At 42.1% G+C, this 121,896-nt stretch overlaps 7 protein-coding genes, 1 long non-coding RNA gene and 1 other non-coding gene across 41 annotated transcripts; 3 read left to right on the top strand and 6 right to left on the bottom strand.

The window, feature by feature from the left end:
* Nucleotides 1-916: 916 nt before the first annotated feature.
* Vhl (von Hippel-Lindau) lies at nucleotides 917-60,259 on the bottom strand. The gene is made up of 3 exons (XM_043416981.1): nucleotides 59,327-60,259; nucleotides 1,904-2,209; nucleotides 917-1,647 (listed from the first exon to the last, which is right to left on the bottom strand). The coding sequence occupies exons 2-3, from the start codon at nucleotides 2,122-2,124 to the stop codon at nucleotides 1,398-1,400; spliced, it is 471 nt and encodes a 156-aa protein (XP_043272916.1). The 5' UTR covers nucleotides 2,125-2,209; nucleotides 59,327-60,259; the 3' UTR covers nucleotides 917-1,397.
* On the bottom strand, nucleotides 58,735-58,830 carry TRNAY-GUA (transfer RNA tyrosine (anticodon GUA)). Its single transcript has 2 exons — nucleotides 58,794-58,830; nucleotides 58,735-58,770 (listed from the first exon to the last, which is right to left on the bottom strand). It is a non-coding gene; the product is annotated as a tRNA-Tyr (tRNA).
* Nucleotides 60,260-60,925: 666 nt separating the features above from the next.
* Nucleotides 60,926-62,486, top strand: LOC122409414 (RNA transcription, translation and transport factor protein). The gene is made up of 4 exons (XM_043416978.1): nucleotides 60,926-61,153; nucleotides 61,242-61,463; nucleotides 61,566-61,661; nucleotides 61,783-62,486. The coding sequence occupies exons 1-4, from the start codon at nucleotides 61,093-61,095 to the stop codon at nucleotides 62,145-62,147; spliced, it is 744 nt and encodes a 247-aa protein (XP_043272913.1). The 5' UTR covers nucleotides 60,926-61,092; the 3' UTR covers nucleotides 62,148-62,486.
* Nucleotides 62,456-65,244, bottom strand: LOC122409415 (AN1-type zinc finger protein 2A-like). Of its 2 annotated transcripts, none has more exons than XM_043416979.1 (2): nucleotides 65,063-65,244; nucleotides 62,456-64,516 (listed from the first exon to the last, which is right to left on the bottom strand). In XM_043416979.1, exon 2 carries the CDS (start codon nucleotides 64,504-64,506, stop codon nucleotides 63,853-63,855), a length of 654 nt encoding a protein of 217 aa, XP_043272914.1. In that variant the 5' UTR covers nucleotides 64,507-64,516; nucleotides 65,063-65,244; the 3' UTR covers nucleotides 62,456-63,852. The 2 variants fall into 2 exon arrangements, with proteins under 2 accessions (XP_043272914.1, XP_043272915.1); XM_043416980.1 differs by lacking the exon at nucleotides 65,063-65,244 and adding an exon at nucleotides 64,807-65,007.
* A 123-nt stretch (nucleotides 65,245-65,367) lies between these two features.
* Nucleotides 65,368-66,972, bottom strand: LOC122409661 (uncharacterized). Its single transcript, XM_043417391.1, has 3 exons — nucleotides 66,869-66,972; nucleotides 65,645-65,805; nucleotides 65,368-65,550 (listed from the first exon to the last, which is right to left on the bottom strand). Exons 1-3 carry the CDS (start codon nucleotides 66,970-66,972, stop codon nucleotides 65,480-65,482), a joined length of 336 nt encoding a protein of 111 aa, XP_043273326.1. The 3' UTR covers nucleotides 65,368-65,479.
* Nucleotides 66,973-67,756: 784 nt separating this feature from the next.
* On the top strand, nucleotides 67,757-86,123 carry LOC122409412 (mucin-2). 2 transcript variants are annotated; one of them, XM_043416973.1, is made up of 11 exons: nucleotides 67,757-68,256; nucleotides 79,083-79,279; nucleotides 79,477-79,606; nucleotides 79,723-79,840; nucleotides 80,882-80,960; nucleotides 82,516-82,564; nucleotides 82,937-83,036; nucleotides 83,129-83,222; nucleotides 83,302-84,284; nucleotides 85,066-85,284; nucleotides 85,370-86,123. In XM_043416973.1, the coding sequence occupies exons 2-11, from the start codon at nucleotides 79,147-79,149 to the stop codon at nucleotides 85,502-85,504; spliced, it is 2,040 nt and encodes a 679-aa protein (XP_043272908.1). In that variant the 5' UTR covers nucleotides 67,757-68,256; nucleotides 79,083-79,146; the 3' UTR covers nucleotides 85,505-86,123. The 2 variants fall into 2 exon arrangements, with proteins under 2 accessions (XP_043272908.1, XP_043272909.1); XM_043416974.1 differs by lacking the exon at nucleotides 67,757-68,256 and adding an exon at nucleotides 68,884-69,019.
* A 190-nt stretch (nucleotides 86,124-86,313) lies between these two features.
* LOC122409417 (uncharacterized) lies at nucleotides 86,314-87,334 on the bottom strand. The gene is made up of 3 exons (XM_043416982.1): nucleotides 87,166-87,334; nucleotides 86,899-87,058; nucleotides 86,314-86,745 (listed from the first exon to the last, which is right to left on the bottom strand). Exons 1-3 carry the CDS (start codon nucleotides 87,177-87,179, stop codon nucleotides 86,554-86,556), a joined length of 366 nt encoding a protein of 121 aa, XP_043272917.1. The 5' UTR covers nucleotides 87,180-87,334; the 3' UTR covers nucleotides 86,314-86,553.
* Nucleotides 87,335-87,562: 228 nt separating this feature from the next.
* sw (short wing) lies at nucleotides 87,563-99,509 on the top strand. Of its 31 annotated transcripts, none has more exons than XM_043416954.1 (14): nucleotides 87,563-87,784; nucleotides 88,323-88,439; nucleotides 88,693-88,795; nucleotides 88,888-88,993; nucleotides 89,276-89,409; nucleotides 91,507-91,566; nucleotides 93,132-93,152; nucleotides 94,560-94,607; nucleotides 96,680-96,859; nucleotides 96,953-97,109; nucleotides 97,244-97,616; nucleotides 97,830-98,061; nucleotides 98,173-98,600; nucleotides 98,691-99,509. In XM_043416954.1, the coding sequence occupies exons 2-14, from the start codon at nucleotides 88,338-88,340 to the stop codon at nucleotides 98,850-98,852; spliced, it is 2,106 nt and encodes a 701-aa protein (XP_043272889.1). In that variant the 5' UTR covers nucleotides 87,563-87,784; nucleotides 88,323-88,337; the 3' UTR covers nucleotides 98,853-99,509. The 31 variants fall into 31 exon arrangements, with proteins under 31 accessions (XP_043272889.1, XP_043272882.1, XP_043272879.1 ...); XM_043416947.1 differs by having other exon boundaries at nucleotides 91,429-91,542; nucleotides 96,704-96,859; XM_043416944.1 differs by having other exon boundaries at nucleotides 91,429-91,542.
* Nucleotides 90,703-92,100, bottom strand: LOC122409418 (uncharacterized). Its single transcript, XR_006260682.1, has 2 exons — nucleotides 91,691-92,100; nucleotides 90,703-91,562 (listed from the first exon to the last, which is right to left on the bottom strand). It is a non-coding gene; the product is annotated as an uncharacterized lncRNA (long non-coding RNA).
* Nucleotides 99,510-121,896: the final 22,387 nt, after the last annotated feature.

The raw sequence follows: 121,896 nt of genomic DNA, 5'->3' as shown, positions 1-121,896 counted from the left end.
ACCGAAGAAAATCGATAATGGCAAAAGTATTTCTTGAGTAATTAGAGGACAGTCGGAGCATTTTTTTTTCACTGAAAAGAGTAAAACGTGGAAGGGCCTCTCGAGGAGGAATTGTTCGGGATAATTTGCTCGGAAAAATGCTCCGAATGCTTTTCGTATGATTCCAATTTCAATCTCTGTCAATCGTAACGTCACTCGAGAACTCGCCCTACCAGAGATGGAGAAAATTAAAAGGATGGAGCAGAGACGACGAGAACAACGAAGGAGGTTGTAGAGAGAAAGAGCGCGAGGGAGGAGGAGGCCCGATAAAAAAGGAGAAGAGAGGAAGCAACGAGAAGAACCGGACCGAGGGACTTTATTCGATTCGCGCCTGTACGAAACTTGGAACGAACGATCCGCTGTCCACGTGACCGGGGTCGAAAAGTGAGATTCGAAGGTACATACCCGTGCGAACTCTTTCTCTCGCTACTTCGTCCCCTCTAGTTGCTCTTCGTGTCGAGAAAGCACGAACCAACGGACGTGTTTACTATGGTAAAACGGCGCCAACGTACCTGAAACAATTTTACAAAGGGAAAGGAATAGTGGGTCTTATTGCACTTCCCCTTTCTGCTTTTTTGTTTACTGCGTCTCCCTTTTTCTTCTCCAAAAAAGGGGCGGGGGAGGCACGACTGTTAATTCCACTTTCCGAACTTCTAATTCCACACGCGCGATGCTCGTTGCAAAATCGAATCATTCCGATTGGCCATTCGATCCTTTTATATTCAATTAGTTCGAAAAACATTTCAATTGCCTTTGTCAAATAATTCGGTGCTCGCGCAAATTTAGCATGGAGCCAGCCAAGTGATCTTGGCATCGATTAAAACTTTCGTAATCTTGAAAAGCTTGCGCAAGAGGTTATTACGAAATCGACGAAACGTTTATTTGTAAAAATAACTCTTATTATCTTCAATTACAGTATTTTACATAATAGATAAACGAAGACATATGAACTCACTTATTTCAATATTCATTGATCATTATGCAGAATGATCGTTGCTTGATACATCGGTCGTTTCTATGGCACAAAAATAAATATTCCTGTAAAAAAATGTTTTCAATCCGTCTTCCCTATTTTTCATCATCGTCGTTCATCCTTTTATTCATCTCATGTTTATGGGAAACGGAAAATGAAGCAAAAGAGACAAAGTCACGTTGGATCATTTTTTTTACTTCTTTCGCTATTATTTTTCTTTGACGAATATGCATGAAAAATATCGTTAATACTTTATCGTCGAATCGGTGATTGCGCAACTCGATCGTATCTCAGTTTTTCAAATTCCTGTAGCTATTTTCAGTGTCGAATAATTGTAATGCGATCCGCGATAAAAAAGGGGAGGAGAATGATCAGTAATTATGAACTAAATCTGACGGCTTTTTCTCGGTGTCAGGTTGGCCAGTTCGTGCTGAAGATTCTTCGGTATGTCGAGTAGATAAGCGTCGTTATCATCCTGCAACAGTGATTTAATCGCTCTCATGGCTATTTCTCGAAGGGTATACATCGGTAAAGCTATACACACGACGAAAGGCATAATTTGACGCGTCGGACCGTAACCCGGACTTGGTTTCCATGCTTTTGGATAAAAAACATCTTTCCCCGCGACCATGAATCTGTAAAAGTCAAATGAATCCTTCTTCACCCAATCATTTCGTGATAATATTGCTTCCGTTTATTATTCGTATGAACTGAAAAACGATAAATGTCTATGGAAAAAAAGCTCGAAATAATGCGGCTGAATGACGATTGAGGTTCGTCAGGCTTACAAAACGAAAATGAGAGTGGCCGTGTAATGAATTAATTGATAAAATAAGGAAAAGGTTTCCATCGAAAAATTCAAATGATGTGCAAATTACTTCGATGATTTACCTCTCCATGGTCTCTTTTTTGACGAAAATCCATGGATGAGTAGCGAATGTTTTCATACTGAGGCTTTCCTGAGGTCCCAGTATACCATAGCTTACCGCCTGGCCTTCATAATTAATCCACAATATCTCGATCCTATGTTTGGTTGTGTTGAAAAAAAGAACCCACGATGGATGATCCGTGTTGATCGAACGTATGATCGACGCTTCCTCCCTCGTGCCCATTTAAATGCGCATTCAAATAAATAATGAAACAACCGTGCACGATGTTTATCCGGTCTTGGGAATCTTCATCCGGATCGTTCAATTTCTGAAATATACAACGAATTTCCCCAGCTCATAGAATGCGTTCGAACACTGTGAGGAAGCGTTAATAACTATTGGGACACGAATTTGTTCTCATTATTGTCACAGATGCATACATTTAACATTCATTTCCGATTAATTTACTTGTTTTTTCATTGAATAATCGTACGAAATTACGAAATGAATGGAAAAAATCTCAAAACTATACATCTAATTCGAAACTTTTTCAACGTGTACGCTATCGTTGGGTTTTCACTTATACAAATGGAAATAATGAAAAGAAGAATGAACGAGACACGAGAGAACTCGTTTTGTCAAGTGCTTCATCCGGATTTCCCCCTCATCGGCTTACGGAATAAAAAAAAAACACGCGCGCAAACGTCGAAACTCCATTAGTCGACTATCCTTTGTGCGTGGAACTCACGAAAGGAGACGAAAAAATTTGGAAACTCCGAGAGAAATGATCAATTTTACCGGGCGCAACGGTCCTATCAGCGGCTTACAAATTTGTATAAATTTTAACTAATTCAAAAACTCTGCGCTTCAGTCACGATACGAAGCCGCTTAACCGTCACGGACGGAATATGTTGCTTCTACGCAACACGCGCTTCCAGGCCCTATAAAACTGCATCGGTCAGTAAGGTCGGGGTTCCAACTGCCTAGTTCCCTCAAGCAAGGTTAGATTGCACCATAGATACTCATAAACCAAGAGATAAACTACTGCTTTAACCCACAAAAATATCAATCTGAAACCGACGTTTCGTGTTGAGTTGGCGCTGCGTGGAAACGTGCTTTAGTTATCGCAAAAGAAAAGTGAATACGCATTTGTTTTTCATACTCCAAAAGTTATATCCTTTCAAAGATTTTACCCCCCAAGTACTTGGTGCTGCGCGCACACGACATTTAAAAATTCGTCTTTCCGAAAAAAAAAGACTAAAATGTCACAATGGATTCGTAAACTAGAAAGTATTTTGAGATCGAATTATGAAGGGAATAAAATTGTCCGTCGACGTGAAATAGGCTTCGGTCTGAGAGGGTGGAAAATGCGTACGGAGGAGCAAAAAATTTCCAAATCTCGCGACTAGCATCCGGTGAGAAAATAATTTCGCAGCGTGTACGAGTGGTGTGTTGCGATTTGTGACCCGCCCGTGAGCCAACAGCAACTTTATCGATTTCAAGACACACAACTGGATCAGAATTGCTGCTAGAGATCGCGTGCTTTTTCTGGAATCTTCTTTTCCCAAGTTTGCGCCACTTCAACGAGGCAAGACAGTCTCTTACGTATAGAAAATAAAATACTTTCAACACTTTCTCTCCTGCGCGAGCCATATATAGCTCGAAGAAGAAAAAAAGAGATAAAATAAGTATTCAATTGCGAATGATAAAAGTGAGAAGAGGTTTCAGAAACTCGTAAGTGTACATCGAGTTGACGGGTATTATTCGTACCGCAAGCAGCAGAAGTCGCAGCATCTCCTTGAAAATGAAAAAAGGAGGATGATTCTACGGTGCAAACCACACGGGACATCTTCACGCTACTCCGAGATGTGACACGTCTGCTCACTTTATCACCGGACCTTTTTTCTCTCGCCGTCACCCTTTTCGCTCTCTCTCTCTCTCTCGCCCTGCCGTTTGCTCGACATACACATTTATTATTCAACCTGTGTGTCCAGGAGATCTCGACGATTCCATCTTCCTACGTGACAGCCAAAGAGACTTTGCTCCTGTCGTTCCAAATGCTTTCATTCTCAATGTGTCAAATCGAGTGGATAACCGAATCAAGCGACTTTTGTTATTAATTCGAATTTTTTACGACTAGATTATTCTTTCATTTGATTAGGATTTCTTTTTCAGAAGATCTTGAAGGATTGCGAGGGATGCTGGGAATTTGGGGAATAGAATTTGAAATACCAGCAGCTGTTCTAAGTAGCAGCGACATTGGAAAGGCCTAATGAGAGTGTACGAAATAATGAGAAACATGGTATTAACGTGAGTCAGGTATTTATGATAATTAAAAAGACGAGAGAGCTTTCTGTTTACGGTGAAAATCTCGGGGTCTATGGAGAGTTGGACTGCAGTAGCGAGATGCGCAATAATCGGGAGCACGCGACGAGCAAAAAAGGTCGTTCCAGAGGTAGAGATAAAGAGAGGTTCGGGGGTGAGTCGGTGCTCGTGCTCCACAACCAGTTTAAATGAAGAATTCGTCGTTCTGCCTCGAATTCCATCGTTCGCGGTTGTTTTCCACTTCGTTGGACTTTTATTACTCAAATTAGAATTCGCTCTTGGTTGTTAAAAGGATTGGCTTGCTGAAAAACAATGCATACGAGTGTAGACTGAAAAAAGTCGGTTCGAAACATTTGTGAGACACCATAACCGAACGTTGTAATGGAAATTAGTAAAAAAAGGTGGCTGTCTGAAACGAAACTCCCAAATTCCTGCGGCCATGCCCAAACCCATACCCAAAAAAGAATCTTTTAACTTTTATCGGAAATCCAGAAAACCTGTGAATTATTATACCACGCGGAGGCAGAAATCCTCTTCAAAGCCATTTTTCATGAAATTTCTTTAATTAAATTTTCTCAAATGACCACAAATACTTTTGAATGATAGTGTACGCGTGAGTAAATGTGAGAAGCTTTATCATGTTTGTTAAAAGACAGTGTGATAAATTAGGATTAATTTTCTCCTCGTTATGGCAATTATATCCACTCGGATCCGTCATCCGTACCACTACGTATACGCCTGTACATTACACATGCATCAACAACCTTCTTCCCTAGTGGATAAGCCAGCAGGCATGACACGAGCCGACTCAATGGGTTATGAGGATCGTCATTGTGATAAGTGATTTGAACTTACGGACGATGATCTTTCGCCTCGAAAGCATGCATCTTGAATAGTTCTTATTACATCGGTGCTTGTCTACGCACATACAGGAAATTTCGTCACGTAAAAATAACGATATAATAATAGTAGAAGAAAAAATAAAAAGTGAAAGCAAAAACGTATTATTTAATGATGCCGCAGGGCAAAATTCTAACTTATCCTTTTATAAAAGAAGAGTTGTCACGAAACCTCGAAGTGCGAGTTATTTTTGAAGTTGCTATAGACGTACTTTGATTGGCTGTCGATGTTGTGCTCGGAGTTCGTTCATGTGCGTATTTCAGATCGTAGAAAAAAGGAGGAAACAATTGCAACACATTCGATCGCGATCGTGTCAGATAAATTTATTTAGCGACATAAGAGTGAAGTGATGGAGTCATTTGGTAAGAGTGATCTTACGCAATTACTATTCGACCGTAGGAACCGCGATTTTTGCAATGAACTATTCGAAACAATAGTCCTGAGTAATATTTTTATGTAAAAAGTGTTAAAACAATTAAAGACAAGCGCGCGCGGTGACCCTCGTATTATAAATGCGAAAGTGCATGTGTTTATTTGTTTGTTTGTGCTTCCTTCAGGGCCCTATAACTGAGCAACGAATCTACTTGATTTTTGGCACAGAGTTAGTACAAAGGACGGAGAGTAACGTAGGCTACTTTTGGTAATGGAAAAAAATCAAATTCCCAAGAGAGATTTACAGAAATATTCGTATTTTAATAAAAAAAATTGTCCTTCATTCGCCTCATAACAAAACAACCAGTCGACTTGATCTTTGGCATATAGTTGAAATTTATAACATAAATTTTGATGCGATCGAAAGAGTTTGAGGTGAGCTTTTAAGGATATTTGGACATGCGAAATTGAAAGATCGATGACACACGCGCATTCGCAATAAACCCGTGATGATTGAACAAGTAAAAATCGCACATCTCGATATTCCCGGTTGGAAATAACGTTGATGGGAAGAAACTTCGATGAAACAAGTTTCGTAATCCACAGGATGAGTCTAGAGACGGATGAAAGAATAAGGCTGACCCGTTGACTCGCGGTGCGATTACAATGGTGAGCTCGTCGAATCAGATATCCATACGTGACGAAGCTGAAGTCACAGTATGCCTATTATGGCCACCTGAAAACGTCATGCTATACCCATTAAAAATCCTTGCGAAAGTCGTGAGGTCGCGACGGAGAATCTTCTCCGTAGTTTAAGATGCGGCACATAGGTTATGCTTATATACGAGTCTAGCCCCGAATGGCCCGAGGAATAACCGCGAGGCTCTTTGCATACGATGCTGAGCTCTTTAGAAAGCGCTACAATGTTCCTGGCGATCAGACATTATTTTAGTCGGGATAAACTCGTATCTTCAAGCATTGAAATATTATTTAATATCGCAAAAAATACACGTTACACGAGCACGAATTAATTAATCGATCGATAAATCAGAATTACATGGATTTTCATCGCGAAAATTTTCTACCTCAATACCCCGCTCGACCTCCCATCCGGGGATTGTTAACCCTGAGTAATTGCGGTCTTTGAACGTTATTTATTGGATGTCAGAATTTTGGGGTTAGAAAGGGGCGAGCTTCTTCGTTAACAGCAGGTTGTCAGAGCGGAAGTAAGCTAACAATCGAGATCGATCGATCGAGATAAAGGATGGGTGGTGGTGCTGGTGGGTTACAACGATCGATCGAGGAACAGGGTAATTGAAAATCGCTTATCAATTTGAACGACGACGAGATGGGGAGAGAGCGAGAATGTATTGATGATCCAGAGAAGTGAGTAATCAGCGGTGTTGCTGTTGCAGTCGAGGGGCGGTACGACGTATGCTATGGAGATTCAACACGATTACGGTATGCCATTGTGTTATTATGTATTCGTGTGTAGGGAAATTCAGGCGTATGCGGGCGCGTCAAGTCATGGCTTTAACAACGGTATACGCAGCGATAAGATTGAGAGAGCGAGAGATGAGGAGAGAGGGATTGAACAGAGTCATACACGCAACTATTATGCGCTCGTCGGGAGAATTCTCTCTCCCTTATACCGTAGAGATTTGCTACAAACTGATGCTGTGTCCCACATTATGCTTACTATTACTCTTGCTCCCCTCAATGCGTGACAAGCTGTCCGCACGACTCGGATATGGTTGATATTGTCGGAGCTCGCTTGCTTAATTTCTTCCACGCTCAGACGCTCTTCCACTCGATCTTCCGCGGATTCCCTATGAATAAAAAACGGAGGAATAACCACGAGAGAAAGCAAACAATTATTCGGAATGGGATTCTCAAAAACAAATGATAAAAAAGTGCGTACAAAGATGGCGGATGCCGAATGAAGCTGCGCTGTTTCAAACATTACCGAATTATCTCAAGCTTTTTCTCGGATAAGCGGAGAAGAAGCGTATTCGTGTTAATAAACGAGTACAGAGAGAACAATCGGGTTCTGGCCTCATGAATTCTTATCCCATTTTCACGATTCGGCCGCTATCTTTTTCGCTTTCTCTTGTTGAACTTAAATTCGGCCGGATTGTTCCCGTTGGAATACGAAAGAAAAGTATGCAGCCTTTTTACTGCTCGAAGTTTCGTATCGCTGGCTTAAAGATTCAAAAACTTTGTGAAACTGCATGAACTTGGGGCACAGGCCGTGCAGATGGTTTTTTGCGGGACAATCGAATCGGCGAATCGATTTCAGGGATTTCGTTATATTTACGTATTTTTTTCATCGATCACTGCTTGCGTTGGTAAATACACATTTCGGAACGCAAACGAGTGATTTGAACGATTGAAAATAACACGCAAAAGTTCTTTATTTGCAGTATTTATCCGGACAAACAGCCGCGTGGGCTGAAAAAACTAAACGCTAAATATAGACGCGTAATAATGGTCACTAAGCACACATTCCACTCCCGCGCTCGCTGAGTACTCCACCGTTCTATTTTTAGCGGATCAGTGAACGGTAGGAACGCTCTCGTTTTATCGATAACCATTCATCCGCTCGTTTGTTTATCGATTTCGCTGCTTTTTCATATTTTCATTCACAACTTTTTGTTCGTATCTGTGGAAATGAAACGAAAGAAAATGGAAAACGATTGAGGCAGAAAAATGGATGGACGCGCCGTTGAGAAACGAGATCGCGATTCGACGCGGGAATGGCGGAGAAACGTTAATTAGGATTTTCACACTTAGCTATACATCCGTTTGTATAAGCCCAGCAGCAAGGACACTTATTCGTTTTCATTATATCGCGCTTTGCTAATTGGAATTCTGATATATTTAACCGAGTCCCGATGAGAGAAGATAACGAGGAAACGAGTAGGAAGCTTATCGCTACTCCATTTTTCCAAGTTTTTCATTCTCCATTTTACAATGAAATTCGTATCAGGCGACCCAAAGAGCGACTCGCATTTCGCTCGCACTACAAATTAAACTTTTTACTTGTTAAGTTTTTTAGCAGAGCTCGGAAGAAATATTTGAAGTTAGTTTTTGGGGTATTTCCACGAGCATGAATTAACGAAATGACCGATCAGCGTCGTCGTTCTTCGCGGATATTCGCATCAAAACGTCTCAAAGTGCAATGAGCTGCTTCGAAAATATTAATTCATTTAGATAATTATCTCGAAGACATTGAAATCCGCATTCCAAGTTTTCCTGCATCGAGTAGAGCGGGCTCTATACCGCAGAGAAAATTGATTGGATCGAACACGGTGGAATGAGTGTCCGAGTTAACCGAAAGTTCACAAGGCACAGGAGCTGCCGCAGTGATCGAGCGAGCCCTTTAGCAAATGAGTTAAATATTATCCGTTTATATGTATCAGTCCACGACGATGCGAATGTATTTATGAACACAAACTTTTCAGCTAAAAATAAAGTTTTTTTACTAATTTGTTTCTGATTCATTCGACTAAACGATCCTGAGTCGAATTAATTTGTGTTCTTTCATACCAAAAACACAGAAAATCCTTCAAATCGTTCACGATAAAAACTATTGAAATTTTGCCACTCCAACATCCTCTGTCACTTTGATTTTCATTTAATCCGAATGATTCATCCTCCCGATCGATCAATCTCACCGAAAACTTTCGGCAATAATTAAAGAAGATTTCCAATCCACAAAAAAAAAAACGGTTACGCGCGACAACGAATAATAAAATAGGAGAAAAATAAATCCGTGTTTCTCATATTAGTGAAAATCTCTGATATCGATGCGGAGACAAATTCGTCGGGTTCGGCAGAACTTTCCGAATTAGAGTGAGCACCGAGCTCCTCGCCAAGCAGCATAAAGTTCTCAAGCATAATGATGAACTCGAGCGACTTTCATTCTATTTTATTAAAAGTATATCGAAGTACGATATTGAGATGTATAAAAGGTCAAGAAATGGAAGAGCAAAAGAAAAGTTCCTAAAAGAGTTCAGTACTCCGTTTCGCCTAAAGGACAGAGAAAAAGGGAACACCGAACACAAGACTTCAGCAGGAAAGGAAGAAGAGACGAAACGTTTGTAAACTAATGTATACATTTTCGTTTCGCGCCTCACCCCCGCTATTCCTAAGTTTCTATATTAATGAGAAAGAGAAGGAGAGAGAGAGAGAGAGAGAGATCGCAAGAGATAGGTCGTATCACCAACTCTGCATTCGTATATATACTTGTACATACATATCTCACATTACTCTCACGTGGGGGTTCAAAGCATATTAGCGCCGCCGAGAGAGGAAGAGAGTCCGAAAACAGCACATACGTACGAGAGAAATTATATAGAGAGCCGAGGATGCAGTAGCAGCGACTGTATAAACTTCAACAGACGCATACATGTCCAAGTATACATATACGTAATACGCATGTGCATGTATTGTACATATCTCGAGTACAAATACAGTACACATATGTATAGCTACGTATAAATATATATGACGAAGTTGAGGGTTGAGGAACGTTCGTTGAGGTATAACTTGGAGCTAAGTGAATGTACCCTCGCACACTTACACCGGATCACGTGCGCTCGTGGAGAAAGCACACAGATGCCCCTATTGCTGTGTACATATACGTACAGCATATAGCAAATATGTAGGTATGTGCTCACTGGGAGGGACGATGGGGATAGTGGAAGCGTTGGGTATTCCGCAGAGCCAACAATTCCCGGACGATAATGAGAAATGACGTTAGCCGATGCTCGAGAGCCGAGGGATCTCTCTTCGTGTACATGCCCCGCTCTTTCTCTCTCTCTCTCTCTTCCGCTTCCTCGCTCTACCTTTATTTATCTCTACTTTATCGCTCCCTCTTTGTCTTGTTATCGCGCTCAACGCGGGCTGTCGATTAAATCGACTACGAGGGGGATCGATGGAGCAGTGAGGGAGAGAGGAAAATCCAACAGAATCTTCGAGGCGAGGATGGATGTGAGATCTCTGTGGATCGCCGATTGTAAAACCACCGCGGCAGTATTTCATTTGTTGGTGGATCGATGGTTTTATTCTTACTGACTATACGGAGAGGGTGTGAATAAAAATGTTGCATGGAAAAATCAATGTCATCGAAGCACTTTCGTGCCCTCGGCACAGCATCACACTTTTCATGCTTTTTCTAACTTCGGCTCAGGCTTCTTTTTTTATTCGTTCAATCCTCTTATTTCAATGTCGCAGCAATAATTTAAAGGACTCGGCCACTTTTCGCTTTCCGAGGCCGGTTAATCTCCGTCATGCAACGATGAGAAGTGGACTAAAAGCTTTCGTAAGATACGCTCGGGCATATCGTTTTGGAAAGTGGAATCCATTACCGGTGGAGAATTAGCGACCTTCCAATACTCCCGCATAATTCATCCTCCCCAGAATCGAACATTTTCACCTGCCGTACGATCGGAGCAAAGAATCAGATGCAAACACTTGGTTCAACAACGATTTTTGTTTGAAAGGGAAGCAGATATTCAGCTCGCCATTTTCTTCCTCTAACAATGATGCGCACGATGATTCTGTCGGTTGTTGAACAACGTTCGCGGATATAAAGATGCCGAGAATTCGGTGAGCTCTTAAACTATTCCATCGTGTTCTCCCTCTTCCTCTTCCTCTTTCTGTATCCGTTTACACGCCATTACTTTTAATTTCTGCGGAAGGTACATTTCAACCCCCCATTTATACTTGTACTGGAATCTTTGCTCACGAACTTACATGAACACAGAGAAGGATTAGTGAGAGGATTCGTATTGTTCGTTGTAAGAGCGAGACCGGAAGTTGAAAGACGAAAACAAAAGTATCTCGCTAATGGCACTCTCTCGTACCAAGTATAGATACGCGTTTACACGTTCTTAAATGGACTGTCATTCTCACATGTACGGTGTAGTACAGAGCATTCCATGGAGAGAAGGATCATTTGAGTCTGTGTGGAAGCGAAGAAGGCAGAAGTGAATCCTTCCGATGATTTTTCATTGTTCAATGTCCCACAGCAGCTTTGAACAAGCGTAAGAAAAAAAGGAAGATTCTGTGCGGGGTTGGATCGAAAGACTTTTAGAAACTCGATTATACTTTATTCGTCCATTTTGGCAATGTGCAGTGCTTGAGCAACGTCTCACTAACTCTCTGATACTTTCTCGTTTTCCCTCTCAGAGCATATGGCTTCGGTACGTCTTTTCATCCAACGACAAGTCAGACACAATCTCCCCTTCAACTTGGTCTCCTTGGTATATATAAACCGTGTACAAGTTTGCTAGTGGGTCGATTGTTTGAATTGTCTTTTGGTAGATGGAGCTAAGATACTGCTACAGTTATAGACTCGAGGAATAGATATAAACGGATATATAAATATATAAATATATACTATTTAGCGAAGAACGTACGCGGAAAGTTTGTCGAAAATTTGGCCTCCCCCGCGAGTTGCCAGCATGTATTTATCCACGTATAGACACGGCGAGACTACGATGCCTGCATATATTTATACATGCAATGTACTACAGTTTGGCTCGAGTAAGAGTACAAGTAAATAGCGTCGAGGGAATACACTTGGAGTTTCTACTTCTGTCGTTGCTGTACCAATGCTTTCGCTCCCGTACCGAGGCTACTCTGCTTCACCGTTTCTCTCTCTCTCTCTCTCTCTTCTTTGCTCTTTCCTTCCTCGGAGCGACGTTAATTCAATCCTCTCGTAGTTACCCCAGCACTTACATACCCTTCAACATTGTACGACATGTACGTTCGCGCGTTGCTACCTTACTGACAAAAGGTTTATGAGCGTAATTTAAATGGCACGGGGGTAGGAAAAGATTTCCGGGTGCTTCGGGCCTCGTAGGAATTCACATGCGACGATGCTCGAGCTGCAAATGCGCAGGGTTGGCTCGAGGACGAGTTAAAACGAAAAATTCAACTTGGCGAACATGCCGCGTGTCGTGTGCGTCTCAAGTCTCAACTTCCTAGTTTTCATTGACGTTTCAGCCTCGCGAGTCGACAGTGACATTTGACATGTGCGATTTTTCAAAGGCGGCTACCCTCAAAGCCTTTGCTGTCAACAATTTCGCTGGGATTGAAGCCTCGGTTATTCTCGAAGGAATAATTACATTCGGACACCCTGTACATGAAGGTTTCGCGATTGCGTCTAGCAGTTCACGCTCGAATTGTTTGAGCCCCGTATCTAGGGAGCCTCAAGCCCAGAACATCGCTACCCATATACACATCCGTGCTTATTCATCTATGACCTAGACCAGCTGATACAACCACATGTTTATCTGGAACATTCTCCAACAGAATCCGTCTATTCATCGTCATTCTATCCATTGACTATGTGCCATTGGGTGAGAATGAGAAGGGCGTTATTTGGGATGCGTCACGTTGGAATTAGCGACTCAACAGTCGCAGCGAAATTTCGTACATCGCACAATTACTATTCAGCCTCCGGGTCCTTGGTTCGCACCCGCTAATGTGTATATACGTATCTCAGTCTGCGCATCCGGAGGATAGACGCGGATAAATTGGAGGGTTTACGAAGAGAAGCATCTTAGGATCGTGTATTTCTCTCAACACATAATTCCCCTTGTACACTCGTGTACAAAGTGGCCAAGAACTTTGGGCCAAAAAGACGGAGGATTATTCGATATGGTGTAAAATGACAGGCGAGGAAGTAAGCTTCTTCAGGAACATACAAGAGACGCGAATCGATCACTGACCCCCCTCACGACGAACGATTCGCATTCGCAATCCCTCTGACGCCTCGTGACCGGTGCGTCAGAGAGGAAGCCAGAAGAAGGCGACTCCTGGAGCACCCGATGTATCAGCAACACCGTCGTTCCGGTGCAGGCTGCGCCACATGGATATTTCGACTGGCTACCAGCGAAAGAGACCCGTGTAACTTTGCGTAGTAAATCGCTCTACTTAGGCCCTTTGGTCTGCCAGTAGTTGATGCACGTTACCGTGTACATCTTTGCTCTGGTGGATAGTACGAGTTTATTTATGGGCGTGCACGTAGCACGAGCTTTACCTGCCACGTCTGATTCCTAATGTCGACTGAGTACTCGTACTTTGGATGATTAATTGCTTCCTCGCAGCATCAATTCTCCCGTCCCTTTGTACACGAATGAGAGACGACGGATTTGTAATGAAAGATTGACTGATAAGAGCGATTGTTCGACATTGACAGTCGAGAGTCGATAGAGCTGATAACACTAGTCAGTTACCAGAGGGACTATTATTGAAGCTTAATTTGAGCTCATAATATACCAAATGTGAAAATCGCTCGGGGGAGACGTCTGGAATGAAATCGATCGAATGGAATCATCGAGGGCGCTGGCGACCAATCATTCATTCAATGCTCTCGGACAAACGGATGATCCTGTACCGAAAGATTTCTCTGAACCCGAATTACCACCCCGCTCGTATAAGAACAACGGACCGGTGCACGAAATAGGAAGAACAATTCGCAAAAACAAACCCAGCACCCCTTTGTGGAATGAGGTCGAAAGCCGACGAGAACAGTTATGTGCGCCTGAGAGAAGAAAAAAGTCATCGAGACTGGATTGGAAAATATTGCCAAGGGGGATCCCGCGGCTTCGGGGGAGCCTGAGCCATATCGAGACCTGGTCAATAAAGGGAGTGTTCCCACTGGAGTACCTTACCGCCGGCTGGCGTACACCAAGAAATGGCCTGATCCCGTAAATAGAAGTAAAAGAATATACTCGAGAGAACATCCAGTCGAGATATTGAACTTCCTGAGGATTGGACGAAACGATGCCGGTCTCTGGATGCGCAGCACCTCATATTCTATATATACAGTCCCGGCAAACCTGTAGGAGAAAATGTACACCGATCCGGGCAAGTGGATGATGGCACATAGCCTGTTATGATCACAGATACGGAGAAAATTCCCGCTTTTTACGGTGGAACAGTAACATTCGGAGAAGGGAGTTTACAGACAACAAAGGTACATTCCAGCTGGATGTATATGAATGTAAGTGTGCTGAAACACATCCGGTAATATCCAGTAGTAGGGACTCCGCGTGCGTCGTTCGTATTTGCATGCCATTAGCACCTTTTCCTCACCGGATCTTCGCCCAACGCCATTTCCACCCCTGTTCAAGCGAACATTCCGTACTTCATAAAAGGCACGGAGCTTATCCGGCGAAACAAAAAGTTTAGCCGCGGATTAAAAAAAAGGGGGTTATACCGATGCGTATTGTGTATACAGAAAACGTTGCAAGGAGCTTCGGTACAGAAGTAGTAAAAGAAGGAAAAAGGTGTAAGGATAAGAAGAAGGAGAATGAGAAGAGGAAGCAGGACTGCTGGAAAACTAGCTAGAGAAGTTGGGGTTGCATGAGGTGTGTAATCAAATGAGGACCTTGATTAGAGCGCCGGAGGTGTCTTCGATGCCTTCCTCCCTCCTACCCAGTGCTCTCTCCCTCTCTCTTTCTCTCACTCACTGTCTCGTCCACGCCCCTTAACTACGGATTTCCGTTAATTGCCCGAAGACCGAGTTACCTGCATCTTCTGGTACAAGCATACCAACCTTTGGTATCAACCCTCCCACGCATTTGCTACCTCCGACTAACCGTTCCTCCATCGTTACGAGAGATTCGTCGCGTCCCTCCGACCCAGCACTTTCGAGTCTCTGCTCATCTATGTTCTTCGATGAACCCGGGAACACTTTCCGACTTCTTCATCGGTTCTGGCGAACGGGGCATGGAGATAGTCGAGAATCCAGAGAGAGAAGGAGAGAGAGAGAGAGAAGAGAAGCGCATGCAGCATCACCAGTGGAAAAGGAAAATAGCCGGAAGACGGAGGCCAAGGTGAACGTCGAGGAGGAAGAAGGAGGACGAATTCTATGTTCGACTTCTCCTTCTGTTCGGAGCATTCTCTCGACGAGGACACTTCCAAGTCACTTCGCCTCGGAACGTCGTGTAATCTCTACGGTACTTCACGCGCTCTCGCTTTGGTCGAACCTCCGGTAAGAGGTTCAACCAGACCGACCGAGAATAACCAGAGCGAATGCTCTTCCTTGTTAACTGCCGAATTGGGTTGGTCCTTCCACTCTGATTCTCCTTCAGATTTCTCATCTGTGTTTTTTCTACGGGAAAGTCCGCCTCGATTGCTAGAAAATGAAAAGGATTCTCTAGACTAGTTTTTTTATCGGTGATATCTTGGAGGTTAGAGCCTTTTGTAACCAACGGAGAATTTCTCTATGGCGAGGCAAGCAAGAACGAGGGATAAAATCGATGAAAAATATCGGGGCCTCGATGAAACGATTAAAACTAATGTAACTCGTTACGTCGCCCGTACCGCGGGGTATAATACATGCCCAATCGTTACATCGGGTTATTCCCCCATTCTAGAATGTTTATGATCTCTGAGAGCGAATATCCGACGATATTCCTCTCCGCTCTCGAGTACGTTAGAACCGATAGAAACCGAGAGTCATTTTTTACGTTTAATGCTGTTGGTAACTTTCGATTTTCGTGTACCATTGGGCAATCGAAAATCCAATTCAGGCGTGAGTTTATTTTACGACTGTGGGTGGGAAAGAAGAAAGTTTGGGAAGGAACGGGAGTGGAAAATCGGTTAACTTGATCTTCCATTAGAAAATGTGAAAATATCAACGCTCCCTTTTTATTGAGATTTCATTCAAACGGATCGTCGAACCGCATTTTTCTGACATAAATCATCGGCGCATCGTTACACGTGAATTTCCTCTTCGGAGATTTCATTTTCATCCCAGTCCGTTTCAACTTCGCTGAAAAAATGTTCTTTCGGACTTTTGAGAACGGTTATCTTCGGGGCTCTCGATTCCTCTCTCATTTCAGTATTCATGCGATAAGATTTGCCTCAGAATTTTTCGTTGCCTCTGTGGCCTTTGAAGACTGCTCCGCTGCGCTCATTATCTTCATCATCCTTTTCAACGCCAGCTTCAGAGCCGCTCGGTCCATCAGTCTGTCGCGTTCGAGAGTATCGAACTTTTCTCGCCTCGCCAAGATTTCCATATGATGACGTGCCTCAGCTTCCTCATAGCGCTTCGAAAAGAGATCGCGAGATTAAGACAATCAAAGACGCAGGAAATCCGATCGAACAAATGACATTCCCGGGATAAAAACGCCCGGAGAATTTCTCATTTATCGAATCTTCAATGTACTCTCAATTAAGGTAGTTCTGTACTTTTGTTGAAATATTAAGAATGGGCTGAAATTTAAATATGGTGTAAAGGATAGACTCCACGAACCGACCGTCAACATTTCAAATCGATTCATCATCTAGTTTTCGAGATACTCGAGATTAAAAATGGGTCACTTTGCGTACGCGATACTTAACACGTCACCGGATAGCACTTTGTTTACATTTTTTATTACCGGCGCTAAATGGATCTTACGACTTTGAAATAAAGCCAGTCGCGTATTCAGTACTATCGTGGGATTAATATTTAAAAGAATGGCAATTTTTGACCATCTAGTTTCGGAGATATAAACTGACGAACTGTGTTAATTTTACGTGACGCGGAACGGGCGGATGGCCATAGCTGTGACGACGTGGCAACAGTTCACGGTGCGGCGAACTGATAGGCGCAATACAAAACAATACGAAAGCTTTTTTCTCGAATGTTCGACGACGTTTCTCGATTGGATCTCCATTCGAACACTATTTAACTTCTTTCGCGAGGAATAAATAAGATTTCGAGAAACACCGATATTTTGACGCTCGACGCTATAGCGATATTGGAGAATGGCGTTGCTGCCACGATTACAGCGCCACTTTCTATACGTGTAAGAGACCTATTCGTGCATGGAACGTGATTGTATAGGACAAGCTTTGACAAAACCGCGTAGCCGGCAGCAACGTATAAGCATTGGATTTCATTGTACGCCGCGGCTCAAATTTTTGGTTCGTACGTGTGAGTACAGAGCTACCTTGAACTACCTTTTGATCCAATTTCTCAGCAGTCAAATAATTTTCTATTCGTAAAATTCTTAGCCTCATTTTACTCAGATCCAAGCATACCGAAATCTTGTGTATTTCAATGCTAAGTTAATATATTTAGATTATCTAAATTCGTTTTTCTCAATAATCGATTTACGATACATCGACCGTTTCCCTGAATATTTTACACCGCTCCTCGGATCGTCTCAATACTTTATCGATCTCCGTGCCTCGTGTCTCCTCGTTTACGAGTTCAATCTCCTCCAGGGCTTTCGTTTCCCGACGAATCGAGTCTATTCTTGGTCTCAGGTCAACCAACTATGGAGCATTAAATTATTATACCGCTTGCACATACGTGAAAATTTTATTCATTGAAAATCCACATCGAAAATTCATGATAGATATGAATAATAGAATAGAGTTGTAAAATCTCACAGAAGAATTTGACGGGAAAAAATGACTTTGAAGCATCAAAACCGTAGAGTTGAATTGGCATCGGTACAAAAGTCATTTCTTCCACGTTTTAATTTCCACTGATTAAATTCTACGAGGATAATAAAAAAAGTTACGTTGAAATCAAAAGAAATCTCCATATACGGAGATTTTGAAAAGTAAAAACGTTAAACAAGAATGAAACATTTGTTTTCCCATGTAATGAGAGTGCGTAAAGAGATAACGAGTGTATGAAATATTGTTGTAGGAAGTGAATATCGGATAGACGATGTTATAAACGGGATCTTACTTTGTCACGTATCTCGTTAATGACAAGAGCAAAATGATCCGCTTTGTCGACAAATTCGAGCCAGCTTGCCATCATGGCCTCGAGGTCGCGTTTCTGTGTTCTAAGTTCGCGTACCAAAATGCAGCATACCACGGAGTCATCTTTCACGACACCGGAGCCGAACAATTTCTCTTCGCTCGGCGTCAATTTCACATTGCACTTTATCTCTTCATTATCCGCGGCATATTCCTTCAGGAATCTCGTCTGTTCCTAATTCCCATAATTATGACGACGTTATTTCACGTCTTCTCGTTTAATTTATCACCGATAAATGCTCATTTATTAATAATAAAATATAACTTTTAGATCGAAGCTTTTCCGATGGACATTTACCTCGATTTTATTTCGAATTTCCGCCAACGTTCGTTTCAAATAGCAAATGCATTTGTCAGAGCAAGGTCCCGTAGATTTGTCAGAATTTTCGAGCGTGCATTCGGTATCGGAGCACTCGCCACAGAAAGTTTCGACTTTCGTCTCACCCTCGGAATTGTCTGATTCAATTGATTCGATAATTACGAGCTATCGAGAAAAATATTTGCAATGAGAAGGTGCAAACATTACTTTTTATTTCGTTCTTCTCATCATCGATCGACGAGGTCAACATCGTATTGAGTCATATTAAAATAAAGTAACCTCAAAGATCAGGAGGGAGACCTTGACAAGAGTCGACAAGAGAGCAATTTCACAGCATTGAAATGTCGTTGAAATCGACGATCGAATCGTTCGTCATCGGAAGGAAAAAATCATCTAATTCAAGAATACCGCAGCGATAAAAAAAAAATAAATGCCGGGATTTGCGATGTTCATCCGCAAGTTGCACGACTTTCTCTGCTCGACATACACGCTGAATTCATTGCCCCGCGGAGCTGAGCGATCTCTTGGGTGATCGAGTCAAGCAGAACACGCTGCAGTTTCGCCAACTCAGGAATCAGTCAGCCAGCGGTCTGAGAGTAATCCGTATCAAAACAAGCGTATAATCTTAAAAAGCTTTCTACAACACATCAAGTTTGAGGATTCAGTAACGGGGAATCTCATATTTGCAGAAGTCAGCCGGTTCAACGGTTTTAAATAAACTCAAGAATTCGATCGAAAACGAAAGAATGGAGTAGAGAAGGGGAGAATATGAGGGATGAAGGTCTCCGTGTATGGAGACGTCCAGAGATGACTTGACTTTGCCAGGCTCCTCTGTGCCTCTTTATTTGCGTTTTGGCTGCTGTTCTACTTCAAGTTTCTCTCTTCGTCTGTTGCCGCGGAAGTGCATGCTTTGCGGGCGTTTCATAACTCGTGGCACGCGAGATGTGTGTGTGTGTGTGTGTACATGTGTGCAGGAGTTGAAGGGACACGGCACTCAGCAGTCCTGGTACGAAGCCAGCAGGTTGCGAGAGATTTCATGTGTTAGGTTTGCCCACGTGTGCGTATCCCTCTGACACATATATGCTACTGGTATTTACATAGAGAAGCTGATAGAGCCTCAAATAGCAGTAAATACGAGGAGGTAGATGGTGTACGTAAAGGTACATAAACGAAGGGAGTCGGTGGGAGACGAAGTGAGAGAGAACGCAGAGGGAAACTGGTGCTCAAAGAGATCGGATGTTGGACGTGGTGCGACAGCGGTTGTATAGCTAGCTAGAATGCTGCAGCCGCTGTCGCCCAAGTGCTGGAATTGCTGAGAACCGAAAGATGAGTGTGAGTGAAATGAAGAGAAAATAAGAGGGAGAGGGAGGAGAGAGGGAGCGAGGAAGCCGTAGATAAGAGATGGTAAAAGAATTTGAGGGAAAAGAAAGAGGAAGTGAAAAGCGGAGGGGGCAAGAAGGAAAGTGGATGGAAGAGGGCTAGGACGGGGACTCGAGTTAATCCACAACAAAGCCACGAGCCGGTGAGTTTCTAGTGAAAGAGATGAGGAACACGGGCAAAGAGGGGAGCCAGAGGGAGACGGAGTAACGAGAGCAAAGAGAAGGACTCTGCAGTCTCGGTTGGTCTCTGCGGTATGTACTGGCACACAGCAAGCGATGCTGAGCGACAGCCGTGCACGACGAACGACATGGACTAAGCTCTCCATCCCTAGCCGAGTGAGGGTCCTAAGCGACGAAGGAGAGACGCAGCATGAGAGAGTCGGAGCGATCGTCGCAGCCTCTCCAACTCTCGCGAACCTCTGCTCGCCGCCCGTTTCTACTTTAGTCATTCTCTCGCTCTCCTGCTCCCCCCGCCGCTCGTCTACAGCTACGTCTACAGTGGTATTTTGCTTGTATGGAATCGTAGTCGGAACGGTTCCAATGGGACCTCGAGAAAACGCGTTCCCTTCAAGCCCTACGGAACTCCTTCCATTACAGCATGTATTCCAACTCTGCAGCACGCTTCTCACTTGTGTGTACGGTTATATAGATTGTACGCATGTGAATACACGTTACGTCTAGGTCTTGAGTTGTAGCCTCCGCCGCAGAGACCTATGCGCGTAATTAGACGCACGAGGCCTCGCGCACTCGCTCATTTTCCGTCGTGCAATACCGCAGCGACGTTAAACATGCATAAACGCATTGGTTCAACGATTGCGGGGAATTTCACTAATAAGCTGACTTTGCAGAATCTCTTGATTTCGTCATTCGAACGAGTCAATCGTTTTGACAAGCTTGATGTCGAGATTTTAAGCTCAGCGACCGATAGAATTATATATCATTATTAGAATCGTGGTATACAATCGTAAATGAAATATTGAATAATTGGAATATAAATAATTGAAGTTAGGAATAAATGTTAGGATAAATTTTGTTGAAAATTTCTATCGATCGAATGTGACGAATGTTAATGTCGCTTCGAAATACTCGCGTCCGCGCGGTATCTCGTGATTAATAGCAACGTCATTCTCAGCGCCATTTTTTAGTCTGAGTTGAAGTTGGAATAACGATTCGGTGCATTTCGTTTTGGTCAAACGAGAGGACCATTCGAGCCGGAGGCATGATTGATAAAAACAATGGAAAATAAAAGAAATGCAGAGAGCATTGGAAATTTCGGGGGAGGATTTGCGGAGCAGTGACAAAAACAAGAGTGGCGAATTTTTCTCATACACAGAGATCCATACATGTGTACCCTCGCGTATGCTCTTCCACCGAAAAAGCTTCTATTGTCATGTGTATTTCCTCTGACTACGCACAAACCAAAAAAGCTCGATCGAAGTGGAAAATCGTTACGGATGGTTCGCCGCTGACGAGCAAGAAATAAAAAACAGGCCAGTGATTTTCGTTCACGCTCATTTCTGTGTATTGGTTTCTGTTCATGTGTTTTATTATTCTTCACTCGTTATGTGCACGCTTTTTCGTATGTTCTAACCATCGAATATTTGTGAAAGAACTTTCGTTCTTTTTGCTTTGCTGAAAACGGTAAATCTCCTGTATGTAAAGGGGGACGTAAATTCTTTATTCAATTCTTTTTCACTCCAAACAGACTCGAAATGTCATTGTCCGTAAATACATTTTCAAAGGTAGAAGAAAACTCAATGAAGAACATGCGTTTCAACAAGATCAAAAAAACTCCTCGATTATTGTTATTCAACTCTTCATCCAGTAGATTCACCGCTAAAAAAATGTTGCACGTTCGTGAGATTGAACGTGGCTTTGAGCGTAGATTCAAAATCATTTTATCACGAAACAGAGTCCTGCCTGCATCATTCGAGGAACGTCGTGGAAACGAAAAAACAAATCCATCGAGCTCGCCTCTCTAAAAGTGTTGGCTCGTCGATCGAAACGCGATAGCCGACAAACAGATCCGTCAAAACTCGTTTTAATGTGTAACCAACGAACCACGAAATGCTGTTCGAAATGGTCGGTCGAATGATGCATGCACACATGGCCAGCAAATAGATGCAGCGCGCAAAACTGTTGAAAGAGGAAAGTTTTATCGAGCTCCTATCGACCAATTATGTGACACCTACTGGCCGCTGCCGAAAAAGAACTCAATCACGAAATTACGTCGTACAACGAATTTTACTCCCGATACTTGTAATCATCCTAAATTATAAGAAATGCGCACCGGAAAACACGGAGACACAAAGCAAATTAAAAACGGCGATGATGGCTCGTGAGAAAATAATGATCATCGCGTTCAGATCGAATCAACTCGAAGACCAATCCTGCTTGCAGCGAATCCTCAGATTTTATCGCGACGATATCTCTAAAATACTCGACCATTGAAAACCATTGATCACTACGAAGCCGCATTTTTTGAAAAGCCCTTTGAAAGCATTCTTCCCAAAATCCTATTAAGGATGCGTCGTAAAATCGGATTGTTTGAAAGGCAGAATCACTGAAAAAAGTATCATCGATTCGAACCGAGTTCAATTCTCCGCGATCAAATAAACAAAATGAGTGAATACCCATTCGATGCGGACTCGAAACGATAAGATAACGAATGATGGACCAATTCCAAAAAGCCCAGCACCACATTAAGGTCAGACTGCTCTGAAAAGCCTCTTAGCAACATAAATATATTTGTTCACAGATGTACATAGGTGTGCAATCGAGTGAATGTAGCGTAGCATCGAGTACACACTGCGCTCCGTTTACATCGAGGCATCACATCGTAGCTTCTATCTGTGGCGCTATCAAGCCCGCCGTGAACTGGCGAGGCCAGACAGGTCTTCTTGGTTATCCGAAACACACAGGAAGACAGAGATGGAGAGACGAAGAGAGAAAGAGAGTGTGTGTGTGTGTGTGTGAGAGGAAGCGAGGGGGATGGAAAATGAGAGGGTGCAGAGGGCTCGATGTCGCGCAGTCACCATCACGCGAGCCGGCCACAGAGACGGGCCTCAGCCTCCGCGGTCATCCGCAAAGCCACAAACCGTAACTCAATTAATCCGGATTGATCCGTCCAGTTGGTCGTCGCACATAGAGACGAAAATATAGCACAGAGGCTTGAGCGGTGTATACGTGAGAAAGGTGGAGCAAAATGTGTTCAACACAGGTGGAGAAAGGTTATCAGTAACGAAAGCTTGACCACGCTGCGCTCGTGGAAGCTCATGGTTATGTGTGCTCCGCAAACGAAACGAGCTCCATTGAGAGGAGAAACCCGGTAAAAGGGAGGTCGAATCGTCGCGTTGCCAATCTCTACGCGGCAGAAAGATCGTGCGAGAGCATGCACATCCTCTGTACTAGCACGAAAACCAACGGCCAATCAGCGTCTCGTTAGTGTCGCCGCAGAAACGGCAACAACTTTGTTCCGATACGTGTATCGAGATCGGGAGCAATTCCGATCTCATTTATTCTAATGAAAACCCATCGCGATACGAATCGCACAAATTTTAGGTTACAGAACGCCGTTGGGGGCTCGGTAAACCATTGGGCGAGCTCGAACTCTCGAGTACGATGTCGAGTTTTTCATTTTTCGTTTCATCATATACTTCTGTTTATTTCTTCGTCAAACGAATTAATAACTGAACGATTGAAAATCAATTTTGCACGATAATGATGCCGATACGCGAACAACCTTTACCGCACCCTCTCCTCAGCATCCATTTTGTCGAGGACAAACCGACAATTAATTCGCACAACGAGACTAAATGAAATATCGACTAATTTCCGGGGGGCCATATGCATTACTACGGCTGTGTGAATTTGAAAATGCCGAGGTTGAATTAACTGGCTCGTGTCTCGTGGATGACGTCTCCGCGGTTATCCACAAAACCATACGCGGTCGCTCAATTAATCGAATATCGGTAGGGCGGCAGCAGCATCCCCGTCGCAACAGTATCGCCGTACGAAATATTTTTCCATTATTCTACATCGAGTGATTTTAATAAACCGTTGTCGCTCGTATATTAATTTGTAAACGAGAGCTGGAATGAATTTTCACCCCGAGCGCTCGTGATCGAACAACGCAAAACAATTCGGTCCACTGAACTCTTTAATCGACAACGAAATGCGGAAGAGGGAATGAAAAAAATGTGAAAATTCATTTCAACTGATCGTTAAACAGGATTCAAAAAATTAAGAAACTCATAACAAGACAAGGGACGTTCGGCCCATTTTTTGGAGCGATACGAAGATTCGATCCAGTTGGCAACTGTGTCTCCAAACGAATGCGTTGATCTTTATTTAACTAAGAATTTAAAGTAACTCGAGAGCTCGATTGAGACACTCAGTTCAGACACTCTTGCCTCCTCCGCGTCGATTTCCTTCCCTCATTCCTTTCGCACCGGATACAAACCTTCGGCAATTACGTAAATCGAATTGAGAACGCAAACTTTCGTTCACTTTCCGTTTCCCCCTGCTGCATATCCATTTTTTATGGAACGCGTTTATTTCTACTGCTCGGATAACGAGCAGTCCTTGCAGCAGTGGAATACAATCTAATTTGTCGCAGACTGAAGGCTCTCGTTCAATTACTCGATACAAAAATCAAATCACGTTTTAAAAGTATGAAGTGCGCTCTAACTTATTGAAACGTGCTCAATCACTGTCCAATTTTGAGCGGAGGCGAGGCTCGAAAGGAGTTACAAAAAATTGAATGTTCAACTACATTTTACGTGATATTCGTCTACTTCATTCGATCCCATTTTTAATTGAAACTTTCGAAAAACTAGATTTCCATTTACAGAAGAACGAACGATCCTCCTGGATTTCTGAGGATCAAAAAAACTTCAGCGAATAACTAAATCGCACTTCCCGGAGCAGGGGGAAACTTCATCGACTGCCCGTTTCACGAGCGTTTCGATGGATAGCAACAAAAATTGATGCGACTGCATGCGCAATCAACATTTCGCTAAAAATTTCTGGACCTTCGAGAGCGTTCGATTGACCTTCCCCAGCGAAACGATGATAAAAACAGTGAATGAGAAACGATCGCTATTTTTCATAAGAAAAAAACCTGCATAAATGAGTAACGGGCAATATTGGAGAGCTTTCGAACGTGAATATTTTCAGAATAAGTAAACTCGGATGGTTCAAACATGCGGAGATAAATCGAGTGTAAAAAGTACTTGGTTCATTTTTACTGCTAATTGTGACGAGTGTAAAAGGAGTAGGATATCCGAAAAGGAGTGAAAAGAGAGAGGAGAAGCTTTCGGTGCGAGCGTTTATATTGGATTATCCTCGGAAATCCCCACTTTCCTCGTTTGCGTAATGGGGATTAACGCGTATGAAACGGGCGCGAGTGCGAAATGTTTCGAGAAGCCTCGAGTCTCGTTTTACAAGGACAAAGGTCATTATATACGAAGGTACGAAGGAGAGATCCCTCTCGGGATCTCTATTCAGCGTATTGAAATATCCCTGGGGAATAAGCTCCGGTGAAAAGTTGTCATCGCAGGCGTATGAACCGCCGCGGGACATTATTTAGTTAACTCCAAACGAATTTGAGAATCGATAGGCTTTGATGCGTTCGTGCAGCCTCGTGGCGCCGGATTTCATTGATTTTTTTCCATCTCATTTACATCCCGTTACGAAAAATCCGACGCAAACACGATTCAACAAAAGTTCTTCATATATCAATACGAATTTCATTGGCTCCATGGAAATTGTAAATATAAGTTTGCTCATCCGAGCGCCTGAACATCGCTCATTACGAATGCACGTTCAATGAGATGAAAATTAATGAGATGGCAGATGAGTCCCAGCTCCGCGAAGCGAAATCGAACAGGATGAATATACAATATCAATTACTGCCTTTTATTGTCCTGAGCAAACTGCTCCCCCAGCTCTCTATACACGTGTCATAAATTTTCATTTGATTCCAAAATAATGTAACATTTAGCATTCATGCGATTGTTGTTAATTCAGGCTTTTCCGCATGAAACAGCCAATTTGAGCTGACGCTACGGCCCGCAATTGTGCACACAGAAATCCATACTGAATGTATCTCGATGTATAGCGAGGTGTAGCACCGACTAAATTCATTGTTTCTCGTGCAAACGAAGCGGGTGTCTCGGCGGACTCGTCCGTAAAGCTATCGAAGGGCTTGATTAAAAAAAACGGCTGATTCAACGAATCTAAAAACATTGAGCCATTTTTAGACGAAAAATAGGTACAAATGATGAATTTTAATGTGTATTTGCATATTGTAAAATATATTATCAGCGTGAATTCATGTCTAAATATTTTGGTAAATCAATAGACGAGCAAAGGAAACGAGAGATCGAATCTGGTGCTTGCTCTCGTTGAAATATAGACACGACCCGGCTCTCCGGGATTAGGCGTAACGAATGGAAAGTCAAGCGGTATTTGCCGAGCGATAAAGCTCCCCGAGAACTGACGATACAGCACAGTGAGGCGAAAATAAGCGTTTCTCTTGAAAATGGCCAATTTTAACGAGCCCTCCCGTGAAAATCGCTCGAGCGCGTGCAATTATCATCGCAGGGATATGCGCGTCGATTGAAAAACTTTGAATTCCGGTGGTGACGCCGTCATTTTTCGGAGATAATGCGAATAGCTCGGTGCGGTGTTTTTACGATCGAATCGAAAAATTCTCGAGGTCGAAGCTCTATGAAACAAAAAAAAGCTGACCTCCGAATGAGAAGGCGAAGCCTCAAGATTAATCACACAAATTCAAACGAGAATGACGTCTCGTATTTTTCGCCCACTAAATGCCATTCGAGCGTCAAATGCAGCTGTGTTAATATAACTCGACCAATGTTCAAAAATCATAAACATTTTTATTCCCCATCTGATATTTTGATACTGCCGGAATTTCGCACTCTCGTCAACGAATGCGTTCGATCGTAAAACCCCGAAATTTTTCGATCTTCCATTACTTTGGAATTTAGTTTTTGCGCGACCCCCCCGGTGGCTTCCCCGCCGTTTAAAATCGACGACAATGCCTGTACATTCATTGGAATGCACAAGAGCTCATATACGAGTGAATCGAGTACAGCGGGTTTTTTTCATTTATATTTTCCATAAAAAAATGAGAGACCCAATGCAGCACTGCGGCGTTCTTTTCAGAAGGTGATATTCCACGCACGTATATAATTCGATCGAATCGCCTCCATGGCACATCAGTCAAAAATAAACGATCGGTAAAAGCGATTGAATTATTGTTACAAAAGTAATGGCACATTTTTGAGCGAGCGAAAAAATAAATGAACTATATTAAAATTTCAATTAGTATGCGCGTGACAGGAAAAAAGGGAGGCGACAATTAGCCCCTGCGTCGCAAGCGTAGCGTGATTTCCCGCCCCGCACACGTCGAGCACACACGAAACAATTTAATAAAACTTTCATTAAAGGCAGGATAATTAAGCCCTCTTCCAAGCGCCCGCCCTATCGACTCACGTCGCTTTTTTTCAAGCTCAACAAATCTCTATAAAGATATTCGCTGTTGGCGGCCCCCGATAAATCCTGCTTTTCGATGCTCACCCCGTCGCCCTTACTGCATTTACCCGAATCCAGCATCACGCCGCGGCTATTCATGCGCTATGGAAAGCCGGCTCGATTAATTTAATATTCGTAAGAGAGAATAAGAGCGGAAGCGCGACCGAGAGTGCAAGAGAGACGGAGTAAGAGACGCGGGAGGATGCGGCTACGGGACGACGTATACACGTGCGTGACGATTTACGAGAGAGAGTATGCACCAATGGTCGGACACCATCCGGTTTCGCGCACAGCTTCCCTTCTCTCTTTACATCTCCTGCTCCCCCCCTCGCTCTTTCTCGCCGGCCGCGTCACATTTTTTTCCTTTTTTTCGCAGTGTCTCTTTCTCTCTTCGAGAGAAAAACACAGCAGCACTGCAGCAGCATTTTGTCTATCGGCTCGTACATATACATGTATTTGGGGGATCGAACGTCGGGTACAATATCAGGAGTGGCCAGCAGCCGCGATTATATGCGACAATATAAATCTAACGGAGCATTACTGCTCGTCTATAGCGCACGTTTTACACCGAACCGCAGCCCCTTCTCGTCTGTCACTTTCGATCGCGGAGCACTGCGAACTGCGCGAGTGCATTGTGTGTGTGTGTGTTTTACTACGAGCGTTTTTTTCACGCTTTGTGTTATTTTGTTGTTATTCATTGAGGATATTCAACAGAATTTTTTTCGCGCTCTCTTCGTGCGTTATAAACATTCGGATTATGCATTCGTATTTCACGAGAACGAAAAATTTCAATTGAGCTCTGTATCGGCGCGGCCATTTTCAAAGTTGTGACGAAGAATTAGGACGCGGCGAAGCCGCGAGAAGAAATCTGACGCTTACCGTACGGGCGCACCGCGAGCTCTTTGATCAACCGCCGAAAAAAGAGCTCCGCGCTCGTTTGAATTTATTATCTTTCCGCTCTGGGAAGGGCCGCGGGCGTTGTTATAACGTTTTTTTATTCCTTCGTTGATCGACTTTCCAGTGAGAAAAAATGAAGCGCGGAGATGCATTGTCCGGGGCAAATAGCCAAATGATTATCATTTCCCGATTGTGTAATAATGTTTAATAATTCAGGCACTGATAAAATCATCCTGTGGCCACCGTATTATAATATTCATGAAATATTAACGGCCGCGGGAGCATTAGGGGAACGCGCCGTAATATAGTACGTGTTTGTGAACACACCCGAGAAATTTTCGCCGGGAGGGCCGTTCGGAAATAATGGGACGTGTTAATGGATCGATATTTCGGCGTTTACATCGATTACCATGATAAAGGGATTTTATACAGCTGCAGTTTTATCGATTGCATATCCCACGCGCCTTAAACTCCTACGTGAAATCCTTTTATCGCAACGTGCTACGAATTTGCGTGTGAATCGGTGCGCGAGTATCCATGGCTAAATGCATCCACACGTACATTCGAGTTTTCGGACGCTCGGCGCTCCGATAATATTATCACTCTCGCTAATACGTTAGCGCTTATGCGTTTATTATGTCGAAGCGCTCCACGAATGCTGTCTCGTTACGAACTAAATTATCTTGAGCCGACGAATAAGATCGCCTTGAAAAAGATTCAAAGGATTTTCAATCCCGAGGATCGTCGAACAGAGGCTCCAAAAATTCTGTGAAACGCAGCAGTCTGAGAAACGTGGAATTTTACTGGAAAAAGAGACGCGATCGATTCATGAAGGCTCCGCGGGAGCCCGTGAAAACAATTTATGGGACGCGCAATACGTACGAGAATCTCAGTGGCCATAAAAATATTAATAAAATACATCGATTCCGGTGCGCATGGTAGTTGAAACTGCAATCGACGAATTCTTCGCCGGTGTTTGAACGCGCGGAGAACGGGAAGAGGAAACGCCGGCTTCCGATTCAAGAGAGTCTTTCGATCCGCGCTTGCTAGTGTTTTTCCAAGTTTGTCCGTGTCGCTGATGCAGTATTGCCCAAAAGAATGGCCAGTAGATATGGGAGTGCGCAGCGAGAGCGAGGGAGAGAGGGAGACTTTATACTCGAGTCATATAAATATATGTGCGTGAGAGGAAAGAATAGCAGTTGGAGTTTTCGCGAGATCCTCGCACGTGCTCCCTCGCCAAAGAATAAAACTCGAGTAACTCCGTACTTCTTTTATTTTCTCTCTCTCTCTCTCTCTCTCTCTCTTTTTGCAAAGACACTCTCATACATGTTTCAGTGACCATAAATACGTATACACGCACGGAGCGGAATACAAGCGCGAAAGGTATAAGCACCGGGAGACAGTCATACCGATATCGCATCGTGCACACTCCATGCGCGTCGGTATAACCGACAAAGTACGTGTAGCTAAAAAGGACAGTAAGGACAAAACCGCGTATATACGTTGAATTTTTTTTCTCCCGCCACGGACACCCGGAGTAAAGGAAACGTGTCTGGCATATATTGTCAATAGTCGTCTTTTGGGCAAGTGAGACGAGAGAATAGCCTGTTTTTTCTCTGCGTAAGACCGGAGCCAAAGTCATCGCGAGACTCTCGGTCGTATTGTTTCCTTGCTCGAATCGCACACGCGCCGCTGATCCGCGATGAGCCCTTGCTTTTCCGTCGCTCCCCTGCGGAGGCGGACGAAGCGGAGCGGCATCGGTGCGCCGTCGAATTCCCGGAGGCGCGTGCACCGGCGTCTTTACCGACGAGCCACCGCGCGCGGATATTACGCTGATAAAATGTGCAACGCCAGAAAAAAGAATGCTTCGGAGAGGAGCAACGCCCCCGCGCGACGCCAATTTGCACGACGAAGCGCGTCGGGCTTTTGCATCTGCGAGCAGCTTCCTCATTTGAGACGAAGAATGAGCTTTACGCGCACGAGCTTCGTCGACTTTTTTTCAGCCCTTAGCCAAACCGAAATTACACCGCTTTAACTGCAAGCAAGCTCTCGATCCCGAAGAACAAATAGAGCAGGAAAAAGCTCGAATGAAATTGGAAGTTTGGCTTGATAAGGAATTCCCCGTATATCGAGAGGAAAGTGCATTACCCGGGGAAAGAAAACAGAAACCATTTGTTGCCGCAGGGACCTGAAAGAAAGTGGGTGGTGTGTGCTTTTTCTTCGGATCCTGTATATATACATACATGCATGTCTACGTATATCGTCTTAGACTCAACATCCTCTCTGTCTCGAGGTCTTTCTTTCACCTTCTTATTCTCCTTCTCATGCCATTTCTCTTCGATTTTCTCAGCTCTCCCGTTGCACCTGGATCGGAGTCTATTTCCGCGAGGCCGTTACACACTCGAACGTCTCGGCACTCCTGGAGGCGCTCGCTTCTCCGAGCCCACACATTGTGAAACTGTATTATAACAACAATAATAGTACGACACATCGATTTATAAAATAAGAGCACGCGTACGTACAGACATAGATGTATATATTTTTATATTTATTCGTACGTGTGTGTTTGTCAACCTCTACCGTTCCCAGGAGAGAGATCTTTTCGAGGGACGTCTTTTTCTACGTGCTGCTCCCGTAAGAAGACAGTATCTATAGGAGCAGCGACGGAAATATTTTTACTCCGTTCTCTCGGGCACGAGAAAGAGACGAAGAAAGAGAGAGAGAGAGAGAGAGAGAGAGAGGGAGTCACCGTTTTGCTATTTATATCGCGACACGTGTCCAGCAACCATAAAACGCCAGCGAATTCGGAGCTGAGCAATTGTATAAATTTGTATTTTATTTTTTCCCTTCCTCCCAGAAAAAGATGATTTTTTATCCTCATCGATGAAAGTTCTCGAGAGCTAGGAATGCGATCGGCGACGGTGCTTATAACTTTTTCCATTTTTCCACGATCTTCGCGTAACAGGAGTTTATTTTACGTTCGTCTGCTGATGGAACAAGAAAAGATATGCGGAATGTCATGAATACGAACCGATAAATTTTCATTTATTTCTTTTCTCTCATATCCCGGTTTTTTTTACCTCCTGCTTTTCTTTTAGTTTTTTTTTCTATCTCTTTAGCTCCACCGCCGCGAGCCATGACGTACGATATTGCATTCGTAAAATCCGTTCGCCCCTTTTCTTTCCTTTCTCAGCAGCCCCAGCAGCATCTCATTGGATGTGTCGCGACGTGATTATCCCCGCCGCTGGCGGAGGAAAGTCATAAAAGATTCCAATTTTCTTTGGTCCCTTAGTCGAAATGCGAAAAACACTGGGTTCCCGCGCTACAAACGCGAGCGTAACGACATGCACGAACACTCGAAGTAATTATATGCCGGTTACTCGCAAAACGATCGGACACGATCTCGAGACAATTTTTCGTATCAATCGAGTCGAATCTACAGTTTTGTCACATCAATCATTGGACTCGGAAGAAAGTAGCCGTACGAAACAAATTTGATTAAAAATATTCACGTCCGTGTGGCACGAATGCGCGATCGATTTGTTCCAAAAACGCAATAAGAATTGGAGAATTTCCCTTCTCTCCGGAGTACGCGATCGTAAATTATTGGAGAACGTCATCTTCGAAGTTAGTCAGTATGAAATCTCCTGTACAGAGGCGCTATAACTGTACGCCGAGAAAGAGGAATATTGTGTGGACCAAAAGGTTTGCCTGGCTCACGGGAAGCTTGCGCATAAACCGGCAATAAAATGCAAATAAGAGTCGAGTACTGAGACAAAGAGGAGGGAATGGAGGGGGGATAAATAGAAATGAAAGAGGAAAGAGGAACAGGAAGAGAGGGAGAGCGAGAGAGAGACAGAGACGAAGAGACGGAGTACCGATGCTGGCGAGATAAAGCAGAACGGATGGTCCGGAGCTGAGGGCAATCATTGGGCTTTTACGAGATGCATCGTTGTTGTCGTTCCTCCAAGGCTGTCCTTTCCACAGTTCGCCGTCCAATCTTAACTATACTTTCTTTACTTATTTTCATTCCAAACACGATATTGCGAGATGCAAGCGCGCCCCTTGGCGGAACGGTTCCACCAGGAGACGGAGGGCGCCCCCGACCAATCGGCGGGGGAGTAGCAGCGCGGTGAATCTAAGAATTATAAGTCGCCGCCGGCGTCCGTTCGCATTTTCCACTTCCGTATCCGTTTAAATATAGATATACGTACGCCCATACGATTACCTTTTCTTTCTCACTTCGTTCCACTTTTTCTTGTCCTTATTTTCTCCCACTGCCTCCTACATAAGAAAACTTCTCTTTTCTTTTTCACTCTGCAAAAACAAGCGAATCCTCTTCAGCCTGGTGTTCTCTCGTTTGCGACCGTTCCGCTTTCTCTATCGCTTTGTTAGCTCGTTTTCGTTGCTCCTGGTCATATCGCTTAAATTCCCCTTGCCCGCATACTCTGTTTCCTTTTTGCGCTCGCACTCTTCTCTTCTCCCCGTTGAAATCGTGTCCCGAACATCAGGCGGCGACGCGCGAGGACGAAACTTAAATATGCGAGATCATGACGCGCTGAAACATTTACACGAATATGCGCTGCTCCATTTCTATCGAGTCTAATTAACCGTCAAGAGATAAACAAAGGCAAAATTGGTGGAGCAAAAGCACACCGAACGCAACGAGAGCTTCAGTTTCGCGAAGCTGCGCATTAAATATCAGGCTGCTGCTCGCTTCTTAACACGAATCTCAGCTTCTGCTGTTCCAATCATCGACGCGCCAAAAATAATAGAAATTTTTTAAAATATCATCAATCTCCGGATGGGTATAAATGGAGCAGTAAATATTTGAAAGAACCAGGAGAATCATCGCGGTAATAAGGAGAAAAAGCTCTTTTCGCAATTATCGGCGTTTCGAATAAACGACTTCTGAAGATGAGGCGCAGCGGAAAAAATGAAGATGATAACTCTAAGTAGCTATGTATATTAAAAGGCATACAACATAAAAGAAAGGTAGAGACAGAGATGGCAAAAAATACGCCGGAGGTAAAGCTCCTGCTAAGAGTATATCTTAATTATATGTATAAGCTATACGTATAGAAGTGGATATTAAAAAATGTATAGAAAGAGGATAAAGTAGAGGGAAAGTGCTCTTTGCAGTCACGAATCACGAGACAGGATATACACTATATAGGAGGCAGGATCATTAACTTTTAATTGTGAGCTCGTGTCTCCCGATAATGAGTCCGGTAACTTTTTCCCTTTTAGTCTCCTCGCTAAGAACGGAGCAAACCCTGGCGGCCCGGAGGGTGAGCAAGATCTCGAAATTCATACAAACCGAGCAGAATGAGAATACTACAAGGGAGAAACAGCAAGGGGAAACGACTGGAAGGTGATACCGGAGAGCCCGAGCTCTCTCGCTCTCCCTCCCTCCCTTCCTCCCTCTGTATATACCGCTGCCTCGTTTTCCTTCTCCCTTTCACTGTAATAGCGAGCTTTTTGCACCCTTAATAACCCACGAACTCTTCAGAACGTTGGATTTCCCGTTGCTGTTGCTGCATGAACGCGTGAATGAACGTTGGAGTACACTCTCCTCGCTGTTTCTCGCCTCCCGAGTCCTTAATACACCCTCGACAGAACCAAGAAAACGAGGAAAATTACTCGTTCCTTATTTCGATTCGTATTACAAGATCATGGAAGAAAATAAGTCGAACGAGTTTGGCACAGCCGTCTTTTGCCATTTTCCCATTATGTCCCAGAGCTAATATTCCTTGTGACATTAAACCGTTTTATTTGCCCGTGCGTGTTTGATAAGAATGAGTTTTAACCCCGAGGAGACTCGGTGCAACATCATTCTCGTTCTTATCAGCATTTTCTAATGATCCTTCAAACAAATAAGCAACGATATCTCAACTCCGGAGTTAATAGCCGTCCCGATTGTAATTTCCCGCATATAAAAAGTTAACGAGATATTTTTTTTCCGCCCATTCCCCGCCGTGCCAAATCATAAAAATATATATACGCGCTCGTTATGATCCCTTTTTCCGCTATATTGCTCGTTCGAGGGTCGATTAAAGCGGGCTCCCCGAAAGTAACACTGCGCGCGCCTTTTACCACCGAAACAACCCAAACGTATAGGAAATCCAGCACCAGTGAAAAACAGATAAGCGTTACTGAGCCGATTTGAAGCCAGGATCGAAAGCGATCCGCGAGTCCCTTTCACAGCAAGCAATTCGTGCTCGACTCTACAACGTTCGGTTAGCTTCTATATAAGCAGCGCGGTTCGAACGAGTCCACTGTGATTTCCATCCCCCATAAGCTAAACGTTGTCTCGACGAGAATGACGGGGACGCCGGACGAAGCGAAGGAGAGAGAGAGAGAGAAGCAAAAGGAAAAGTTCCAGCATTAACGATCGGGGCGTAACGATAACGAGGTGCGACCGACTTTTACACGCATATATATGGGGCCTTTCGCAACGGCTCAACCGTTCCGTACACGGATAGTGGATCGCCGAATGAATGATTAGACGACCGATGCCAAAAACTGCGGTAGAAAGACTCTTTTAATGTACATCATGCCCGCGAAGGATCGTATTTTATGTTGTACAAAGTTTTTAATTCAAAATTATGAGTAAATTCTTTTAACTTATCTTTGGGTGAATGAAATAACATGCCGCGCATTAATTAATCGGGAATCCACCACTGACTGAACCCGAAATTTCACTCGTCCCAAGCGAAAATACTACAGTTTTTTATGTAAGAAATCGCTTTGGAGAGCGCAAAGGGAAATGGATCAAGAAAAAAGGGTTAATAAAAAGGCAGAAGGCTTCGACAGGAATGGACCAAGCCAAGAAGAAACAAAATGCCGAAACAAAAGCAATGTGAGGTTATACGCGTGCTCGTTAACAATTTCGTTCAATATTTAACTCAATATATCTTTAGTACTATCGAGACAATCGTCTCGAATTTTCTCCCAAACCTTCGTCGTTATTCTTCATTTTGTTATTGTGTACTTTTTCATAAACTTCGTAAGAAGCGTTCATTCGTTCTGTGGAAAGATAAACGATTTTTTCAAGACTTTCTTAAGAGAATCGTTTCGTGCATGAACTACCTTAAAAATCGGCCAGATGTGCGATATTTATGGCTGGATTTTTCGACGAAAAAAAAAACACTTTTTGTTTTTCAATACAACGTTCAACTTTGGTGATTAGTTTGGCGATATACATACTCGGTATTATTGGCTCTAACGATCGTTATCATTGTTACGAAATTTCGTGCAGAGCTTTCGTATCGAAGCTGCGGATTAACGTTTCGGCGTATGGCCAGTCCGGAAAGCAAGCTCGCTATTCCGACATCACTCCGACGTATCGTGATAACAATGCACATATGTAATCCAATATTTTCCGTTGAACTATTAAATCGTCGACGAACCTCTCGAACGTAACTCAAAACGACGTAAATCGATGAGCATCCGTGCATTTAAAAAAATGTACGAATGGGATCGGTACGAACAACTTAAATCAACGGCAAGTATCATAAAACACGAAATTCCTCGCGTGTCCAAATCACCGTACACGTGTCCTTGTGCAGCGTTTATATAGTTGGGATAAGGGCGAGCAACTCGGACGTCCGCAGAAGCGAAATTTCCGGCGACCCGCCGTGCTCACGGATATATGCAATTCCGTGCGAAACCGTAAACGTTTTCAGCGTCCTCTGAACCTACACCAACCGTGAGAGACGAAACGTTTTTGGAGAGTTTCTCAAAGTTTTAAAACTTTTTTTTTCATTATTTTAATGTCAAACTGACGATCGTCTAGACAATTTTTGCAAATATCTGCTACGCGGAGCCGCACCGCGTAATAGAAAATGAATGCTTCTCGTCGTGCGAACGTTGCACACGTTGAAACGGTCGAAGCCAGTTGCCTGAGGTAGTCGGTATTAACCGATCGTGACAGGTATTGCGCAGCAGCGGTACGAGTCAACGTCCGATCAGACCGTGTTGACGAAGCGTGTATAAACTCTTTGTCATTTCGCCTCTTGTCTGCTGCCAGCTGGAAAACCGGGATCACGAACTCATCAGAGAATCCCTTTGGCGTCGGTAACGAGTTGTACATGTACGGTACATATGAAGTGCCCGAAGTAACCGTACAGGTCATATCATCTGACAAATTAGGTCGGAGCTATTGCTTGATCGGCCAAAGCGCGCTTGATTAATTATTTTAACGCTGCGCAGCGGCTCGCGCGCTGCAATGAGATTAGCGTTTAATGAACTTTCACACCCGACCACATATCAGTAATGTTAAACAAAGATCGATTTTCAAACGGTCAATTAAAGGTAGAAGCACCAAGTAGAGCCACGAAATTGGTTTTCCAACGGTGACCGTCCCAGCTGGAAATGTCAAAAGTGCTCCGCCGACTGCACTGCGACGGACAGAAATTCGAGTCGGGGAATATCATTTTTTCCATTAGCTTCTCCCCTGATTAGTTATTAATTATTTAAGTTGACGAATACCCTCCCGTACAAGGGGCGCGCTTCCAGCTGGCTGAAATCGCTGTTTCATCCACCATTTTCTATTAGTCACTCCGCGCCGCTGGCTCGTCCAACTTGAATCATTAATAACTCAGCAGACATGCTTTCGGCCAAAAAACTCCATTAAATATTTCGAGAGCAAATTTCGTGCTGAGCTCGTACCTTTGTCAACTGATTGCCCGTCGATTGACTAAATTGAAGCGACACTGCATATTCGCTTACATGAATTTCCGATGGGATCTATAAAATTGTTGTTTTTATCGTGAGATTTTGAACGCTCGGAATTCATTTGCGTGTTGATGCTCGGTCGATTCCATCCCTTTTTTTCCAATCCCGCTTTGTACCCGAGCGTTGTGACATATTTTTTATGCAAGTCCAAGTCCGAAAAGCTTTTTAACGTGAATTATTAAGAGACATAGAGATATTGTGAAAAATGAATGATTCAATTTCTACTGCGAATTAGAAATACAGCGCTGACAGAGACGTCAATACTATTTTGAATCTTTCAACGGGCGAGTAAAGTCGATGAAAAAAAGGCTGCGAAGCGGCGTGAAATTTGGAGCGGACGAGCAGAGCCTTTCGACGTGATTTATAAAGGAATTTCCATAAAGACGATCCGCGACGCGGTGTAAAATCCATCAGGCAAGCTTTTACGTATTCGATATATATCGATGGGCAAGGGTTTCCAACAATTTTCTACCCTTTGGTGTGCCGTGGCAATAAAAAAAAAACGGGCAGGGGGGGGGGGAGAAAAAAATCGAGCCCGTTTGAAGTATAAAATTCAACTTGAAGCGGGGCACTTTATTTCGTCGATTTTTTTCTTCTCTCCGCGTCTCCAAAAGGCTTTGGTGGTATGCAGCGATCAATTTAGCCAAAGACCGGAAGTTCGCTCTCCGCTCGCTCGGCCACGTCTGAGGCGTGAGACACAAGCGAGAAATTTCTCCGCTCGGGACTTTGAACAAACGAAAATTGCTACGAAGCAAAATAGGGAGCGAGCGAGCCCGAGAATCACAGTGTCTGATCGAATCTATCGTCGATTATTCTCTCGCTCCAACGATTTTCACGCGCGAATTCAAACGTCATGGCCATTCACACGGTCTTACACCGGCCCTGTCTCTCTGTCTGCTCCTCTCTCATCCTTCTCGCGTCCTCCCCATCTCTCGCGCTCTTTCTCTCTTTCGTACGGCTCTCGCGTGTTATGAAAAGGTATGAGAGAATTCGCGATTGTCCCGAGGCTGTGTAAAGGAACGAAGGGACAACCTCGACAGTATCCTTTCCAGAGAACAAACCATCAAAACTTCTCTGTCAGAGGTTCCTTCCCCTTTCCGAGACTCTCCATTGTTTCTACCGCGGGTTATCGCTCCTCCGAGCGAAAAGGAGCTCGGTTTCGGGCGAAACCCAAAAGTTAACTTCAAACGGCCTCGTGGAGGATGAATTGTTGGGCTCGCGGTGCGGTTCGGACTAAATAAGATTACGTCACATGTGCGACGTCGCGCGCGTCACCGAACATGTAAAATAAAGTTCATCGCGCAGAATTATTTGAGAGCTTTTGATCCCGAGGGAGTCGCAATCATTTCCGTATTGTTTTGAGACAAGTTTGTCAAAAAAATAGTATTTCAATGATCGGAAAACGAGGAAAAGTTGACACGAGGAGAGTCGGGGAATCTCAAGCGCGATAAAACTCATCGAGGGATGGATTTAAACGAAAAAATTTCACGAAGGAGACAAATGTTAGATGACGTTCGAGCGAGTGCTCACGCAAAGTCTCGAATAATGAACAAGAGCCAAGAGACATCGGAGAAATAAAAGTGGCTGAACTCCCGGACATAAATTTACGTATACCTCTGCGCTAGCGAACGTTTCTGAGGCTCTCGCCGGATGCCCTTTCAACGTCACGAACCGGAAATCGGATTCTGCGGAAAATGTACGGGAGTCAAGTGGCCCATGTATGTAAGCATACACTTATATACGTGCGTTATATAAGATCCAGGAAAGCAGTGGTTCGAGACAATATGATATGCGAGATACGTGCCAGGGAGAGGGTTATGCACTCGAAGCTTGAACCTGCTCGTGTATTGGGGCTGCGAGAGCGGCAGACGACAGTCACGCTGAAACGTATCTTAAACGAAATGACGTAGCTCTTTCTTTCTTCTCGAAAGACTTCATTCCTTCCTTATTCCCTGCTTGTACAAAATATCCTTCTCCGAAAATATTTAAAAAATGTGTGTCCCTGTGCGTGTGTGGGTGCCTGTATCCGTCTTTCTCATCATAGTTGTTTGCATATAAAGGGTGTCCGGAGTGCCGGACTGACTTTGAAAGTGAAGAGAAAAATATTGAAAAATGAATGAGATGCAGCGGGGCAAGACTCGGTTGAGTTTCTATTAAAAACCAATCGCCGGAGCAAGTCCAGAGACGAAATCGTATTGCGAGATGAATCATTTTTTCGCTCTTGTGCGGATGGTTTTCCTCGAACAAGTGATCACTGCGTCAAGGAGACACGCCGTAGAGCGAACGAGAGATCCCCGAGTGGGAAGATCCGGAAAGCTGAAAGACTTGCGGAAAGCACAAGCGACCCTCTTTCAGCCTGCTTCAGCAACAGGAAGTACCGAAGACACTTTAACGTTAGTATTCATGATGCAAAGGGCATGTAGTGTATTCGACGAGTATTTCCTTTGGCGCTGTATCCATTTATCTATAGCTGCTATTTCAAGACTTGAGGCAAAGCTAAAAAGCTACTCTCACGGACACCCACGCACACTTGGACGATGCCTGTTTAGCTTTGGCTCAAGGCGATTCGAAAGCTTTCAATACGATTCTGTCGAATCCTAATTCCATCTTCACCTACAGATTGCTCACACTATATAGACGAAAAAAAATGTTCCACCGCGCATTTCGTCAACGAATTTCTCTTTACACGGAGAAAACGGATCCGTTTTTTGTAGTGAGGAATAGATTTTTTTTTAAGAATTTATGAATTTTCCAATTTTTCGTCCCTTCAATTAATACTAAACAGCTTCATGTGCGGATGGCAAAAATTGAATTATATTTCGTTTGATTTTCGAGTGTCATTCATCATGTCAGACCAGCACTTACCGACATAAGTGAAAATGTATTATTGTAAATAACAAATTTTCACTGTCAGCATAGTTAGTAAATTCTATGACAAATACACACAAATATACACCAAATAACGTGCGACATTTTATCATACATATCGTTTTTTTTTATGGGTTGCCCGAGCATACTTTACAACATAAACATTTGAAGTGACTGAAAACATTTTTTACTGTGTTTATAGAGAAAGAGACTCTTGAGTCTTTTGAATAAAAGGTATTGGTCTTTTTACTAAAGTGGATAGAACAATTCTTGTTACTGCTCTTCGAATTAATGCTGCAATCCAGTATACGTCCTCGAGATACTATATTCCTAGTACTTTCCTCTAGAGTTTTCGGCCTCGTTTTCTTCGTGTACTCAAACTTCTGGAAACTCGATCTGTAATCCCTGTCAAACTCGAATACTCGTGCAGACAATTTTCCATAACTTTAGCACGGCGACGAGCAGTTCGAGCATCGATATCCAAGGATTCGTTACCGTTCCCATGAATTCACCCAATGTTTTCAGGGCCTTTGTGTATAACTGCGTGATTATTTGGGAATAGTGATTGAAAAGTTTTTAATTGTGCTCTCACAAGTATTTTCGGAATAGAAATTAAGAGGCATGTTACTGCAATAGGAACGTTAGTATACACAAGATCTACAGAATTCTGTGTCTGTTATCACAAATGCGGGAGCTCTTGCGTGCCTTCAGCTCCAATCAAAATGTATGAGGAGATTCCTTGAAAAGGAAACTTCATTCTTCAATTAAGCTATCGTGCCTTTTGCTCTCCCTCTCTCTCTCTCTCTCTCTTTCTCTTTCTCCACTCGAAGGTACGAGAAAGAGAAAACTATTATGGAAGCGCTGGATAAATCGATTCGAAAGCCATTCAGCAAGTTCTGATTTACCTTTGAGCTAGGAAAATCTCATAAAAGAAAGAGAGAGAAGGAGCAATGTGATCGGAGCTCCGTAAACGAAAATTCAGTGGTTTAACTAATCGTACAAATAGAATTTCTCTGACATCGCCCTTCCATCCGTCTTATTCCCTTTCTCCAAGAAGATTCTCCAAGAATTTCATCATCGCAACGAGAGTTTATAGTCACAAGCATCAGACGATGACACACCCGTACCGTTAACGCTACTTTGCCTCGTTCAACATCTCCTCGAGATTGTCTCTTCCTCCTCTCGCACTTATTTTCATTCTTCCGCTGCGTTCCCTGCTCCGATTTCTTGCACTTGCTATTTTGCTCTTCCATAGACGAAGGAAAGTTGGACTGCCGGGTGTCGAGGATGAATATCGCGTACGCGGCCAAAGACAGCACACCCATTTCATGGCGATTGTACAACAGCCCGTGTTGTTTTCCGGTGTGTCACCCTCAGCAGGCGAAAATGGTAGACGCATTCTCTACAAGTTCTTTCATACAAAACCATCGTTCCGGTTCCTCCGTTGGCTAACGACGATCCTCGACGAGTGCTGCTGCGACGCGTTCTCGTGTGTTTCCGAAATTTCGACTCAGTAACCGAGCTTCCGGACGAATCTTTCCGAACTTATATATTTTATCTCGTTTGTGAAATTTCAAACAGTTCATTTATAATATAGCGGCATAAAAATCTGTGAACGCGTTCAGAATTCATGAAGGAGCAGGAATAAGGGTTAATCTTATTCCCATTAAACATCTCACTCAATTATGAAAATGAAAGAGCCTTGTAAAAATTCCAAGAGATTGCGGAATTATGCTAATGGTTGGGAAATAAAAGATGCATTAATTTTGAATCATTCTGTAGATTAAAAGCTCCAGAGAGAAAGAGAGAAAAAGAGGCGGAGAGAAAAGGAGAGAGTGATAAGAGCTTGAAGAGCGCAGCAGCTCGGGCTCCTCGCATTAACGTAACGCGTTATACGAGCCACGTATTATTACGCCTGCATAGCTGTTATATTCAAGGCATTCCGGCGTTGTCTCCGGAGCAGGCGTCGTCCTCAGTCGTCGTCGCCTCGTTTGATTCATCGTTCAACGAGCGCCACAGCCTCCCTTTCGTGAAATTTCTAACTCACGAGGAAGCGTCTCCCCCAAAGATTTCACTTAATATTCTCATCCAAATTTTAGAACATTCACATTTCTTTCAACTGTGCAGTAAAACCGCTCTATTCGAAGCTTCATTTTTTTATTTGTGCAAATATATATAATAATCGAGAACTTTCATCAGTTTTTCTCATATTTTTATTTCTTTCTATATGTAAAAGTCGAAATTTCTTCTGGAAACTCGTGCGCGCGGGGGATTCGAATTCAAGGGTTTCTATAATACTTCATATTTCCGGGAAGCGCGAGGAATAATATTTGAGGAAAATATTGAATGAACGCGCGATCTCAAACGGTCCCGTGCTGGAATAGCAGCAAATTCAGCATTCACCAATCGCGTGTTCGTAACGACTTATGTGGTTGGAAAATATATATTCTACGAAGAGTCATGAATAAATAGCAGTTCGCGTGATCTCAAAATCCCCGAAGGCAAAAACAAACTTTTAATTAGATGCTCGCTGATGTTGCATGTAAAGGGAGCGTAAAAAAACACCTCGAAAAGCTCGAGGAGAACGAAACTTAAACCGCGGTGGTTGAACCAAGAAAAAATACACTTTTTCAATTTTCATCGCCGTACGTCTCGCGGCCGGATCCGTTACAAATTACCGCATATTTTCGAGCGAGAGAGTTTTTGTTTCAGACAGTTTTCCCGAGATAAACGTATTCCGTTGATGAAAACTACCGCAACGTTATTTTCCAAGGCTGCCTCTGCGTGACTTGATTATTGTAACCGCGCTGTATATTTTACTCGGTTACCTTTATTCAGTTCACTCGGCAAAAAAAAAATGCCCGAAGTGACGTCCTCCACGCCGCATTTTCAAACGGCAAACCGATCGAATTACGTTAAAATCTCACGCGCCCACTAAAGCAGAACGAAAAATAAAAATTTTCATCTGAAAGTATAATAATGTAAAACGAGTCTTTGATTTTCTCTGTTATTTCATCTTCCATACGAAACTTGTGTTGTCGGTAAAATTCGATTATTCAAACCAATGCAATCGTAAACAAGGAGATTGATTCACAGCTCATTCCAGAATATATTCGATCAACGAGTCTGTAGGGGCGGAGCAATAAATTGTTGTTTTAATCTGAACGACGGCTATGCGTGAAACACGCTCGTGGAACGGGGTTCGTTACGGTTGTCTGTTTTCGGTTTGCCTAATCAAGCATATGCCTCGAACTTTCCTGACGAAACTTCTAGCGCACAGCTTCAACGAGTTTCCATAACAATATGTAATTCAAAATGCAGTTTCCTCGCGGTGAATCAATTTTCAAGCGCGTCAAAGAACTTTGTTTTCTTGGAAAACGTTTCTTTTCTTTTTTTTTTTGGTTTTTTGGATTGGATTTCGCAACTGTAATTTGATTGGAAATATGATCGATCGATTCGAGCGGAATATATTTATCGGCAACGAAACTGTATAATTTGGGGAAAAGCTTAACGAACTGCTTCGCTTCTGTTCGCTTCTGTGTACGAGAGTTCACCGTATAAATCGTCCAAGTGGCAGGATTAAAATTTAGTCGAGTGTCGAAATTGGTGGCAACTGTTTTTGATTCATAGCGCGGAGCTTGCAAATTTTTTCTGGAAGCTTCGTCCCCACGCGCACTCGACGCGTTTCTATATAAATAACGATGCTAAATAAATTCAGCTGGAACAAGCGAAAATGTTTTATCATTCAACGACCAGAGTCTGTTCCGTAAACGGAGCGGCGAATGCAGAGAAAACGCGAACGGGAGCGAGAGAGAGGAAAGAAGATTTTCGAAGGGTTTCGTCTCAAATGAAGACGGAACGAGGTCTCCGCAGAAGATTGCCAAGTCGAGCGACTGGTGAGTACAACTATGAATTTTTAAACAATTACGAGCTTCGCGAGATGTGAAATAATACTTTGGCGGAGAGCTAAGAGAATAATCGCGTATTAAGGCGCCGAGATTTCTATAAGAAAGTGTAGAAGCGGGCGCGTGATGAACGATGGAGAAATTGTACGGTTAATAAAACGGTTGAGAAGAGTTTTGTCATTACTGAAATGAGTGAGCATAAAAACAGTGTTGAATATCCCTCGAAAATACAGAAAGCTGTTATATTGTTTAATAAACTGTTGCATTTAGTGCTTCTTGCAAAACTTACGAGTCGAAGAGAGTACGAGAGAAAGAGAGGGATGGCGAAGGAGGTAAAGAGATGAAGAGAGTCGTTTATTTTACGACTGACGTATATTTTACGACTACGAAACTCTTTTTCGAACGAATAAAATATAAAAGCTATTTATTTTACGATTACTATTTATTTATGCAAAACCCAACCGTATAGAATTTTACGAACCAAATTATTATGGCATTTACCGTTAATTTTCGTTCAACGTCAATTTCACGCGAATTCTCGGTTCCGAAGTGCGCCGAAAAGCCAAAAATCATATCAACGCGAAGCTCATCACTCCTGCAATAATCTCAAAAACGCATTTCTCGTTGGATCAAAAAACAATGAAACTACGCATTTTATTCGTTTTATAATTTACTCCCGCGTACCCGCCATTGAAAAAATTCCTGCCGCGTAGCATTAAAATATATTCGATTCGGTGAAACGATCCCGCATTGTCCAAAAACTCCTCCGCCCGAGCCTTTTATTTTTAATTAAAAAACAAAACGAAAAACGGAAAAAACACCATTGACGCAAATGAGATTGTACGAACGCAATATTGCAGTATCATCAAATGCTATCGCTGCAATATCGCAACGCGGGTGAAGCGGATTTTACACAAAAATGAATATAGGACTGCGGACGTGCGGATATAGCTTCCCGATGATAGCAATATTACAGAATTTAAGTACAGGATGTTCCACATTCCATCGATCCGATTCGCCCAATCGAAACACATCTCCAATATTCATATTTTTAGAGTCATCTAATCGGAAAACCCTCAAAATTATTGAACATTCGTAAATCACGGCTCAGAATTTGTCCCATCGTCAATTCCGAGTGCAGCAGGAACCCGGTAAAAAAAAACACGCGAGAATTGATGATTTCGAGTATCGCGACTCGCTGACGCATTTTTAATAAAAATATAACGAGTCGGAGGTCTCGCGAAGATCTTCAACGTTCGAATGCCCCTCGGACAACATTTAGGTCACCTTATACGTGCATTACAAATAGAAGGATATGTGAACGGGATTTCTGAACGAGTTGAACCAAGAGTAGGATAAAAAGGGAGGAGAATAAAATCGAAAAGCTACGCGAAAGGCTTATTCATTTGGCGAAATTGGCAATTACGATGGGAGTTAACGGGTTAGAGCGGGTGAGTATCCTCGTGGAAATCTTTTCCGGAGCAGCTTTTGGGGCCGCGCTTCGATTCGCGGTCACGTACATCGTCAATGGAGACTGCCCGTATCAACCGCTTTTGTGGGTTCACATTGAAAACAGGAGGAAAAAAATCGGCGTGTATCGATGAAATTAAAAAAAAAAAAAAAAAAAAAAAAACCTCGTGGCGCGGAATTACTTTTTTCTCCATCCCGCTCCGTAACCTGCAGTCGCGATTCACTATTTCGAGGTATTGTGTGTTGTTGTTTTTTTTTTTTTTTTTTTTCGTTATTTTATCGTAACGTTGCTTATTACGTCCGAAATTTGCAATTCGTTCCTTCAATTTCATCGCGCTCGCATTTCGTTCTCATCGCGTGTTTAGTTAGTTTTTTTTATTCCGAATAAGCATGAAATTGAGCACCCGAGAGTAATCCTGTTCCGGTTATGAGGAATGTTGTTATCATCGCGGGGGCGATAGTACGCGGCGCCAATGTTCGAGGTGTAAATAAATCGAAAGTGTAATTGCATCTCTGCAGTCGTAACATAATCGGAATGGAAAGGCACAAACGCGAATCTCTGCTGAAGCGAATCTGCCTGCTAACATCGCAGATATCGTGTTCTCGTCGACTCTGTTAAAAGATTTTGAGAGTCATTCGTCCATCGATCCTCGCGAGCTACGAGTATAACGAAACACGGAGAAACGAATTATTGTTAAACTCGCAGGCTTATAATACGAATTCATGACTCACTGACGTTCATTCGAGATCTGAATTTGGGCAGTGCTTCGGCACGTGGTACCGTGAATAGGATACGAGTCGAGGGAATATTCAATCGCGTTGCAGAGATTGGCCGAGAGCACGCGGTGTTAGAATGAGAGAGGGTAGCCCCGACGAGATCGAAACAACGAAATTCTGCAGTTGAGAACAATGAGGCACGATGCGGCTCAACTTGTCCCATTAAATCCCGGTGAATTCAGTGCGCACCGAGATCCTCGAGTCCCTGTATTAAATGGATGGGCGTCTGACGAGCAGCCTGTATCGTCGATCATGAGGGAAGAAAGTGCGAAGCATGGCATCGTCGCACGGGATGAGAGAGAAAACGAGGAAAAGCGAGGGGGATTTATATAAGGGCACAGATTCATGTTGGTTGAGCCCTTACGCGGGTTGCCTCGAGAGTCAGGTATAGATTATGAAGGCGCCTGGTGTGCTTTCAGATTATTGATACCCGGAAGGATGAGATCGCAGCGGAGTTAAATCGGCCGGGTTTTCGGAGCAGTATCTGCTTGTTGCAGAGAGCTCGGTGTAGCGGTTTGCTTGAGATACCGCACGGAGTCATGTGTGAGTCACTCTCTCTCTCTCTCGCTCTCTCTCTCTATGTAAAACACATGGTCGCACGCATGAAGATGGAAATCCGTCAGTCGAACAGAGTGAGAGAGAGAGAGGGAGAGATAGGGCGGGGGCGGGGTGGGGGCACGCATCACGAAACGAGGGAAGGAGGAAGTGAGAGCGATGGAGGAGGAGGGGAGAGAAGCTCATGGGACTTCATAGCGGGAATACCCAAAGTTCCGGCAGGAGCACACGTTGATGCGCTTCACACGGTATACCGGCGTCGAGAGATGAGAGAGGACTTTGAATGTGGCGATGTCGGAAGGCAAACGCGACAGGGTACGGGGAGCCAGGGATAATACAAGTTGCGAAAGAGGTAGTTGCGTGTGTATATAGAGGGGGGGGGGGGGGGCACATGCTCGCGGCATGGAACGGGCTGTGACGGGGAGCGCGTACCTATTCTTGATAACGGAGGAAAGTACAAAGGGCTCAGAGGGAGAGTATACGAATGGGCGAGAGCGAGGGGGACGAGGGAGGAGGACGGAGAGAAAAAAAAGGGAAAATAATAAAAGGAGAGCCGGAGACAGAATTATAAAGAGTGAAAGAGCGAGAATGGTTAAAAGAGCAAGAGGGAAAAAAAGGAGCGATATATAGAGGGGAGCGAGAGGATTATGAAGAGAAAGATGGAGCGATGGGAAACGACGAAGAGGAGGGAGCAAGCGGAACGCGGTATACAGCCGAGGTAGACGCGTTGGCTGGTTTGCCAGCGTGTGGAATGAGAGACAAGAGAAAAGGCAAAGAGTAAAGGGGGTGAAGGGATCCAGGGAACACGGTGGTGCAGATACCACGAAGCAAACCGAGACAGAGAGAGAGAGAGAGAGAGAGAGAGAGAGAGAGAGAGAGAGAGAGAGAGTGAAAGTATATACGTCAGGTCTGCTCCTGGTTAAGGATATATATTTATGTATATATGACCAGAAACAGCACGCGCCCGGCTTTTCAATGGTGAAAACTAATAACACAACTCCGAGATGCGACGTCGGTCCCATCGGGGAATACCATCGGAGTTTTCTGTATGAAGCTCCTCGGCGCAGCGGCACCAGCATTCTCCGCTCTGCTCTCTTCCTCTTTCGGGCGGTACAGCCCGTATACATGCACGGGGAGAGAGTCAACTTCATAATTCATATCCATAGAGAAGAGAGAATTTTAGCGGCTCACTGGGCCAACGTTTCGCCCAAGAGCTATCGAATTTCTGCGTAAATAATATTCTTCGTTGAGGAAAATACATATACACTGGTGTAAACGACGCCCGGAGCTCGTAAATCCCATCAAAGCTATGCACGTTTTGTTCCCTCCCGCGCCCCCCCCCCCCCCCCCGCCCTTTCACCATGTACGCAGAGGAGCAGTACAAAAACCAAAGGCTCCGCTGCTCAAGTCTCGTGAGAGAAAACAAATAATAACAACAATAAAAATCAAGCGAATAAATATAAAATATCGAAAGCTCGCTTCGAAGAATCCCATTCATCTGCGTTTATAATTTAAGGGAGATCATGCCCGCAGGATCGTATTTTACGGGTGGCTAAATTGGATTGATTTTTACTTCCTAATTGAAGATATTATCACTCTAAATTAATGTCAAAGTTGTTCATTCAAAAATGTAAATAAATTTTTTCAACTTAGCTTTTGGCGAATTAAATTACAAACCATTAATCGTCCCTGGCTAAAATACCATAGTTTTTTATGTAAAAAATCGCTTTAGAAAGTGCAGCGGGAAAACGCAAAGGGAAATTGATCAAGAATAATGTGTTAATTAAAAAGCTATGACAGGAATGGACCAAGCCGAGAAGAAACAGAATGCCGAAATAAACAAATGTGAGATTATACGAGTGCTCGTTAACAATTTCGTTCAATCTTTAACTTAAGAAAGTTGAGGCATTATAATGAATATGATGCCATCGCTTTTAAACCGATTGCATCTTATAAAGTGTAAATTAAATCAATAACAATTTGGGCCAAATAAGATGTAACCTTATGGAAGTCAAGACACTTTCAGTGATATCTCCGTTAAAAATGATGCTAAAATTATGAAATTTTTTGGGCAACATGAACAAGGCTTGCCGAATAATGTCAATTTTTATCAGATTTATTGGGAGATTTACTGAGATTATATTAATAATAATCTGTTTTCCGTGCAGCTTTTTGAGGCTAGGATCGTCACCGTCCGGGTTTTATGACGCTGAAGTTTGCAACGTTGGAGTACAACGAAATGATGTAAAAAAAGCCTCCAATTATTCCAGTAATTCTCCACTTTCGTTCCCTGCCGAATTTGCAATTCGTAGTTTTTCAATCTGCATCGATACTTCGTAAAATAAAAAATTGGTGGATCACGAATGTTCGTTTCTTCATTTCGTTGGACCCCAACGTTTCAAACTTTAGCATCGTCGGGTTTTCGACTGAGCTTTCACCAGCTTTTCGTCTTTTCTTCCCAACTCTTCTTTATAGTGTATGCAACATTGCCAAACTGTAAACTGGCATAACTTTTGGGTTAAAAAAAATGACTGTACGGCCTCAACTTCCTTAATATATCTTTATTACTAACAAGACAATCGTCTCGAATTTTTTCCCAAGCCTTCATTATCATTGTGTACGTTTTTGATAAACTTCGTAAGAAGCCTACATTCGTTGCATGGAAAAATAGACGATTTTTTACGCATAGTCCCTTTAAGGAGTTTCGGTACAAAAGTCAAAATATTAAGAAATTGATCAAATTTGGTGATAATGTTCTTCAACATCAAGTGCGAAAACACAAATTTTTTCAAAATTTTCTTCTACTTAGTTATCGAGTAATTACGCATTAAAGCAGATTTCTTATGCCCGGAATGTATACCTATATATATGGAAACGCTATGCTTATACACGTAAACTTTAGTGATCAATTACTCGATAACTGTGTAGAAGAAAAATCTTAAAAAATTTGTATTGTCAAATTTGGTACTAAAGAATATGTTCACCAAATTTTATAAAATTCTAAACTTTTTGAAATTTTTTATGTTTTTAGCATGGTTTAGCATGGCAACATTGTATCGCCTGTACCGAAACTCCTTAAACCCATGTATTTTTCTTCATATTTAAAAACATTCATCCCAATAACCAATAAGCCGAACCGTTAAAAATTTAAATCTGTGCTTTCGTTTCGTGCGTGAACTAGCTTAACAGTGAGAAATATGCAATCGACGCCACATCTTTTCAGCTATATATTTGAATTTCGTTGCCTCACTTTTTTAACGACCATTCTCACATGTTCGTCGCGGTAACAGCGACTTGGAAGAATAGTACAAATAATCGTAATCGCCAGGCCTTTGTTGTTGTTGTTCAAATTCCGTCAAGATTTCCATGGCGCAGAGGCGCATGGTGATTTTCCAGAGTTGCACAATGGAAGCACGTAAACGACTAATCAATCGTTCCATCAACACCGGGCGAGACGCCCGCTACAAAGCGTTGTTCCGCAGAATAACGTAAACGCCCCGCCCGCTTGATGAAGGAACTCCTGTACAGCGAATTAGCACATACGGAGGTTTCCAAATATCCTAGTGAAGCAACGGAGAATCCGTGGAATTAGGAAACTCTAACGAGAAAGATCCTCGCCCGTTTCCTTCGATAAGACGTCGACGCAACATCCAGAGCACGCGAGTTGAAATTTCCATATTCGCGGAACAAGAGGAAAATCGAATGGTTCAAGTCTTTTTTCAGACTCTCGCCAGCCAAACGAATCGCTGGGAGATTAATTTGTAGGGAATTCAGGGACACCCGGTGGGATCGGGGAAAGTTCGTGCATACGTTTTCGAGGTGTGCGCGCATACGAATGAGGCTGCGATAAGGAGTGCGTGTAAGCAAAAGGTATACGCGCGGTTGGGAGCTGCGAAGCACGGTCAGTATTCGTTGGATCTTGGATCGCTGCCATCAATTAGAGAGCAGGCGATGCATTCCCGGGAGCAAGAACTTCCCTTTATCGTTGCAACTGGGCCGACGCGCATGCGCAAGCAATTCGATGTAAGATAATTCGATAATGAAACTGAAGGAAGCTGCTTATTCGCTCGATTTTCTTGGGATTCTCGGATCCAGGATTTAGGCGAAAATGGATATCGGAGTTGAGTGAAACGCAGTGGCGGGCGAGAGCTCCTCGGGATTTTCCTTGTTCGAAAACTTGCGCCGGTGCATCGAGACTCGTCGAAAGACCGACAACCCTCTTCCAGCTTGTCTCTCCTTCTCGTCATTCTCTCTTCCATTTATCGGTGAAACCTTCCTCGGATATCCGTCGAATAATCTATTAGAATTTGTTCCCGAACACTCAGGCTGGGTGCGGTGAAGGAGAGGCTACAATCGTGGGAAAACTCGGAAAGTATTCCCGATCGCGCGTACATCCTCGCGATGAAATGCATGGATATTCGAGAGGAGAGCAGGTGGATACCATTGTAAGAGAATGTGGGCGTGCGTTTGAAACGAATGGACGTTTTACGAATGGAAACGAATCAATCAGCTCCGAAGTTATGCTGTTCTAAAACGCTGAACGCTTTCAGCCTCTTTCGCTGCATGCCTTCGAGGCGCAAGAGGGAGACAACTGTGAAAAACATGGCAACATATTTGCATGTGACTCGACAAACAAGAGATGCTCGAAGAGGACTGGGGAATGGTTGAAACGAAGAAAAAAATAATGATAAAAAAAGCATAATCAAGGAAAAAGGTATTTGGACGAGCAATGGAGAAGGAAGAAAAAGCATCGAAAAGTTGCTGGAGGACGAAGAAAAGGAGTGGAAAAAGTGTAATTAAAATCTGAATGACGGTGAAAAAGTGGGAGCGGCATAACGGGATATTTGGAAAGGAGAAAAGAGAGAGAGGGAGAAGAGTGAAAAATGGAGAGTGATGGAAACGTGTGCTCGGGTCGTGGTGAGTATAAAGAAAAAGTGTTGGACAAATGGAGAGATGAAGGGAAACTCGAAGAGAATGGGAGAGAGCGAGGGGGGAAGAAAAGAGAATAAAATAATAGCGAGTTAATGCGAAAGAGAATGCAACTAAAATGGAGATTATAAAAAAGGGAGAGGAAGAAGAGAGTATAATGGGGATAAGAGCAGGAGAATATTGAAACCGGGCGGAAGAGAGAAGGAGAGGGGAATGAGAGAAAAAATGAGGAAATCGGGAAAGAAAGATCCCGCCGGAACGATACGGTGAGAGCGGGGAACGTGCGGCGAAGCGAAGTAGAATGGAAAAAGCGAGGAGAGGAATATTCCTCTCTCGTTTCCTCTTCGCGCAGGGGAACGAAAATCAGATAGAGGGAAAACAATGAGAAAGCGAAAAGGAAGGAGGGAGAAGCGGAGCGCAGGGGGGAGGGAAGGGAAAAAAATGTAAAAAAAAATGATTGCGCGAATGAGAATAGCGTGGAGAGAGGAGATGATGGAGGAACGAAAAGGAGAGATAAAATATGAGAAAAAGAAGGAAGAACGAGCGGGGAGAGGTGAAAACGATGCGAGCGAGCCTGGACCGAGAATCGTAAGCTCTCGACGATATTGCCGGCATGTCGCGGACCTTATCGTAAAGCCTGATTTCCGACTGTGCACACACTCGCCTATACTTGCACAGATTCCCGCGCGCGCGCGTGTATGGGAATTTCCACGCCAATTTCAGCGGCGTCCAACAATGCTCCTTCGCCAAGATTTCATCTATCATTCTCGTTTATATTTCCTCTCGTGTCTCGGAGAATGGTCACTTACACATTTTTCTTTATGCTCTCATATATTTATTTCATTTTTATTACTTTTATTCAAAGTTATACTCGATTTCGAAATGATCAACAACTTTTATCTTCTTCTCAGGCGCGTTTCCTCTCGTATATATGCGGAGACGTTGGAAATATTCTCCCGGCTCGATATAAAGTTACTTTTTTTCATCCGCTCCCGGTCTTCGTCTAATTTTATCATTTTTATTCAATTCCAAATATCACTGAACCTCGGGCAGGAAAAAAAGTTATAAAATATTCTGACTTTCCTCCTTCATATGAGAACCGCCCGAAAATGGTCGCTCAATTGGTCAGCTTGGAGCGAACTCCGCGCTCAAATCGCGGTGGAAAGTCCCGTGTGCATGATCTAAGTACGGCTCGGATGTAATAAGTGTACGTAACCAGGTATAGGACGTACGACGCACGTGAAATTCGTTTGTTGAGGCGATATCAGGTACGAGGTGGTGCGGCTTTTGGCCTTCCTTTCAGGATAATATAGAGGAAGAAGGATATAAGATTCGGTTAAACTGTTGCAACGCTTGTTTCGCGCAGGGGCGAATAAATGAGCGGCGAGAAAGCGTATGTCTCGGTCGAGAATTCTCCTCATCCGAGTTATGAAATGCCCTTGCAATGAAAGCGTGTTTTTATTGTGTCACCTGTAAAAGCAATGGTCCATTTTGGCCTTATCGCGGCATCCCCTACAGGGTTAAATAAACTGGGAGATTGAGATCGTCGTTGAATTTGAGTCATTGTTGAATGATCAAGGAGTTTCGGTACAGAAGTCTAAATATTAAGAAATTGATCAAATTTGGTGATAATGTTATTCAACGTTGAGTGCGAAAACACAAATTTTTTCAAAATTTTCTTTTACTTAGTTATCGAGTAATTTCGCATTAAAGCAGATTTCTTATGCCCGGAATGTATACCATGGAAACACTATGCTTATACACGTGAACTTTAGTGATCAATTACTCGATAACTGTGTAGAAGAAAAATTTTAAAAAATCTGTATTGTCAAATTTGTCCCTAAAGAATGTGTTCACTAAATTTTATAAAATTCTGAACTTTTTGAAATTTTTTGTTTTTAGCATGGTTTAGCATGGCAACATTGTATCGCCTGTACCGAAACTCCTTAAGGAGGGGGCCAGGGACGATACAATGTTGCCATGCTAAACCATGCTAAAAACAAAAAATTTCAAAAAGTTCAGAATTTTATAAAATTTGGTGAACACATTCTTTAGGGACAAATTTGACAATACAGATTTTTTTTAATTTTTCTTCTACACAGTTATCGAGTAATTGATCACTAAAGTTCACGTGTATAAGCATAGCGTTTCCATATATTCCGGGCATAAGAAATCTGCTTTAATGCGTAATTACTCGATAACTAAGCGGAAGAAAATTTTGAAAAAAATTGTGTCTTCGCACTTGATGTTGAAGAACATTATCACCAAATTTGATCAATTTTTTATCAATTTGACGAACGTAGCCACCCTCCTTAAGGATATATTGCACAGGCGATACAATGTTGCCATGCTAAACCATGCTAAAAACATTAAAAAATTCAAAATGATCAGAATTTTATAAAATTTGGTGAACATATTCTTTAGTGCCAAATTTGACAATACAAATTTTTTAAGATTTTTCTTCTGTACAGTTATCGAGTAATTGATCACTAAAGTTCACGTGTATAAGCATAGCGTTTCCATATAAGGTATACATTCTAGGCATAAGAAATCTGCTGTAATGCGTAATTACTCGATAACTAAGCAGAAGAAAATTTTGAAAAAATTTGTGTTTTCGCACTTGATGTTGAAGAACATTATCACCAAATTTGATCAATTTCTAATTATTTCGACTTTTGTATCATTCACCCTTAAATGAACCCGAACGCGGAGTGCCCTCGGGCTCGAGCTTGAACGAACGGGGCTCGAAACCGTTCTCATTCGTATCGAATATTCCATTTTTTATCATTATTTTCTTAGAATTAAAAAAATGATGAACGAATGAGATTTTTGAGTGAGATTGTAGAATCCGGCTTCTCGTTCGAGGCACCTCCGCGGTCAAGAGAGCCCCAGTAAATTGTCACACTTCACGGGTTCGAATGCTCAACTTAGGAATTTCATTGGAGAAAAATAAATGACGCTGAAGTTTTCAACGTTGGAGTCCAGCGAAATGATCTGAAAAAACTCTCCAACAATTCCAGTAATTCTCCAATTCTGTTACCCGCGGCCAATCGACAATTCAAAAAATTGGTGAATTACAAATGTTATTTTCGTTAATTTCGTTGTAATACAAAGTTGAAAACTTCAACGTCGTAAGGATAAAATATCAACTGTCCCCGCGAAGATACATCGTTCTTCCCGAATGAAATAATAACCGATCGATGCGTGTCAATGACGCTGAAGTTTCCAACGTTGGAGTCCAACGAAATGATCGAAAAAAACTCTCCAATAATTCCAGTAATTCTCCTATTTTGTTCCCTGCCAAATTTGCGATTCGTAGTTTTTCAAGCTGCACCAACGATTCGTGAAATAAATAATTGGTGAATTAATAACGTTTTTTTCGTTCATTTCGTTGGACTCCAACGTTGGAAACTTCAGCGTCGTTGCGTGATGACGCTGAAGTTTCCAACGTTGGAGTCCAACGAAATGATCGAAAAAAACTCTCCAATAATTCCAGTAATTCTCCTATTTTGTTCCCTGCCAAATTTGCGATTCGTAGTTTTTCAAGCTGCACCAACGATTCGTGAAATAAATAATTGGTGAATTAATAACGTTTTTTTCGTTCATTTCGTTGGACTCCAACGTTGGAAACTTCAGCGTCGTTGCGTGTCACGATATTTCGAAAACCGATCACCAAAGTAAATAGACTCAGTAACGCGATGTACCTGCAAAATAGTACGATAACCGACCAAATTGAGTGCAAACGATTTGCCTTTGGTCGACATCGCACCTAAATATGTTTCGTCCTCGATGAATATTTGCTTCGTAACATAAACGACAAGGTTAATTAGAGAAATCGAAGCAAATAGAAGGCAATATCGATATAATATACATGCAAATTCAAAGAGTCCGTTAGAATGTTATTACTGAGCTAACAGACCTCAAGTTCTATAAGTACCCTTTGGAGGATGCAGGACAATAATATTCCATCTTCTAGCAGAGCATGCTGCTCTCCGTGTTGCAAATCGACGTTGCATATGCGAACAGCTGTTCAATTCCGTACGTTTTCTCAGCGTGTTTGTTCTCGAGGGCAAGAGAGAGAGAGAGAGAGAGGAGAAAGTGCTGGGCATGCGAGGGATCGCAAGAGGCGCCGGGGATAGTTCGAGAGCTCGTGGTGGCTCCGACGTTCGCCAAATCGCGAATTTCTCGGAGCCCACGTATTACGAGGCGTACGTCCCCGCGCATAATATCCCAAGTGTACGAGCGTTTGTTTTCCGGGGGCGCGAGCGACCCCGATCTAATAATTCGTGTATGCGAATACACGCGTGCACACACTAAAGCATCGTAAACACGCGAGCGAGGTTATTCGAATGAATTATTTCTCTAGTTGATCACTTAACGGTATTAGCCGTTGCTGAACGCGGGAACGCATTATGATATTTCTCCGGGGTAGCAAGCGCTCTCGGGTCGTAATAATATATTTCATATTTTGGAGAAATTCACGAGTCGCCGGTGCTCCCAATCGCTTCTATTATTTTATCTTACGTTCGTTATCTTCGATGGAATTTTCCGGAGCGAAAAATGTGGAAAAATTTAGCGAGCTCGCACAATAATCTTGACGGGGAAAAAAGGAAGCTGAGCTATTTCATCGGCGACGAACGAAAAATTCTAATCTATGAGACAATGTTTGAGGGGAAGCTCACACTGTTTAAGGAGGGTGGATCACGAAATCAAAATAATCAGAATTTGATCAAATTTGGTGATAATATTCTTTGGCATCAAGTATACAAATACAATTTTTTTCAAATTTTTTTACCACATGGTTATCGCATAATTGAGCGTTAAATCGAACTTCTTATGCACGAGATGTATAACTGTATATATGTAAACTCTATGCTTATACACGTGAATTTTAGTGTTCAATTACTCGAGAGCTATGTGGTAGAAAAATCTAAAAGAATTTATATTGTCTTATATATTTTTAAAGAATACATTTGCCAAATTTCATAAAATTCTTATCATTTTGAAATTCTTGATATTTTTAACATGGCTTAGCATGGCAACATTGTATCGTCGCGATCCACCCTCCTTAAGGAGCTCACCCCGTGTGTATTTTTCAAGCCTGATAGCGACGCGCGCGCGCCCTCTTGTGTCTGAATGTGCAATTTGTCCGGTGCTATTTCGACTGTGAAAAGATTGAAAATAATTAAAATTTCGGAAAAAAATAATGTTAGGAATAACCGCGAAAAGGGTTCTCGTCCGCGATCAACAACGATCGCATTCGAGACGAAAATAACGCAGAAGGACAAAACTTTTTGAACCGAACGACGCTTTAAACGTCGTCGAAACAGAAAATTTAGAGACATGATAAAAAATAATAATTTTATTAATTTTATTCGTTAATTTCGTTGAACTGCAACGTTACAAACTTCAGCGTCGTCTCAACAAAATGCATTTCTACATTTTTTTGTGATTTTCGACACCCCCCGTCGTCATAAAATAATATATTTCGTTGGAGGACTGAAGGATGTTTTTGCGCTCGTATAATCGCGATAATATTTCCATCCAGTTGGTTTTTCAGTACATACAAATTTGATAGGACGTTATAAAATTCATTGAGATGTAAAAAACGTCGATGCCATTCGCATCACTATCATTCCTGTTATGTTTTATTGTCCTTCGTATATTGTATTTGTTTATGGGTCCATGTGGATGGAACATGGTGAAGTGGATCGTTAAATTCGAGGAACGTTTGCGAGAACGGTCGGGAAGAGGAGACGTCGCTGGCCCAACAATTTGTCGAACGTGCAGGGACCATCGATCGGACCAGCGAATTATATTCGCGAGTATCTCTCGCGTTAAACTTTTACGTTTCGCTGCTTGTGCCTGCACTGCTCAAAACGCTCGCTCCATTCGCACCGAAATAAATGTGTCCAATGCAGAATTCATGACAAGCTTTTTTCACACGGCACACGCACGCCAATATCGAATGAACGTAACGAGATTCCATGCCCAGCGAAGGTACGAAACCGAATCGAATTACGCGGTCGAAATATTCAATTTTTAAATACAATTTTAATAAAAGTCACCGAAATAACGGGTGAAACCTCGAAAGTGCATTATTTTCATCGGATCTCTCGATTCAGCACGGAATGTGTCATTCGATGTGCGAAGTTCACGAGCCGTTGAACATACAGTTTCAACTTCTGCCTCAGTGTCGCATCGTTCGCGAAAACAAACTCGAAAAATCCTCGAAAGTGAGATTTTTATAAAATATTCACTGAAAATCACGCCCGAAAGTCGACAGCCATTTGCTCATTTTCTTCGAGCTCGAATTTCATTGGACAACCAAACTCGTTTCGACACAAGGAAGCTCGAACAAAAGTAGAAAAAAAACGTCAAGTATTTTTGTCGAAGTTGTTGATTCGAGACAGAAATGCCCGTGTAAAGCGACGCACGAGCTTCTATTCGTGTTATTTTGCGTATCGGTTCCTCTCGCGGTGCGTTCCACACGTCCGTTATTTTTTATTGCTCTCGACGCGAACAGCAGCGACGCGGTGTACCCGAGAAGCCTATGTATATACGAAGTCCGGAAAACGCGGCACACGTAATATTTACGATCGCACAGGCTCTATTTCACCGGCTCGCGAAAACGATACTCGAAAATATTTGCTTTGAATTTACTTTTTTCCGAGAGAAAGGGCGGGGGACGGCGCTATTTTTGTTCCTTTTGGATTAATTCCCACACATCGAGACAGCTCGCCGATATCTTCCGGAAAACATGGAACAAGGATTATTGAGAGAGAGGAGGCACGACAATACGGTGACGGATGGCCGAGAGCCTATGGCTGTGTTTATGAAAAAGACTCGAGCGCCGCGCGCCGCCTACCGAGAGAATCTTCAACTGTGTTTACTCACCGTGTTTACGTACACGCTATAATACAAATATAAATGCAAATTTCACCTCCCGTATTCATCGAGGAAAAATAACACCAACTTTTTCAACGCTTAATTCAAACAAAATATTGGCTTATACGTCGCCTCGTGTTGCACTATTTCGTTGGATGCTTGACACGAGAGAAAAAAAAATTTTTCCTTCGAGCCGGATTTGAACCAGCGACCTATGGATGTCCATCAAAGTTTACGAGCCAACTACAGTCCACCGCTCTACCAACTGAGCTATCGAAGGTGTTGTGAGCTCGTTTCACTGAAGAGTGTTTACAGGCTATTACCGAAACCTTGACAGTACCGTTGTTTATTTTTATTACAACCTCTGAACTTGTGTTGTGCTTTTAACATCGATGGAATCGCGATAACCTACTCAAATTATTTCATCTAACTGTTCTGTGAAGAAAGCAAGGTACGAACGGAACACTAATTATTTATTGAAATAATGATTGGGATAAAATTTGATCGATATTTTTTCTTTCTACCGAGTTTCTGGTTTGTGCAATCGCGACTCACTCATCGGATGTAGACTTTCAGAGGCTAAGATTAATTTGATGTTGATGATAAATAAACGAGAAAAATCAAATGAAAGCCAGAGATTATTCGAGCGCAAAGATTCGGTTATGCGTGTGAGAGGAAATTCGTGGAGGTGGCGGAGATGTTAATACGAACATGCGCGCGCATCGACACCCCCGCAAAAAAATTAATGGAGCTTGCAGTTTGACATCAGTACTTACCATGAATGATGATAAAATCCGTAGAGTTCCGGCACCCCTACGATTTCGTGAGACAGATACGAATTTTCGAATTATTCCAAACTGCGGAATAACACTTTGGTATACGATTACGATGAGCTTCCCGCTGAGAGTTTTTATTAAATGAGAATTTAGCTATTGAAAAACCCCGCTCACTATTCTCATACTTTGAATCAGGGGACACTACTTATCTCACGATTTCACACAAAACACTTTGTAAACAAAATTGAAGAGCCGAGAAATCCGAGCACAAACACACAAACACTAGCAAGCCCACCTACATCATAATAGATGATTCGAGAATCGCCGACAAACAGCTGTTCACATCCAATGTACTGCAATGCCACCTCTCGCTAAAAACGAGAGACTACGTGAATTTATGCTTCGCCAGGCGACGGCAGAGAGCGCTCACTCCGATTTCTACAAAATTCCACTTTCACGTTTTCTTTATGAAGAAAAATATTAATTATTCGAAAATAAAATTGCAAGTTTTCTTCACTCCGTTTGTGTTAACTTTTTTATGCGAATTTTTACAAACGTAAAATGTTGCAATGAAAATATTAACATTTTTTACTCTCTGAATGTAAACTTGGAGAAAATTGTTTGTCAACTTAAATTTGTTCTCGTTTTGGTGAACAAAATAGTCTAAAACATCGCACTTTTCACTTTTATCAACTGACAAAGAAATACATTTTCCACTAATCTATTTTATTGTTAATGTTTTATCATCCATTCGGAAAGGGAATTGAGACCGAATAAAAGGAGTTTTTATTTAGATTTTTTCCTTTGTTACGGCTCTCATGAAATCGCGGTTAAATTATGTGAACCGTCGTTTTACTTCGAATCTTTGAGCCTTTGAGGCTGTATAGAACGATAATGCGAAACATTGAGTTGACCGACCGATGCTCCAGAAGCGCTCTCTTCCTCGTTACGATTCCGACTAAATCAACAAACAGGAACAGACAAGCCCCCTGCCCCCTCCCGGCAAGCATTAGTTTTTCACGCTCCCCACCATCACCGCTCTACGGCTACCGCGTCATGTTTAGAAGCGCTTAGTGAAAACATAAACAAAGCAGAGCCGAGGCCGCCGAGGCCGAGGCTCTACGAATAATGAAAGATACCAAACAAGCTAGAGAAAAATTAGCAGTATTTAACACTCAAATATTTTATAATATAAAAAAATCGTTCAACTTGACATGATTAATACTCAAAAGAAGTACTTGTTCAATGAATGATCAATATAGTTCATTTATAGAATAATAGTTTATAATTTCCTCAATCCGCCATAGACACATCAAAATGTTTTTAGATTTACATTGAATTGTTTTTTATAAATAAACATTCGAAATGTTTATTTATTAATTGAAAAAATAACGAGCGACGACTCGCTTATTTAAAATAATTAAGTATAGATTTTTTTCGTTGAATTCCATTTTTTTATAGATCATTTGGGTATCGATAAATGGATAGAATGTTTCTTTCATATTCAATAAAGAAAAATATTAGGAATAAAATTTTTACGAATATATTGCGAATACACCGGCTTGTAACTTGTAATGTTGCCAACCGTGGTCCGGTCGGTCGTCCCCGTCGTCCGTCGTTTGTCGTCGTGATTGATTCACCGATTCGCCGACGGGTTGAACACGTTGAACTAACATCACAAAAATATCACGAGTGTCAAATTTTCCAAAAATATTGCGTTGCCTTTAACACAATTACGAAATAAATTAATTGAACGTGAATACATAATGTTTAAGCGTAGACTGAAAACTTTAAATTATTTAGACTGGGATAAAGTAAATGGAAACGGTGAATAATGTTATAACCTAAAAAAATCGTCTTGTAATTGCACTTCCAGTAACAGAATATGAATAATAATTTGAATTCTGACATTCAGAACCTCAACATTTTCGTAAACTCGTTGTATGGCTGGAGGACCAAAAGATTCGTCACTACACAATACAGGACCGTGAAGATCTCAGGAACATAGGAAATGAAAAATGGCAGAACGCATTTGCAAAGTACTTGGAAGATTTGGAATGTCCGATAAAAACGTGTTCTTTGGATCAACTCGAATGGCTTCTGGGGTTGGCCATTCGTTTGGAGTTCGAAGATGATTGTAATTATCAAATTTTAATTCAAGCACTTTCTTTAGATGAATGAGAGAACATAATATTTATTTTTTATGATTTTTAATTTCAATGACAAATGTCCTGTTTAGTGAAAAAGTATCAGAACATCAAAGGTAAACTGACTGAAACGAAGGCAGCGGCTGTCCCTACAATAAAATCAACGAACCCCCTTGATAACCTTGATTGTAAGTATCCAAAAAATTAAAATACATTGAGTCAAAAGAGAAAACCATTGAAAGAGAGAAGTGAGAGGATAGAAGAAATCAATGTTGAAAAGTATTAAATTGGTGTAATTTTTATTTCCAGTTGAGAGCAATGAATTTAAATCCGGTGTCAGAAACGTTGCTCAATTATTGAACGTCACGCAGCACGTTAACCATCTGATAACGTTGGATGCGTGCAGCAAACTAGTTTGCCAAAGACTTAATTCCGTAGCTCTGGCGAATCCAAGTTTTGTAGTGGTGAAAGGAAAGCCTTATCCAATAACGGAGATAGATCTGGGCTTCAATATGGGTGACCGTGTACTGAACAATGCGGCTCAAGCTTTGACCTTATTATACATTCAGGATCTTCGAAATCTCCAAACAAAAATAAACGAGGCGATAGTGAGTGTCCAAAGTATAACTGCGAATCCTAAGACTGACACAAAATTGGGAAAAGTTGGAATTTAAACGCCGAGCTCGGAGCTTGACACGAGGATTTTCTGCTTTTTTTTCTCTTCTGGCACATCACAGGCTACCAAGTGCACTTAGAATTCAAAAATATAAATAGGTAAATTTGTAAGATCCAAACTGCTAGATGAAAAATAGACGTGATTTGTACAATTGTTTCTAACGAAATTGGATCTTAGAATTTCTCGATTTGTAACCGAGATGTAGATATCTTTTGTAAAAACATTGATTGAAAAGTCTCGCATACAGATTGAATTTCAGTCGTTTTAGCATGCAAAAGGAAAGATGAACAAATTCAATGTGCAACATGCTATTAATAAATATTTATTAAATCAACAATATAATAATTTGAATATACTTCAATCTAAATTCTTCGCATATTTCATCCCGTTATTATTCTTAGCTATGATCTTGTTTTATTGTATGTCTTTCGCGCTAAGGAATGTTACGGGCAGTCAATTGGCAAAAATCTTTTGTACTTCCAGCGCGAGTGTTTTTTGCTTAGTGTTTTTGTAAAATTGAATGACAATGTATCAAGCAGGCACTAATATTCTTGTTTATAATCATTGAATATTTTTCCAACGGTATTTCTGAACGTGGGCGAGATATAACTAACATCATTCGAAAGTGAATGATTGTTTTCTCGTGCATTTTTCTATTTTTATTTTCATTGCCATTTATCACATTATTGCTGAAAATTTAGCGTCATTACCGATCGATCAAAGTCGATGCTTTTTTGTATAAACTTTTTCTAGGATTGTTGTTTTTCTAAGATTATTGAAATATTTGATTTTACATATCACTGTTCATAGAGGTAGAATTTTCGAAAAAGCTTATTAATCATTGTCGATTCGAAGAAAATCTAGTCGATGAAGGAATGTTATTTAATTGTTCGTGAAATTGAAAAAAAATACGTTCAAGCGAAAGTTGACGAACGCGTGTGTGGAAAGATTGTTTTCGTGCCCTGGCATATTTAAAAATATATTTTTTTTCAATACAATACGCCTGTAAACGCAGATTTTTCTTGTTCGTTTTTTCGAGTATCAAAAGATGATATGTGACTTAGCATCTACTCAAATCCACGCATAAAGGACGTCTTTTAATATTCCTGAAGAAGTCGCAGCGCTCGTTATTTGAGTGCTCACAAATCGTAGTGATTGTGTTATTGACGTGCGTGTAGTATCTCGACGATTGAAATATCGGTATGCTTTATCAAAGATATGGAGTGAAAAAAGAGATATTCTTTAAAGATTTTTTGAAGACGAGAAAGGGATATTAAAAATGGTGTCTCGGTGATATAAAAAACTGGTTAAAAGCCCAATGTGGCATGTTTCGAAGAATATCGCCAAAATTACGGGTAGCCATTAGTAATTTCCATTCTTTTGATTTTCAGTACCGTGCTGTAGATTTGAAAGGTTTAAAATGTTTTTTTATATGATAAAAGAGCCGTAATTAAGAAATCCCATACGAGTTGTGAGTTTGAAGCCTGCTTCAAAAAAGAAGCTGGAAACTCAATGGACGCAGTCATTATTTTGGTCTTCCTCAAAAATAGTTTCAATAATCGTTCATTCAGGATTCTTGTTGCATTTTTTGTGTTCGAGCAAGACGCAAGAGCCATTTTTATCAACTCGTTGCAGATTATGTGAAATTCTTATAGGAAGTCTTGTTCCGTCTTATCGAGCTAATCGTAACCATTCCAATTGGATTAAGATAGTTGGCAATTATCTCTACTGCTCCCAGAAGAGACAGTCTGCATTTGTCTTCTGCGGTTGTTTTCTTCATCCTGCATAGAAGCCTGAAGTGCTCTGGCGAGTGCTTCATCTTCGCTCATTCCTCCTTGAAGATTGCGGAAAGATCTTGCAGGGTTGGTGGTATTATTTTTGGAGGAATTTCCAGATTGTGGTTGTTTGTTGAGAGCTTCGAGTCTTTTGAGCCTCGTTGCTTCAGCTTTTCCTATACAACTGTGATCCGTAGGATGCCTGTGCCTGAGACAGAAATTTCTACCGCATTCCCCACAATCAACACGCACAATTTCCTTGATTTTACAGCCTTTAGCAGAACACCTATTGGTGAAGACTTTTCTGCGGTCTTTAGACGAATCTGCTTGACAATCATTGTCTATGTGCATTCCCACAGCCAAATCAGGTGGCTCACCTCTCTTAAAAGGTATCGGGACATTGCACATCGGACACACTGGCACTTGAACATCTTTTTTGTAAGCACTTGGACAGGAATGACCCTTATAAGATATGTGGTCCGTACAAAATATTGATTCGCACGCATCACACTTCAGTGGTAAAAAATCCAACCGATTGCACGTTTTCTCCGAACAATGCTCTCCCAGATGTGGCAGCTCCATTGTTTCTCAGCTATTGTTAGAATAAAAACAAATGAGTTTTTAGGGTTCAAACTTATTAAATTCATTATAACATTGGTTATGATTATTTTTAGCAAAATATAAGATGTTAGTTTCTTCAAAAAATTCAGCAATTTGAAACAGTAGAAGCTTAATGTAAAACATAATGGAAAATTTGATCGAAGCCTGTCTTTCGAGGAACTGTACACATGACAAGTCAATCATCAAAATTTAGAGTAGTGCACAACCACGTTCAAAGGATAATTCGTAAAGATGCTCGTTGAAATATTCAAATCGGATTACTTTTACTGTCGAAACTGATGAAATTCGAAATGGAGGTGCGCAACCGAATGGCATACTATTGGGCAATGAGTTTCGAAGGTAGATATCATCTAAAGATGGAGGTTAGTACTGACGATTTGACTTATGAAACTTTTAACAAGATTACAAACAATTGCACCTCTATAATTTCTGTAGCTCTTTTAAAAATATTCGAATGAAAATTCTATTAATACGTTAGGTATTTATTGTTAAAGAAATTCATTGGGGTGACACTTACATTCGATAACTTTGTCTCTAAAACGTCACGTACACGACCGAGTACTGAATGAAATTTCCTGCGCGTTCACCTATTATTATACGTGACGATGACGATGATTTATCAACTACAAAACATCCTAAATTCGTCGCGTCACGTCGAAAATTTTTTCTCGGAAGACACAAATGAACAGATACAACACAGCGAATTCAGTTGGAGAAACATGATGACGTTTGGCGCTACGTGTTGGATGCAGTGAAAAGCGCGCGAAATTTCGAATTTTCTATGTCGTACATTTTTTTTTGGTAAATTCTATCCTCATGTGATAAGTTTTTTATAAGAAAATTTATTCTACCAATCGTCAACTCGTGACTACGAACAATTAAAATATAAAATTAATACAAATATCGCTGTCGTTTACATTTGCGGAATTTCCGTTCAGTCATGACTGAACTGATTACGGAACGGTGGCAAATCTAGTATCCTCGTTGACCCCAGTATCACGAGAGCTGAAATTCAATCAAATATATCATTTTCAAAAACATGATAACATTTTTGGAATTGAAATTTCAACTGTGGTTATTGAAAAATATATTCACGAACCACTTGCAATCGAGAACATAATCGTCTTGCCGGTCGTTTTTGTAAATCTCTTGGAATGGTGGGACACGTAAAGACCAGCACCAATGAGGCCAGCTCCACTCACAAGCCGACACGCCACGCAATCTCTATTTCGATTGTTTATTACTGACACGGTCATGTCACTTGATTATTTCGATTCAAAAGATAATTTATTAAGCAGCAATGACAAACAGAATCGCACTTTGGTACCGACGACGAAGTATGATGAAATTTAGGTTATGTTTTCATTGTCAAAAACAGGCATTGAACTAGAAAACGACCGGTAATGAGAAACAGTCCGAGATGTTTCTTTTGAATCTTAATTCAAAGATGGCGCAACTGTCAAGTTTTTAAGTCAGTTCGAGTACGGGGGTTTTCGAGCGTGTTATATTCTTTTTCTAATATTCAATCTTTTGCTATCTTGCTCGTCGACAAAGGCCCTGTCTCGTTTTGCCGCGTTATTTCAGCAAACACCCCAAGGTCACTGTGCCCGTAAATTCATCAATATACCGCAATGGAAAATAGAATCGCGTTTTGTTCATTTCTCCGTGACGAATATCAGATTACAACGTCGGTATGAATTATTATCGTTGAGACTCGATCTCGGTGCAATTCCAAGTAATAGCGTGTGCTTCCGAGGCAATTCAATATGGTCACGTTTCCGTCTATTATTTACAATTCATTACGACCGTTTGTTGTGCTGATATACGGTGTTCCACGTTCAATCGGTACAAAATTCATTTCTCATTTTATCCGTACATAATATGTAACCGTCTTTCTTACCGTTTGTTCAATTATACTGTAAACATAAAGAAAATTCGATAAGAACCGAGAATCTTAAAACAATTCTCTAGTCTGTGAATTCTTTTCCTCGAAAACTGTTATATCTCCTAAATGACGAGAAAAAAAAAGTTTGAGAAAAAAATCGACCTTCCGACCCGATTCCCGCAGCTCCATAAGAATTGGATGTCAAGACCGCGCATTTTCAATCTAAATTCGAGACAACAGAATTGACGAAAAACATGGAAAACTGAGTTTTCAGCAAGCCTGTGGGCAACAGTGGCTCGAGTTTCGATATCGGAATACTTGGAAATTTGAATGCGAAGGAGGTGGAATAAACGTTAGTGAATGTGGAATGTCACGTCATTGAAATTGAACACAGAGTAATTCCTTTTAAGAAGTTGTTTCTCGACGACTCTCTCTTACCTCGACTGGACCACGTGTCCGTCCGAGAATCCGTGGCCTCCGGAAAACGCCTGCGCAAATGCAGCTTGTGTATTTACGTACAACGTACGATCAGTGATTATCATAATCCTCAATGAAATCAGGTTGATATCTGAATATCGTGAAATCATCGACGATCGATCAATCAGTACACCGACTCGCTTCGCAAGCGTTTAAAAAAATTCGACAGCGCTTTTCCGCAATCATGGATTCGTAAAAAACATATTCATTCTTTATAACATCAAGAAAGTAAGAAGTAATATCACGAACTATGGAAATAAAAAATCGTCCGACGAATAATTGGGGAAAATAGTTGTTCTCCTTCAAAATGACGTTTTAACTGGGTGAGCCGAAATAGGTTAAACACAGACGGTGAAAATCTTCTTCGACGCATAAGAGACGTTCGAAAATCCTTTTCAATAACGGGCCCTTCATAATTCAAAATTATTTTTAACGAAGCGTGGAATCAAAGGAAGCCCTCACTTTTAGTTGTCTTACGTCACGTGTGGTGGGATGCAGCACGAGCTAATCTTGCGAATGGCATCACGATGTTCGAACCGAGAACGAAGGAATGAGGAGAGCGCAAAGAAAGAAACAGAAAGAAAGAAAAACGATGAAAAAGAAAATAAAAAACACCTCGTTCCCAGTAGTTTTGTTGTTCGGGAGGCGAGTAGAGAGCGCTCGCGTGTGTTGTGTGGGAGGGAAAAAGAAAAGAGTGAGAATGTCACGTCCGCGTATATGTTTCGGGTTAAATACAAGAAGCGCGTCTTCTTTCGCAAACACACGCGTGTTTCCGACAACCCCCGTGAGCCGTGAGGGAGGCGCAGTGGAGGACTTTCGGATTGGCCGTTGCGGAGCCCGCGAGTGTGTTGGTTCGTAAGAACTCGAGGCGAATCACGGGTGCGTGTGCACGAGTGCGTGGATGCCGGCGTTTTGAGAAAAAAAGAGAGAGAAAGAGGAAAGGGAGCGCGGAGACATGGGAAAAGGGACGGAGAATGACAACAGAGGCCGACGGGGGGAGAGAGAAGAACTGTGTATGTGTATGTGTGTCGAACGGAGCGACGAGAAGGAGAGACAAGATGTTTCGCGCGTGTGCGTCTCTCTAGCGACTTGCGAACGCGACGTGCGACGAAGACGCGTTTCAGTGGAGGGAGACGACTATAAGCGAGAAGTAGACGAGGCCAGTTCTGGGCAAACGGTGACTCTGTACACCGTTGATCTCTGGCCGGCTTTTATCTCCCGCAATTTCTTTCCGACTTTTTAACCATTTTATCTTTCATCTTCTAGCCCCTTTTTCTTACGTTTATCCGATATTAGATTCGTAGTGCGTGAATTTCAAGTGTTGGATTATTTTCATATCGATTAACAAGGTGAGTCATCGTCGATTGACTTTTTTTCGATAATCGATCCAAGTATGGAACGATTGAAATCTCCGGTGTCAGGCGAACGTCACTTTTTGTTGTTTTCCATTGAAATTCCTTTGATCGTCTATTCACGAAGGCTCAAACAGTCGTTTTAACGTCTCTTGAGTACATATCGAAATATTTTCGGCTCTCTTATCTCGGCGTGAAAAAAGCAGTGTTTGTAAAACCATTTCGTCCGCTTCTTGATCACGTTTCGTGATCGTTTCGATCTGATAAATGGAATAATATTTTGACGAACAATTTTCTCGTATATTAACAATATCGACTGAAATTCATCACGAAAATGAATCGGGAAGTTTGGCTCAAAGTGTCCGTTCTGAAAACACCATTTTCGAGTCAATTTCGGTGTCCTATACGAAAGTCCTGCATATTCAATTCGATCGAAACGCTCGCATCACTGTTGAAATAAATCGATGCAAGTTTCTGACGCCCGTTGGCTGGTTCGTCGTAAAAATGACGTAAAAAAACGACTAAGGCAAGGAAAACGAAGAAAAAAGGGTGTATGTGTTGGAATAAAAAGTGGGAAGTTTGCCAGAAAAAACAAATTTAAGCGCCGCTCGGTCAGGTCGGCTTTACAGTCGCAAAACGAATGAGCTGTTGTAGCCGAATATAGTCTGACCGATTTAGTCATCCTCCTTCACGGGGAAGCTCGCAAGCGCGTTTCTGTTGACAAGGTCTCAGCAAAGTGACGTCTCAAGATTTAGACCAAGTAAGGAAAGCGAGCAACATAAAATTGCGGATATTTTAAATCAATTCGTCGGATATCGTTATTTTCTGAAATGGCGTCGTTTGCACTCCACGCTGCGGAGAGTTAAATCGAATATCCACCGAAAGTTCATTTCGATCTTAATTCTATTTCTGGACGTGAAGACAACGCGAAAACGGCTCGGTTACAGTGAAATCCACGAACGACGAAAAAGATCCCGAGCAGCTTTATAAACACTCGGTGTTTACGCAGAGCTCGCGCTCGCGCGCGGGCTTCACGGTCCCGAAGAGGAAAGCGCTCTCCGGCTTTTCATTCTTGCACCAATCGTTGATGCCACGTTAATTATAATTAGCGATAACTCATCCGGCCCAGGGAAGCAACGCGTCGAACGATTTCTCGAGCGCAACGAGATACGAGAAACGACTCTGCTCTTGCTCCTCCCACTCGCTCGTGCGTCGCTCGACCGGATCCCCAATTATAATCGATATCTCGTCAGCATCGTATCCACCACCGGGTTAATATCGGTAATAATTTAACTCAGAAAAAAATGGCCTCGGACAAAAACGTGTGGGACATAAAATGTCACTTTTCCATAATCTACAATTCTTGTATAAAACATTTTTCGCTAAGATCAACGCATTTATTAAAACAACGCGGAAGAGCCTCCCAAAAATCGGTTTTTTCGCAATTTCATCAATTTTTTAACGTTTCAAGGGAAAAAGCAGTATCGGCTTTTCGGCAAATTTTTGCCTCACGCACACCACTGAATCGTGACGCTGAATCAGTCTCCTCCAGCACAAGAGACAATGAGAGCTAAAATCGCGCATCGCTCGATCGATTTCGACTTCGATATTTTTCCGATCTTTCGTATCCGCTTCTCCTCCCCTTGTCCGCTGGCTTTGCAGGGAAGATTACGATGTCTTTTGCTACTGGGCCGAAAATCCGACTTTTCGAGAGTGACAAAAATCGAAATTGGGTGTTTAAGGGGGTGAAACAGGAGGTTCGAAGTCGAAGCATTGTTGCGTGCGTGGTCCGTACTTCTGACCATGCAGCATCGACATTTGAGCGAAAATGAGACTTTCCAGAGTCATGAAAATCGAATCTGAGCTTTAAGGGGGTGAGCGGCGCTCGAATATTTTTCGCCAGCGGAACAAAAAGGTGAACATGCATCGGGAGATACCGGTTTGGGTTTGTTGACGAAGCGAGAATCGAAAGGTAGACGAGAAACTCGGGATTTCAAAGAGATGCTGTCACCGTGGAAGCGAGCTCGCGATACGCGCGCTCGTACAGCGACGGTGGTGGCCGCGAGGGGGATAAATCGTTTTGAAAATGAAAGGTCGTTTCTCGCGACGTCCTCGAACGTGGCGGAATATTTAAGGCGCGAAAGAGCGATCGAGAAACGGCGCTGCTCCCACGCGTGTCTGCGGAACGTTCTGGATAAAGCAAAGGAGAGTGAAAGAGCGAAAGAAAGACCGAAAAATCCGTCGACGCGTTGGCGCGCTTCTCCCGCGGCCCTCGGACCGAGGCGGGTCTCTGCGAGAGCGTGGAATGCGATCCCGAGTGTATATCTTACGAGAAGCGTGTGCGTGCCTGAGTTTATGGCGAAGGAGGCTTTAAAACGCGAAGAAAAATGTGAAAAAGCGTGAAATAATGGACGATCGCGGAGGGGAGTTCGGACAGAGCCGACGGGCCTTCTCGCTGGCACGTGCTGCCCTTTCGAGCGCAGCCCCTCGAGCACAGTCGAGTCTATTGATAAATCCGAGCGGTGCGGGGCGGCTGTCCGCGGAAACTTTCCGGAAGGCGGATGAACGAGTCGATTGATCGGTAGCCCCCAAAATTCTGCCTAAATCAATGGCGGCACGGGTTCGATTCGTCGAACTAATCAGATGACGCTGAAGTTTCCAACGTTGGAGTCCAACGAAATGGTCTAAAAAAACTCTCAAATAATTTCAGTAAATCTCCAATTTTGTTCCCTGCCGAATTTCCAATTCGTAATTTTTTAAGCAACATCAATCATTCGTAAAATAATAAAATAACGAATTATAAATTTGTTTTTTCGTTCATTCCGTTGAACTCCAACGTTGCAAACTTCAGCGTCGTCTAATCAGTGGAATTCGAGTAATCGAGGGCGCTCTATTTTTATGAAAAAAGGAACGCGAAGCGGTCTCTATAACGAGGGGATCATCGGGGCGCGGAGAGAGCAGTCTCGATCGTTAGAAAAAACGGCGAAAAAGTGAGAGCGAAAATGAAGTGTGGGAGTGCGAAATACGTTCGTCTTGTCGCGAAGGTGGCTTTTACATAGAATAAACATCGCGAGGGACGACGGCGAACGAGCAGCCGCGTAGGTGGCAAGATTCCAAAATTCATCTACAAAATACACGAGACTCGGGGATTTCTCATCTCACTTTCTTCCGCCTCCTCGCAATAATAAAAGTATAATAAAGCATTTTCGCGTCCGCGCCTTCTCCGAAAAATCAACGCGGTTCGGGCTTCGAGGAGGGTCGATCACGAAATCAAAATAATCAGAGAATTTGACCAAATTTACAATGCTGAAGTTTGCAACGTTCCGGTTCAATGAAACGAGGGAAAAAACATTTTCAATTCACCAATTTTTTATCTCACAAAGTATCCAGGGCAGGTTGAGAAAAACTACGAATTGGAAATTCTTCGACAGCAAACGAAATTGGAGAGTTACTGGAATTTTTGGAGAATTCTTCAGCCTCATTAAAATTTGGCGATAACGTTCTTCGGCATCAAGTATAGAAATACAGTTTTTTTCAAAATCTTTTACCACAGGATTATCGGACAATTGAGCCGTAAATCCAAGTTCTTATGCACGATGCTTATACACGTGGACTTTAGTGTTCAATTATTCGAGAGCCATGTGGTAGAAAAATCTAAAAAAATTGATATTGTCTTATATATTTTTAACATGGTTTAGCATGGCAACATTGCAACGTCGCGATCCACCCTTCTTAAGATGATGGATCAGTCGGTAATCACACCTCGAATTTTTGAAATTGAAACTCTTTGAAATCGTTCGTCCGATTAAAATAATAAAAATGTCATCGTACGCAGCACGATCGCAAAAATCCGATGAAATTTTTATTTTTTCGATCGGACGAACGATGTGGAAAAATTTCCTTTACAAAATTTGCAGCTATCTCTCTCGCACTCACGGTTGTGATTACCGACTGATCCATCATCTTAAGGAGTTTCGATGCAGGCGATACAATGTTGCCATGCCAAGCTGTGCTAAAAACATAAAAAATTTCAAAAAGTTAAGAATTTTATAAAATTTCTTGAACATATTCTTTAGTGCCGAATTTGACAATACAAATTTTTAAAGATTTTTCTTCTGCACAGTTATCGAGTAATCGATCACTAAAGTTCACGTGTTTCCATATACATTCCGGGCATAAGAAATCTGCTTTAATGCGTAATTACTCGATAACTAAGTGAAGAAAATTTTGAAAAAATTTGTGTTTTCGCACTTGACGTTGAAGAACATTATCACCAGATTTGATAAATTTCTTAATATTTAGACTTCTGTACCGAAACTCCTTAATATTCGAAAGGATTTTTTCATGCCTGCCGCCGTCCTTTTCTTCGCTGCTCGATTCGTTCTCAACTGTATGATTAGCGCGGAGCAGCCTGCACCTACTCGCTCAAGCGTAAAGCACTTAAAAGGCGAGTGCATTGGGTCAAATCGGTACAGAAACGACGACGATAGAAATCACATCTAATTAAGAACAACATTGAGCGTATCGAAGCTCGTATCTGCATACTCTCGCGATCCCCCGGTCTATAAATTGCGCGCAAAGACTCCCGCGGCAAATCATTCGTATAGGGAATTATATGAGCAAACGGGAACGAGAGATTAATCGGTTAATTACGTAACAGGTGTGCGTGTCTCCGAGGAAATATGACGGAGCCAACTTGGCTCGCAAAACGACTTTCCACTCGATTATGCCGCTTTATTTATTTCATTTATACCCCTGAGATAATAACGTTGGTCTTTTGTTTTCCGGAACTTGAACAAATCCGAACGAATTCTTTCGTACCACTCCAGTGGGCTTTGCATCACTCGATTTCCTCGATGAAGAAAAATCAAACTAAATACCTTCGAATTAAGGAGGGTGGCTAGGGACGATACAATGTTGCCATGCTAAACCATGTAAAATAGATTAAAAATTTCAAAATTATAAGAATTTAATAAAATTTGGTGAACATATTCTTTAGAGTTAAATTTGACAATACAAATTTTTAAAGATTTTTCTTCTGTACAGTTATCGAGTAATTGATCACTAAAGTTCACGTGTATAAGCATAGCGTTTCCATATATTCCGGGCATAAGAAATCTGCTTTAATGCGTAATTACTCGATAACTAAGCGGAAGAAAATTTTGAAAAAAATTGTGTCTTCGCACTTGATGTTGAAGAACATTATCACCAAATTTGATCAATTTCTTATCAATTTGACGAACGTAGCCACCCTCCTTAAGGAAGCTCACGCGAATCTAATGGAAATCGAGCAACTTGAAGAGTTGAAATTCGGAAGCATGCTAGAAATATGCAGCGCGTTATTCCTGGAATTATTGCAGGATCTATCGTGCAGTTGTCGAGAAAACGATTAACGAAAATCACTTTTTTATGTGAAAATGACAATCTAATGAAATGGGGGATCCTTCCAACTTTGAAGAGCCAAAAACGAGAATAAGAAAACGTAATGTTTTTAAAGATCAACGATGTCTCTCGAGTGAGCAGCCTTGTTATCGTGAAAATTACTTGGGAATGAAAAAAGAAAAACACTTGTTTGAGATTAACGAGTAATAACGACACAAACGGTGGAAGGTTTGAGAACATCGTGAGCCAGCTGGTTTAAGGAGGTTGGATCACGATATCAAAATAATCAGAATTATATGAAATTTGGTGATAACATTCTTTGGCATCAAGTATACAAATACAATTTTTTTCAAATTTTTTATCTCACGATTATCGAATAATTGAGCGTTAAATCCAAGTTCTTATGCACGAGATGTATAACTGTGTATATGTAAGCTCTATGCTTATACGCGTGAACTTAGTGTTCAATTACTCGAGAGCCATGTGGTAGAAAAATCTAAAAAAATTGATAATGTCTTATATATTTTTAAAGAATAGATTTACCAAATTTTATTAAATTCTTAATATTTTTAACATGGTTTAGCATGGCAACATTGTATCGTCGCGATCCAACCTCCTTAAAATATAAAAAAATACGCACACGAATAGAAATTGGCTATTGTCGTGACGCTGAAGTTTGCAAATAATTCCGTAATTCCGTAATTAAGTAGTTTTTCAACCTGCCCCAACACTTCGTGAGATCAAAATTTACTGAATTACAAATATTTTATTCCTTCATTTCGTTGGGCTCCAACGTCGCAAGCTTCAGCGTCGTCTATCGTCACATTTTCCTTGACGATTTTACAACGAAAGTATTTCAACCGTTATCATTGTATTAAAAAATCTATCAATCTCAACAAATAAGTTACACATTATTTTAATAATTGCGAGAATAAATTTTAATCGTTTCCTCCATCATCAAAACAGAGCAAAAAACGCTTGAATTGCTTTCTCAAATCACGAGTAGCGCACGATCTTCCTTAATAATCCTGCAATGCGAACAATTTTCAGTAAATTTGCCAACTTCGAACGATGTTGAAAGACCATTTTTACCACTTCCATTCAAATAATTCCATTAAATTTTCCCACCACTCGTGGTTGCTTAACCGTTCCAGATGACTCGAGAAAAAAGAAGAAAATTGGCTCACTTCGGTGTGGAGGTTCAAAACCCAACATTTTTGGCTTCCACTTTTTAAGATCCAAATAATTAAATAACTTGTCGACCGCACATCGTTTACTCACCGCTCGAAAAAATCTGCAAAAATGGCAGCATCCGTCGAGAAAAAAAAATAAATTAAAAAAAAAAAAACAAAAAATACAAATAAATTGCCTCACTTCTGATGATGTCGTTAAAAGAACGAGTTGTTGAGTACGTGCGTTAATAAAAGAGGAGTGTCATCGCCGTTAATATGCATTTTACGTAGCCAGCAGGCGACGTACACGCTTTTAAAGCCACCGATATAATCATTCTGTATATGCGTATACGTGTAGCGACGACGTTATACTCGAATGCGTGCTGCGTGACACGGATTACTCGCGATCTATATTCGTGATGCCAGATCATTCGGACTTTCGTATGAACGGCGGCGTGCTACGCGAAAAGATGTTGAAAGAGCTGATACCCTCGAAAGAAATAACGGAACCAGGGCCCCGAAAACGTAAGTTTTTCATTCGGATCGATAAACAAATATCTCCGTATCGAGAGATTTGCTTCGGCGTCGGACAGCCATTGATTTGTCATCGATTGAAGAGAAATATACGAGCCTCGACAAATGGGAAGGACACGCGTTACGAAAAAATCTCGAAGGAGGCATCGATTGTGACAGCCGAAGGAAAAGGACGCTGCGCGGTCATTCTCCGGATTGTTCTCATGCTCTATTGACGCAATGGGAAGACCGTCGGGATATTCGCTCACGATAAAAAGTAGTCGGTTTTCGTTTGCACTCGAGTCTCGGCGATCCATTACGACGACGCTGAAGTTTCCAACGTTGGAGTCCAACGAAATGAACGAAAAAAACGTTTTTAATTCACCAATTATTTATCTCACGAATCGTTGGTGCAGCTTAAAAAACTACGAATCGCAAATTTGGCAGGGAACAAAATAGGAGAATTACTGGAATTATTGGAGAGTTTTTTTCGATCATTTCGTTGGACTCCAACGTTGGAAACTTCAGCGTCATTCCATTACGCACGTTTTCCGTCCCCACGTCGACAAATGTTGACAAACGTTTGGACTCATTTTTGAAAAAGTTTTTTTTCACCATTTTTCTTCCGATAAAATACTCGAAAGAAAAGGATTCGTTTTCAATTTTTCATCAATGTGGGAAAATGAAATTGAGAGGACTGCCGCAATCCCTCAGAGAGGACTGACGATCCGTTGCTTTTTCAACAGTCAAGAGGCGGGGGGAGCGTTGAATTTGCATGTAATTGATGCTTGAGGCCACGAAATTACACATCACACTCTCAATCGTGTATTAGATCTACATTCGTATCCTCGTTCATTTAACGAGTTTCTTGTTACGAGGCGAGAAGCAAACGTCACGTTTACGAGCGGAGCGCTTCAACGCCGAGCCCCCGTGGCATTCGTTTCCCGGAAATTCTTTCGACTTTTGCTCGAACAGCGAGGCTTTTCCTTCCATATTTTTCGATCGTGCGCGTCCAACACCGAGCTCACGAATCCTCGTCACAAGACCAAACGTTGGTCAGTGCAAACCGAGCAGCGCCTGAGCTCCAACGATCTTTCAATTCGAATGATGATGAAAAAGGTTTGAAAAAATTACGTTGCGTCCGTCGTTCGGTTTAAACGGATCCATGTAAAGCGCTAAACGCCTGTGCGCTCGAGGCTGCCCGATCACCCTTGACCCACATTACTTTTGACCTTGGAATCACCAACACGATTGTCCAAAAAGATCGTCCGGTCAAACAGTGAAAAAAATAACGAAACTACGTCATCTCTCGATTCTGCGTCGAAACGAAAGGGGAAAAAGACCGGGCGCGCAGCTGCTCGTAAAACGCTTTTAATCTTCTCAGATATTCTTCAAATTTCGTGTGTGCGAGAGATTTATAATGCCATGGTACGGAGAAACACTTTTTTCCAGGGCTTCGAAGAAGCAAATGTATATTTTTTACAACGATCAGCCCGAGCGCGAAGCTTATTTTTGGCACTATTGGTCATCGAGGATATTCGAACAACTTAATTTTATCAAATTAGCCTTCCCCCGGAAAAACGGCAATGAAAAATTCTGGAAATTGAAATTTCCAAATTGCTTCCTCAAGATGATCAAGATGCACGATGCTCAAAGCTTGCTCTATGAGGTGCTTTTTCATTTTGGCTTCCTCGTAGAGGAAGCTTTAATTAAGCATTGTTCTAAAAGCTTGAGAAAGCAATTTGTTACTTTTAATTTTTTTTTTTCAACAAAATTTTAACTGATTTATCGACTTTTAACTTTTTCATATTAATTTTGAAAAACTCATACTTTCGTAAAATTCAAAAAATCATAAAATTTAAACGGCTCGACCGATATTTCCCAAATTCAATACCAATCTTCCTATTACGATAATCTATCTATAAAAAAAAAAAATTGGTAATAAATCTTAACCCTTAGTGTGCACACCTTCACAGCGAGACATTTCGTGCACATGGGGTCACTTTGAGGCCAGGTCATTTTTGACATCGAATATCTCGGCAACTATGCGCGCTCTTCGGAATAAAAGGTTTAGTCACTTTTTGCAGTGAATTGATCCAACTTTAAGGCTGCAAAGTCGGATTTCCAAAAAAATCTTTTTTCATTGTTCAAAAACGTGCTCAAAGTTGATAGTGCGCGTAAAAAGCACTTTTTCCGTTAAATCTCTCGTGAAAAATTAAATTTTGAGTTTTCAAAAAAATCCTTACAGAGTTTTACAGACAAGGGTCCATGCTTTGAGGGAAAAATAGTCCGCTTTGCAACCGTTCCAAAAAGTGTATTTATTTTGGAGTACGAAGTGGGTGGCTATGCTTTTAAAGAGGGGATAACGATTTCTTAATATTGGGGGTTTTACTTACGAGATGCTCATCCGTAAGTGCTCTTCATGTGAGAAAAAAAATTTTGGGCTCAACCTGATCCCAGATGCACACCAAGGGTTAAAATTTCCGGAAGTTGGAGCGTCGACACGCTTTTTTTTTTAATTACAAAACGTCGTAGGGTTCGTATTTTTTTTCAAATTCTGATAAAATTATCAGAGAATGAAAAACTTGTTCAAATCGTTTTCGAGTTATAAGCGTTTGAATTTTGCAGTGCCATAACACACACACACACACGCGCGCGCGCACACACGCACACGCATTCGGACATTTTTTCTAGATATGATTTTTCGTAGTTCTTGGACATTTTGAGCACATTGACATTGAAAACTGGAAAAAAAAATGGGAAGCAAAGAAGGAAAGTAAACATCAATGTAAAAAAGGAAAAATAAAAAAGGAAAAGAAATAAAAAATTGTGCTCGAAAAATGGTGTCACTGTCAAAATACAAGTTCGAGGAGCATGGAGGGATCGTCGATCAAATTTTTGCGTTCCATACTCAAACGATAATCCCACGCGTACGTTTGTTTTTGTTAAAAGAATATTTCAACGTCAGTTCGTGCATGAATTCGCATTCGCGTTGCTTCGGCGTACGCGCATATTGACCGAAAGATCGAGCACCGTCAGTAAAAGGTATCGAAGATTTCACGCAAACGCGTACATCCTCCTTGGCCCCATTCGTGTGCCGCCCCAGTCAACCTCCGCGCACTACCGGAATAAACCATAAAGCATTTTGTTTTCCGAATGAAAAGAGCCCGGAGTTAAACAGCTCGGGAGAGAGGATGGGGATCTCCGAGACTGGTCGATTACATCATCGAGACACAAACAATGTAGTATATCCGTCGCAACGAGCAAGAAAATTATCGTTACCGACATCTCGATACCTTTCAATAACAATTATAATTATTGTGTATTTTAAATAACAGAAAAGTCAATTGAATGACGTTTGAGAGTGCGCACGTATCTCGTTGAATGTTTGTTTTCATCAAAGTTATTATTACGATGACGCTGAAGTTTCCAACTTTGGAGTCCAACGAAATGATCTAAAAAAACTCTCAAATAATTCCAGTAAATCTCCAACTTTCTTCCCTGCCGAATTTCCAACTCGTTATTTTTTAAGTCGCATCAATAATTCGCGAAATATAAAAAAATAATTAATTATAAATCTTTTTTTCGTTTTTTCAAGACGATCAAGAAGATCGTGGGTGGGGGGAAATAAGCGCGAAAGTGTGGGTAATTTTTTTCTAGGGTGTTAGAAACTCTGAATGAATTATACGAGAAAAAATGTATTTTTGGGGGATTGGATCGTTCGCTTATTTCTCCCATTTGATTCCTCTTTTTTAGTGTTGGTGTGAAAATAATCGGGAAAATAAAGGATAAGGAAAAAAGGTGATTCTGACCGTGAACAATGTCAACGACAATGAGGGAGAGCTCACACGTGAGCAGAAAATACGTGAGTCACGGTAGTGGCGGCGGTGGTGCTATATCCGGACAGGGGCACTTGGGAAACACGAGCGGCAACAGCCTCGAGAACAATTTGGGTAAAGTTTCGTTCCCAAAAGAAACGTGTAATTCTATCAGACATTTTCTCCGAGAGCGCAAAATTCGTATTCACTGAACGAAAATAAATCGTGAGAAACAAGATTTTTAACGGGATTTTTCCTCCTTAAAAAAAATACAACTTTGATTACTCGATTTGGAAAAAAATAATGGAAGTTTTAACCTCGTTAATTGATAGACGCTCTGCTCGAGGATCTGCAAACGAGCGTATCGAGGAGCGCGACACCGAGCAGGGGAGGAAGAGCACGATCGCCACAGGTCGAATACCGTTCGGCTGCAAACACCTCAAAAACTGTCACCGAATCCAGGTTACTTATTGGAAAATATGATTGTTAGAAAAAATTGAAAAATAATGCGGTTTTGAAGATTCGTAGTGAATAATTGAAAGATGAAAAAGATGATTCATTTGATAATTGAACGTCAGATCACTCTCGCCAACGCACTCGAAAACAACAACGAGCGAAAAATTCGTAAGCACCGGACCGGCTGGTGTCGGAAGTGGAATTCCTGGCCTGGAGGCCCTGGACGCTGAGCTTCGAGACGTAAGTGCTTTTATACATCGAAAAAAAACTTTAGATCTGTTCTCTTTTTTTAAAATTACATCACGAGCGAGATAAATTGTAAAAGAATTGAGGTTACGCTCGAGTTGAGTTTTTTTTTTCGTCAAAATATTCATTCATCGTGGCTATTCCGAGCGAGAGACCGACCGACGAATTTCGCGTTCATAACCTAACATTTTATCTTCGGGCCTGTCACTGATTTGGCATTTTTCTCTTTCGTTTTATAAATTTGTGTTTATAAATAATTCATCGAAGAGTATATATCTCAACTCGGATTGAGAAATTACGCGATTATCACCCACGTACGATCGCGGTAAACCGCTATGAAATATACAAAACGTGTGGAGGTATTTGAGGATCGGGAACACGCACGACGGGCTGTTTAATATACATGTATCGCGGTTTACGGGGCTTGGAATCTCGTGAAACGCAATATACGTGTGCTACCGATCCGCCAACGCGATGCACACATTTGCGCGGACTCAGCATCGAACCATCATCAAGGAACTGAGCTCGATCGTTTTCTTTCGTTTTATAGTTTTTTCTCTCTCTTTCTCTCTTTACTGAGAATATCGCGATATACAATACAACGCGTTCTGTCTGGTCTTATAAGGAGAGAGTCGTATGTGGTTCTTAGCCGCGAGATTCACTGTAGCAGTCATGATGCCGCACTTCGCCCTCCGAGTCATGCTAATTTCCGGCAATTATTGCCATTCCGAACACTTGAGAGCCTGTATAACCGAGCATTTTATGAGGAATGAGGATGCGAGAGAAAAAAAAACGACGCGAAGAGCCGTAAAGCTCTTTCGACGCGCGCACAGTAGAGTCTGCCGTCTGGTGACCAAATTCGTAACTAGAAAAGGTGTTATTTGTTGAAATAAAACGATAATTTGAGAAATCGTGTTTTTTTAATCTCGAGGAAATTGGGGAAAATAATGAAAGATTGAGAAAATGATCGAAACTGTTGGATAAAATGGTATTTTTCCCGACTATCGGATGATTGAAATAACCAAAAATTTTTAGGTTCAACCTGGACAAAGCAAAACAGTGGCTTACAAGCAGGTTTCTTACCAGTACAAGAACGTCGACGGCAAACCAGTTGGTAAGCATTTATTATTCGAATAGAGTCATAAAATTTATTTGCCAAGCATGAGTAAATTACTGTCGTAAGTTTGAGCTGTAAAAAGTATAGCAATGTGTAAAGAATAGAGATGCAATTCTTCCGCGTTAGAGGGCGTGAAAATATGTGATCGAGTGTGCCAAGAAGGTTGAGAGGAAACGGGTGAGATGAGATAGCCGATAAAACGGTGAATGCGCGAAAGAGCGAGGTTAGAGATTGCCGAAGGGACCTAACCTCTCTTCGTACGATCACGATGTTGTTTCCTCCGTGTCTCGTTCGCTCCTTTTACGGCGTGCCACGGCCTTGCCCGGCTCGGCACACGAGGGAGTCGAGAGTCGAGATCGACTCACGATCAAAATCAAACAACACGGTGACGAAAAATATACAAGTTCCGAGAGTGAAAAAAGGCAAAAGCGCATTTGCATTTTATGCAGCATGGGAGATGCGGTCCTTCGATGTATAACCTTGCAGCACGATCGGCCACAACGTGAAAAATCTCGAAATAAACGTCCGAAAATACCATCAAGTCAAGTTTCTTTTCTCTTTCTCACGTATATATATCGATGAATCCACGACGAAAAAACTGTCATTTTTACCATGCAAAGATAAAAAAAATGCTGCAGATTCTTCAATAACTTCTCAAAAGAGGCGTCGTCGTAGCTCATTGGAACGGACAAAACGACAGTATTCCCTTTTTAGCCGTCTCTTTCGCGACATTCTCGTATATAATTCACACGATTTCTCAAGTGCGTATTCGCGTACTGTGCGCGTTCGAATTTCTCGAGTACTGACGTCGGGTCACTCGATCACGAATCGTGAGAAGAAGTAACAGAAAAAACGTCTCGAACGCTTTGTCGGAATATTATTTGACGTTGGAAAGCTCACCGGGTGGAATGAGTTATCAGAGTGCTTTGAGCTCGTATCCCGCCATATTCGGTTTGGTTGCGGAAGGCTCGACCCGATTTCTCTCTGTGTCCCTCTGCCGGTCCGTGGGAGAAAATCTCCGGGCCAGTCCCTCTCTCTTTTTCTTTTTCTTTGGCGAGGCAATCGTGACAGGGAGAAAATTGGCGATTGCATCGAATGAAAAAAGGCGAATAAACGAAAGAAAAGAAAAAAAAACATTTTCATGGACTCGAACAGGGGTCAAGGTCGTCCGGTTCGATCCTTCGAATTCCTTACTGCTTCCTCCTCACGTTGTTTTGACACAAACGCTTTCGTTGCTGCAACAATGCCACAGGAATCATTCGTTCGACGATCAACGCCAGTTCTCCGACGTACATGGACTTCCGGTTCCTAATATTCATGTAATTCATGCACAATCAATGTCGAATCAAGTCACCGTTCGCGTACGCAAGGAGACTTCCAATTTTCGGCAATCCATCTTGGCAAAAGCAATTTTTGGCAAACTCAATGTTTTTCCGTAACTCTGCGTCACGCTATTTATTGCAGTTGGACTATGATTTTTCGCTTCTAATGAACTTCTGTTTTTAATAATGACAGTTTTTTCAAGTGCTTCTTTTTTTTACGTGTGTTACAGATCCGTATACGTTGGTCGACAACTCATTTAGCAGCGGCTTGCCCTTGGTGTGAGTACCATAATTCTAATGTACACAAAAGTATAGACTCGAGGAGAAACTCGTTTGTCGCAGGAAATACGAAAATATCTTAATACCTGAAACATTGCCAAGAACCAAACGGCTTCTCGAGACTCTAGAACGGAGATGAGAGTGTAAAATTATTTTTCAAAAGCGCCATTGCGTTACACTGAAAAAAGGCTAGTTTCGTCGTTGTAATTGAGCTATTTTAAAATTGATTTTCAATGTTAATTTGATCGCTGGATAAGTGGCCATTTTGAAATGGCGAATTCATCTCCGTCAGTGAATTCTTTTGAGTGATAATTTATTAAGATATTTTTTTCGAGAGTGTATTTGAATTGTAATTATTCATTTTAATTCCAGTGATGACGTCCATGAAACAAGCTACGAAGAAAATCGCCTGCACAGGCGACAGCGCAGTCCCGAACCCGCGGTCAAGTCTTCGAGCGTCAATCGAGAATTAGTAAGTTGAAGACGAGCCTCCGATCGGAACCGCAATCGAGTATTGCACCAGTTCGTCCAATAAAAATAATTCTTTGACATTGATTCGAGCAGTTATTCGACGAGAGTTACACGACGTCACGTTCGAAACAAACTTCGCCTCTGCCTGGTGCGCAATCGAGAGACCTGAAATTCGTGCGGGAATCGAGTAAGTGTGAAAGGCCCAAAGCTTTTTCGACATTTTATTTCCGCTCGTGTAAATGTAACCGAAACGAATTATCGGACAGATTTCCAAACGGACGTTAGACCCGTGCAGACGCTGAACGCGAGTCAGGAGTACGGAACGACGGTGGAGTACGTGCCAGTGCCATCGCCGAGTCCAGCGGTTCCGATAAATTTAGCACCAGGGCCGAACACGAAAGTAACGACCACCATAAAGACTTACACGTACGAATTGCCCGGCGCTCCGGAGTCTTATTTGCCGGGCAGCAGTACGACGACGCACCAAAAAAATGTGCACCTCTCCGGCGATCAGAGAATCACCTACACTCTACCACGCGGTGCAAGCGGCCCGATCGAAAGACCCGTCAGCCCGACGCGATACGGGACTACGACACCGGAAGTTACCCAAAAATCGAAGGTTCTTCATAAAGAAGCGAAGTACTATCAGGAAGAGATTGTCGGCTACCCTGCAGGAGGAAACAAACCCACGACGATCGTGTATCCGGGTGGAGGAGCACCGGGAACCAGTTTGGAAACGACCGTGTCGAGAAACGAGTATTATCGGCAAACCGATGGCAATTATCCGCCCGGTTATGATCACGATCGAGTCGATCATCCGAGCGGATCAACCACCACCGTCATTTATCAGAACCAACAACAACCACCCGCACCGACAACCATCAACGAGACTCACACGACAACAATGATTGACCGATTCGAAGAACATTATCCAAACAGACCCCCTTCCGCCGGACGCCCCGATGTACACAAACCTGCCACTCCGACTCGATCTACCACCGTTAATTATTACACATCCGCACCACCCCAAACAACACCTCCGCAGTCGAACACTACTGTTTACAAGTACTCGAACACAACGACCGTTGTACCACCCGGTGGCCGCCATCCCGATGACCATGAAGTCTTACTACCCAAACCTTTTCCTACCGGCGTTCAAATGTATCCGTCCAACAGCAAACCTGTCACTAATGGACACGGGCCACCTGCCAAACTCGAGGACCTCATGGCCTCTTTCTCCGATTCGGAGGTAGTTGTATGCTCGACTCTAGAATTTACGACTCATTAGACTAAGGGGGATCGGCTGTTTCTCTGAAGTCAAAAAAGAGCTTAAATTAAAGTTATTCACGGTTATCCTGATTTATGTTGAATATTCATATTATCAATTATGATTGCTTATAATATCCCACATTCTTGATAAATAATTAACATAGTCGAGATAAAATGAATAGTTAAATTCTCAACGACTTGGGAGTCGCATCAGTTGTTAGGCTGGTTTACGTGAGCCACGCGGGCCTGTGCGTGCGCATAAGGCTGTCCTTGTCTAGCTCATGGCCCGTGCGGCTTGCTGAACCCCCACTGTTTCTCTCTCCGAAAATTATTGGGTGAAGTGAAACTTTGTTGTTGTGTTGTAATTAATTGAGACGGTCAATCGGTATCTCTCGATTTTTTACAACATCTGTTATATCTCATCTACCGAAATCCGATTTTTGGATTACCTAACTTTACTGTGAGAGCATCAAAATTGTGATTTCTGAACTTCCGTCGATTGCCTCCATAAGGGGACGTGTTTCATCATACAGTAAAATGCACAATTTCGAGAATTTATTACGAACGAACGAAACGGTCAATGTTGCTCAAATTTTGGGAATAGCTGCGTATAGTCTTTGTTTATAACTCATAAAAATTTCAAGTCCGTATCTTTATTTTTGCGTGATAGCCGATCCCCCTTAAAGCCTCATTATTCGAGCTACTTTCATTCATTCCGTTGCTTCTTACGCTTTTAATGATGAAAGAAACATTTTTTCCAGCGAGAAGTATTGGACGATATCGCAAAACAGGAAAATTATCAACGAAAAGATCGCTCGAGACAAGATGCGGTGAGTCCGAAAAAGGAGGTGGATTTCGCGCCGCACTCCCCACCTCAAGTGCAGAGCAAAAACATTGCAGGACCGCCGGTCTATTATCCACCGGGTTCGGCCGAATTTACGAAGAAGGAATCTGCCGAAGGAGGAATGTCTCAGTCCGGGGTTAGTACACTGAGTTACATGAATAATTCTTTTTCCTTTTTTTACTTGACTTTTCTATGAAACTATTTTTATTCACATTTTGTAGGGTGCGTGGCAGAAGGGTAGCGGAAAATACGAATACGAGGCGTCGAGCAAGTCCAAAAGTAAAAGCAGCAGCGGAAAAGCGATCGTTCCCGTTTGTTTGCCATTGTGTTGCGGCTTGCCATGCGTCATTTTGTAAATTTTTGTCATTATCGTCTTAAAAAATATTATGCGGTATAATTTTAAAATTTACGAAAAATGTGTGCCTTAACTCGACCATCGGGAAAGAAAAACCGTTGAAGAATACGAAAAATTAGTTATTTAGACAAAAAAGAAGTAATATTTATATATATTTTTGTCATTAAACAAATACGTATAAATCATACGTAAATCTATAACTGTATCAAAGATTCACGATAGCGAATCAAGACAAGTTATTATGTAGAGATACTTTGCTCCATGTGTAAGCGTGGCGATCACAGCAATATGTAGCTCCAGCGCTATTTAGGGTTTTCTAACTGACTGACAGAATTAAAAACGTCATTTTGAAGTATTCTCGATTCTCATATTTCGTTCATATTATCGATATGAACTCGTAAATACTATTTTTGAAAAAAAATCTCAATCCAACGTTAATTGTTATTTTTAGCACTATTGTTATAACTATAATCATCGTTATTATTACTGTTGTCCGAATGTCCTGCCCAAATCAAAAGGAAAAAAATATTTGACCAACTTATTTTCGTATTGTCAATATTAACTCTGTAACAAAATTGAATCTCCATCAATGTAATAAATCAACTTTTTTTTTCTTCATACTATTTGCGTCAATTTCTTTGTTTCAGATCATCCACACATTTATCTCATAGCTACTGGGATTAATATGCGAAATAATTTACGTTCTTCGAAAACATACTATCTTTTGATATCTACTATTTAACTATTGGTAAAAGGACTTATTCAAATTCGATAGCAATTGAAATTTCGTCAAATTAAATTAGTCAGAAATGAATGTACACAACAATTTTCGTATACTTCTTTTTCTGCTGACGAATAATGTACAGGAATCAAGTTGCATTGAATTTTACACTGTCTGTTGAAACATACAAAAAAGGGTTGAGAGAATACCTTACTTTGCACTTTGTTTCTACATGCGACAGTGCTTCAATATTTTCAGAAAACAATGTTTGTTAACGAATAAACAATCTATGTTAGCCACGGAAATATAGTTCTTGGATCATTCATCGATCATTGAGACTTTCCCGTTTCAGGTTGATCTCCAAACAACTCTTTAATCGCCGGTGTTGACATCACTGAATCTATTCCATTCGACAGATGACTCGGTAGTTCTGATGTAAATTTGATACTTGTCATTACACCCTTGTTCCACATGCCCTTTGCACAACCTGTCATTGTCACAAAACTCGGCACAACTGGTAGCTGGAATCATTAAAAAAATGGTGTTTAATACTGTCAGATGGGTTTTAATCATTTTTCTTTACAGATTTTTTTAAAAGAACCTGTCGATGAGAGTGAAAATTGTTTAAATAAATGATTCAAACTTTGTTAGCCATATCATATAGTTTGGTTCACCGATTTTGTAACATCTTCAGGAATATTCTTTTGAATGTAAGGAGCTACGCTGTTGTACATCCTGCAGTACATATCAATAGTGTCCTCAGGTTTTGACCACAACCCTTCCTGCACGGTATAGTATACGATACCACCGGCTATACTGGATTTCAATGCAAATCTGTGAATGGAACATTTATTGAAATATAATGAATGCAACAAATTTTCTGGATTTAGATCCAATGAAAATGAAATTCCAATAGTTTCATTTATGGACACTGTACTTACCGCAAAATTCCCATTTTAACAGTTTTTTTTTTTTTCAAATTTGCAAATTTCCTAGTCGTCTATTCTATGTTAAAGTATTATATAAACAATGGTAGACGAGAGAATACTGATACTGAAAATTATGTAAAAATAAAATGTGTGGATGTTAGATATTAGGTTCGACAGAGAGAGCTGTCATCGAGGGAGGGCAGCACTGCTCGATCATTCGAGTCAAATGAATTACCATAATTCACAACCTGCGAAGTTCTCCTACAACACTATTAAAAAATAATATAAAGAACAATGTTACTGACTAATTTCCTGAATATTGACATATTTCTTAAATTGCTAATACGGCAATAGCAAAATGTTTAAATAATATACTGATTAATGTGGTAATCCGATACGTCAAAGCAGATACAAGATACAAGATGGCTGCCCTGTGACTGGTTGGGTGTATAATCGTTAAAACCGTATTTGTCTTCAGGGTTTCATATAAATTCAGTATCAAAATTTGTCAAAATTGTTTGTTAGTTCAACGTGAAACAGTGTTATTTCGGTAATCGTGTAGTTTGTGTATGTTTCGTGAAAGTTTAATTATTATCGTAATCGAATCATCGGATGTCAAAAACTCAATTAGGTAACAATATATATGTGTATGTGGTTAGAATATCCGTTATGATATATAATTTCTCACACGTCGGCTTATCCTTATTCGTAATGATTGAAAGACAACTCGCATATAATTTATGATTCGTTCAATTCCCATTATTTTATGAATTACTCTGAATGTAGAGAGACAGTTCATATATGTGTCCAGACTCTACATAACGTGAAAAATCAATAAAATCTAATGAAGCTTTGGTCGTATCATATTATTATATACAGTAATGCAATATTTTTCGCTCGGGAACTTACCGCTTGATGCGTCATGGCAAAATATGCTATTGACCTAAAGTTACGTTCATAAAACAGCACTAGAGTTTGACGAAAAAGCGCAACTAATGAATAAATAAATAATTTGGTCCGATTCGCGGAGTAGATGTATTTATTTTTGCTTGTATGATTTTTTACTGTTCAGTCAACCTTCATCCAAGGAAAATCTTTTCGAGCGGTTTATTTTTCACTCATAAAATTAACACAGCAAAACAAATCACAAAAATTCATTCTTTTTCTAGTTCTCAAGAACCAAAATGATGTCGGACAGAAAAGCCGAATTGGAAAGGAAGAAGGCAAAGCTCCAAGCCATAAGGGAAGAGAAAGAAAGACGGCGAAGGGAAAAAGAGCAGAAAGATGTACTGAAAAACTTTTTTGCATTAATAGAGAAATAAATTAGTAAATTGTTGTCAGTACACACGGCTATTGCAGATATAAAAATTCTTACATTCCTCTTTTTACAAAACATTAGTTCGATATTTCGCTGTAGTCACTTCAGAGGCATTCTAGAGAACCTAAAAACTGATACTTAATTCTTGTACACTGAGTGTATTGACAAATAGATATGTGGATAGATTGAAGAATTTTGACTAATTTCGAGTTAACAATAAGGTTGAAGAGGCAGCAGGCAGCCTCAGAGCAGCTGGGACGGAAAAAGATCAACGCCGTGAGCTGGATGCGATGCTATCGTCCCTCGGAGTAGCTCCTGTCTCAGGTAAAATATTCTTAACATTTATAATAACCCATCTAATCAACAAAATTTTTATACGCAGCATTATTTGAATCCTGCAATTCCTTTTTCTCCAGATGTATTGTCTAGTCTTTCGAGTATGAATTCTTTGACGTCAGAACAAAGTGCCAATGCCACTCCGGATGCCAGTATACAGCCGACGAGTTTAAATTCAAGTCAAAGGTAGGCATGGAAACTGTACCACTTAAGTTGTATGTTGGAACATGACGAAAAATTTCTCGATTGGGTTGTTGGCGTTGATTCTATTGATCTCGACAAATGCTTTCATTTGTCGAGATCAATAGGAGGAAATAAATTGAAAAGTTCAAAATTGCGAATAAATCCAAGTGCTTTCGAAAAAAGAGATTTTCTTGTGTTCCAACGAGACAAACATGAATGTTGTAATTAAACATGCTCCATTCACTGTTGAATTATTCAACCGACATGAAAATTGTCCCAATGCAGTGCATCAAGCAAGAAAAAGTCGAATCGAGAGTTGACCGTAGTTTCGGTCGCTCACACAAACATTCCACCGAAGGAGCCTGTGGTTTATAGCAAACAGACTCAAACTGCTCAAACCGCTCATGCAACCCACGACGGTGAGTTTTCTTTTTTTTTCCTACATTGATTTACACTGCTGTTGTTTATTCATTTATTACTTTTAATTTATGTTAATTTTTTAAATTCTGTACCGCATCATTTGTTGCGTTTCACAAGTGATGGGAGAAAAAACAAGCGAATAATCGTGTCGTTATGCCGAAAATAATTGCCACTTACGCCAATTACAAGTTTATACCAATCTAACGAATATTCCGCACGAATTGTGAATACGAGAACGGTAATAGAACGTACCATCCATCAGTACACGACAGAGGAGTCATTGCACACGTTTTTCGTTTTATCATCCTTCAATTTATTGGTTGCTTTAACTGTTTTATTACTTTTTACTTTTTAACATCAGTGTTTTACTCCCACACGTTTACTGATGGATTTCTCTTAACATCATACGTGATTAAAAAAAAAAAATTTGTGTAGAACAATTTCAGAACAGTCGGGATACCCCTTTTGACATTTAGTTTTTATTGAATTGCAAATGTCTCTTGTCAAAGTGAGAAATTGAGAATTTCAGAAGTAATAATACTGATCGGTCTCAGATTTTTCAGTCGTGAAAAATTTGTCACAAGCAAAAACAAAGATTGCTCCGGATCCGACTGTCCCCGAAATTGTTCTGCTTATTTGTGATATTAAAAAGTTTTCTGTCGTCACTATTTAGCACTCGGCACGACACGAGGAGCTAGCCAAAAGCATTGCTCGAACTCACTATAGTATTTTACGTTATTTTTTTTTTATCAATTTTCGTTTGTGATATATTTGAAAACGTTATTTATATTTGAAGTTAACGTTTGTCCATTCGTGTAAATAGTATCAAAATTTCGTGTAGTCCTTGTCGGTCTTATAACCGTGATTAATTAACAACTTGGTCGGGTTTTCCATTTTTTGTGGCTTAGCCTCCACCATAACTCTTTCTTAACCCTTGTTCATCTGCGATGTTAAAACTTTGTCAGATCATGGGAGAAAACCATCTTCCATACCCGATAAACGGTATTTATTAATCGTGTATATGAACTCGTTACATAATTTTGTGAGATTCGATTCGCAGACGAAACAGTCAACACGCGAATCTGAAGAAAAGTTCGATCCACAAGAGCAAGAAATTATTCATGTACTTACCCAACAATTACTACTTTAAGCCCAATAATGCGGTCAATTATTGGCTCAAGTATTGGCATCATCAGCACATTTTTCATTCGGGTCTCATTAACTCAACAATTCTAATTGAATTTATATGTCGATTAACCTCACAGATGGGAAAAATGAACGATAAGGGATGATTGAAACTGAAAAAAAGTATATTTGGATACAAAGCATACTTACATTTTTTCACATTCATTATTCGTGGTTAACACCATTTTGTACTCTCACTATTTTCAAATTTTCATCTTTTTTGTACAATAATCTTAACTGACCTATTCGATTGAAAAGATAAAGATACTAAATTAAAAAGGACAGAAGAAAGAAATCCTTTCGTTTATGCGGTCACACTGTAATACAAATTTTAACGGATTAACTGGTTTCATTAAGGTGGTGGCTAGTGTAATAGAAGAAATGTGCGAGAAACTCTCACTCTTCCATCGGTGGTTGGTTGTACGGTTATATTCGCAAGATGTTTAACCCAATTGCCCATTTACTTATATATCGAGTGAATCAAGCTTAAATATCTCTGACGATTCAACCACAAAATTAGTCGGTAAATTTGAATAATTGGAAAATTGCTTCGGAAAATAAAAGCTTTGTTCCGATCGCATATTACGGTAAAAGCTGTAACTCGAACGTGCGTTATTTATATGAAATATAAATAAACACGACTCTCGAACGTCCGAGTAGAGAATTTTTCATTATTTTTTGTCACGTCACGTAGTTTTATCACATTTGTTGAAAAAAAATGAGGAAACGTTGCATCAATTCCGACTGATCTTGCGGTTTTGTTTGGCTTACGTGTTCGCGTGTTCCCTCTTAATACGAATCGTCAAAAAAAATCAACCGGTGTTGGACACAAGGACTATCCGTCTCCTCTTCCACAAATACGATCTTCTCCTACTGTACGACAACGTCACCATCTCACTCTTGCTCCGCAGGCTACTTTGAGACCGACTGGTGGCGTCCCAGGAAAGGTGGGTCTGCACCAAACTACCTATGTATGTTTTGTCTACTATTTTACTTCCTTTCCATAATAACCGTTTAAATAACCGTATGGATAGATGTAGATTGTGTCATCGTTTCTTACTAAAACAAAAACTACAAGAACAAACATATACTTACGCTTTTGGGATGTGGAGCTCAGTCTCGATTATCATAACCTCAAAATGCTTGCCAATTATCACGACGCTTTCTAACTCTGTACGAATTACGCGTTTCACAAAACTTGGTGCACTGAATTATTTTTTATTCTTTTCCCATTCGTCTATTCGAGTTCGAAATATTCTCTGGAAATGAGCCATTTTTTCCGTTGGATTTTTCTGCATCACTGATGACACAAATGTGTCATTTCTAATAATGCTTCGACCATCGAGAGCTTTCAATATTTCTGTTTTTTTTTGTCAGTGCACGAGAAAATATGTTTTTGAATATAAAACTTTTGAAAAAATCGAAGAAAGGGCTTGATTTCGGACAGAAAAATTCGTTTTTCGTTCTCCATCGTATGAGCGAACGATCTCCACACCCCACGAAAAGCATCGTTCAAACTGTGCGTGGGAAACATCGTAAAGTGCTTTTTCTGGCTTTGGTAATCCTTTTTCCCTATTCTTTCGTAACAACTTTTTCAACTTTGTGGGCGTAACATCGCGATCGTTTCCCACACAGTTTTTGTCGCTTGCAACAATAGAACAATTGCTTGATGCGCTTTTAATAGCTCAGGGCTTGAAAACAAAAGAGGTAAAAAAGATCCGAAATTGGTAATGTGTGTTGTGACTGAAAGAGAATTCTACGACTTGTTCAATCACGTTTTCAAACGGTATTCTCACTGTTTATACCCAATTGGAATGGCCTTTTTTGTACTTATTAAATTTCTCACTCGTACGTAGTTGCAAGTGATAAAACGAGGATAAGGAAAAACGATGATGAAATCTGACACGCGGAGACACTTAGGGGGGTGGGCGTAAGTGTGACAAGGCATGTAAGTGAGATATAACACCCCGAGAAAGAAAAAGAAAAGAAACATCGATCCATCGTACCATTTGTCTGGAAACGAAATTTCATTAATCTGAAATCTTGTATTTTTCGTACTTGATGGATAATTCGGATTGAATATGTAAGTTTCCGCCGATGGACCGTTGTATACGAAGGGCGATGAACCGTTTTTTTGACTCAGTTAGTGCTTTGTTCCGTTCTTTAGTTTATTTTATAGGGACGACGAGTATCGGGAAAAAGATTTTGAAAACAAAAAAGACGACACCGAATAGTCTTACAAATGGACTTTTATTTTCTTTCGTTACATATTATCACATTCGTTTTTATGTTGCAATTATTTTCGGCGTTGCGTGATTGTCGTCTATCCCGTCGATGAAATGAAGCACTTTGACGCGACAGTACAAAAAAAAAGTACCAAAAAAAAAATGTCCGTTTCATATTTGCAGAGAGAGGTAATTTAGTTTATTTTTTGTTTTTAATTTTTCAAAAAATATCTGTTCAATTCAATAGTAATAGCGCATTGATGAATTTGACATCGTAATTAAGTGCAAATTTTTTTCCCTCCCCTCCTCAGCTCATGCATTCGACTATTACGGTAAGTTATAATTTCTATTGATTTTTTGTTCTCGATCGAGTTTTAGGACGAGTCTTAGCATAATCTCTGCACTTACTGATAAATAATCGATGATTACAACTTACTGTTTGTATTTTCGACCAAAGCAAATTTATTCTAAACGCATTGAAAATACTACTTTGGAAAGGCTTTCTTTTCAACACATTCGCCAGAGCAACGATCTACCAAAATTATTTCGAACGGACTTACTGTTTTTCGATTTCACTCACTCTCTCTCTCTCTCGCTCTTTCCGCTTTTCCTCTCTGGTGTCCCAATGGTGATTTTTATATTATCTGGACGAAATACCCCAAATATATTCGTTCGAACGTACGAATTCTTTCCAACAAGAGAGATCGATAGAAAACGAGGGAGTTAAGTATCATGAGATGTGGAAAGAAAAACTATTGCAGAAAATTGTTAAGGACAAAGAAATAATTGGATCGGGCTTTTGAAGGAACACAAAAATTAGATGGGACTCAATATCCATTGCGTAATCTTGTCACAACTTAACGCACCTTCCAGAGTTCTCGAAATCACGTCCATTGTTTCGTATATATATTTTCTCGATTTATAACCTAACATTCATTGAAAAATCTTACTAACGGGAGAGAGCAAATAAATTGTTGCTTGTGGTGTTGGTTACGTTAATAAACGGAATTCCCTTTCCCGCAACGAGACAAAGAAAAAAATGAAAATCGTCAATTTTGATTAACAAGACAGTGGAATAAAAAAAAAACACGCAGTTTCGAAACACGAGAGTCGGCAAAGCCCGCTGCGCACGACGCCATTTTTGTGGGCACCGGGCGTAACTCGTAACGGACATGGTATGGCTGTTCAGTGGTGCAGGAATGAATCTTTTCGGCGCTTTTTGGGGTTATGTTAGGTATTCGCGTGGAATGAAAAGAGGAAAGAATAAAGAAGTATTTTGACTGCCAAATTTGGTCGTTCGTGTGGCTTACGAATGTTCATTAATTCAGACGGGATATAACACTGCGTAGCGTTTGAAATATTAAACAAAACTAAACAAACGAAAAACCGCAGATTATAAATATTGCAAGCGATAAAACAAAGCTATAGTTTCTCACAGGGTACGAACGTAATTGCATGTAGTTACGACCTAACATTTTTTTTTTACTACAAACACAAATCCACCTCAAAACGTTCCGATATCTCTGTGCATTAATTGTCGATGGGTAATTTCGCGATGGGTAATTTGTCGATGAGTACAACTTGACAAATAAAGAAAAACGAAAACGAACACAAGATAAGTAGACCGTATGGATGAACTGAGAATCGATTTACACGTCGACGATTAATTAACGAGAATCAAGGAGCGCTCACGAGATAAGATACGAAATTGATTGACATTTTCTTTTCCCTCCTTCAAGACGAGTACAATCTAAATCCTGGTTTAGAATGGGAGGACGAATTCACAGGTAGGTGATTTTCTCCGAAGCTGGATAAACGTTTATTCATCGTTTCACGAGTAATTTGCAAGCTTTATTATTATTTGTATTTATTATTCTTTTTGATCTCTCTCTTTTTTTTTTTTTTTTAAATTTTTTAATCCCGATCATGAAAAACTTCATTTATCGAAAGTTATATCTTCGACTTAAACGTTGCACTCAAATTGTTTCAATCACTCGTGCAAGCTCCTTGTTTTGCATTGCTCAGAATACGTTTCATCAGTTTTTTTTTCATAATTTTTGTTATTGTTGAAAAAAAAAAACGAAAAAGTACCCGTTATTCATCTTTGTAACAAAATTCGTATTATCTTCGTTTCCGCGTTCAGGTAGGATTGGTGTCAAAATAAAAATTCTAGTCCTCGATTTCTCGAGCTTCGTATACACCAATCGCCTTTTTTATCCCAAATATTTCTCGTTTGTCCATTTCATTCTTACTACCTGTGAATTTCTTTCGAAAGATCATCTACGAAATTAATTATGATAATTTATTAGCTCAAGATTTGCATGATATATATACGTACGAGGCATTCCCCGTCATCTCGTTCAGACGTGACCCTGGCACCTTTCAATTTTCTTCAAATTTTTTAATGAAACAGTGTCCAATCCAAGGAACATTTGAACCGTTTTTAAGGTGTTTATTCCACGTGTTTCAGGTGCTACGATTTTTCAAGAAACTTTTTTTATTTTTCTTCATACTTTGAGAAAACGAAAGGAAAAAAAAAAGAAATGTATATTTAAACGTTTTTTCTTTGAAATTGAAGTTTTTTCTGTAAATCATGTAATCACATGAATAATTTCGCAGTTATGATTATTCGATAATAAAACTTCAATTTTCTGCTACAACACAACTTTCAATATTTTTCTGTTTGAAAATAATTTTTTCGAAAAATTGAATTTTTTCATATAAATAATCATAATCACAATCAACAATGTGATTATGAGATCATTTACATAAAAAACTAAATTCTACGGAATATTTTTTTATTGGATATTATTATATTTATAAAAAATTTTAGGAAAATTAAAAATGGTTGGGCTCACTCGGCGAGTGAAATGACGTGGAATGCTTTGTATAGATATCTGCACCTTTATTTATTTATACGTATACGTAAAATCAATTACTAGTTGGTAGTACGTTGCAGTGAATATTTATGGCTTTGATAAGAGGCAAGATTTATTTGGTTGCTAGAACTTTGAATTTTATTCTGGCCTCTTCGTAAAAGTATGTTCGAAAATGTTTGCATGAGGCTCGGGAAGCTGCGTTAAACAAGTTTTATTTCAATACCTTTGACGAAATTGAAGCAATTTACTCCATAATTTTGTTTTTCTCCCATATGAAAGTTTAGAGCAAATATTCGTTAGTACGAAATAGATATTTGCTCGTTAAGTTTTCAATTGCAATTTCATTCAATTCCGAATAAGAATTGATTTCTATTATTCGCTGGCTGAACTATCCAATCCGATTTTCGTTATTGACAGCACTCGAATTAGAAATCCTCACATCCCAGTTGCACTCTTGTTAGGGATCGATTACAAATGAATTATCTTAAAAATTGACGAATGTGGACGAACCTCACGATTTTATGAGTCCTCGCGCACGTTTTATACTCCATGGCATGCTTTTTGTAACGAATCATTATTGCTCTCGTTCTCTCTCTCCCTTCTCTCGTTATTCTTTACACCCTCCTCCTCCTTCTCACGACCTGACAAACATAACCTCGACGAGTATTATTGAAAAACGCGCCATCTGTGATTGTTATGATTTTTAAGTTGGTCGAGAATCGTAGAAAAGATTCGTATGGATGAGCGATATTTTGGACGCATGCTCTCTCGTGTACAAACACAAACTCTTTTGCTTTGCATAATTCTCATTTCATTTGAAGCAAATGAAAAGAATTTTATAAGTTAAAAGAAATACAATAGCATCGTGCCGTCAAGTTGGGTTAAGAGTAGAGCCATAGACGATGTTTTGCGTTCACTACTTTTGGAACAGTCGTAGTAGAGTTAGGTTATTTTTTTGGAGGCTGGCTTATTCACCACAGTTTTGACATATGATGATGGCCAAGCCGAGGATGAAGAAAACAGTTTGCCACACATCGATGGCTTCCAGAGCAAACTTCCACCAGGAATTCTTCCTCATGGTCTTCCTCAGGTCAAAGAAGTTCAGCCTGCTCTTACGCAAGTTGAGCAGGAGAAAGAGAAGGAAAAACCACCGAAGGAGGGTGAGTCATAGGAAAAATCATTAGCTAGAAAAATAATTAGCTACAAAAACAAAATGAAACTTGACTTTCATATCGTGAGTGTAAATATTTCAGTTCGAGAACTTAGCGAAGAGGAAAAACAGATGATCATTTTATCCGAGGATTTCCAACGTTTTCTCGATCGAACAAGCAGAGTCGTAGAAAGGGCTCTAGCAGAATCGGTTGATATTTACACTGATTATACCGGCACTTTGGATGGGGAGGAAGGGATGTGAGTAACCGTTTAATATTTTTTGTGCGGACACCGCATAGATTGGAACATTCAGTTGAAGACGAAATTGATCTGACTGTTAAAGTTGATCGTGTTGATTGAAACGTTTTCATTGTCTTTGATTTTTTCAAAAGGGACGAGAAAAGTCATCAGCGTTTGTGGCTCAATCGTTCGTTTTTCTGCGAACGCTGGTCGAGAAATCGGTGCGTCACATCGATGGATTGGTCTCCCCAACATCCTGAACTCCTGGTTGCTTCGTACACCAATAACGACGACACTCCAAATGATCCCGACGGTGTTTGTCTAGTCTGGAACACAAAATTCAAAAAGACAACGCCGGAATACATTTTTCATTGTCAGTCGGCTGTGTTGTCTACAACCTTTGCACGATTTCATCCAAATTTGATACTCGGCGGCACGTACTCCGGTCAAATAGTTTTGTGGGACAACAGAGTACAGAAGAGAACGCCGATTCAACGCACACCTCTGTCAGCCAGTGCACATACGGTGAGCACTTGCAAAAATTTCCATTACTTTTTTGAAAGACCGAAATTTTCTCTTCAGAGAAAGTGACACAAGAAAGTTCCCTAACCGAATGAAATATGGGGTCGTTTCTCACCTTGTTTTGAGGGCCCGGAGCATAAACGAACTTACAAATTCAGTTCCGATGAAGCGTCCAATTAAATTATTACTAAAAGTTGGTTGTGTTTCAATCCCCAGCATCCGGTCTACTGTCTCAGCGTGGTTGGGACTCAAAATGCTCACAACCTGATCAGCATATCAACCGACGGTAAGATGTGTTCTTGGAGTCTGGACATGTTGTCACAACCGCAAGAAACTCTCGACATCCAGACGAAACAGTCAAAGGCCATATCAGTCACGTGTCTCGCTTTTCCTCATGCCGATGTCAACAATTTCGTCGTTGGTAGCGAGGATGGAACAGTTTTCTCCGGTATTACTTAATTTTATGGGCAGAAATAAGTAGCGAGAATTGTGAAATAGAAATATTGAAAAATACTCGTTCTTCATCACACAATGACTCGCTCGACTGATTTTATTTCAGCTTGTCGTCACGGGACGAGGGCAGGAGTTACCGAAATTTACGAGGGCCACCAAGGCCCCGTGACCGGGATCAGTGCTCACGCTGTACAAGGAGGAATCGATTTTTCGCATCTTTTCCTCACATCCTCGATCGACTGGACGATCAAACTGTGGAGTTTGAAGGAAAGCAAACCTCTCTATTCGTTCGAGCATAACGGTGATTACGTTTACGACGTGGCTTGGTCGCCCACACATCCTGCCCTATTCGCCGCTGTCGATGACTCCGGACGATTGGATTTGTGGAACTTGAATCAAGACACGGAGGTACCTACGGCCAGCGTCGTGGTCGATGGTTGTCCGGCATTGAACCGAGTCTCGTGGACTCCCAGCGGTTTTCACGTCACCGTTGGCGACGACTTGGGTAAAATTTGGGTGTACGACGTCGCCGAGGTAAGTATTCACGTTTTTTCATTGTAGAAAAACAACAAACCGAGAACACGTATATGAATAATTAATTCACGACGAATCAATGCTTTTCAGAATTTGGCCCACGCTCGAGGCGATGAATGGAACAAATTCTTGTACACCCAGCAAGACTTGAAAAACAACAAGGCCGACGAGGAACTTGACAAGTTGAATCTTAGTTCCGGACCTTCGAGTCTGACCTCAATGTCCTCAATCTCTTCCGTGCCTATTAGATAAATGAAAGTACGAGCCTCCTCGTTACGCGTCACAAAAGAAATATCGAGCATAAAACAGCTTCGACGACGATTACGTAGCAACGTTCTAACTTATTCTAGGATCAATATCAATGTCCTAAAAATGTATTCTTTTCGTCTCAACTATTCTGTCAGCACTAAATATTCAAGATCCCGATATTCAGCAAGCTTTCAGCATTCGAATGTAAGATTAATTGTTCGAATGATTCGTAATTTGATGAATTACCCTCGAAGAATCACGTTCATTCATTTTGTTTCGACTCACAGCCTAAAATTCTAATTGACCGAATATTTTTCTTTTCGTTTCTATAATAACGGTGCTCGTCAGTTATCGTTTTATGCTTTTTTTTTTTAATGTAAATAATCTTTAATTATATGTTGCTTGTTCATTCTTTCTTTTATACTTGAATATCTGCAACAGCAATATCAAAAAGTTCGAATTTTTTAACTGCGATATCAATGAATAATGTTTTGTCGAGCTACGTTAGTCCCGAGTCTCAGTCTTAAATTGTTAAATCTACTGAATTTCGTTACCGTTAAGTTATTTGTATCGTTTGATTGCCTAAATCAGAGTCAACTTTTGTATTGAGCTTCGTGTAATTGTTCTAGCATGTCATTAAAATCTATTGTTGCGGTAAAACTCGACGTTTTTTTCACCGTCTTTTTTCCTTCTCGACGTCAATCTGTTACAAACGACTGTCGCTTCTCTCACGCTCGCAAGGAAAGTTTATCCTCGATACTCCAAGTCCGGACAAGTTCGTGAAATTATTGTCGTTCCGTTCGGAAAGTTTTTCGTTCGTTGTAAAAAATATAAAAAAATATACGCGTTTGTCATTTTTAACGAAATTTTTCCTCCAGTGAGGCGAATTCATAAACGTTTGTTGGCTTGAAAACGTTAACCTCCAAACTCGCGTCCGATTATCTAATTTTCTAAGTAGATTAATTGAAATTTATTAGCATTTACGCCAGGCAAATTAGCCGGCGATTCACAACAAAATGGCTCACAATAGAAGTGCACGGTTCGGTAAATTACCGACGCAGACATCGACCGTCGTGGGACCCGGAAGTTACGATATTTCTGAGCTGTCAAATCCTGCGAGAGATCTTGGTAATTGAATCGAATAAATAATGACGAAAAAGTAGTTGAAATAACGAACGATGAGAAACGACTGTGAAGAATGCCAGCATCAACGCGTGACGCAGTGTTGAAAACGACGTGGGAGTTTGAACTGAGAAAGTTATGAAAATCTCATCCCGCACTTGTGCTCTTTTTATGATTAAACTTTCGTCAAATGCGACTTTATCATGGAGCAAACTCGTCGTTATCGACAAACGGATGAGAGGAGAAAAGCCCCCTCAATCTGCGTTTTTGCTGCATGGCCACAAGCCCAAACTCGTGTCATGAGCTCGCAAAGTGGCCAGTAGCTGGGGCCACGCTGTCTCCATTCAGGAGCGGTGCGTTTGAAATAAGTTGCATGGGAAACTGAGTTGTTATTCGTGTGGATGCTGGTATTGCTCGTTCTTGTCATGGGTGCGCTCACTTGGGGGGGAAAAAAAAACTGTTTTTGCTCACACTCTCGTCGTAGGACACGCGTATCCTTTCTTGAGTGGTACGAAACGAGAGACTCTTCAAATCTCGAAAAATGTGCTGGCCCTACCCGGACCTGGGGCTTACAATCCCGAGCAGACGAAACGTCACGTGCCGGAAAGTAAATTTTCACTCTATCCGGAATAATTCGGGAATTTGAAGATTATCGAAAGACTCGCTTTGTTGAAAACTCCAGGGTGGCGTGAGCATTGATTTCACGGAAATACGAATAAAGCCTGAAACCTACGAGCCTGCTCCCGGCCCCGGGGATTATAGCTTGGGCGACGATCTCTTCAATAACGCTAAAACGAAGCTCCGTTCGCACCCTGGAACTTGGAGAGGACCAGCAGGAAATGTAAAATTGCAACCAAAAAGGATGCAAAATTTTCTGCACTTTTATCTGCATTTAGCTACTCGCGAGAGTTGACGAAGTTATTGATTCCATCGATAATTACGGACTCACTTCTCAGCTGTGGTTTGGTCCTCCACCTCGATCATTGATGCTCAACCTCGTCCCCACAATCCCATCAAAAAATGACACGAATGGCTACTCCATCGACGAACGTGGAGTCCTCGTAAAAAATCCTCCCACTAAAGCCGAGCCCGTGGAATATTACGATGTTCCTCGAGAGGCAAGAACATTGGATTTCGAAAAATATTAAAAAATTGAATTCGATAAAGCGTCCAAATGTGTTTGGACATTTGAAAAAAATGAGACTCGATTCGAATTTTCGATGAATCTTATCCAGAAAAAAATCGTTTCATTTGAACTTGGCTGAAAAGCAATATTTGAAAAATTCTCTACTAACTTACAATTCATTCCTGGAGATAGGAATCAAATATGGCGACGTTGATGTACAAGGGTAACTTCTGGAGCAGGATGTCGGGGAGAGGCGACGAAACGATCGAGGAAACTCCAGGGCCAGGGGCATACGACATAAATCGACCAGTGGGGTGTCTCGCGACGAACGAATCTTTTCGATCGACGAAAAGGGCTGCTTCGAAGCAGCATCGGTACCTGGACAAGCTGTGGGCCCAGAAACTTCTTGAGGTCTCGTTTCAATGAATTTTCATGAACCATCGTGTCGTTGATATGCAGAATAAAAACTGACAAGAAAATCGTACAGGGTTATCCCGCTCCGAACAGTTACGACCCTGCGAAAGGCCCGTTCGACGAACCGACTTGTCTCTGTGACAAGTACGTCGTGGATCCGCCGCCATTTGGATTAGCTGCTAAGGTAAAAAAACGGTCAAACAATTTTCCATCGTCTCGAAGCTTTGTTCGAGTGAAAAAAACCGAGGGATTGTCGCACTCGAAAAACTGAGGATGAAAATATTTGCAAAGCGATTCGAAAGCGAGTATCGGCAGGACGCACCAGGCCCGGGGACTTACGATCCATCGCAACCGAAGTGTCCGCCATGTTCGAAGATAAATTCCCCCTTCGGGCTGTGGAGCCCGCGCTTCCGGGAGCTCGCAATCGATCCTACTCCAGGTTCGATACCGGACGAACCTCGTTCAACGCTTCCCTTGCCCTTTGTCCTCTCCTCTTTCGATCTTTCGATCGATTAAATTCATTGATATTTTCACGTTCGCACGTACGTCACGTAGATCTTTATCGTCGTTCAGGTCCTGGCTCTTACGATTTGAGTAAATGCGATATTGGGAAGATCACGTTGTGCAAACGTAGGTACCCAAGGGCGAGTGTGCCCTTGAGATCGAAGGGATCGGAAGAGTCGATTGAACACGTTCCCCTGAGCCCGGTGAAGCCCAAGCCGCAGGTTCCCTCCGCGGTATTCAAGTCTCGAACCGTGAGGTTCAAGGACGCTGAGGTGGAGGTACGTGCGATAACGCCTCGAATTTATCGATCCCTCAATTCACTCGAGACCCGAAAAAGCATTTTTTTCCAATTTTTTTCCCAAAAAAAAATGTCCCCGGGTCTTCTGGGCCCGGGTTAGTATTCGCGGGTCGAACGATCACGAGTCTACTCTCCACCGTCGCGTTCGTTGCCCACGAAAATGAGAAGAAGCCCGTTTTCATCGAGTCGGTCGTATTTCCCGTGTACACGTGACTTTTCTCAAAAGTCCTTTGGATTTTCGTCTGGTTACAAAGCTCCGGAGGCTAAACACATTCGATCGAGCAGAGATAATCCTTGGCTGGGCCACGGGTAATCGGGCGAGAGCCTCGACAAAATTAATGACGTTGAGATCGAAGCGATGCATCGTTATCCGGAGCTACCTGTGTGCCTCCCACTTGCCGCATGTATTCGTGTCTCGGACATGCAGGAATACAATTTGGATCGTTAATCGAGAAGGGGGTTTGAACAATCTATGCGCAGAGACGGAGGGAGTTCTGCGTCAAATTGCTAGCATCGTAGAGCTTGCGGATCGAAGCTGAATTTTAATTTGAAACTCTACTGCTATTTTTCCTCGGAACAATCTCTTCCCGATCGTTTCTAAAACTCGTATCGTGTTTTCTCGGTTTCCAGCTCTTCATTGACGGTCCAAGTGTCTATCAATACTCGGCAGTACTACATCTGCACTCTTTACAATTGTCCTCTTAAATTAGTGTACGGTAAATCAAATGTATTCTGACACATCTTCATTCCGATACATCTATACTCTTTATTCATAGAAAAAAATCTTTACTCCACTACATCTGTGCTTCTATACGTCTGTATTCTTATATATTTGCATTCTTTTACACCTATTCTCCAATTCAACTGTATTTTCTTACAACTGTCCTCTTATAGACTTGCATTTTTAATTCACGCAAAATAAATCTCCATTCTGATACAACTGGATTCTTTCGCAACCGTCCTCCAATACATCTGTAATCTGAAATCATACAAAAATTCTTTATTCTCCTACGACATCATTCTTCTACAACTGGATTCTCGTACAACTCTACTCTGATACATCTGTACTCTGGTTTAACTTCATTCTCATAATGAAACAATTGATCATCTTTGATTAATCGATTTTGGTTAATTAATTTATCATTAGAAATTTTCAATTAGATAGTGTTTCAATCAAAATTTGGGTCTGCTCGTGAAGCCTATTGATCGTGCTACAGCAAGTTTCGATGTTCTATTATTTCATTATGACAATGAAGTTGAACCAGAGTACAGATGTATCAGAGTAGAGTTGTACGAGAATTCAGTTGTAGAAGAATGATGTCGTAGGAGAATAAAGAATTTTTGTATGATTTTAGATTACAGATGTATTGGAGTACGGTTGTGAAAGAATCCAGTTGTATCAGAATAGGGATTATTTTGCGTGAATTAAGAATGCATGTGTACAAGAGGACAGTTGTAAGAAAATACAGTTGAATTGGAGAATAGGTGTAAAAGAATGCAAATATATAAGAATACAGACGTATAGAAGTACAGATGTAGTGGAGTAAAGATTTTTTTCTATGAATAAAGAGTATAGATGTATTGGAATGAAGATGTGTCAGAATACATTTGATTTACGGTACACTAATTTAAGAGGACAATTGTAAAGAGTGCAGATGTAGTACTGCCCAATACTCCTGTTCCGTAGGAAGCGTTGAAATAATATCATCAAAACAAGATAAAATAGCAGAAACTCTTGTTTTAGTAACGGAAGAAATATCAGAGTTCAATTCACATCGCACACACTGCGTTATCAAGTTGAAAGTTATAAAGTTTCTCCTAATATTCGTTTGTAATACAATCAACTTTACACACATTCGTTCAATTATTATTACAAGTAAATCAACAATTTCATCGGAGATTGTATTAAAACATGGCAGCCGATCCGAAGCCCGAGGTCTGACCTCGATAAAAGCGACTTCAAAAGTCCATAGAACTCAAGAACTTATCATTAATACTGGAGAGTCGAGAAACAATAATCACGAAAGGAGTCGATTCAAATGTCTTCCTAATCTACGTCGAATATCTCATAAAATTTATTCGCACCAATATTTTAAATTTCGTAATTTTTCTTAATTCTTTTTATGCCTTTCAAGAGCTTTCTCCAAAAAATGTCTTGTTATCATTTACTTTAATTTCATTTAAAAAAGTTGACTCGACGAAGCAAACAACTCCGACTCGGTGGAGCCTGCGGATGCTGAAGTCTCCATTGGACCGCTGCATCTCGGAGTGTCTTTTCGTTAAAAAATAAAAATTTTGGACTCTGAGCAAGGCTTACAGGAGATTCGAGTGACCGTGGCACCCGCGGAAGTGAGCTCATGAGAATCTAACGCGAGATTAGTAACGCTATAGGGAGGATGGAAAGGATCGATAGGGAAGGGGGCGATCGAACCGAATTATACCGCCCTTCCGCGTAATTATAGCGCGCGGTGAGAAGCCTCTGAAGCCGGAGGGCAACAGCCGCCACTATACATGCTCGTATCCTCTCACTGAGTTCGGAGAACGGGGAGCGTGCCAAAGAGCACTTCCGAATGGCAAATCGTAGAGATCCGTAAATGCAGCGACAACGCCTTACTCGCGAGACTTTTCGCCATTGAGAGAGTGCATGTAAAACGAGTTTTAGCCGCGGTTGGCGAATGGGCGAGAGTTTCCTTGAGATGGAAATATCGGAGGGTGGAAACAGTTTATGACAGGACTAAGACAAATGTTCAAGGATTCGTTGATAGTTGGCCCGATCTTCGTGGAATATATTTGAGCCTCGATTATTTCCATGAACCCGAACAGAGTTTCCCGGTGTGAAATTCACAAATTTGTTAGCCGCTCCCGTGAATTGAATAAATAAAAGTTTCTGGAGTTAATGACGGTACGAAATGGCAGGCGGCGTTAATAAAAGTGCGGTAGCAGCACATCATACGGTAGAAGCCGTCAGCTATACCGGAAATGAGGCAACACGAACGGTCGCAGCTAATTTTCACGCCGATTCATGCTACTGTGCGAAAAGGCTGTACACACAGGGAGAGAACGAGAAATCGCTTCCGGCTCGTTGAACTAGAAATTTCGGGCAATCTCTTGGCCGCAAACGCAAGCCTCGGTGCGGCTCCGAGCAGCCTCTATCTGTGTCGTACGTGTTTAATATACGTCTATAGATCCAGTCAGTTAAAGCAACCAGTCCGGAACGCCCAGAAACAGTACATTTTGGTTGGTCCATTTTATACACTAAATACATTCGCCTTCTATATTAACCGAGTGTATCGCGGGCATGGCAATTCCACGAAGGATTTCCAGCTACACGGATACCGTAGCTATACACGAAGAGCCTTCTTCAACCGGAACAAACTACTTTGAAGCATTTCGCTCTGGTTCCAACTCGGAAATGTGGCCAATGGGAAATACTCGTTAAGATAGCCCAGCAATGATAACCAGTTCGGTTCGTTCGGTTATGCCCTAACAACACGATCCTGGGATGCAGGTGCAACGTGCATGCGCGTACTTGTAGTGTTATGGCTCCGAATATCGCGATTCTCGGCGCTATTTACCTTCTCGTACATTCCGAGCGGGCTGCTCAACGACACATAAACCTACATAGATATTTTTCTGCCCCGCTCCCCAAATTATCACGAGGCACGTAATTCCCCTCATTATCATAATTATACTCATCGCTTCCCCATACATCGCTTATCCACTTTACCTACCTCCGTTTTTTGCGCCCCAGGACACGCCGGCTCCGGGCGATTACGACGTCTTGAAACCCCGAGCTTGCTCCTACGCGAGCAATCGCCAAAGCGCTGCATTCGCTTCGAAAACTTCACGCTTTCCCAGATTACCCGATGGAGTCGATTTTTTTGTCCCAGGTTCATGAATATTTCATCCCCGTCAATATTGAAAATTATGCTTTCTCACTACGAGATTCATCGGTTTGTTCTAAACGCGCATTTTTTATTTACCACCCTTTCAGGACCCGGTATTTACAATCTTTGCACAGACATTGCCCAGGGCATAAAAGGTGGTGTCGTTGGCTGTGCAAACGAGCGCATAAAAAAGCCGGACCCGACTCCAGGACCCCAAAAATATTGCGTAATTATTAGATTTTACAGAAAAACGGCTCTCGGAGCCTCTTATTTGATGCGTCGCTAACCTGTTTTCCCCCCCGCTTCATTAGCTTCATCCGTACGTTGCGTCATCGGTTATACAGAGATCGTTTAACGTTACATTGGGCAAGCCCAGGATTCCTGGCGACGAACAGCCTCGAATTTCGTGGACCGAACGATGCCGGGGGAAAAAAAATCTCCGATGGTTCTCCAAACCGAAGACGAAATACGTGCACTGTTTTTCACATCGGTGCGGCTGAAATCCAAATTAACTCAGTTTTATGTGCAAAATAAAGTCTTATGGAAACGGAGTATCTGTCGCAGAGTATAATTCAATGTGAGCCACCGAATTGGCTTGTTTTTTTTTTTTTTTTTTTTTTTTTCCCCTTATCGAAGTCGAAATCTCTACGGATATTAACCGACAATTATTTTCCATAACTAACGATACGAAAATACGATAATTTCGAACTCCCGTCGAAAAAAAGCAAATTAAAAAAAAAAAAAAAAAAAAAAAAAAACTCAAGTTTCTTGCTGCGTCGTATGATTATTTCGAGGGGATTCGTATGACGATCGAATAATCGCGGTAGCGTCAATTTTACGTCGTACGCTCTTCATCAACGGCAGAAAATGGGATTTCCATTGGTAAACGGTTTAGCAATTTCCGGCGAGTCACACCGGCGGAGCCGCAAGCCCGATAACAATGAATTTCATTCCGATTTTAGTCCGCGTTGCCACATCGTCTTATCAGATTGGGGAGGGATGCGCCGAGGGAGATCCACCGGAATGGAAAGTTTCTACGCGGACTCGAACATATTAAATTTCGCGTGGAAAAATAGTGCTTCATTGAATAATACGCTGCTGGAAATTTCGAAATATCGAATGAGCTCGTGGAGCGAGAATACGTAAGGAGTTTCGGACTCTCTCCCGTTATTACATGAAGCCCCAGTAATTACCATCGCTTCATCGATCATCCCAGGACCAAACATACATGTATACGCATACTGTTGAAAACTAAACTTTCCAACACCTTTACTCATAATCGATTAAAGTCATCCTGTATCCTATTAATATTAAACTATATTAAACGTTATATCGTATTACCAGAGTGCACTCGTGTCCGGTATTCGATTATCTTCGTACGGGGTGGGCGCGACCACATCGCTTCGACCTCCACCTAAATCCATTATATCATCGGAGGACAGCGCAGATTGTGTCCTCGTCTCAATGCTAAAGAGTCGTATGATTACCGATTTTCTTCAGAAAAACTATACACTTTTGCGGATTATCGACGCCAATTAATCGTACGGAGAGCCCAATATTTTCTGATATTCTTACTGACCTGAGTTGGGATCGAGGGGGTTGATTGATTATTGTTTATACTCGAAAATAAATAGGAGTGCGTCGAAAACTTAGTTCTTCCGGGCGTTTTGTCATCTTTGAGAAAAATCAAAAATCGTTTTTTCTTTTTTTCCCGATCATCCGTTCCAGAGATCTTATCAACAGCGCGCACACCCATTTTTTTTTGGACCTGCCTTCTACCCCATTTTTCTGTACGAAAAGTGAGTAAAATGAATATAAAAAAATGTTTTTGTGCATTTTAAGAGTGTATTTTTTAGGCCTGACAGTTTATATTCGTCTTTATAATTTATACTGGTCAAAAAAATTCGTGAAAATAGCCGTTTTTTGCCCGTCTAATGAGGGTAGACCCCTTAAAGGGGATGCGTCGATGTTTCTGGACAGAAATACATCGCATGTACAGAAAACTCGAAATGCAGTGGTCTTTGGATGACGCTAATGATTGAAGTTGATCAGTAATTTGGTTATTCAACCGTGTGATGAATTCGCTTCCTCCTCGTGAAATTTCTCGTGTGAAAAGGCTCTCACTTTAACTTTGGCCTTCGTATATCCTGAGACACGAGAGCGGGAATGCATTCTCATTTCGTGTACTCTCGGTTCGAGCGCTCGCTTAAAATAATCTGCCTGCGGAGAACATGTTCGGCATTCCTGTTCTCATTTGGCTAATTTCCGGGTGGAATTAGCACGCGCATGACTCGGATCTCGTTTTGAGCGTCGTTGTCATCGTAGAATCTTCACGAGAGCGAGCTCAACGATTTCGTGGATTCTCGACGTTGTGGAATGTTCCCTTTGATCGTTTCTCTCGTTTCTCTAGTTTACCTTGCCGCGCAGCGCGTATGACGTCGCGGATAAACCGGAATTGTCAATTTGCTGTTTTATTTTTCAACTACCGCGCGTTTCGAAATGCTTTCTACGGACAATATTGATCCGAGTTCACCAGCCTGCAATTTTTCCAACGAAACTGCACAATATTGAGTCTTCGGAGTCTCACAAAATATAGGAGTATCATGGTTATGCATGCATTTTTGCAAAGCTGATACGGCGGACCAGTATTTCTTCAAGGAGCGTTAAATATTCGGGCGTTACTCGTGGGAAATTTTCTTCCGGTAGTTCGGGCGTGCAATAACACATTCACACGGGATATGCTGTAGGATGCATGCGGAATTATTCAGCGTAGAGCACATCCGAGAGTTTTGAATCCCAACATCCCGAAAGAGTATTAAAAATAAAGGTGATTCGAGTGGATCCGGATCTTTAAATTATTGCATCCCAAATCCCTCATACGCGAGGGGCTGCAGGATTCACCGGAAAGCTCGCTTATTTTTAAAAAAGCTCTCACGTAGCCCGCGCGCTACGATCTAGGTGATCTGCGCTAAAACAGAGAAAACTGGGGGGATCCGGAGTGTGAAATTTTGTGTGCGTTTCGTTGACAAAATGTTCGCGAGAGGTAAAATTTCGTCGGATCGGGGATATTGATTGGAAACTGCGGGAGAGCCGTGCGCGAGCCTCCAACGTAACCGTGTTAATAATGCTGCAAAGTGTGATGTCCGTTCGGAAATTCTGTCGTGCCGATTCTGCAGCGGACATACGAATTTGGTGATGCTCCATCAGGTTTTGATTATGTAACTGAAATGCTGCGTACGGAGGATAACGTAAAGTGGGCTGACGAGGAGGAGACGGGAAGGGGGACGGGGCCACCGTGTACCAAAACTCCCCAACAGGAGCAGTACGTTGGACAGAATCGGGGATATCAATCAGCGATACATGAAAGGGGCGCGGTCCGCCTCGTCTCCCATTGTCTGCAATGCACAACGCAACGTACGCACTGAGAGAACTAACGACAATGACAGTCACCGTATAACCCCGGACCTATGTACATGTATATCCGGGAGTTCCGGTATGTGTCAGAGAACGGCTTGATTCGTACAGAACACAAAGACAGAGAGAGAGAGAGAGAGAGAGAGCAGCAGGGAGAGAGACGAAAGGACGGAGGCACAGTGTCGATTTCGGTGCTGGTTCACTGAAGAGTTATCGAGAATCGGTTCACCGATTTCGAACATTTGCCAAATGGTCCTTTGACCTATCCAGTTGCCGATTGAATTTTCTATCGAATCGGCTTACCGCATGCCAGTTGAAAATTATTGAGCAATTTATTGTTGACATTCTATGAAGATATGTGGGCGTAAAGAATTTGTGCATTTCCGAAAATTCCGTAAACGCGGTTGGCTATTTACGAGTGTTCGACGTCGGTGCTGAGCCGAAAATTTCTGGCTTTTTGGCCTTGGGCACGGATATGGGCCATGAAATACAGCGACATCGCGTATTTCCATGCAAATTTAATAATCGCGCAAACGGATAGTTCGAGCATTATTTTTCTCGGGTAGTTTTTGCCGTGTACCGCCGGAAGTCGGACAAGTGGAAGGTGCTACGGAAAAGAGACAGAGGCGCGGGGAGCGGGGGCGGGCAAGAGCGAATGGAAGAGCAAGATGAGTCTCGGGAAAGAGGGTTACGGGTGAGCAAAAGCTCTTGAGGAAGTCGTTCGGTTCGCCGACGGGGTGTATGTACGCGCACATAGAGGCAGTGCGGGCATAGTCGGAACCGGCGGCGAAGGAAGTGGCTTGCGGCCGACCTGGAAACAAAAGCTCTCTCTGCTGGGTGTATGCACGAGATCTATCCGTAAGAGAAAGAAGGCGAGGAAGAAGAAGAAGAAGAAGAAGAAGAAGTAAGGGGAGGGTAAGGGATGGAAGGAGAAAGAGAAATTGGTTGCTTTCCTTTTTCAAAAGTACTTCTTGGAGGCAGTGCTTCTGTATAGCACAAACCCCCGGGCGAGCTCGCGTTTTGCCAGTTCTATTGTCCACCGGAGACCGGGACGTGAAGTTACGGGAGTCTTCGCAACGTAGTCGACGACGACGACGACGACGACGAAGAGGAAGTCGCGTTATAGCCTCGTCGTCACCCCTGACGTCCGGGTCTCTTACTCAGCCTCGTACATTGCCAGTTTTTCGACTTTGACTTTGCCCAGCAGCCACTTTTCTCGCAGTGTTCGTGCTTTTGTTCCCTCGGAACTAACGATCCTCTTCCCCAGCGTTTCTCTCCTCGTCATTCCCCCTTTCCGCACTTACTTCGTCTTCTCCCTCACTGAAACATCCAGCACATCGACGTATACTGTACTCCAAGACACATATCTAGTCTGTACATTCCCTGGGACGATCCCCTCCATTAAACTCGTGTGTACAAAAAGTTCGTCACAATCCGAAGCTCACACACTCTCATCTTCTTTTCTCCTGGCTCGACCGAGTCGAGGATCCGGCAGATCAAAACCGCTTCGAGGATTCGAACGTTTCAGGGATTCTCAACCCTCCTTATAATATCGAGGAACGACTCTATTTTTATAACAATTATGCTCGCAGCAATTGAACGACCATTGGTTTCATAAAACAAAGAAGCGAGTTTTTTTACTTTCCGCTGAATGAAATGCGCGCTTTTCTTCGAAGCCCTCGCCGAGAGTATATGAGCGCCTTTGGAATAGCGAGAGGTTTCGCGTTGCCACTTCGATAGATCCGGGAGATTCATTGCCGGTCGAAAACTATTGTTCATTCAATTTCCATGACTTATGAATACTAATTAATTCTTGTTTCATTATCGCGTGGTGGAGCGTCTGTGCGGTGGGGAAAAAGGACCAAGTACGAGCTTGAAAAATGGTTGGTCGGGCGTAGGAAAAAGCCGTGGGCATCGTTGAACAGGAAACTTATACAATATTAGCGCTTACGAGGAGCGTGAGCTTTTGCCCTCGTAGTGTTTTTATGTGTAGAGTTTCGTCGAGAGTTGAAGTCGTGAACAGCGATGCGCTCCGGTGGAGTGGGCCAAGTATGGAGAAGCAGGGAAAGAGAAAAGTTTGACGGCGATCCCTCTGCCATTTAGCAAACGATTCTGACTCATTCTCCGTCACCATTTTTTCGAGCTTCCCACAGCAACTTCCCCATTCAACTCTCATCGTTGTCTTCCTTCTCCGCGTACGCTCGAGTTTTCTTCGCTTCTCGTTTTTTCCTCTTCCGCCTTTCGAGGGAAGGCCGATTTTTCCCCTCGTTCGATGCCGTTCCCTCGTATGAGCAGGAAAAACGGCGAAGCTGGCAAGAGAGAGAGAGAGAGAGAGAGAGAGAGAATGTTCAAGAGCGAGCAAGAGAGACGAGGAGGGAACGTTCAGCAATCGAGTCTCATAACTCTTGTTCCATTGAATTCGCGACGATCATAAAGTAGACCATTTCTTAGCGTCTCGCTTGCCAGCGATGGGGATTTATGCGTGCAACATCCCTCGGAGCATGCTCATTCGTATTTGCGGCTGAAAAAGAGCGGCGGGGCGGAGCGCGGGGGGGGGGGGGAGGGAGGGGGAAGGAAGGTAATATACCACGTGGAAATGGGTGATAGCACTTCTCGCGAAGAAAGAAACAGAGGAAGTGGAGAAATGAGGATGAAACCGGGTGAAGGGGTGGCTGAAGGAGCCCTGGAGATGCTTCTATTTCCGTTTGGAGCCTTGCACGGTCAAGTGGAGCCCGTAATACGCAGAGCGACCGGAAGTACCTTACTCTCGGGAATATACTCTGCGTGTAAAATCCCAGTCGGGATTATAAATCGACCAGAAATGAATCTGCCGGGGAGAACGGACGTCGTGATAAGTTCTAATCAGAAGTTGGCTGAATATTCTAAAGGGAAAGAGAAAGGGGGGATGCGAGTCGCTACATAGAAATGAAATTTTTGCAAGAATGATGATCGGAAATCCCGTTGGGAAGAATGTTAAACTAGGAACGGAGGATACGAACACGGGCGATTGTCTGCATACGAGAGTCATCGATCCGAGAGAATTCGCATCGCCTCGTTCGGGGAGTACAATCGGGCCCTGTGACCAAGGGCAAGGGATTCGGGCCTTGGCGAGAACGGCTGGGACAGATTTGGACGAGACGTGGAGTGGAACACACCACTCCACTGCGCTTCAATAGTTCAGTCAATAGAATAAAGTCAGAAACATAATCAAGCGGCTTGTCCAAGGTTTCTTAAATTTCCTAATTCTGCATCTTAAACGAAGCCCTGAAAAAGTTAACAACGTACGTGAGCGACGCTTCACCAAGTCCAACCGCCGATACTTTTTACGAGTAAATAAAGAGTAGAACGTTTTTTGTCGTAAGTTGGATTCCGCTGGAGGTTTAAAGTCGCGTTAGTTTAATGCCAATTGAATTCACGGAGATAATATATATCTCACGAATCGTAATATTGGAGTAGTAAAAACGTACGGAATGATGGAAATAGTGCTTGAAGAAAAAGGTGCTCGGGCACATCTAGATCGTCGAGTCGGAAGTCGCAAGCTTTTACCTTCTTCTTCTTCCTTCGACTTTTTCACTCCCGGGCCCGACCGAATGGCTCATAAAAAACGTGCAGGCGAGGCTCTAGAGAGGGCTATTGGAGAGGGCACTTTTGGTATTGCCGACGGCGAAAGATACGCTATCAGTAGACGACGAACAAATCAGAACGGAGCAGAACCCGGTGCGCCTCTGTGGACTCAACGTTCGTCTTGCCGCGTTCGAGTTAAGTTCATTCGTAACGTATGAAAGTAACGATACGAGGCTAATGCACTATCTTCTCGTCCTACAGCAAGGGTGTTTGCTGTAAAAGTAGTTTCGAGGTGAACTCACGATTGCGAGAACGAAGGACTGGTAGGCTCTCTCGACATCCGGTCGTGTTGGGCGGTCTACTCGCCCCCTGTTGCCAATCCTACGTCTACAGGGTGTCCGATCACGGACTCGGTTTATCCAAGTGAACGCGATGGAACGAGCTGAATTCCTCGATAACCATTTCGCTCGAATCTCAATATCGAGTTGACTCAACGGCGAGACCGTGTTACGCTACGAATGAGTTTACATGAATAATATTTCCTCTGCTCTATCACGAATTTGTTCGTACCCACAAACATTTTGTTGGCTCAATCAAGAGCATGTTTCAGCACTGATTAATTACTTCGCGTCTCGGACTCCCTGTTCAGCGAAACACTAGAAAATTTTAATAGTTTTGCCAATCTCCGGACACCCTGTGAACTCTCACATTTATGAAGTATCCGAACCGACGTACGGTATTGAGGAACAACAGAGAGCAAGGAAGTAGCCGTGAGTCGACGACGTTATCGCAAAAGAGGGCGCGTGGGCGCGAACTCGTCGTGTCGAGGGTGCCGACATTTAAAATGCAGATTAGCGAACGCGTTGATCACGTTACTCGCAAACATTCGCGATAACCTACCTGTATATACGTGTAAAGTTGGCACATAGATCGCGAGGTATGTAATATTGGGTATGCACTCTCGAAAGCGGGGAAGCGTGGAAGGCTAGTCCAGGAGAGATGGGCCACTCGTCGAAGCGACTGGACATTTATTTATTTTTAAAAAATCGACTTTTGGGGCGATTGTTGAAAAACGAACTTCGAAGCTCCGCGAGCACTCTTGTAGGAGCTTCAAATTGTTCCCAATTCTCAGGGAATGACGCTTCGACGGAATCTCACCGACTATACGAGTTCCTTTTCTTCTGGATTTAGCCTGAGAAGTTGTAGAAATAAAAAGAGGAGCAAGAAAGCGGGAGAGCGGGGCGTGGAAAAAGGTCGAAGGGAGCGTATAAAGGCAAATGTTTTATCGGCCCTGGCTTCCGTTGTACAGGCAACTCGTTGCAGTCTTCGACCCCTGTGGGTGGGATAGCTGATGCCAAGCGGTCTACAATACTACTTGCACTAGAGCAGTAACGCCACTGAACCGCGCTCGATCCCGTCGAACAGATAAAAGTAGCTAGTGCACCGAGTGTGTATTTATAACAACGCCAGAAACGCCCGGAGCAATTCGTGCACCCTCATCCACGACTTAAACGAGCCTCGTCTAATTTATTGATCCTTGACTTATTTGACGCGCGCCCTGTGAATTGGCCCGCTGCTTTTCCCTTCCGCATATCCACATTCGAAATAACGAGCGCACGAGATTCGTAGATTTAAAAAATCGAGCGAAGAATCACCTTTTAAGGAGGGTGGCTAGGGACGATACAATGTTGCCATGCTAAACCATGTAAAATACATAAAAAAATTTCAAAATGATAAGAATTTAATAAAATTTGGTGAACATATTCTTTAGAGTTAAATTTGACAATACAAATTTTTCAAGATTTTTCTTCTGTACAGTTATCGAGTAATTGATCACTAAAGTTCACGTGTATAAGCATAGCGTTTCCATATATATAGGTATACATTCCGGGCATAAGAAATCTGCTTTAATGCGTAATTACTCGATAACTAAGCAGAAGAAAATTTTGAAAAAAATGGTGTCTTCGCACTTGATGTTGAAGAACATTATCACCAAATTTGATCAATTTCTTATCAATTTGACGAACGTAGCCACCCTCCTTAACGAGAGATTCTCACGAGAAAAACTTTTTTTTTGTTTCCAATTTTTTTGTTACACAATTTCGAAGGTAAGGGCGTATTAATCGAAATTGTTTTATAATTCTACTCCGTATCAAAATGATTTGCACTTTTCATTTTTCCCCACTTTGAAAGTCGTCCATCTTATTGCAGTTTGCTGCTTGCTGCGACGTCCATTCACCGCGCGACTTCTCAGCTACTCGAGTCGCCGTCTTTCGTCTCGAAAGATTTTAGTGTGGGAGGCGCGTACACACAATTAGATGAAATATTCTTGGGTATGCACCGTTCCTTGCCAACTTTGTCCCACTTCGAAGGGCTTCTCCACTCGACGGTTGGTGCGTATCAAATGAAGCACCAGAGATTCCATCAAATTGACATGTGAACTCGGGGTTAGACAGACACGGAGAGTTTAGACTGTAGTTGCGAGGCAGCATTACCACTGAAGGATTCTTGGATACAGCTACAGAGCGTAATTTCATGTACGGTAGGCATGTACGCTTCGTACGTAGCGAGCATTCTCGACTCGACTTCGCATGCCTCTTTCTACTCTCTTCGACGGCAGGCTCTCGCTAACAGGCAATATCCCTCGAGTATAGTTAGAGATGTATTTGCGATGCGGTGAGACGAAGCCGCATGAAATCTCGACGCTCCAGTCTCGTGCTCCTTTGTACTTTGCGCAGCCCAAGTTTTCCGGTGGAGCAAAAAAGCTTCGGGCGATTCGCACGTTTTTCAAAATTTGTCTCGACTGCGCGATGAAATCCATTGAATTTCACACTGAGACTAAAAATTCGATGGAAAGATTGTGACCGCGTGTCACCGAAGTTTCGATGATTAAATTAGGATTATTGGAAATTTAATCGATGCCATCGTCAAAGTGTGGTTCCTCGTCTATGCATCAGCTAATGTACTACTCACCTTGACAGGTCAAAGTCTCGTACATCATCGCGATAAGCGGAGTTTCAGACAATAAGAGAACGACAACTACCGCGAGATGGAGAGCAAGCAGGAGAGCATTGCACAGGGCTGGAGCACGATCAAAGCAACCGCACGATAACTCGGGGTAAACCAACCTCGCAATCCCAGGGTAAACCGAGACACTCCCTAGGAGCTGTAGCATAACCAAGTACAGCGTTAGAATGGGGTGAGAACGAGGGTGGCAAATTTGGGTGAGAGGCTACGCAGTACCTGCTAACTAGCGAGGCAAAATCGTCGAGCAGCGATACGACTGTTGCGTCTATTTATAGCTGTGAGCATACATCCCTATAAATAGTTACCTTCGCGTTCGTGGCTCTGTAAATAATGTGTAAGAGCAACGCGAGTGTATGAACGTGGAAAAATGTAAAAATGGGCATTTCGTTTGTCGTTTTGATCAAACTTGAACAATGAATTGTCCATAAAAATTAACTGATCGGTCCAAGTGCGAATGACTCGGCGAATGACTCTGCGATTATATTTATCGAGCGAGATTTCGGACGGGGAATTTCACGTGGAATGTCTGATTCGAGCTCAGCACATACCGTTGTACTTGCGCGTTTATCTAAACACAGATCGTACGCTGTTGAAGGTAGCTCGTGACACATCAACGACGCTCCCTTCGGTCTTGCGAAGCATCTACGAACACCAGATATACAGATTGAGGTGAGCAAACATGGCGTCTTATAGCTCGAGGAGGCTACGGCGTGGAGCATAATGTAGAGGGAGAATAGCGGATCAGTATGTGAGGTAGGCTTGACTATGATCCGTAGAAGGCATGTGGAATTCGAGGATACAGAGTAGAGGCGGACTGGAATGCAGGAAATCTTATCCAACATCCGTTGGTGCCCACATTTGTAGGTTGCTTCTGTGACAAACTACTCCAGAGTTGCTTTTTCCACGCGGTATTCGGGAAGCGAGTAGAAAATGTCATGTAGAAGAGCGCTCTGCCGAAGGAAGGGTTTGTGAGATATGAATATACTGAGGTGTTTCGGCGAATGATTGATGTTTCGGCATTTGAAAGTTTTTTTGTCACAATTTTTCACATAATGCATCGTTACTCACAGCCGCCACATGCCAAACGGTCCGGTGAGCTTTCTTCTCTCATCCGGTTTCGTAATTATCGCACTTCCAACAGCCGCAGCAAACACGGAGCATTGAGCAAAGCCAGGAGGAGGGAGCGGCGCCGAGAGGCGCGTTTGGCAGTTGTATGATATACGAGATCGAAAATCTCGTCGTTCGTTATATCTGTATACGTGGGTGGTGTTCCGGCATTGTTCCGGCGTTTGGTGGTCTCTCACTCGCGTGAGCGTTCGGTCCACCGCGAGCAGCGCCAGCAATAATACAATAGGGCCAGTGAGAGGAGAGTGAGCGAGAAACGGACAAATAGAAAGTGCAAGATATAGGACGGATGGAAAGGGCGAACAAGAGAGAGAGAGAGAGAGAGATTAAACTCGGCTCGATTGTCCTTTAATTTACGGGAATTGCTTCGTGTCTGTGGCAGGAGCTTTGCTCTGGCCCCTGGATAACGATTGAGAGAAAGAGAGAGGCGAGAAGAGAAGGAGAGAATGCCACATCGGAGCAACGCTGGGACGCAGGAGCACGTCGAGCCACAGAGAATGACCGGAGAGCACGAGCCGCATCAACTAACGCCGCATAACCCTGACTCCTACCCCTTTTTCGCTTTAGCAAACCGTCGCGTTGGCGTGTCGTTGCCGCTACCAGGAGACTCAACCTCGGAGCGCGAGGGAGTGAAAGAGCTCCTAATTCGATTTCCATAATCGTGGATCCGCACTTGCATTATCGGAAAGCGGTTGTGTTTCACAAACCTTTATATAGGCTACGAGTGCCTACGATCTGATTATCCAAGCGTCGTTGCCCCCTGGAATATGATTTCTCAACGAACATGCATTCCAATCGGATCAACACCGTTCGCGATGGACCCACGAAATCATTCGTACCATCGTAGATACGCGCGTAAACAATTGAACCTGCTTGTTTATTCAGCAGACTTGGAACGAGTAGATTCGGGTGTGAAACAACAATATCGTTATACGCTCAACGAGTTCAGCAACCGTGATTATTATACACGCAGTCTAGAGAATCGGTCAGCCGTCTTCATTGAATTATTATCGGCGATAATGGCCGGCGGGGCTGTTGGGCATTCACGAAGATGGGAAATGAGCGAATTCAGTAAGGCTGAAATAATGAAAATTGAACTTTATGCCCGCGGAGGAGGCATTGATTTTCAGAGAGAGAAATCCGGCCTAGCTGGGCCGGCCGGATAATTTTACGGGATTCTGATCGAATCAATGACAATTGAAAGCAGCAAATTCATTGAACGTTTTTATTCGGAAAATCGTAAACCGTTGGGTAAACCGAGGGGGACTGGAATAGATAATAAAGCTCAGCCTGCGGAGGACTCTGCTCTTGCGGCAATGTGTACACCGCCAGGACACGACGGAGGGTGCAACATGCACGTGAAACGACTCAATCGCAAAACTATTCCGGTTATCTGATGGTGCCAACCGACTCGCGTTCGCTCGAGAATCAGCTCTCCACTGTGGCATTGAGATTTCGACGTCCGTGCGCTCTCATAGAGGGACCGAAGGGACGCCAGAGATCGCGGGATAAATCCCTGCATCGATATTCCGCTTCTCTCTACAACGATTCTGCGTTTCAGCGAAGGTAAATTTAGCAACGCATGCATCGATTCATGAATTTTCATAAGATCGGACCTCGTCAGTGCGGTTTATTTCGAAAAATTTTCGTCCCGGGACTCGTCCGCTCGGGCCGAGGGGAAATTTACTTTTCGCGAGAATATTTTTTACTTCTCGCAACTCCCAAGGGCCACATTCGGCTTCGGATAGATAATTATTTGCCGAGTCACGTTTGAGAGCGGGAAATAAAATTTCTCCTGAAATTCTTGAGCGAATACCGAGCGTATCACCATTTGTAGCGCATCGACAATTCCAAGCTATTTTTATGAGAAAGCGTGTGCAAGACTCCGGTACGGAGTGATGACGCCGCACGGCAAAGAAGGGTTTTTCCATTGTTCGCGAAACGAATAGCTTCTTGGAGTAGAAAACATTTTTTCCGCAGTCTTTCGCGGAAGAGCGGGACTATGCGCCCGCCCGCGCGTTGAGAGTAAAGTTGAAAGGGCCGCGCTGACAAAAGGGTCTGCTTCTCGCTATCTGTTTTCAGGATGACGTATACCTTCGTTGATGCGAGCGTTGATTTTTTTCCGAGAGTTCGTTCTTTGTCGTTAGGATCGTAATAAGTCAAACAGGTCTGTTAAGAGAGAGATGAACGACGCGAGGGTGGCTCTTGCAGAAGTATAATATTTCCGAGAGCTCGGGCTCGTCGTGTAGACTTGGGGTTTGCGTCCGCGTGCACTTTTGTTGCTACTTTACTGCCCTCGCAGCTCTCCTTCACACATTCCACGCTCCTCGCCTATCCGTAGAGTTCATTTACGCCGGACTCTCGTTAGTGTGAGTAGCCAAAGTCGGTGCGCGCGTCAAACAATCGTTGACTGCACACCCTCCTCGTCCTCATCGTCATTCTCTTCGGCACCTTCAATGTTGACACATATACATTCGTTCTCACACTCTTATGCTCGTCGCCGAGCTGCGAAGTGAGCTTAGTGGGAAACGGAAAATGTATCACGCCTGACGGAGCTCAAACAAAGGGTCGTCACTGTAAAAGGGGGCGAAAACCTTCCCTCTTCGTTCATCTCGCACTCCGACTCCATGTTCGATCCGAATACTCGTCGCGCGTGTGCAAATTTATCTCACACTCACTCGCGCACGCACATGCCGAACTTTGGGTTATCATTTCGAGTGCGAACCGTCCCAGCACCGCGACATTCCCCACGGCTCCATAATACTATTTGCGATCTTTTGCGCAGGAGCGCATCTGCGTAGGGGCGCAACGGACAAACCCATCCGTTGCCTCTTAACTTCTTCTCCCCGTGCAGCACCCTGCTCTCTCATACGTTGGGAAAAGCACTTTGTAACCCTGTACTTCGGATCACTCGCGATCGCGTGCAACATTAACGCGACAAATAGCCACCCTGTAATGCCAGAGGATTAGTCAGAGGCGATCGTACACATCGTAGCTTTTAAGGTTAAGGTCTACACGGGGCTCACTGTTTGGAAGGTCATTCCGATCATCGCCGTCATTTATCCGCATTTACTTGTTACCTTCGTTCCCCCTCGTTTCCCTGTGCAGTTTGAAAGCCCGCGAAAATCACGACTGCTGGGGCATCAACCCTTGTAGAAAGTCGCCAATGTAGATGGAATCGTAACAATCTTGGGACCGGTCGATTCCAATTCGCATCCAAAAACTTTTCTCCGTTGGCGCAGAAGCCAAGAAAAAGAGTTAGCAACTACCTCGGATTGCTTGCACCCGGATCGCTCTGTTTTTCCTCAATTTATTTTGCGATATGAAAGAGTTGCGTCGGTTCGTTAAAAACTTTTCGTTGGGACCAACTCGTTTCATGCTAACGCATCTTCCTCCCGGCGGCCGACTTGCCACTCCCAAACTTCTTGTCAAACTCCGCGTTTCGACGCTCTCATTTCACTGCGATGGGACTTGTTATTTCTCGTGTTTTTTCCTCTCTTAACGCCGCTACCGCAGTACCAACAGCGCAGAAAAACCAACCAAGTCCATCAAGCACAAAACTGTTGCGAAGTCCATGGACTTCGTCTCTCTTTATGAAGAGTTGAGACGGGGATTGTTTGATCCGGTGCTGGGCTCGGACAAGCACCGCACAATGATGAATCTGCAATTAAATCATTTTCGAACGATGTCATTATCCACAGATGTGCTTGAACTTCCACGTTTATTGGAGTTTTTTAAAATTTCTCGTCTTGATGGCATTGATAGACGAATATGCTGTGAAAATTGTGTCTTTACGTAGTGGATCCGCAGACTCGGATTCGATCTCTTATAATGATAATCAGATTGCATTACTAATGAAATAAAAATATTTCCTATTTGACATCTGCCATTTTAACAAATTCGAATCATATTAACAATGCTGCCTCGGGAACTGTGTCGAAGTATTCACCTAAAACAATGCTCAATAATTGAATCAATTACCTGCGAATCTTTCAATAATTTATAAGACAAACTGTAACCCGTGCACGTAACGCATAGGAATCGCACGGAATAATTTATGAACGCGAGTGCAATTTTGTCGCTCGTTCTCGTCATTGGTGCGTGCTGCCTGGTACTCGAGGAAGTTTACGATATGCACGTCAGAATTAATCTTTACGAATAAATATCCATTTTTATTGTTGACGAAGTTGATAAAAGTCCGCGATCAGGGAAGAGGAACACGCTCGTTTAGATTTTGGAGCAATTCCAATGTGAGGATTTCATCGTCGACGATCGGTATACAGCACTGATATATTTGACACGTTGCTGAATACCCGAAACGACTAAACTGCCTGAGTGTTTTAGATTGGACCTTAAGCTTATACTGTGTATATATACTTCGTATATTGCGACGTTATGTCGAAGGACAGGGCTACCGGTGAACACCGAAACCACCACAGGGAACCGGAAAGATATACGAGATGGCATAGGAATTTCATTTAATCCGAGAGGTTCCGCGAGCTCTCGGTGGTCGGCCGAGATTCGATTTATGGCGTAATCAGGATGTTCGTTGTAGTAGAGTGGAAA

This window comes from Venturia canescens, chromosome 4 (assembly GCF_019457755.1).
Source record: "Venturia canescens isolate UGA chromosome 4, ASM1945775v1, whole genome shotgun sequence".
Classification (NCBI taxonomy): domain Eukaryota; kingdom Metazoa; phylum Arthropoda; class Insecta; order Hymenoptera; family Ichneumonidae; genus Venturia; species Venturia canescens.
Note: the sequence above shows the minus strand (reverse complement) of the source record. Positions and strands in the feature narration are given on the sequence as shown.

Bases quoted from the DNA above. Each gene is read 5' to 3' on its own strand.
- Vhl (XM_043416981.1), bottom strand. From the start codon at position 2,124: ATGGGCACGAGGGAGGAAGCGTCGATCATACGTTCGATCAACACGGAT. The intron at 1,648-1,903 runs GTAAATCATCGA...TGACTTTTACAG, and splicing joins AAAAAAGAGACCATGGAGAG to ATTCATGGTCGCGGGGAAAG.
- LOC122409414 (XM_043416978.1), top strand. From the start codon at position 61,093: ATGTTTAAGCGTAGACTGAAAACTTTAAATTATTTAGACTGGGATAAA. The intron at 61,154-61,241 runs GTGAATAATGTT...TCTGACATTCAG, and splicing joins GGATAAAGTAAATGGAAACG to AACCTCAACATTTTCGTAAA. The intron at 61,662-61,782 runs GTAAGTATCCAA...TTTTATTTCCAG, and splicing joins CCCCCTTGATAACCTTGATT to TTGAGAGCAATGAATTTAAA.
- LOC122409415 (XM_043416979.1), bottom strand. From the start codon at position 64,506: ATGGAGCTGCCACATCTGGGAGAGCATTGTTCGGAGAAAACGTGCAAT.
- LOC122409661 (XM_043417391.1), bottom strand. From the start codon at position 66,972: ATGATAATCACTGATCGTACGTTGTACGTAAATACACAAGCTGCATTT. The intron at 65,806-66,868 runs GTAAGAGAGAGT...GAAATAATCAAG, and splicing joins GGACACGTGGTCCAGTCGAG to TGACATGACCGTGTCAGTAA. The intron at 65,551-65,644 runs GTTCGTGAATAT...ATTGAATTTCAG, and splicing joins TATGTTCTCGATTGCAAGTG to CTCTCGTGATACTGGGGTCA.
- LOC122409412 (XM_043416973.1), top strand. From the start codon at position 79,147: ATGTCAACGACAATGAGGGAGAGCTCACACGTGAGCAGAAAATACGTG. The intron at 80,961-82,515 runs GTAAGCATTTAT...CGTGTGTTACAG, and splicing joins CGTCGACGGCAAACCAGTTG to ATCCGTATACGTTGGTCGAC. The intron at 84,285-85,065 runs GTAGTTGTATGC...CATTTTTTCCAG, and splicing joins CCTCTTTCTCCGATTCGGAG to CGAGAAGTATTGGACGATAT.
- LOC122409417 (XM_043416982.1), bottom strand. The intron at 86,746-86,898 runs GTGAACCAAACT...TAATGATTCCAG, and splicing joins CTGAAGATGTTACAAAATCG to CTACCAGTTGTGCCGAGTTT.
- sw (XM_043416940.1), top strand. From the start codon at position 88,338: ATGATGTCGGACAGAAAAGCCGAATTGGAAAGGAAGAAGGCAAAGCTC. The intron at 94,608-96,679 runs GTAGGTGATTTT...TATTCACCACAG, and splicing joins ATGGGAGGACGAATTCACAG to TTTTGACATATGATGATGGC. The intron at 97,110-97,243 runs GTGAGTAACCGT...TTTTTTCAAAAG, and splicing joins TTGGATGGGGAGGAAGGGAT to GGACGAGAAAAGTCATCAGC.